We start from the raw sequence: 144,179 nt of genomic DNA, 5'->3' as shown, positions 1-144,179 counted from the left end.
CGAGGTACCATGGTCCAAAACCATAGGTTCAAATACCAAGGACTAACTACCACGGACCAAAGGTAAGTTCTCCAACATATACACACTTTTCCTTGCATGAAAGTGCATGTATACGCACACGCGCCTTTGAAACGAATAACCCGCGTGTATATGCGTCTTTGTCTAGATGAACTTGCGTATATGTCTTTTCCTTCATTCTGAAAGCCTGAACTGAGATCTGTTACCAAAGAGAGTTGCCATCAAGGACAACACCTGTGCCATAGCTCCAAACCTGTGCCATAATGCCAACAATCTCCCCCTTTGGACTTGATGGCAACCCAAAGTCCTCAAAGTCATTCTCCCCCCTTTATCATCAAGGGCAAAGGGTTGTGCTCCCCCTGAGTACATGCTGAAATCTTTGCCCTGCTGAGCTGACCATGCTCCCCCTAATTGTAGGCAAGATCTGCAAATAGATGTTATTCAAGAAGAACCATGACTTATACATCATAGAAGACCTTCCTATCACCAAAAGACTCAATACATACATCCATCACCCAACCAAGTGGGGATCATCCACCCAACCAAGTGGGGAAACATCAGAAATTTACATATGACAACCAAGTTCATTAAATGTTCATCCCAGGCATAGTGGGGAAACCAAAATAGGCTGTTACATGACCTTGACACCATAAAGGAGATACCACAGAAGAGATACATGACATAGAGACGAAATATCTAGAACAAGACTTATAAAAGTCACAAATAACTGATAGCAGCAGCATCTGTCAATCACCATTCAGATCAGCAACCAAGATTTCTTTTCTCCTTCTGCATTTGTTCCACCTGAAACCAACAACAGCTGTGAACTAGAACCAAAAGCTTCTAAGATAATGCCAACAATGCATTATTATTAGAAGATTATCTGCTCCCCCTGAACCTGTGCCGGGTGGTCTCTGTCAGACCCATATCAGAATATCTTCAACCAGAGCCTGTCCCTACTGATATCCATCAAACCTCCATATACGCGACTGTATCTGCACAAACCTGCGTATGTACGCGGATCCTCCTCCGTCAACTCGCGTACACCCATTTTTCTCTGAAATAGACAAGATTTAACAGCAAGATGATGCATCAACTACACCCAGATTCTATCTGAGGTATTCAAATTTCTCCCTGGGCAGTGGTTTGGTGAGAATATCAACAACTTGTTCCTTAGAAGGAACATACTCCAACTTGACCTTTTGTTCCAACACTTTTTCCCAGAGAAAGTGATACTTGATTGGTATGTGCTTGGTCTTTGAATGCATGACTGGGTTCTTTGAAATGCTGATTGCACTTGTATTATCATATAAGATGGAGATAGGTGGTGTACAAGTGATCTGAAAATCTTGCAAGGTTTGCATCATCCAAAGGAGTTGAGTGCAGCAAGATGCAACAGCCACATATTCCACTTCAGCTGTAGATAGATCAATCGAACTCTTTTTCTTGCTGAACCAAGAAACTAATCTGGAACCCATAAAGAATGCACCACCACTTGTGCTCTTCCTGTCATCCATGCTTCTGGCCCAATCTGCATCTGTATAAGCATGAAGTGTGAGATCTGTATCTCTAGGATACCATGAGCCATAGTTTTGAGTTCCTTGAAGATACTTGAAAATTATCTTTACTGCCTGAAGATGGGTTTCTTTAGGATTTTCTTGAAATCTTGCAACTATTCCCACTGCATGCATGATGTCTGGTCGAGTACCTGTCAAACAAAGAAGACTCCCAATCATGGATCTATAGGTTGGTTGATGCACTGTTGTAGATTCATCATTTGCACTGAGGCTGCATCCTGTAACCATGGGGGTACATACTGGTTTTGCATCTTCCATGCCATATTTCTTCAAGATCTGCTTGAGATACTTGGTTTGAGACAAAAAAATACCGTCTTCATGTTGTTGGATTTGCAAACCAAGAAAATATGTCAGTTCTCCAAGCAAAGACATTTCAAATTCTTTCTGCATCACTAAGGCAAAGCTTTGACTCATAGCTTCTTCATTGCTGCCAAAGATAATATCATCTACATACACAACAAGGATTAGCAATTTGTCATTTTCAACTTTTATATAGAGATTGCTATTTGTTGAACCTTTTGAAAAACCTTGTTGGTGAAGATATTTGTCCAAGCGGTAGTACCAAGCCCTTGGAGCCTGTTTAAGACCATAGAGAGCCTTTTTCAGTCTGCATACAAGATTTGGATCATTCCCAAGAATGAAACCATCTGGCTGCTCAATGTATACTTCTTCTTCTAAGTCTCCATTCAGAAAGGCTGATTTCACATCCATTTGAAATACTTTGAACTTCTGAAAGCTTGAGAGAGCAAGGAACATTCGGATGGCCTCAAGTCTTGCAACAGGAGCAAAAGTTTCTTCAAAGTCTATTCCTTCTTGTTGAGCATACCCTTTGCAAACAAGTCTGGCCTTGTTTCTAATTACTTCCCCATTTTCATTCAACTTATTTTTGAAGACCCATTTTGTCCCTATGACATTCTTATCTTTTGGTCTAGGAACCAACTCCCAAGTGTTGTTCTTTTCGATCTGCTCAAGTTCTTCATCCGTTGCCTTGACCCAAAATTCATCTTTGCATGCCTCTCTTACATTTTGTGGTTCAGTGGAGGAGAGTAATGCCAAATAGCTTGAGGCTTTTGCAATTGTTCTTCTTGTTTGTACACCTGCCTCTTTCTGCCCCAAAATCTAAGATTCTGGATGATTCTTCTGAACGTACCTGGATGGAGTCTTCTCTTCTATCCTTATCTGTTCCTCTGATGCCTCTTGAGGTTCTTCTTCATCACCAGTCTGATTTGGAGAGTAGTCTTCATCCTCTTCGATATTTTCATAATTAACTTGTCTAGGAATGTATCCTTTTTCATCAATCACTACATCAATGCTGTCAACAATTCTTCCAAGTCTTTTATTGTAACACTTATATGCCTTGCTGTGAGGAGAATAACCAAGGAGAATGCCTTCATCTTCTCTAGGTTCAAGTTTGCCAAGCTGTTCATCATTGTTCTTAATATAGCATTTGCTTCCAAAAATTTTGAAATGCTTTACCGAAGGAGTCTCACCATACCAGAGCTCATGAGGAGTTTGAGTGCTGTTCACTCGGACATTTGTTTTTTTGAGAATAACAACCGTAGCAAATGCAGCTTCACCCCAGAAGGTTGCGGGAGTTCCAGACTCATCAAGCATAGCACGAGCCATTTGTTGAACCGTTCTATTCATCCTTTCCACCACTCCATTTTGCTGAGGAGTCCTAGCTGTAGAGAATTCCCTTCTTATTCCATGTTCTTCACAGAAATCGAAAAATTCATTTGAGGTAAACTCCCCACCTCTGTCAGACCTGAGACACTTAATTTTGTGATCTGATTCATTTTCAGCCAAGGCTTTGAAAGATTTGAATTTTTCGAATGCTTCGTCCTTGTGTTTCATAAGTCCTAACCAAACCATCCTGGAGAAGTCGTTAATGAATAATATAAAGTATTCTTCTCCTCAAGGTGACCTTGTCCTAAATGGACCACATACATTTGTATGGACTAGTTCAAGAGGCCTGCTGGCTGAGCCTTCCTTCTCAGGGAAGTTGGTTTTGGTTTGCTTACCAAACTGACATGACTTGCATATGGTGTTGTCTGGAATTTTGATATCTGGGAGACCACGAACTACTTGATATTTGCATGCTTTCCTTATTTCTGAAAAGCTTAGATGCCCCAACCTCTGGTGCCATAACCAGTGTTCATCATTCTTGCTCAAATAGCATTGTTGTTGTCCTTCTTCAAATATGTACAAGTTATTTGGAGTTCTTCTGCCTTTAATCACTATTTTTCCTGTATCAAGATCACGAACACTACATCCATTTGATCGAAGTATTACCTCAGTTCCTTGATCGCACATCTGACTAACACTTAGGAGATTATGCTTCAAGCCATCAACATACAAAACGTTTCCAGCTTTGACCCTTTCTTTCAAATGAGCAGTGCCTTTTCCTTTTATGACTGCAGGGGTATCATTTCCAAAAGAGACTTTCTTTCCCTTTTCTAAAACACTATATGATTCAAGTTTTTCTTTATCACCTGCCATATGCTTCGAACATCCACTGTCGATATACCATAGATTTTCCTGTCCTTCTACATAAAAATCTATCCCACATCTTTTTGGTTGTGGTTCCTTCATTCTCCATGTTCTAGCATTCGGGGTTTGTTCCTTCTGAGTTGTCTTCTGAAACCTGCTCCTGCATTCAGGCTCTTCATGACCGAAGTTATTACAAATGGAACATTCAATTTCACTTTCAAGGGCGGAAAAATTGTTATAGGTCCTCTTTGTGATTCCAGACATACTTCTTTGTTTTTGAGCTTCTCTAGTCATGATTGTCTTATAGGAAACACATTGAGCTACTTTGTGACCAAAGTTATGGCAAGAGAAACATTGCCCATCGAAGAAACTTCTACGATTATCAAATCTATCATCTAACTGATTGTAGTTTCTACCAACATCCATTCTTGAGGCAAATTGGGAAGATTTTACCTGTGGTTGTTTGTAGCTTCTGTTTGTCCTTAAGGTAGTTTGCCCCCGATTTTCTTGATAGTCTTTGTTCGTTCTTGAGGTAAACTGTCCCTGATTTACCTGATGATTTCTATTAGGCCTTTGCTCGCTCCTTCTTGCTGCATCAAGATAACTTTTGGAGGTGGATGCTTGAGATGCTTCTCCATTATATCCCAGACTTGTCTTGATTAGTGGAGAATGCTGCACATTGATAATCTCATCCAGAGTTTCAGATCCTTTAACAAATTTAAGATTAAGAGTTTTTGTTTTCTCAATCTCTTTTCTAAGACCAACAATTTCACATTCCAATTTTTCAAGATGTTTTTCCCTTTCAGACAGTTGACATTGCAAAGAATCAATAATCACATTTTTCTCTTCTAAGAAAATTTTGAGATTAGAAATCTCTTCATAAAAACCTTCTTCATCTATAGCATCCATGTAATCATCATCTTCAAAAGCCATTAAAAGTTTATAATCATTACCTCGTTCATCTTCGTCACTATTTGAAAGTCCATCACTATCTTCATGAGTGTAATAGCTTTTCTTATTTGCATTCTGTTTCTTGTTCCATCTAATAGGTTCCTTCCCCTTGTCAATCTTATCCTTATGAGGACATTTGGCAGCATAGTGGCCGACTCTTCCACAAGCAAAGCATTTGAAAGGTAGCTTACCTCGGAATCGTCCAGCACCCCGTTGAAGATTTCTGACAAAGTTTGATTCTTCTTCTTCTTCTGACATGTGCCCTGAATCATAGTACTCTCCTTTGCCTGAAGCCTTGAAGGCAGCTTCTCTCCTGTCTGATGGACCTCCTTTCCTCATTTCATAAGAAGTTAGAATTCCATGCAGCTATGACATTTTGAGGTTTTGTAGATTCTCCTTTTCTTCTATTACAGAAACTTTAGATTCAAACCTAGGGGACAAAGATTTTAGCACTTTTTCAACCACAACAACTTCTTTTATTTCTTCACCCAAGTTTTTCATACAATTAACAATCTCATCTACACGAAGAAAATAGTTAGCCACACTTTCATCATTATACATCCTGAGATTTTCATACTGAATCCTGAGGGTTTGAAGTTTTGCTCGTTTTACCTGATCATCTCCTTCATAGCTCAGAACAATCTTGTCCCATATCTCTTTTGCGGATTTAAACTGAATTACCTTGACAAATTCTGATTGAGATAGGCATCCTAATAGAGTATTGACTGCCTTTGCATTTGTTTCATATTTCTTCTTCTCAGCTGGATCTGTAGGAGTTGCTGATGGAAAAGTATACCCTATTTCTATGATATCCCAGACTTCTGTACCAAGAGATTGAAGATAGGCAGTAACTCTTACCTTCCAATATACGAAGTTTGTCCCATCAAAAATTGGTGGCCTGATAGATGCTTCCCTCTCGTAGTTGCTCATGATGAACGATCTTCCTTCAAGCGATCAAGCTTCTTTTGAAGGACCTTTCTCTGATACCAATTGTTGGAAATAATATCGAGGGGGGGGGTGAATCAGTATTATCAAGTCAAATATTCCCTTTTCAAATTCAGATGATATACACTACTTCAGTTAATTAAACCCGCGTATATACGCAACTATGTCGAAATAAAACCGCGTATACAATGCAAACTTATAATTTACTTTATCTGTCAGATGTTGATTGTTAATCTGTGTATCAAAATCAATTAACCAGTAACCAGGAACAGTAAAAACAGAGCAGAAGATAATCACACACAAGAACACAAGATATAAGGTGGAAACCCAATGTGGGTGAAAACCACCTGCTGCAATTCGTCTCTATCTTCTCTTTAATTAGAAACTTCTTTTTACAATTGTACTGGTGCAGTCCTTTACCAGTACGCAGGCTGCAACCTGCAGAGAGCTACAACCCTCTCTCCTTTTCCAGCTTCTCCTGGAAGGGATCTACAACCCCCTTAGCTCTTGCACTAGCCAAGATACTAGTACGTAGGTGCTGGCCTATAGAAGGCTACAACTTTATCTTTCTTTCAGGGACCACCTTTCATAAATTTTCAGATTGGATCCACAGATAACATCAATCAAACATCAAAAATTTCTGCAACAACCAATCACCTTTTCACCAATCAAAACTGAATCAAAATAAGCGCTTTTCTGACAACTGTACCCAGATCATAGTAACAGTAACCACACACCAAATCCGAACCCAGAACACTGCAGCAGTAAACTGAAGCAGCAAGATCACAACTCAAAATATATACGCTACTTTAAAAGCCTGAAACCTGTGTGCATACGCTTCTGCGTATGGAACAACCTGCGTATACGTTGTTCTCTTTCACTGAACTAGCGTATATACGCGCCTTCGCTTCACTGAACCTGCATACAGATCTATAAAGGATAATTCGCTCTTTCAAATATTCAAACACTAATTCACCCAGATTATAAGTTTTATAGATCAAGCAAGCGCCACATATAACAGATCAAAATCATACAAAAATACTATCATTCAAGCTTAAGGATTATGATCCATCAATAGAACTTATCCATCTCTTTGCGCTAAAGTTCCTCCTTCATTCAGATCCAGATCTACACCATAACCCAATTACCAGTATTCCAGATCTAGCACTTTATCAGATATTCAATAATAATTCAGATGATGCCTTGCCACATGATCTCCTTCCTCTTTTATAGTTTTAGGCCTTCCACAATACCATGGTCCAAAACCATAATAAACCAATACCACAGACCCAATACTTGGGATCAACACGTCTGATGAGGTACCATGGTCCAAAACCATAGGTTCAAATACCAAGGACTAACTACCACGGAACCAAAGGTAAGTTCTCCAACATATACATGCTTTTCCTTGCATGAAAGTGCGTGTATACGCACACGCGCCTTTGAAACGATTAACCCACGTGTATACGCGTCTTCATCTAGATGAACTTGCGTATATGTCTTTTCCTTCATTCTGAAAGCCTGAACTGAGATCTGTTACCAAAGAGAGTTGCCATCAAGGACAACACCTGTGCCATAGCTCCAAACCTGTGCCATAATGCCAACAAAACATTTATTAGATCTAATGTTCGACGAGATCTAAGTGGCTCACAATACTAATATTTGAAGGAAGAAGTGCTCCTCGAGCTATGACAAATGATGAGGGACTATTTCATTTCCATTCCAACCTTAATTGTGTAAAAACAATGTAGAAAAAGGGTAAAAAACCTAGAAGCTAAAAATATTAAAAAGAAAATGCCCTAAAACTCAACCCTAGATAAAATGGGTTGAACCTATGATGGCTGAAACTCAAAACATGATTGCAATCCTAGTAAAAGGGTACTATACAACTCTATTCACCACTAGTCAACAAACAAAGCCACATTTTCGAACTACGCTTACATGATTTCAACATACCATAGGGATGGAAATAATTAGTTTTTGTAACATACTTGTGCAATGCTTCCTTATCACCCATTTCCCTGAGCATATTGGCACTGAAGCACTTTCAATTTGGGTCCTTAAGAAAAAGATCTAAAACAATATACTCCATGTAAATTTTCCTTTGGTGCATGACAAGAACACACACCAAAAAATAGTGCTTTGATATTTGTTGTAGGAATCAGGTAAATACATAGATCCTAAACCAATTTTGAAATAATTATGTGTTGTTGCAAATATTGGTTAAAAATTAATATAAAAATTAACATAAAAATTACCACAACATTGGAATTAAATTGGGTTAGAACCCTATTAGGGTTTAACAATCCCTTTCATATATTAGGGTTTAACAATCCCTTTCACCTGTTAGGGTTTAATAGTCTCTTTCACCTATTATGGTTTAACTGTCCCTTTCATGTAATCCCTTTCTAATAATGTTGGTGGTGATATTGCTAGCGGTCCCTTCACCCAACTTCTCTTGTGCTTTGACCCTTTCTTCCACGAGATTCTTAGTTATTTTTCACCCTTTTCCACCAAATTTGGTAGGATTGGATTCGTCTTGGATCGTATGTATGTCATCAGTCAAAGCTCTATTGGATAGGGCTTGGGTGGATATTCATGTGCTTCTACATTGAAAGGTAAACATATTTGCAGGCCTTATGTTTTTCCCTAGTAGAAAAGGTAGGTTGTTTTCTTAGAGGAGATAGATTCCTATGTAGAAGAATGTTAATCATGTGGAAATTTAGAGAATTCCATTCATGCATAACCTTCAATTCTAAGCCTTAATGATAGGAATTTGGAATTCTTACCTTAATATTGAGCAATTTAGAACCTTCCAAACCTATAAAATCAATTTTTATATGGTTAGGATAGTTATTTAAGGCCTCTAGGATGTAAGTAGGTCTTATTTATGATTTACTGGCTCACTAGAAAAGTTGGGATCAATTTGACTAAGTTTTAAAGCCTCAGAGAAACTTAGAATTCCAATCTATAACATTCCAACCACAAAAATCTATAGCATTCCAATCCAAGAAGTGAATAAGGAGTAACTACTTTTTTTCTCCATCATACTAATATGAACCACTGAGATGGTGTAGGAAGTGTCATATTGAGAAGAATTGATTAAAACATAGGTTAGTGAGATAGTGAATTATTCATTTAATAAGACGTGACAAAGAAAATATTTTTACTTTTAGGTGGTCTTTTCATAGAGGGTACCGAGATCTCCAAATTTAAGCCAACATATCTTCATATTCTTCATCTATTAGCTGAGCCTAGATGTTAGGATTAGAATCGCCTGAGCTTGGATGTTAAGATTAGCCTAATCTATCGTATCATCATCCTACTCACATCAAATAATTCAATGGCACCTTAAATATATTGCAACCCTACATCTTAAGAATCTAATGGGATGGCATGGAACTTATTACTTGTCATAAATGTCTGGTGTCTTTCCTTCTCGATATCTTTAACTTATGAGATATCACTAATATATGTGTTTGAATATCTATATTTATTTATACTTGATTAATTATTAGTTTCAATTTATCATAGGATGCATGAGGTCCTTTTAAGTATGCACATAGTGAATTTTATAAAAAATATTTATAATATAATATATTTATTTTATTTTTAACATTTTGAATGTTAATTTCAATTTCTATGAATTTAAAAATCCAAAATTTGAACTTCTACGAATCTTGGAAGCATTCATTTGACACTATTAAGCAATATAGTGGCTTAAGTGGACAAATATCATTATTTATGTTGTTCATTAATTTTGAATGTTCAAATTTTGGATTATTTAGACCATTATATTGTTAAGTTTAAGAAATGCGATAAGAGATTGAATGCAATTTTTTTAGCAATAAGTTTGTTATGGTCTCATTTTAATTCTCCTAGTTGGTAGAATATATTGTTACTTAATGTATTGGGACCATATTTATTAAATAGTATCAAAATATATTAGAGAGTGAAAGCAATAAATGTAAGCAATCTTATTGAATAAGGTCCACTACTTAGAGTTGAAGCCTCATTAATGAATGTTGACTAAGTTATTGGGGTTTTGGTCAGTTAGAAACTATACATAGTAATACAAATTATGTTATTAGTTTTAAAATGAATATTGTTTTATTTGGCACTCTATTTAGGTAGAAAATTTTTGTAGAAGAGGCAATTAAGGTTTCATTGTTGAAGAAGCAATATATTATTTCATTAGTTTTAAAGTGAATATTATTTTATTTGTGGTTGTAATCAGTTAGAAATTTCCATGTGAAAGGGACAAGTAAATTTTTTGTGAAGAAAAAACAAGAAAAGTTTGTGTGTGACACATGCAAGTGAATATTGGTTTAGTTCTTAAATATTAATAAAGTTTTGTTTATTCTCGTCTCTCATGTTTTAAAGCCTCTGAGCAACTTAAAATCTCTCATAATAACACTATTTATTTATTTTGGAAAACTACAAATCGTAGGAATAATTTCATTTACTCTAATGTAACCTATGTTATTAACATTTCACTATGTAACCTATGCTATCAAAATTTTCTCCTATTTTCACTTCCTTATTTTCTTCTCCAAGTATTGAATCTAGTAAACCTCTCAATAGTTCAATTAGGCTTCAAGTTCCTAAGCCACATCCTTCTTTGAATCCCATCTCTCCATATTTCTTCTTATCTCTCCATGTATCAATAGAACTTTGTTATGGCTTGGGAATAAGTGTGTAGTTGTTTTAATCTCTCCTGTTGGTGAATGGAAACTTCATTTTGATTCTTGGTGTATATAATTCTAGCTTGCTTCTTTATGGTTTTTGACAGATAGCATTGGTTTAGTTTAGATTAGGTATTTATTTGTAACAAAATATATTTCTAAAGTGTTAATATTTGTTAGATTATGCTTGAGTAATCAATTTGAATGCTAGCAATTTTGTGGTATTAGAATACATATCTTGTGATTCAATATTAACATACACATATACGGGTTCAATATCTTTTGGTTTACTATTGGCTAATTGGTTTGGATGTCAACAATATCATAGAAGGAATAGGACAGTCTATCCATCTTCTCTCTTCATGCTATATGTCAAATATCTTCCTTTGCTTCAAGATTTAAATTTTTCCTTTCTGAGCATTTTCATAGAGCACTTGTATAATTGATTGCTAGCATATTGGAGGTGACAAATTGACCTAATTTTTGTATCATTCATTAGCACACATTACTCCATAATCCCATACATGTGTATTACTCTTATTCTTACAGCATGCTTCAACCTTAACTTGAATGATTGGACTTTTATTTACTAGCAAATTTGGTTGTTGCATGGAACTCTAAATCATTGTATATGATCTAAGGTTTAAGGGTGAATTGGACTTATTTGATAAGTTGTCAAAGTTTCTAGTACTCGAATGTTTGAAGCATTATTCCATTATAATATCTCCTTGCAAACACAATAATCTTTATATAGTGGTTTCTTGCATTAATAACTAGATAACATTGATGCACAATAAAGCTTTTCATGAATGAATCAATGCACAATAAATTGTTGCACACGTGGTGAAACACATTAATGCTTAGTAATTTGTTGCATACATAGTACATTGCATAGTGGTCAGTTGAATGCACATTAAGTTACATATACAGTGCACAATGAGTTATATCAATCCATAGTTATCTATGTTGACATGTACAATGTAGGAACACTTTGAATGCATATGAGTGACATTTAGTATTATTTTTCTTGTTGGAGATTTTTATCCTCATAGTTAGGTTATTGCACCTTCCAACACTGGAACACACAATATACTCTAGTTTTTCTTACTTTTTGAAAAAACAAGGTAATGATTTGATTGCAATTATATTTGAACAAGTTTATGTGCATAGGGATGGTTTGAGAGTGGTTTCATTTACACTGCTAAAGGACCCTATATTCTCAAAGGAACCAATCAATCACGATATAATAACACCTAACTAGTGTCAAGAAATTCAAAGTGAGTTTGGCCAGAGAAAGGTTTTGAGATGGAATGAGAATGTTGTTGAATGTGTAAGTAGTTAGAGAACCCTAGTAGAGACATCCTTCCACAAAGACAATGTCTCTAAGTGAAACACTGTTGAGCCCCTTTAATCATGCTCATTTCTCACATATTCACCTATAGTCACTAAATGTTGATTCTTTACTAAATCATCTCCTAGGTATGATGCATTTATTCAGGATTTGAGTGAGTCATGTAAGTATTTGGATAAGACCAGTGATAGATTCAATCCAAGAAACAAGTCCTCAAGGTCAAGATACTTAAGGATGATTGATAATGAACTAATGATCCCTAAGCAAGGAGACCATGGAAATTGACTCAAACCACTCCCAATGTAATGGGGATCACTAAGTCAAATAGGATGAAGGGAAGTGATGAATGATGATTCTTAGATGAACTCACAAAGAACCTATTGATGGTGCCAGGTATTCCACCAAAAATAAGGGATCTCCTTAGTGTAAAGTGCCAATTAGACCCTACACCATTTGGAGTGGAAACGTATCATAATGGGGCTCAACACTACTACCATACAAAATTTCAGCTCAACTACCATTTTTCTTGACTTATGATATGCCTGGGCAAAAACCAACAACATATGAGAGAACCACTATTACTTTTAATACATAAAAGTAACATTAGCTTGGTGAAATGCACAAGGATAATGTGGAAAAAATACTTCCCTGAGTAAAATGAATAGCATGAGACTTTATAAGAACAATGTTAGCACTACTCTAATAAAGATACATATAAGGAAATAATTGCTAGTTGATTGGAAAATTTACAACCAATCATGATCATGAAATCATAAAGAGAACAAAAGACAAAAAAATAGTTTGTTCCCTTCAACACATGTGAATACAAACACATACCACAACCATTACAAGAGGAGTCTTACAATGCTTTATGATATATGCATGAAAACGTTGCCTCACTCAAAGAGCTTCTAATGATTATGTAGAAGTATCAAAATGCATGATTATAAAGGCACTTACTCGATCAAATAGTGGAACATGCAAGAAACTACTTACTTCTCAAAGAACAACAATCTCTCTCTCATATGCTTACAAGAGAAGTCTGGGCTAAAAGGCCCTTTGCTTGAGCTATGAGGGTCTATATATAAGAAGTGAGATGACCCTTCACCTCCATTATGACTCTTGGACTCCCCTCATGACTCTTCAACTTCTATGTGACCTTTGGACTTCCTTGTGAATTTTAGACTTCTACATGTATTTTCTTTTTCTTTCTATTTTCTAATTACAAAATTTATCTTTTACAAAATTGTAGCCAAAATCATGAAAATAAAATAAAACACATTTATGTAAAAATTTGAGTAATTTGTAGTTCTAGCACTATGACATGGAGCTCTTTTATAATATACTCGTACCAAGCCTTGTATTTCGTTGTTATGTATTTCACTTTTTGTGATATCTTTCTATCATATCTCATTCTTCCCTATAAAACATTTGGTGAGAATGTCTTCGAGTCCACTTATATCTTATTCGAGGGCATTGTCAACGTAGGATGCAACTTGAATTGCTCGACAACATATTGAATAATAGTCTCCTTAGTTATTTCCACGTCTTCTTGAGTAGCTACATGCTTTATTACGCCCAAGGACTATTTTATCTCTTGCTTGATGACATCTCATGGATTCACCTCTCCAGGTATATCAACTGAAGGTATCATGTGTGCTTTGACTAGAGCCTCCAATCTAATATGCAGCTTCATATAGGCTAATACAGTGTTAGCTATTTTTTTGTTCAACTGATCATATGTTTTCACCAATATATTTACCTCCACTGTATCTATCTCAACCTTGAACCTTCCTTTGCTGGGAAATTATGTTGGTGCACTCAGGTATTTGGTGCCCCATTATTGAATAAATTCTACAACAAGTGAGATAGCTTTACAATACTCATTTTTTCCCGCAACTCCTTTTATATTTAAAAGAAAGATGCTATCACCTTGTGCAGTGTCATCATTTCATTATATACCTTCTTCTTATGTCTTCCAACTCCTTCAATCCCTTAAGGATTACAAATAGTAGACCTTCTTTATTGTAACTTGAAGTGGAAACACTCTAATTTTCAATTATGAGTTGTGCATTAGCCAATTAATTTTTCAACCTTTCAATCTCAAGATTCAAATAGTCAATATTTTTCTCTGTGGTTGTTGTGAAGGTTGTTCGTGCCGAGGCTATAACCTTTGGATTGACTCATGTATCTGTAACGATCTCCTTTAATAATTTTATAGAGATGGGGTGATTTGGTTCATTAGGAAAGTACTTCCTTCTCTCTTTGGTGATCTTATGTTTGAACTCATCGAAGATAAAATAGGATATGTCAAAGCTTATTTCTTCTACTAGTGTTGTGATGTCCATATTACTGAATGGGAGGTTTCCTCCTATGAGAGGAGTTGGAGGCCAAATATTCAGCGTGGCCACAATAGGTTCAACTTCTTTGCTTCCCAATCTAATCTTGGCTACTTGATCATCATATAGTTCTTGGGAAATAAGATCCTTCTCTAGTTTATTTTCCATCTCTTCTCCCTCTTTTCTCTTTCTCTCCTCCTCTCCTAGCTACTTCTTTTTATTCTCTTCCTCTTCTTGCTATATCTTTAAGGATTCTTCTTCTTATTTTTTTCCTCAAAGATTGTTCTTCATTATTTCTCCTCAGAGATTATTTTTTCTTCTCCATTTCCTCTTATTTTTTCTTTTCTCATTCTTCCTTTTGTCGCACTTCCTCCCACTATTTCCTCTTTTGTGCTTCCTCCTACTCCCTTTTCCTTTTATCTTCTTCAATCACCTTTTTGGAATCTTTGTCAGCTTTGAGATTTTTAATTTTTTTTTTTTTTACAACCTCTTGCTCTTGTTTTATTTTTAGTTTAGTATTGTCTTGAATGTTCATATCCTCTTGGTCTCTTCCTTCTGGCTCATCTGGAATATTTTTTAGGTTGGAAGGACCTGCTTCTCCGCTTGCTCCAATTGCTCTGGAGGCATTGTAATGATTCTTGATTTTCTCTTCCTCTTTCTAGCATACTGAGGCATATGCCTAGGTATATCTAATTCTAGCACAATGTTGCACAACTATGCCTCTAGGATCATATCGGTGATATCCCATCTCACCAAACTTGAGGCATTCGAGTTATTTAATTTCTTCTTCTACTACCTTCAATCTCTTGAATATGATCTAATGCACAATAGGAAGATAAGCCACAATTACTTCTTTGTTTTCTACAATGATCCCGACAGCCCTGTGGGCAACTAATATCCAACTTCTTGCATCACAACCTTGTCAGTTACAAATAATGGCATGAGATGTGGGCTTCTGTATTCTCCAAAAACTTTGATAAATGTTCTTTAGGAGTTGTAAACTAATCTACAATGTCTTCTAGATATTCACTTACTTTTTCATACATGCATGGTGCTTCAATTTCAAACAACATTTGATATAGTGTCGAGATGAAGAATTACCTTATCTTTGCATATACCGCTTTATAACTAGTCTCCCATATTACTTTACAATATATGTGCATCATTCGTGTCTCTTTGGCAAAGGCCCATTTCTGTCCCATTCCGTTAAATTCATTATTTGCAAACATACCATCTAGCAAATAAGAGGACATGTATAATTATGGTTGTTCACCTTCTGTTGCAACCTTAGCTTTCTTGACACAATTCTACAAGGAGATTTCTATGAGATCAAACCAATTGAAAATAGTACCTTCGGTTGCACATGAATATACCATGGAGACCCATTTTTAATCAAAGAATTCAGCATTATATTTTCCATAGATTTGAAAACACATCACCATCAGGTATTGGTATACCTTCCTCAACATCTTGGTTTTCTATATTACTTTGGGCTTCTTTCAAAACTTACTTGGTTCTTGTCACCAAGATTTGAGGATTTATTTACTAGGTGTCTTGAAGCTGACATAGAATTAGGAGTTCAAGTACTTTTCCAACTTAGGAATCATATAATACATGTCCCATGTCATGCGCCTGGTATGTATCCAATTCCTCGCATTTTGATCTCTAGAGAATCATATTATCAGGGTCAACATGTTGTAGGATCCACCCTATAGTCTCCACACATGACAACATAAGGTAATAAGCCCCAACTCTATAAAATCTGGATTTCATGATATTAAGGTAAACATTTCTAGCTTCTTCATTCTCTGGGATCACCTTCCTAGTGAAGTCTTTGAAATTTTTTGGCCATTATAAGGATATTGACTTATTGATGAAATAATATGTGTCCTTTATTATTGGAACCTTGAATTTTGGAGTGTTCACTACTCCCTCAATGTTGCTTTCCATTGTTTCCCTCTTTGTTCCTTTTCTCGTAAAGGGAGGCATGATTTCTATGGAAGATGATAAAATTATGCACTAGAGGTCTATTGTACCTAGAAACTCAAATTAATTCATTTTAAAGGGACACAATTAGCCCAAGAAAATCCTTATTCTATCTCTACTATTTGAAATCCTTTACTGTTAAAACACAGTGCGTTGGGTCTTAACACAGTCACACTGGACAAAGGTATAGGTTGATGATTGGGATTTATACGTGCGCAGTGCGCTAGCATAAGCTTAGGGAATAAAAAAGGCATAGGTAGAGTTTCTAGACACAATGGTTCTAGGCTAGGCCTATGGGTTGCACGGGAACAACTTGAAGAACAAGGAATCATTGTTGAGCGCATTTAGCATTTCTAGTGCTAGGTTCTTCATTGTTATGAATTTATCTTGCGGGAGAATTCTAGGTCATGAGGAAGGTTTAACCTTTCCACAATCACATATTTTAGGGGCTAATTCATAGGATTAGGACTCTAGATTGCATGCACATGCTCCAAGGAGGCTAGGTGATTAGTATGAGCACATGAAAAAATTGTAGAGGATAGCCAAGAACCTGTATGGTTCTACCTTGTGCGGTTGTGATGGACTATAGGCTTGGATGGATTTCAAAGGAGATTTCGAGAAAAAGACTAAGTATAGCGGAAGATTGAATCAAGAGAGTGCATGCATGTTGTTTAAAATAAAGCCCTTTAACACATATATATGCATTAAACCACTCAAAGGAATAAAAAGAGTTGTGAAATTCAAAGAGGCACATATAGACAAAATAAGAGAACTAAAACGATGATAAAACGATCACAAAACTTAAACGCAAGAGATTGAGCCTACCTGGATCCAACATGTGGCGCAATCGCAATTTTGAAATATAGGAAGAGGGCTCTATGAGAAAGAAGTGTGTGAAGCTCCATAAGGGGTAAAATGAAATGGTGAATTTCATTTTGGGGTCACCTACTTATATAGTTTCATCCACACGTGCGACCCGATCGCACCTGAAGGTGTGACCAAGAATGGGATAGTGGGACAAGTTCAAGGCTAGGCTGTCGCCATGAAATGCACCTCCGTTGGAAAAGAAAAGTGTGCTAGGTTTGAAAACATTAAGTGCACTTTCACTTAGGGATTTTTCAAGTAGTCCCATGACGAATTCAAACAATTAGAAAATTTTGAGAGCATAATCTTTAGAGATATTGGCAGGGGCTTCAAAATTAGACGAGGATGAGAATTTTGGTGGGTTGTTGTAGAAGCTACAACACTTGGAAATTCAGTCGTAAGACCTCAGTTTCTTTGTTTATTCATTACTTATGCTTGAAGTCTAGTCCTTAGGAAGTATTGATTCATCATATGAGTTACCTTAGCTTCACTACATAGCCCCAGTTATGGATGTAGTCTCTTCTATTTCTCTCATCGGTTCAACCATATGTAACAAAATTAGTCAGATTCCAATTATTTCGATTAGGGTGAAGGATACTATGTATCCACAAGTTAGGATGTTCAAAATTTTAGTACAATTCATAGGTGTTGTTCCACAACCATCTCAATGAAGAGAAATCACATCTCCTATGTGTTTTATTTAATAATGGGTATAGTAGACACCATTGTACTAAGGCTTTCCTTAGAGATGAAAAAGGTCCTAGTGCTAAGAAAGATACCAAGGATCAATTTTTTGGTGTTCATCTTCCTTTTATCCAAGGGTCCAATGACAAGATTTCGAGGATCCTAAGGATGCATAAGGTGGCTTCAACCTTTAGGCCTTTAAATTCCATCCAAAGCTCCTTTAGATATGTAAAAGACCTAGTGGACCCAAGAATATGAAAGGTGTTTACGTTATCCCATGCTCTTGTGGGACTCCCTACATTGGTGAGATTGGTCGCTCAATTAATCAAAGGATTTGTGAGCATGCTGCTGACATCAAGCATGGAAGGACCTGCTCCTCTGCTTTGGCAGAGCATGCAGATAAATCTAGCCATCACATCTGCATTAAGGAGGCTCAAGTCGTTGCTAGGGTTAGTCATTTCCAACATCGTAAATTGAGGGGGGCCCTAGAAATCGAAAAAAGACCAAATGATTTGAATAGAGATGATGGTTGGATTATTAGTAGAAGTTTGATCCATGTCCTGTCCTCCTAGTTTTTTAGGTTTCTTTTGGGTTTTTTTTTGTTTATTTATCTATGTAGGTATTTCTGTCCTTTTTATAGTATTTGTTGTTGGTTTATTCTTCATTAGAGTTTATATTCTTGATCCTTCATGTTTTCTTAAGTATTTTATCATCCTATTCATTCTTAACTCCTTTTATTATTTTTGTTATTTGTTTAATGAGCCTCAGACCCATATTTTATTGTTGACCCTATTTTATTTATTGATTACTTTTCTTTGAATATATATATATTTCTTTTGACTTGTGTATATTTTTGTTTTATTTTATTTATTTTCCATTAATTATTTTTATTTATTACATGATCTTGTCTCGATTAGGGTCTTGATTCTTTTTTATAATTTTTTACTTCCCTCCTTGTTTGGAGTTTGACTTTGATTTTTTTATTCTTTTTTTTTCCAGTAATAATTTTTTTAATAATATTTGATTTTAATAAATTAATTTAAATATTATTTTTCAAAAACTATCCATTTAATATAGTCGTTACTTAGTAATATTTGTTTTTAATATATTAATAAATTATTATCATAATTTAAATATTATTGTTCAAATATAGTCATTAATTGAAATTATGGTCTCTACATTGCTCTTTATTTAAGCCTTTGCTAGGGTTTGCCTTTTCATCTAGTCCTGATGATGAACCACACTTGTTGGTTTGAAACATGTTGACCAAAAATTTCTCTTATGTGATTTCTACTGATAGAATTTTCTTAATTCATTATGGATCATAGAAGCCTGAATTCAAAAATTCCAAAGGTTGTCAGATTTACGACACACTATCTGTCGAATGTGGTTTCCATTTCGACGTAGGACACCTCTCATCGGATGTCAAAAAAAATCATCGAATAGTTTCCCTCTATCATATTTCCAATTCATATTGGTCAGATGTCTCTTATCAGGTTTTGTACTTGTCTGTCGAAGCTCCGACATAACATCATTTGATAGCCCCCGCCATATTTTGTAACCATTCATCGGAGTTCTAATTCCTTATTATTGGACAACTCTCATTGTATTTTGCACTCTCTGACAACCTATCGTTAAACAACATCCATTAGATTTTTCACTTTCCCATCGGGTCTCTAATGCAAATTTGATGAAGAATTCTCATTTTTTATAATTATCTGATGAATATCTACTGTCATATCATCGGCTGTCACGTCAGCTATCCGGTGTCATTTTTTCCGCATTACATCATAAACATTGATGATATGTCATCAAAATACACTTCCATGTCTAACACTTATCATACAATGGACGCATCAAAATGTCGACCAGTGATTCATCACCTTATCGTTGATTATCCGATGGTGTATTTGTGTTGTATATCCAACAATTATTTTTCCCGTCAAAATTTTTGACTGAGTTTCACCGGTGAGCTTGGGAAACAAGGTCTGTTGGAGTCCTAATAATCGATGAAAGGCCATTAGATTTTAGTGCACTTTATAGTAGTGGATGAAGAAATAATTTCATATTATATAGATAATGTTTGAAATGTCAACAAGTCAAATGTAGCATAAGTATTCAAAGGGATTATTGCAACCCGTACAAATTCCAAAGTGGGAGTGGGAAGTCATATCCATGTGCTTCATCATAAGTTTTCCAAAAACAACTAAACAACATGATGAAATCATGGTAAAGGTGGACAAGTTGAGAGTAAGGAATCTCACTTCACTCTTATAAAGTCCACTTATAAAGAAATTGACATTGCAAGTATCTTCATGAATGAAATTTTTAGACTACACGGTATGCCTAAGACCATCATATCAGACTAGAACGCTAAAATTACTTTGAATTTCTAGAATCATTGTTTCTGGGTTTTGGAATGCAATCAGATTTCACCATAGACTATCATCCTCGGGCATATGGGAAAATTAAAAGAGTAAATAGAGTTCTAGAGGATATGCTAAGGATGCGATGTAATGCATCAACCCATAAGTGGGAAGAGTATTTATGCCTTATTGAATTCATCTATCCACGAGTCTTTAAAGAGGAGTTTTTTTGAAGCATTGTATGGTAGGAAATTTAATATCCCAATTATTTAGGATAATTTAGCAGACTAGATAATACTTGGACCAAGTACACTAAAGGAAATGGAGCAATAAGTGGTAAAAATCGAGTAGAACTTGAAGGTAGCACAATATCAATAGAAAATCAATGTAGATTAGAAGAGAACGCATAAGGAGTTCAAAATGTCAAAATATGTGTACCTCAGAATTAAACAAAAGAGAACTTCCTTGAGAATGGGAGCTTGTGCCAAATTGTCCCCACAATATTATGGACACTTCAAGATTTTAGAAAGAGTGGGACAAATGGAATACATGATTACTTTACCTCCTAGGGTGAAACAAAATAAGGTATTCCATGTGTTATTAATATGTACATGATGATAACCATGTAATTGATTGGATTGTGATTTAGATGGAACCAAAAGAAGAATTCCAACCAACCTCAATGCGACTTATATAGGAAGGAGACTCTACTCTAAAATGAGCCATTGTGCCAGTTAAGGTGCAATGGAAGCACTTTGGAGTGGATGAAGTATCATGGGATCTACATGACACCATGAAAATGATATACCCATTTTTGTTTTCTGTAAATAGTTCTTTCCATCGATAGTAGAACACTGAGGATGATATTCCTTTAAGGGAGAGGGGATTGTGAAAATCCTTTTGAAATCCTATATATATATATATATATATATATATATATATATATATATATATATATATATATATATAATATATATATATATATATATATATATATATATATATATATATATAGATATATATATATATATATATATATATATATAATATATATATATATATATATATATATATATATATATATATATATATATATATATATGTATACACACACACACACACACACACATTTGAGGGGAAAATAGGAAGTTTCTTGTTTATCTTGAATTTAATACCCATTTTCCCCTATTTCCTAGATTTTATATTTGTATTCGAACCACCAACTTCCAAAAATTATGAGAAAGAATTAGAGTGGTACTGAAATGATCCAGGGGCATGGGAAATGCATTTATATGGAGCCTTTTGAATTGACCACACAATACAAGACAAGGACCCAAAATTCTTATGTAGGTAGATTGTGGTTGGACAATGAAGAAATGAGCAAAAGTGTGCATGTTGTTGGAAAAAAATGAGAAGGAAATCAATTTTGCAATATTGTGTGGTTGTGAATAGAGAGATAGAAAAGTTCATTCAAACTAGAGATATGACATAAGAAGAAAGACATAACCACACATGGGTGCTAAGAGATTGACCCTAAATAGAAGGTGATAGAAAGCCTTCTAAGTCACAACAACATGTGTGGAGTTGTGAATTTCCCTAATTGGGTAAGGAAGTTAGTGTTGAAGCCTTTAGTGTGAGCTATAAGGCTATGGGAATTTTTAAGTAGTTTGTTTGATCAATGCATGAAAAGAATTGAGAAAGGGGAAGTACAAAGGAACTGTTGGATTAAAGGACTCCCTTTGTGCTATGCAGACCCATTGTGGCAACACTGTGATTCGTTAGAAGGCCTTGACTCATTACTTGAAAGGAAACATATTAAATTTTGTGTGAAAATGATATTTTCCTCCATCTTGTCTAATCTATTTTGGGCCATGTTAATCATTGAGTGTGTCTTCCTCTTAAGGAATCATATTTGGCTAAGGGGTGGCAAAATGCAAGAAAATTACAGTGTAGTTGAGCCTATGGTCTGGTGGAGAGTGGCTCTCCCTTCTTTAATTTCCAACAAATATTAGTGACATATATAAATGTACTTATTTCTCTTTAATGAAATGGATTTATTTGTTCAAGGCTTCATGAATTTTGTCATGTTTGGTTACTAAGTATGTATGAATGATGAGTTGTAAGTATTAAGTGTGCTTGATTACTAGCTACAAATACTTGTAAGAATGGACTTTATATGTAGAGGTATCCATTAAAGTATGATTCCTCGTAAAATTATATTATGTTGTGAAATGGAAATAACATATTGAATTAATATCTAATGTTTTTTATGCATTTGTTAATGTGAATGGCCTTATAGCCCAGCTATGGGATGGAAAAATTGTTTTGTATCCTTGTTTGGTGATGAGAATACTTGGAGGTTTTCCTTTATTAGAGACCTTGGAAAAGTGTGGAAGTACTCTGGCTTGGAAAACTATAGAAGATAGTTTATTGATATGTTTTTAAGGTGTTAGGGCGACCTTGTTTTCTCAAGAGATAAGGCATAATATTTGCCTCTTTGTTTTCAAGTGTTTGGATTTTAAGATATGAAGTTCTAGCCCCAAAGGAGTGAGATGAGCCTCATTTAGTTGGGTGAAATTGTGGACTTGGCCATTGAGCCTATTATTTACTTCTTTTGAGAAGTATTTGAGTTGTGGTATGAGTTTTGGATGCCTTTTGAGACTGTAGAATATTTCTATACCTCCAAAAGTATTATGGTAAATCTTATGCCTTATTGGAATCAACTTCAATCCTTTGAAGAAAGCCTAAATTCTTAGCACAAGTTTGTTGTTTCGAAATTTGGCAATTGGAAGATTTTGGCCTAGTTCTTGGTCATAGAGTATGAAGGGAGTTGTGACCTTGGGCTTAGCAAAAAGGGATATAAAAGGTAGAAGTCTAAAAGTTTTTTGTCGTAGTGATCTAGAGAATTTTGAATGTTTTGAATATCTAGGCATCCAAAATTTCTTATAGATAGACCTAACGAAAAACTTGAATGTCATATGGTGAAATCGGTAGTGATGGAACCCAAAGTTGGAGGAACCTAATGTCATGGTTACAAGGGATACAAAATTTGGCAAATATATAATTCCAATCTTTTGGAAAATATATATCTTGAGTTAGTGTAGTAGGCCACATGGGAGTTACATGGAGACCATTTGAGCATTCCTAGATCTTATAGGTAGGTAGATGATGATGTTGCACGAAGAAAAGTTTGGTTCATGTAGCATGTTGGCATGGATTTATGATGTGGCGTGATGATGTGGTGTTGTATCGTAAGAGAGTTGACATGGTAGTCAACATGTCACTTGTTGTGGTAGGTGATGTGGAATTTTAAAGTCTAAAAATTCAAAGTTTTGTGAAATTGGGCTCTATGGGTTTTTTTGGATCTGGATGAATCCAAAATGTTAAAAACTTGGATATCTTAATGAATGAAAGTTTAATCGCATGTACAGATGATGAAATGGAAAATGGTGTATGACAATTTTGAGGTGGAGGCTAGGTGGTAGTTGATGTGGAGGTTACATGGATGACATATGTTTTGGATAACAAAAATCCAAAAATCCAAAAATCTAGCTTTTTGTTAAATGGGATGTTTAAGTTTTTACTATATTTGAATATCTAGAGGATTGACTAAGTTCACTTAGTGTTAGGCTAGCAAGGAAAATTTTAGGGGCGAAATTTTGCAAATGGGTTATTTTTTGGACATTTTTTGAAAAAATATTCACCAATTTGGTTAAAAATTCACCTATTTTTTACATATATATGATTAAATGGATGATATTCACCAAAACATTACCAATTTTAATAGTAAATTACATGTTTTTTATTGAATATTTTCCTACATTCTATATGCATGAATTCAAACTAGAATAGTCGCCTACAATACTATATATAAGAAAAATATTAAATCCTTTAAAAATACCTTGTAGGCTAGATCCAAATGTATTCGAAGATTTGGAGCATCCACATGGATTCAAATATGCCAGAAGTTTGAAAGGCCAGAAATATATAAATCTTTGTAAAAGGGATTTATGAAAAATACCATATCTATATGCAAGCAAGGTAATGTTTCAAGTTGATTATGTCGCCCTACGCGATGGTGACATGTGGGTGGGATTTTCACATGTTAGTCATTATACCATTGCACAGTGGGGACATGTTAGAAAATAATTTCCGTATGTTTGCCATGTGTCAATGGTATGGACATTGATGTGGCACTAGGAAGGGAAAGCCTTTAGATGGCCATAAATTTGAACCCAAAACTTGTATTTATATGAAATGTATATCATTGGAAAGCTCTCAATGAGTTGAAGATAATGGTGATATCCTAAAATAGTTTGATGTGGTTAGCAGGATAGGAATGTTGTTAACCCCATCTCCATAAAGTAACTTTGGAGATTGGTTTTGTACACTCTGTACCCTTAAAAATGCCATGAGGGGATTGAGTGTGTTACAACATGTAACCTTGTTCAATCTTTGTTGTCTTCAATTGCATTATCACTTCCACAACTTGGTCCTTTTAACACCAAAATGGAATTCCAAAAATTTGCTTCAATAATAGGTATCCAAAATAAAAGGGTTTGCTACAAATTCAAACAAACCCATCATTACAAATGTAAGAAGCTCTACATACCTAGTATCTTAATATTAGTATAGGGCCTTTATGTTATATGTATTCCCTACTTAGAGAAAGACATAAACAATTAGTTGAACCATAGGTGTTGAAATCCATATTATAAGGAGGAAATTAAACCTCACAAGCCTAAACAAATCATTGTACCCACATCTGTAGTGGAGTCTCCAAACACAAACAAGGCTAGCACAAGTAGTTATGCATCCACTAATTAACTCCCTAAGCTCTAAAAAACCACCATTATCAGAACAAATAAATACAATGTTAACATCAACAAATAAGACATTGATGGAATCTAAAGCCAAATCAAAACAAATAACGAAACATGACACAATAATGATGGGAGAGAATGCTCTATGAATAATACAATAAGAGTATAAAAACCGTCACTAAGTTTCCATGGTAGCCAAGCCATACCTACTCAAGTAAAATGAAGAATACCAAGAAAAAATAAAATAGCTCAAAACAAAAAAGTGTGATTAAATTTCTACATAATGAACATAGAATGGGAATTGTATTGCTAAATAAAATAGATGAGAGGGAAGATTATGGTTATTTATTTGTAATAAATGACAACCAAATACTCTCTTCATATAGTGCTTTTGCATTTTTTAAAATTTTATATTATTTAATAATTTATTTTCAAATATAAAAATAAGAATAAATTAAACTTCACAAGCTCAAACAAATCATTGTTACCCACATTTATAGTGGAGTCTCCAAAACAAACAAGGCTACCACAAGTAGCTATGCATCTACTAATTAACTCCCTAAGCTTTACAAAACCAACCTTATTAAAGTAACTAAACATACTATTAACATTAAAGAAGAATACATATATATAATCTAAAACCAAATAAAAACAAATAATGAAATATGACATACTAAGGATGGGAGAGAAGGTTTTGTGAATAATTGTTGCGCTGAGAGGCGCTCTACAACCCAGTATAGGGGAGATATGTAGATGTAATGTAATAAAGTATGTAAACATTTATACATATCGACTCTATTTACGTGTCGACTCATTATATATATATATATAAACTCAATTAAAATTAAACTCAATTAAAATTAAAAGATTGAAACTTATAAAAATGTCTTCTATTATTTTGATATAGATCGAGTCCTCCTGGGGTGGGGTTTGCAGCCTAAGTGAGGACATTGTCCATTGTTGGGGTTGGGTTGGGTGAGGAGTAATCTAATCAATTGACACAAAGTCCAAATTCAATATAAATTGAATTGATAACACTATTAAAAATATAAATAAATTTTATAAGCTAATACTCATTTTTAAAGTTAACACTAAACATCAAATTCAGGAAACAACCTTAAATAATTTCATCAATATTTATTTTAATTTATTTTCTTTTGTGGTAGAAGGAAATTTGTTGTATATATATATATATCTCACACCTTGTCTAGCATTCCTGCTACACTCCATACTCTTTCCATAGATATTTTTTTTAATTAGACACTCCCCTACTCTATCTGCATATGTGTCTCTTCATTTTCGTTAGTTTCTCCTTATTACTCACCTATTGTACCCATTTTACTCACTATAGTTTTTTGTTATCATATGTAATTATATTTTCCAAATTGTTCAAATCTACTCCCTGTCATCACCATTTTATATAAATTTTAAAGCGTCAATTTCGTTATACTTGATTTGAAATAAATGCAAGGCACTAAAAAAAGTTGAGTTGTTATATTCACCATTCTAATTATAATTGTAGGTATGTTCTAACTAGATTCAATTTTATAGCAACTAATATTCGTTGATTTGTTTATTATGTTCTTATTCATCATTCTAATTATAATTATAGGTATGTTCCAACTAGTTTAAATTTTTTGCAACTTAATATGTATATAAGATGAAGCAACTTAACAATCCAGCAAATAGTTCATCAAGTTAAACTCCTTGCTAACTTAAACTTCATTGGTCTCATTTATCAACATAGTATGTATTAATATATTTATTTATAGAGTATGTATTAATATATAAAAGAATAACATTCAATTGGTTCATGTTTAAAATTCAAACTACATTACCCATTATGATCATAACACTCATTGAAGAAATTGTAAAGGTATCAATCCAATTATTTAGCTTATTAATAATAATTATTATTATTATTAAATTTTTAATTTATTATTAATAATAATTATTAAAAATTATGATATAATAAGTTAAAAAGTGAAGGAAAGATGGGAATCAAGGGAAATAAAAGAGTAACTAAACGACTAGAAGAATGCATGGAGATGTAACAAAATAATCCCCAATAAGATAGAAATGTTGGCAAGGCTTGGGGGAGGGAGGGAGGGATAGGGGGAATTAAAATAGGGGAATGTAAGTGTTATAGAGTGTCTCTAGCTAGTATAAGAAGAAAAACAAAAGGCAGGCAAAAGGTATAAAAATAATCAATGTACTAAATTTTTAGAGTTTATGTGCTTAATGTTGTCAATGTTCTTTTCAATCTCTACAATGTCTCTAATAAGTAGCATGGAATAATGGTTCTTAAAGCTTGTTATGATTGGTGGTTTGATAATTGCATCATCAAAGTGAGGCCTTGTTATTGTCTCCACAAGGGGGTGATCTATGCCTCTCCTAGAGCCACTACTAAATTCGATTCAGGGAACCTTTCTCTACCACTATGACACCAGTCTACTGGTTGTGTTCCAAAGCTTGATTATCGGTATCGGGGAGGAAATATGACTCTCTCTATCATCAACTATTTATTGTTTGTCTATTTCCCTTTAAGCGAGTGGATATGTATTGTGATAAAATTATTATACTTTATAGCTTCAGGAGAGTGGATGGGGAGGACTCCTTGGGTTCCCACTATTTCTACAGGATATCCATAGCTACAACTTGCCATTTTCTTAGTCATTTTACTCCATGTGGGTCACTTTCAAATCTCTCAAGTAAAATGTTTATGGTATAAATAAGTGGAAGAAGGAATGCAACCAATCATGGGGGAAACAGAGTGTTGAAGCGTCCTTTGTTTCACACACTTAACAAGTTGTTGAGGAGCAACTAGTAGGTTCTTTAGTTGTACCCCAAGATATGCAGAGGGAAATTTCTATAGCAGAGGAGGATGCCAAGATCAATAGAAGATACATTTCAAACTTTGACATGCTAGAACAAGTGCAGAATTAGGTGTATGACACTAGCTACACTCGATCTCCGCAAAGTCAATATTTGAGAGCCATGGACATGTATTGGCATATTAATATTGCCACGGGTAAATTCCTACAAGAAAGGTCAGAGGCATAGTAGGATTCTCAGTTCTAGTTGGGCGAGATTCAAAGCCAAGTTGGGTAGATAGACCAAAAATCAATATACTAGTAGATCAATTGGCCAATATTGAGTTCATTAACTCCAAGGATGAAGTTGGCTACCCTAAAAATATTCAAGTGGACTCTCCAACCAATTAGCCATGTTTTTGTAGGTTTTTTTGACATCTTCTAGTTTATATGTTCACTCAGTTACTATCATTTTGCAATTATTTCTTGTTTATCTTATGTTTATGACATATAGGTTGGTAGGGTAGGATGCCCAATTTTGGTATGTAATATAATATGTCATAGATAGTCAATTTCATTACTTGAAAAAATAATTAATGTTGTGCTAATGGTCTGGTATTCCTAGTGGTAGGCCAACAACAACAACAAAACAATTATTGAATGTAATTTTTTGATATTGCCTTAATATAAGCTTGCCTAATGTAAGGACCAGTTCTATACTATATATATATATATATATATATATATATATATATATATATATATATATATATATATATATATAATTCACAATAAAATACAACCAGAAGAGAAAAACATTGGGAATTCAAATTTATTCAACAACTGTCTAACACATTCCTAAATTTCATTTCACTGAACATATCATAAAATTGACATATATTTAACTAAGGCCATAAAGAAATCATACAAAATAATATTGCAACACACATGTACCATTCACCAGAAGATGAGACTCCACTTGATTTGTCGTTAATTGTCTTCCCTTGTTGCCGGTCACCTCTGAGAGTGAATGACAACGTACTTGATCCAAATGCGATGACCCACCGGTTAACCTCCCAGCCTAATCCTTGGGTACTCTTCTTCCCCACGGACCCCCGAGCTACAATGGGGTTGTACAATGGAGGAATTCAATAGCTGGTAAAAGAGAGCACTCCTTGGTTCAAGAGTCCCCTCTCTAAAATCTGCTACCTCACCAAACTCACTATAGTTTCGTAATCACTGCTCTAACATTGTCTCATCCATCCAACAATAGGGTTCCCAAAAGTCCCTTCTCCCATGGCTTGCCCCTTCTTTTGTAGAAGTCCTCATAGGTGACACTTGACATGTCATGCATAATTAATTTTTTTTTATAATTCAATAGTTTGATTATTCACCCACCCATGTGTCACTCTCTCATCAAGGGTCTCCAAAATTATTTACTTAAATTTTAATTTAAAACTAATATTTTCCTCACCTCAATCAAGATTCCTATTTCTTCTCCTCATTTCCTCTTGATCCCCCTTATTACTCCTTAATTTGTGTTCATTACTAAAGTCAATTAATGAGTCAATATTTGATCCCCTATCTACTCCCTAATTTAACTCAAGCTATCTCTTAGATGGATATTCTTATGTTGGTTGTTGCCACATGGAGGTTCTCTACATTTCTCTAGAATTTAATTTATTAATCTTATTTTAATTCACCATCCTCTTCTCTTAATTAGGTTTAACTATTTTAGGATTAATATTTATCCTTATAATTATGTCCCTCTTTCCCCTTTCACCTAATTAAACTACATAATCTACCTACTATTTTCCAACATGGGAAGGGTAGAGTTTTTAAGGTAACCTATTTTATTTCTTCTTATGATCCTTGATGTAAATTTACCTAGTTTTCATTCCTTGATTATATTTATTATTTAATTTATTTTTGATGATTCCAAGGGTGCCAAGTTTGGTTGTGCCCTTCAAGAACTCCCTTGAAGTTCTAAGGGTGCCACACCTAATAGTTTATTTGTGATGCCAAGGGTGACAAGTTGGTCGTACTCTTCAAGAAATTCTCGTGAAGTTCCAAGGGTGCCACACCACTTGCCCTTCAAGAATTTAGTGATTACGAGGGGAAAGTATAGGTGCAACGACATAGACCACTATCATCTCTTATGTTGCCTACTATAGTGAGACTAATGGTGTCGGGGATCAAGGAATCCGCCTTGATGTGTGCCCCCCGGTAAAATCCTCATGAGCAACCCAACTTTGGGACCTGCCCTCATGACATCGTGATCTTCAAGGCAAAGGTGTTTCAACCCTTCCAGCCCAAGTCATGGCGGGAGTGCTAGTGGGTGAGATCAAGGACACTGTCCCACCCCTCCCATGTAGTTCCATCCACTTGTACAACCCCATCACCCATATGTGAGTCATTCGGCCAAGAAACTAATCTATGCCTGCAACCACTAGCATCTCATCGGAATATAGATAAACATATATAGCAGGTTTCAAACTTGAATTTGAATTTCAAAGATAAAATTATATAAAAAAATTTCATCGAACCAGTTGTCGTCAACTCGTCATATGCGAGTGCATCTGATGGTTTCTTGCCATACTCAATAATCATCAGTAACAAGGTTTCTCAGTGTTAGTCATTGTCATAATAGCATCATTAATGACACCTAGTCATTCACATCATTGTTCATAGTAAGCCCGAACTAATGAAAGTATGTAACATAGGGGACACGCCCATCATGGCTATCATCATAAAAACATCAATGGAAACATACATATTTGTCAAGCTATCAACATTGTAACATCAATAGAAATATACCTATTCATAAAATTTATCATCATCATGATTTTAATAGAGAGTATACATATCCTTTATTGCCATCATCTTCATAAATTCAATAAAGACCAAAATTAACCATTTAATGTTACAATCACCATAATACTAATAGTAACATACATAACCATTCATGCTATCTTCATCATAATATCAATGGAGAACATACATAAACATCACAACCATGAATATCTCAATCACTAATAATAGCGTCATGTGCCCGGATCCTCAACCTGAGGTCCTCAAAGAATAATGTGTGGGCCTTAGGGCTAAATAAATGTTAGTGGCATATCACTGTCAGTAAACTAGAGTGGGCACTACATACACCCCCTCTTAATAATAGACTTCATCTCGAAGTCCTTGGAATAGGTAAGGAAAACGGTGATGCATCTCCTCGGCGTCCTCCCAAGTAGCTGAACTAGGACTATAATTGTCCCACTGGACCTTGACATGTTCCACTAACCGTCGTCTAAGCTGCAAAGTTCGCTAGTCCAGTATGAAAACCAGTTCAGTCATCACTGTTCCCTCATCCAAAACTTGCGAATGACTAAAGTCAATAACATGCAAAGGATCTGAAATATAATGACGTAAAACAGAAACATGAAACACATCATGAATATGTGCTAAAGATGGAGGTAAGGCAAGCCTATATTCCACCAGCCCTTTCCTTTCTAAGATTTCAAAATGTCCCACAAACTATGGAGACAATTTTTCCCCCTTTCCAAATTTTATAGAGCCTTTTTGGGGCCTTACTCTCAGGAACACCCTATCCCCCACTTCATAACTTCGCTCTACCTGATGAGCATTAGCATAGCTCTTTTGTTGATCTTGTGCTTCTTTTAGCCTCCTCCTAATCATAGTCATTTGTTCTTCCATCTCTTGCACCACTTCTGGTCGTATTAATACTCGGTCCTCTAGTTGGTCCCAACTGAGGGGTGTTCTGCAAGGTATTCCATATAAGAACTCAAATGGCGCCATCTTGATGGAACTTTGATAACTATTATTGTAAGCAAATTCCACAAGTGGTAAAAACTCCTCCCATCTCTTTTGTTGGTCCATCACATACATCTAAAGCATGTCTTCAAGGATTTGATTTGTCCTCTCTATTTGCCCATCTATCTCTTGGTGATAAGCAATGCTGAAGTTCAACTGGGTTCCTAAAGCTTCTTGGAAACTAGTCCAAAGTCTTCCTGTAAACACTGCTCCCCTATCAAATATGATCTTCTTAGGAACTCCATCCAATCTCATTAATAAAAACTCTAGGTATTTTTGGTGCCTTATATGTAGTCTTAACTGGTATGAAATGGGCACTCTTGGTCAACGTGTCCACCACTACAAATATGGAATCATGTCTTCTTGAGGTCATTGGTAGTCCCACAATGAAGTCCATTGATATAACTTCCCATTTAGATTTTGGTATCTCGTTGGGTTGCAATAAAGCTATTGGATGCCTGTGTTTAGCTTTTACTTGCTGACACTCTAAGCATCTTGCTACCAAGTTCATGATGTCCTTCTTCATCCCTTTCCAAAAGAAGAGTGGTTTTAGGTTTGCACTCATCTTCTTAACACCAGGGTGTGACATGTATACTGCGCGATGTGCTTCATTTGAGATTAATTGGCGTATATCTTCATTTGGTGGTACATATATCCTTCCCCGGAATCGTAGTAGCCCATAATTATCAAGGGAGTATTCTTCATACTTTGGGACCCTCATTTCATCCTCCCTCAAAATTTTGTTAACCTCTTGATACCAGGTGTCTTTAGTTTGTAATTCAAGCAGTTTCTCCCTCAAATTTGTCTTTAAGGGAATCACTGAAAATATTCGCGGCCTCCTACTTAAAGCATCAACCACCCTATTTACCATTCCTTTGATATAAGTGATATCAAAATCATATTCACTAATTAGTTCAGACCATCATCTTTGCCTTGCATTTAAGTGATCTTGAGTGAATATGTGTTGTAGCCCATAATGGTCAGTCCTAAGATCAAACTTCCTTCCTAGAAGGTAGTATCTCCAAATATTTAGCGCATAAACAATTGCTGCCATTTCTAGATCATGGGTTGCATAGTTTTCTTCATGTGTTCTAAGTTTCCTTGATGCATAGGCTATTACTCTTCCTTCTTGCATCAACACACAACCCAACCCTTCCTTGGAGGCATCGGTGCAAACCAAAAATTCTTGTTCCATATCCAGTACCTTCAAGATTGGTGCTGTCCTTAATAACACCTTTAACCTTTGGAATGCCTCTTCACATTTTTCAGTCCAAATGAATTTCTTGTTCTTTATTTGGAGCTCGGTAATGGGGTTTTCTATTTTTGAAAACCCTTCGACAAATCTATGATAGTACGATGCCATGCCCATGAAACTTCGTATTTCATGAACATTGGTTGGTGTTGGCCATTCCATGATGGCCTCGATCTTTACTGGGTCTACTGTGATACCCTCCCTAGAGGTAATGTGTCCAAGATAATGAATCTTGGTTTGGTAAAAGGAACACTTTGACAAATTCCCGTATAATTGGTTTTCTCTAAAACATTGTAGAACTATCCTCAAGTGTTTGCCATGCTCTTCTGGGGTCTTTGAGTAGATAAAAATGTCATCGACAAAGACTTGTACAAACTTGTTTAATTAATCCCAAAATATTCCATTCATCAAACTCATGAAAACACTGGGGCATTTGTCAGTCCAAAGGGTAAAACTACAGATTCATAATGCCTAAATCTTGTTTTAAAGGCTGTCTTCGAAATAGCTTCTTCTTTGATTCTCAACTGATGATATCTCGACATCAGATCTATCTTTGAAAACACAGTCGCCCCCCTCATTTGATCAAATAAGTCATCTATCCTTGGCAAAAGGTATTGATTTTTTATCATCACTTTATTCAACTGGCGGTAATCAATGCATAGTTGCCAAGACCCATCCTTTTTCTTAACAAAAATCACAGGGGCTCCCATGGAGATATGCTAGGTCGTATGAACCCTAAGTCCAATAATTCCTTTAATTGGATTTGCAATTCCTTTAGCTCTAGAGCCCACATACGATAGGGTGCCTTTGCAATAGGCTTAGTGCCTGGTTTAAGGTTGATGGTGAAATCAATTTCCCTTTTTGGGGGTAGCCTGGGTAGTTCTTCGGGAAATACATCCTTAAATTCAACAAGGAATGGATCCTTATCAAGGTCTTTAGAGTCAACCTTATCGTTTAGAGCTACCACTGAGAACATTTGACATCCCTTTCGCCTAAATTTCATTAGTTGCATGGAGGATATGAACCTCAGGGACACGCCTCGGTTCTTCCCCCTTAATGATTTTCTTTGGCCATCATCACTGGTGAAATGTAGAATCTTGTCTTTGTAGTCTAGGAGTGCCTCATGTTGCTCCAACCAATCCATTCCTATAACTATGTCATAAACTCCTAGAATTGTAGAGTACAAGGATACCTTGGTCTTACATACATCCAGGTCCACCTCACAATCCTTTACCATCTTTCCTACATTTCTTTTCATACCACATGCCATTTCTACATCTCTAAATTCATATTGTGGAGTTGCTTTATGTTTAATCATTGATAATGCATTTAGAGAAATAAATGAATCAGTAGCCCCTGGATCTATTAAAATGACAAAACTCATACCATCAATATTACCTGAGGTTTCCAACACAGTGAACTGGTGTTCGACCTAGTGATTTTTCACCGCTGCATGGATGCGATGAGCCTTCCCCAGATCCCCCGTTGTAGTTGCATTCTTAGTTGAGTTGGTATTACTTGTCTTTTGAGGGAAATCCCTCTCGTAGTGAGGACCTCCACAAGTCTAACACCCCCTCCTAGCGGCTTGGCTCCTACTACCAACTGAACCGGGAGTTGGTCTGGAACTCTACTGGAAAGAAGATCGGTGTTGAGGTAGTGTGACTTGGTGTTGTCGCATATTCCAGTGTGGTTGTGGTTGACGAGTTTGTTGCGGTACCCTGTGCGAATGCTGAGCTAGATGCCTCTGCAGGTTGACCATCTGTGGACCCCCAAAACTCTAGAAATTTTACCTTTTCCAAATCTCAATGTACATCATTTCTTGTGATGCTTTGGGGTGCTTCGTTTTGTATGACAAGTCCTCCATGCTCCCATTCCAAATGGTTTATTAATGCCTCTGACATGTGTTGGAATGATCTCATTAAGTTCAACACTTCTCCAGCTGGTATCTGTTCTTGTGTTGAGATGTTTTCCCCATCATTAGGTGGGGTGGTAGGAGTTGGTTGTTGTGGTGGTGCCATGTTGTGCTCTTTAGTTGCCCCACTCCTTCTTGTACCTCTTCTAACCATGGTTCACCTGCCACAATTTAATACGATTTTTCCTTATAAGATAAAAAAAAATCAAATAAAAATAATGACCAATGTGAGTGGTTCTATAATTTATTGTTATTATTATATACTTCCAAAGGAACAATTTATGCATTTATAAGTTCTTGACATTCCTATAAATTTTAATCAAAATAGTACCAACCTCCATAAATTCTAAATTTTAAATCTTTTTGTTTTTTTTGAAATGTGCTTGGGCCAACACCATAAACCATGATGATACATTGATGTGGGACGTTTTCCAACTGTTTTTATATTATTGATTTTATTTATATTTGCTTTTTAATTTCTTTTATTAATATTTTGGCCGGGACCCGGGACACGCTTTGGAAGAGTGTTATGAGTGTTACTTCAAACCTGTTCGATGATATTTGAATTAAAAAGTTTCTCATTATTAACCAGTTATTATTAAAATGTAAGATGAAAACAAAAAGCGTGTGTATATATTTCATTTAAATATATAAAATTCTTAATTTGACATGTTTTTTTAAATTAATTATTAATATAAAATTTTGTTGAACATTTACAACTAAAATTGGCTATATAATAAAAATAAATTACTATGGCAGATCCTCGCTTTCTACGTGGCTTTCAAAAATAAAGAATACGAAGCATATATGATCCCTTTCTCAAACGAGAAAGAAGGAATCTAAGTTTATTTTTAGTAATTTGGCATGAATAAAATTTACATAACTATTCTAATTTCAGAGAATTCCCACAGTCAAACATGAAATTATTATTTGGAAACACAAATTTCTCCTGGGTATTCCCATGATAAAATTAAAGAGAGTCAAGATAACTTCAAAGTTGAACTAGGTACAACTCCTGGTAGCATGGGTGTATAATAAACACCTGTGAAATAGAATGAAAAAAAAAACTGTAGCTTAACTAGCTGCTTCTTTTTTTTTTTAAGGGGAGGAATTTGGCAATAAGATTTATTTATTTATTTTTTTCTTTTATTTTTTAATGAGATTGCAATGTTCTATAATTTAAATTTTATTTTTGAATATAAACATGGATTCAGTGTGTAGAAAAAAAAAATTTGAAACACTGAATTGTGTGAAGTTAACCACTATAAATTATGATATTCCACATTTTTAACAAAATTTCAAGTAAATTGAAGAAAATCTACCCTAATAAGAGCCAAAACGATGCCTATACTGTAAACCAATATGCCAAGAAAGCTTAATTGACCATCTAATTTAAGAACATGTAAATATCCAAAGACAACTTAAACAATTATCGTTGTGAGAACGAGTGAGGAAACAACAATTTAGAGAAAAGAATTGAGGTAAACCAGAAGCTTCATGAGGATGAAAGTTGATAGATTGGGAATCTTCCCAAAACAAAATCCGACTTGAGCACAAAACGCTCGGTGCATGGCAACAAATTTGGATTTTGAAGGAATTTGTCATGTGTTCTAAGGCTTTCAACATCTAGAAAACAATTGAAGCTAATGCAGAAATAATTGTACCAATCTTAAAACATCCTGGGACTCTTTTCCAGATTTAGATTAGAATGGTGTAACAAACATATGTAAAAAAAAATTATGGGCTATCAAGGATTTCATTTCTATTAGACAACAGTTGGGATTGACAATCTTCAATTGGATTATTGAGGATACAACTCTGTATATCATCTACAGTTTATTCACAAGCACCCGCATAGCCTTTGGGGAATTTGGCTATGGCAAGCCACTGTTTCAGTCTAGTATCATTCTGTGACAGAATGCTACAGAAGGCCTTTGTTTATGTAGGTCTGGAATCCAAGCTCTTGGACGTGGATGATAAAACAACCATGCACTGTTGGACTCCAAAGAAGTGGGATGCCAACAAGCAAAATGTCATTCTCATACATGGCTTTGGGACCAATGCAATGTGGCAATGGTACCCATAGATAAAGCCTTTTACACAGAGCTTCAATGTCTATGTTCCAGACCTGGTTTTCTTCGGAGGTTCGACAACCAAAAGCTCTGAGAGATCAGAGATTTTTCAGGCAGAATCTCTCATGAAAATGCTGAAGAGATTCGGTGTGAACAAAATCAGTGTGGTTGGGACCAATTATGGTGGTTTTGTGGCTTACACTTTGGCCTATCTCTACCCCGAGGCTGTGGATAAGGTGGCGATCGCAAGCTCAGCTATCTGTAGGCAGCTGGAAGACAACATAGAGCTGCTTAAACGTGCAAATATGTCCAAGATTTCAGATCTTCTACTTCCACAGTCTCCTGCTATTTTGAGGACTTTGACCAGACTCACTGTATACAAATCCCCAATCACCATAGTTCCTAATTTTATCCTGAAAGACTTCATTCAAGTATGTATAGATGTCATTTTTTTTTCCACTATTGTTTATGAAATCCACTTTGGAGTTGACTCTGGCTATCTAGAGAGCGAATTCTTTACATATCTACCACAATATTGAAATGGCTTGAAGTTATAGCACAGACACATCTAACCCCAGGCTTGATATGCATCTGATGTTGTATATTTTGCCCAAGGTAGAAAGATATGGACAACGAAGGTTGTAGAGTTAACTGATCATTTTACCATATCCAGACTATGCACCTAGCTTCTCTGGATGAAACATAAGACGCAACATTTACAGACACCAGTCATCAATTATATAACTGCTGCCTTGTTTATGTTTGTATCTACTGATCTAAGAACAAATTCTAAGGGGTTTATATGAACTGTGATGCAGAGTCCTTAAAAAATTTGAATTCAGAGTTGTTCCAAGAAAATCGAATCTGGGCATTGCTTCTTATTTAAAGGAAAAATAGAAATATAGCACACAATGGTTACACGTGTCAATTCGATGTGGGTTATACTAGAGGAAACCGGGGTTTATGTTGTGCCTATCCACGTACCTGTAAATGTGCTTTGGCAATTGTTATCACTTAAGAATTCTAATGCCAAAATTTCTCACATTAGTTTGATGGTAAAGGTCGGTGCTAGTCTAAGTTTGATTTTTGTTTTCCTTAGAGTCTGAGTCTTAGGAGTCTTGAGTCAACTATGCATTCTCATTCATCACCAGTCATTCTCATTCATCACCGGTCTCATAACCATGTGTCAGTTTTGTTCAAAGGTTACTATGTGCCACAAAGCTCTTTAGGTGATTTCGTAGTGCATGTAATCATTTTGAAGTGTTTTCACAGCGCATAAATCCTTTTTAGCAGTTTCGCAGCGCAACATGTTTTAGGTGATTTCGTAGCGCATAATTCAAAATTTACACTGACTGCGCTACGAAATTGGAGATTCGTGCAATCCGTAGCAGATCTTTCCTAACTGTCAAATCTGTCAAGTTCAGTTATGGTTGCATCATTCATTGTCAGCTTATACACTCCACATATCACGTCGAACCACTTATCTCCATCATTACAGCCGCTAGGTACCTTGGTACACACGGATTGCAAGTTCCAAGAAAATCTAGGTATTCACAGTCTTAATGATTATTGTATTCGTTGCATGGGGAACAAGTCTGCAAGTTTTCAATTTGAAGGCATTGTTATCAAGCGAGGCAGAGATTGAAGTTTGAGCAGCACTAGCATTTCAAACCTCCATTACGCTGAAGTCTCATGGAGGGATCAGCAGAAAGAAAAGACCACAGATCAGGCAGATGCTTGAGAAACGAACTTGAAGGTGTAGACATTGTCTTGAAAAACAAAGAAGTTGAGCATGCATTCAAGCAGGTTGGATGTTGGAATTTTTGTGAGAAACTCCAGGGAGGTCATGCACAAATCACCAAGGAATTTTCTTTGAATTTCACAGGGCTGAATTCGAAGGTTTGGATGCTCGAATTGCAAGTCTCACCAGAGGTAATATCCACAGTTACTGAGATTCCAAGGGGACAAGAAACTTGTTTTAAGAATTTCAAATTTGCTGTGACCCCCTACAAAGAATTTATGAAGCCGGAGTACATTGACTCAAATTTAAACAAGTATGTGCCTAGAAATTATGTCAAGGACTCATATGCCAATCTTCTTACCTGTATACAGAGGTACCTTACCTGTGAAGGGAGATATAATAAGGTGTATTCATACCATTTCAAGCTTCTGCTACATTTTACAAGAAAGATATCCATTGATTTACCTTTTTACTTATTTCGTAGCTTAAGCAAACTGTGTGATAAGGTGCAGCTAAGGAAAGAAGCTTGTGAGACCTCATTGTTTCACCACGATTTAATTAAGTTGATTGTTCTGCATGAACTCCAGAGAGTAGGTAGGGACTGGCCCACATTCATATTCATGTCTGGTTTCAAAAACGAGACCGGTCTCAGTCCTCAAGCCGCAAAAGATCTTCCAACAACAACTGTCACCAGGCAGAAACAAGATCTAGGATGTTTTCAAAGTTGAAGGCTAGGAAACAAGTAAGAGAATTCACCAAGCCACTGACTATCCAGGATACACCCCAGCAGTCCCTTAAAGAGAAAGCTCAGGTCAAAGAAGGTGCACATGAATCAAGCACGGGTGAAGGAGTTCAAAGAAGAAGGACTAGGAGCCAGGTAGCTAAAGAAAAAGGAAAATCAGTGATTATTGAAGAAAGCCCTGTTTCAAAGGGAGACTTAAATGACTTACTGCAAGCCATTGACATTGAAGAATCTCCCCTGGTTCAAGCAGATTTGATAGAGTCAGGAAAAGACAAGGCTAAGAGAGTCAAAGCCTCGAAGAAACTCAAGTTTGATGATCAGGTTGATCAATTTGTATTTAAACCAAGGAGACCCATAACGAGGAATTTTAAACAAGTACAGGAGGTACTGCCAAGAGCAGATGAAACAGGGGAGGTAACACAGCCTCATGAAAGAAAGGATAAAGGCAAAGCAGTTACCATTCAAGAAGAGGATAGTGTGGAAGAGTTGAAAAGGAGGTTGGAATTGGCAAACTTTGAAATTGCTAGATTGAAGAAAGCCTCCAGGAAATTTGCAATTAAGGAGGCTTATTTTAACCAAATGCAAGCTCGGTGGGAGGACAAAACATTTCAAATACCCGAGGTGGTGGATTGTAATGTTCAATTCCGTAGCTGGACTGTCCCTGCAATAAAGGAAGCACAATTTATCAGAAAGGTCAATACAAACCTGAGATCTGGGATCAAAGTCATGAAGAAACAAATTGAAGACTTAAAGATACAATTAAGCCAGCAGAAAGAATTTCCTTAAGGGAGTCACACATCAAGTAAGGCTATGTTTCAAATTTTGATGGTTTTCCTTGTTATAATCTTTATTGAAGAATCATACCTTTCCACTCAGTTTTGAAAAGCTTCGGAGCAATTGAAAAGGATGTTTAAATATCAAGAGGCTCAAAATAGCAAAATTTTGGTTGAAACTGTGTTTTTGGAATTACACAGCAGTTTCGTAGCGCGCTACGAAACTGCTGAAGATGATGACTAATGCACAATAGTTTCGTAGCGCGCTATGAAACTACTGAAGCTACATAATCTAAACTCAGTCAACTGATTTTGAAATACAAAGGGAAATTTTTTGAAAAAGGAATATCTTCAAGGGATCATCTAAAGGTATCAACTTTCAACAAGGTCAAGACAGGTGGAGGAAACATATATTCGAACCTAACTCTAAACTTTTTGTTATAAAGTGATCACATTTACTACAGTCCAAGATATGTCAGACAGCTTGGAGGAGCTTTTGTCTTCACACATGGAAAAGGTTGACAGCACATCAAGGACGTGGCATTCTGATATATTTTGTATAATCAAAGATGAAGGGCATGGTTCATTGGATCCGAATATCTTTGAGGAAAACCAAAGGTAGATAAACAGGGACAGTTTCCTATTTTTCAGGGGCAATGGAGAAGATGTGACATTGAGGACCAGTATGGAGCTTTGAACATCCACCACAGCCAAACTAAAAAGAGACCACTTGTCAAAGAACGAGAATGATTGTAATTAAGGCTATTATTAGCATGATATGGAGTTAGACTCCTATTTGATTTAGATCTCTAAAAAGTCTAGTAGCAGTTTGTTACATTTAATAGGTAGTTAAAATTTAAATAGGTGTCATAAGAATTAGAATTCGAGTTCCCCTCATGTTGGAGGAGGAATCTCAGCTCTGTAAAAGAACTCTATATATAGGAGAAAGAGCAATGTAACCAGGGGTTGGAAATTTATAAGTAAAAGCTCTGATATTTGGCTTATGTAAAGACTCTATTTTTTTGGTAATACAGTATTGGCCTATGCTTCTCAAGAATCATAAAGAGATCAATGTGATGAGTTTCTTTTATTGTCTTTTCATTGTTATCTACAGTGTTATGAGTATCTGATTACTTAGAAATCGCTTACAGTGCTCTAATTTCCTTCATATACTCATAAACTGCCTTCTATGTATTTGGTGTGTTGAAATCTAAATGTCTTGACTTCTCTGCAAAGCCAACCCTGCTGTGAATATTGAATCATATATGACTCCATAAGCCCAATGGATACTTGTTAGTTGTGTTTCCACCATTTTCATTTCTTAGTTGTTTCACAAGAGTTAGTCATCTTGATCATAATCAAAAACCTTTAATCCTTTGAGAGAGACCTCTCAGGTTGGGGAGGCTAAACCTTAGCCTAAAGTAGGTTTGAAACAGTTACTTGAAGTCTTCCTGGTCTGCAGCCTTCCAGGGTCTGATTTTGAGATAACAGCAATGTTGAAAATTCCAGCATTGACCACCAAACTACCATTTCATCTACCTTTAAACCATTGTGGATTTCTCCTATATTTCTTAATTTATCATCTTCCATTTTATTTTTTTATTTTGAGATTAATCATCTTTTCATTATCCTCAAAATATGACATTTATAGTAATCTAAGTGCTGGTTTGAAATACTTAGCATCTAATCTTGCCAACATTTTAATTTATTTATGTTAAAATGACTTTTATATACAAAATGGATCCATTAAATCATGGAACGACATGCTTTAATAGGTTACTGTGTCACCTTGATTAACAATATTTCTCACCGGAATTTTTTGTGGTATTAATAATGTTTCCCGTTGGAAGAAACATGTTGGGTATTATATCAGTAATTTGTTTACCTCAAGGTTTATTCATTTTTATTTACTACACTTGTTTTTCCTCATTAAAATATTTTAAACATTCCAAACTTGTCAAACGTGGAAGTTTCTATTTTACTGCATTTGAGAGAAATTTACTTGAATTTCACAAATTTACTTTATTTCCTGCCATTATTAATTTAATTTCCCCAATTTCCCCATCCAATATGTCAAATTAGATGTCAAAAAGGAATTTATGTTATAACCAGAGCACATTCATGACATTGTTCACCAAATTAATTCCAATCTCTACCCTGCTTTGGTATGAGGAAAATGAAAGAGTCGGCTGCAGGAATTAATGCATTCATGAGGGAAAATCAAGTGCAGTAAATAAAAATGAATAAATTCACTACACTATTCACCAAGTGTAAGGACCAGTTCTATACCAAGTGTAAGGACTAGTTCTATACTATATATATGTTTTTTAACAAAATAAATCACAATAAAATGCAACCAGAAGAGAAAAACGTTGGGAATTCAAATTTATTCAGCAAATTTCTAACACATTCCTAAATTTCATTCCTATTAAACATATCATAAAATTGACATATATTTAACTAAGGCCATAAAGAAATCATACAAAATAATATTGCAACACACATGTACCGTTCACCAGAAGACGAGACTCCACTTGATTTGCCGTTACTTGCGTTCCCTTGTTGCTGATCACCTCCGAGAGTGAATGACGACGTACTTAATCCGAATGCGATGACCCACTGTTAACCTCCCAGCCTACTCCTTGGGTACTCTTCTTCCCCACGGACCCCCGAGCTGCAATGGGGTTGTACAATGGAAGAATGCAATAGCTGGTAGAGGAGAGCATCCCTTGGTTCAAGAGTCCCCTCTCTAAAATCCTCTACCTCACCAAACTCACTATAGTTTCGTAATCACTACTCTGACATAGTCTCATCCATCCCACAATAGGGTTCCCAAAAGTCCCTTCTCACATGGCCTGCCCCTTCTTTTATAGGAGTCCTCATAGGTGACACTTGGCATGTCATGCATAATTAATTATTTTTTTATAATTCAATTGTTTGATTATTCACCCACCCATGTGTCACTCTCTCATCAAGGGTCTCCAAAATTATTTACTTAAATTTTAATTTAAAACTAATATTTTCCTCACCTCAACAAGATTCTTATTTCTTCTCCTAGTTGCCTCTTGATCCCCCTTATTACTCCTTAATTTGTGTTCATTACTAAATTCAATTAATGAGTCAAGATTTGATCCCCTATCTACTCCCTAATTTAACTCAAGTTATCTCTTAGATGGATATTCTTATGTTGGTTGTTGCCACATGGAGGTTCTGTACATTTCTCTAAAATTTAATTTATTATTCTTATTTTAATTCACCATCCTCTTCTCTTAATTAGGTTTAACTATTTTAGGATTAATCTTTATCATTACAATTATGTCCCTCTTTCCCCTTTTACCTAATTAAACTACATAATCTACCTAATATTTTCCAACATGGGAAGGGTAGAGTTTTTTAAGGTAACCTATTTTATTTCTTCCTATGATCCTCTTAACCCAAGTTTTATTTTTGGTTTAATTACCTCGGTTTCTAACATCATTTACCCTTGATGTAAATTTACCTAGTTTTCATTTCTTGATTATATTTATCAATTAATTTATTTTTAATGATTCCAAGGGTGCCAAGTTTGGTCGTGCCCTTCAAGAACTTCCCTTGAAGTTCCAAGGGTGCCACGCCTAATAGTTTATTTGTGATGCCAAGGGTGCCAAGTTGGTCGTGCCCTTCAAGAAATTCTCTTGAAGTTCCAAGGGTGCCACACCACTTGCCCTTCCAACATTCAGTGAGTACGAGGCGAAGTATAGGTGCAACGACATAGACCACTATCATCTCTTATGTTGTCTGCTATAGAGAGACTAATGGTTTCGGGGATCAAGGAAACCGCCTTGATGCATGCCCCCCGGTAAAATCCTCATGAGCGACCCAACTTTGGGACTTGCCCTCATGGCATCATGATCTTCAAGGCGAAGGTGTTTCAACCTTTCCAGCCCAAGTCACGGCGGGAGTGCTAGTGGTTGAAACTAGGGACACTGTCCCACCCCTCCCATGTAGTTCCATCCACTTGTACAACCCCATCACCCATATGTGAGTCATTCAGCCAAGAAACTAATCTGTGCCTACAACCATTAACATATCATCAGAATATAGATAAACATATATAGTAGGTTTCAAAATTGACTTAGAATTTCAAAGATAAAATAATATAAATTTTCATCAAACCAGGTGTCCCCAACTCATCATATGCGAGTGCCTCTGATGGTTTCCTGCCATACTCAATAATCATCAGTAACAAGGTTTCTCAGTGTTAGTCATTGTCATAATAGCATCATTAACATCACCTAGTCATTCGCATCATTGCTCATTGTGAACCAGAACTAATGCAAGTAGGTAACATGGGGGCACATCCATCATGGCTATCATCATCATAACATCAATGGAAACATACTTATCCATCAAGCTATTATCATCATGATATAAGTAGAGAGTATACATATCCATAAATGCTACAATCATCATAATACCGATAGATACATACATAACCATTAATGTTATCTTCATCATAATATCAATGGAGAACATACATAAACATCACAACCACAAATATCACAACCGCTAATAATAGAGTCATATGTCCAGATCCTCAACTTGAGGTCCTCAAAGAATATAGGTAATATACTTCCAAAGGAACAATTTATGTATTTATAGGTTATTGATTATATAATTCACCTATCAATTTCCAATATTCCTATAAGATTTAATCAAAAGAATACATTCAATCTATTAAGCATAGTAGGCTTAGACTACATTATGTCATGTAAATGGTAGGGTGGTTGGTAGCATTATCATAACATAAATTGAGGTCTCCAAAATTATTTACTTAAATTTTAATTTAAAACTAATATTTTCCTCACCTTAACAAGATTCCTATTTCTTCTCCTAGTTGCCTCTTGATCCCCCATTTTACTCAATTTGTGTTCATTACTAAAGTCAATTGATGATTCAAGGTTTGATCCCCTATCTATTCCCTAATTTATCTCAAGTTATCTCTTAGATGGATATTCTTATGTTGGTTTTTGCCACATGGAGGTTCTCTACATTTCTCTAAAATTTAATTTATTAATCTTATTTTAATTCACCTTCCTCTTCTCTTAATTAGGTTTAACTAGTTTAGGATTAATCTTTATCCTTACATTTATGTCCCTCTTTCCCCTTTTTACCTAATTAAACTACATAATCTACCTAATATTTTCCAACCTGGGGAGGGTAGAGTTTTTAAGATAAAATATTTTATTTCTTCCCATGATCCTCTTAACCCAAGTTTTATTCTTGATGAGAGTGACACATGGGTGGGTGAATAATCAAACTATTGAATTATAAAAAATAATTAATTATGCATGACATGCCAAGTGTCACCTATTGTTATAGACATTTTTGGGCACTACAACCCCAAGCATAAATGTCCATAAACCAAGGGCTCCTAAGTCCCTAAAGGTGTTGTTCCAACCCCTAAAAGGACAAGGTCAACTGATTACAGCTTCTCCCAGAATTTCTCCATGAAAAACTACTCAGAACTGGTCAAAACTGGACCATTTCACCTGCTCCATAGGCAAAGTACGTTGCATCTCACCTAAATACACACAGTAGGTGCGTTGCATTTCAAAAAGCCCTTCTATGGGGTGCGATGGGCGAGAAGGCACAAATGGCAGTGTCAATCCGCGAGGTGTAGAAGCATGGAATCTTCCAGAAACTTCTCCTGTGACACTTGCCTCTCTGAATTCAACCAGGGATGAGGAAGATATCATCAATCTCCAAGTGGAAGCAAGAACTATCAGAGGGAAGACACTAATCAAATCTCAAAATCTGACTCACCTCCCTTGCAGACATCTATATATGGATCCCTCATCCCAGAGATCCAGGAGGCTGGAATTTTGTATCTTGTAAGGAAGTGCTGCTGGTTTATTGGTGCAACATCATAGTGTTGGGTGATCTAAGCTTTTCATGAGGTGAAGAAGGGCTTCTTGCTAAGAGGATGATGCTGGGTCAAAACAATTGGTTGTAACTCTCTTGGCTCTTTCTTGATTATCAATAAAGCTATTCAAGTTTTCCTCCATACTCTTGTGTGATTTATGTTTTATGCATTTGTATGGTCAATTTACATCTGATCCTAGATTGTTTATGATAATAGATCCATGTTCTCGTATAGTTTTATGCTGCTTACAGGTACTCTGTGAAGCTGGGTATACAAGAAAGCAAGTAGCAAAGGACTATCGGAAGAGAGAGGAATCAAGCAAGGAACCAAGCACAAGACAGAGGTTGGTCTCCTTTATTCTTCCCTCATCTATCTTTCAAAAAGGAAAACGAAAGTAGTTTTACTTTGTTTGTTTCTAAGGTAGCTACCAGCCTTAGTGGGATTAGCAGTTCTGCATAGACACTTTTCCCTGTAACAAAATGGCGACTCCACTGGGGAGTGAATAGATTGATTGTTTATCTACATTTGTTTACTTTATAAACTTACAGATGGAGCCTGAAGTCAAGCCAGCTAGCCTTCGAACTGCATTTTTTATGCAAGTGCAAAGTAGATCAACGCTGCTTCAGTCAATCTCCAGGTTTTGTTTATGAATTAAACAATTGATTTACAAGCTTTCTAATTTCCCTCGTGGTGGATCTAGTAACCTCCTTAGATCTACCCCTGTGATTGATTTACTGATTACCACTTGCTCGGCCAAAATCCCTAAACTGAATTGCAAACTGTGACCTGGAACCCAACCAAAGTCTCGTCCCTGGTCCAGCGCACTGTCTGTTCTGTGAACTTCAAATGCAGCGCACTTCCCGAGTGTAGCAGGTGCATTGCATTTCAGTTTCACTGTGTTACAGGTGCGCTGATCAGACAAGACCTTGTTCCTGAATTTTGGTTTCTGTGTTCACTCTTTTTCAGATCTATTCAGGAGTTTTGGTGCCTATAGTCAGTACACCTCTGTTTTAAACCCCTTTCCTTGCTGATATTCCGCCTCCATTGTGCAAAGAACTGTAAATGTTTTTATGTATTTTTTGAGTCATTTTCAGTTCTCCTTTACAAAGAAGTAACGTAATTGTACTGTCGTTTCTTGATTTGAAAGTGTCGCAAGTGTCGTTTTCAGTCATAGAAGAGAATCTGATTATTCTTGATAGTTGATTACCCTGTTACTATTGTATTTGATCTGAATTAGTAGTTTTTCTAGTGTCGAAAGCAAGTTTTCAATTCCGAATTGCAAAGTGTTGCCATTGTCCTCATTTTGTTTTGAAAAGAAACTTGTTAGTAATTGTCGCTTTGAAAAATAATTCAGATTTGCGCATTAGATTTATTTTTATCATTCACACATTAAGAAGGCTAAAAACAAATACATGCATGTGCATTTGCATTTAGACTGTTTGATTGGTTTGATTTAGGACAGTGCATATAGTGTGTGCTCTTTGCTCTTTGTTGAAAGAACGCCATCTCTCTTTCCTTAGTAGCTAGGATTTTCATTGCACAAAGAAGATAAAATGACTGTTTATCATCTTAGATTGCATTTTAGGAATTGTACATCTACATCACGCGGTGATTCCTCCACTTTGAGACGATAAGTGCCAGTACGAACTTGTGCTCCCATGTACCGTCAAGTATATTTTGGGAGACCACAATAGGCTTAATCCTTTATCCATAGGAAGCCGTGTCTGCCGCCCTACCGATCGCAATGCACTGAACATAGCATTCGGGAAGATTGACTGCCGTACCGTAAAAAGTATTCTACAATTTTGCGATTGGTTTGGTAATCCCTCTGTTTAGATTTCCAGAGCAGTCCCTTTCATTCCTTTTCAGACTCCTTAACAGAAAAGGTCCATCTGAGCACTTGTCACTTCAGGCTCATTAAAAATCGAAGGCGACTAGAGTCATCTTTTGTTTTTTCCCGACTCTTTAAAATTGAAAAAATAAGTTGTGTCAAAGCGTCTAAAATTTATTTTAAATGGAATAATCATCACCTTTCCTACGTTGGTCTTAGGTTGAGGAAAATGGAGTCCACCAACCAAGGAGTTCCCCTTGGAGGAAATCCTAGTCCCTTCTCCTCTTAGGGAGATGTTGATGCACCCCATATGGCCACATTGTCACTTCCAGGATTGACAATCGGTTTGCCTCTATGGCTTTTCTCAACCTCCGTCGTTCAGAATACCGCGATTCCTGAATAATCGAGTCAGCAACTAGACGATTCCAGAATTACCCCCCAACCCTCTACTTCCTCCAATTCTTCCTCTCCTCCTTCCTCTTCGCTTGATGAAGCTGGTAAAGCCAAAAATCAAGTACCTGAGAAGAAGAAGGAAAAGAAGAAGAAAGAGAAGAAGAAGAAGGAGCCAAAGGCAAAAAGGGGCAACCAAACATCGTCTAGCGAAAATCCACACACTGCACCGACTAGGCCTAAATCGCCATGTGTCATTTGCAAAGGAGGCCACTATCATCGAGATTGTCCTTGCATCCCTCGGATCTTAAGGGACTGGTCTCCTCGTTTGCACAACCTAGTGTCGTCAACCTCTGATGATCATGTTGAAAACACACCGTCAACTAGTGAAAGTGAAGCCCCTAGACAAAAAGGAAAAAGAAAATTTCCTTGTAAACTGTGTGAAGGCGATCACGCCGTACACCGTTGTCCCTTCTTAGACGAGGCTAAAAGAGTTTTGGACGATCATCCGGTTTCACCGTTACGACTTCCTCCTGGATATAAGAAACTCTTGTCGAGTCCATCACTAGTTGAAAATACGGCTAACCCGCCCTTGTGGTTGGCCGAAGCATCTATCATTGAAGATAAACCATCTGAATCCATACTAGACGAAAGTCAAAAGGTCGAGGCGGCATTTGACCCAGTCTTGCCTTCAGAGGTTCCATCTTCAAATGATACAATCACTGAAGAGAACAAGGATGACACCGTCCAGATTCTTTTCGTAAGCACGGACTCCGAAGAACGTGGGGGCAGTCTACCCGTTCCTTTACTACAGGAAGGAAGTTCTTCAGGGTCATATTCGGCTGTCTATTCGGTCCCACCTCCAAGCAACCTAGTTGTTTCCTTCGACTGGAATCAACTAGGTAGACCCCGTTTACCGGCTAGTGTACCATTTCGAATCATTACTCAAATATATAGAATGGTCATGGCCGGTACCATCATAGATGAAGGGGCTTCTATGAGTATCCTTTCCTCGACTGCTTGGAAAGCGCTTGGTTCGCCATCGCTTTTGCCTGAAATGAGAAATCTAACAGGCTTTGACAAAGGAACTAGTCAACCGTTAGGGATCCTTCCCAATGTGCCCATTACATTGAGAGGGAAAACCGTTCACATGAACGTAATGGTAGTCCAAGGACCCCTAGATTATAATCTACTCCTTGGACGAGACTATATTTATTGCATGGGAGCCATTGTCTCATCACTCTTTAGAGTAATGTGTTTTCCGCACGAAGGAAGAGTGGTCAAGCTCGTAGACCAGCTTTCATTTCCCGGTTCACACATAGCAAATAGTCATACACCAGCCCTGAATGGTCTTTTCACGCAAGGAATGTCTCATCAATCCCCAGTCCGTCCTCCTGATGAGCGCGAGTGATTCGGGGACATGACTGAAACCCAGGGGGCATGCACCCTGGTCTGCTTCGGCAGGAAAACTTCAGGTATAGGGTAGGTTTCCGCGAGAGATATATGACTAGTCTGACACTCCCGTCCGTAATTGGAAAAGGGGGTTAGACTGGAATAAGATTCCCTCGTCAAAGTTATGTGAGTGGAGGCGTCTGTGCCACTCGCCTTTGTCTATTTCGGTAGACATCGCCGAAGAAGTGTTTTGTTTGCGGTGCGAATAGAACAATCTTTGGTAACCTGAAAGAGGTAGGCCTTTCCTGATAAAACAAATGTTTTGTCTGCAAAATTGCGGGGTAACCTTGAAACTCTATGTCTCTATACCTGGGGGCATGCAAACCTTTTGGCATGCAAGCGAAGAGTGACCATTTTTTTTTTTTTTTTAATTTGTAGGTCCTCTAACCCTTTAAACTCGTAGGATTGGTCGTTTCCTAACTTGCATAAAGAAAGGATGTGGGGCAAAGCTTTGAAATAATGCCGTTTTTATATATGATACATCCTTATTATGCGACTGGATTAATCGAGCAGTTTTAACGCGGACTTCATGCTCGTTAAAAAATAAACATAAGCAATGAGCAAATGTTTCCCCCAACGTTTAAGCTCATTAAAAAATGAACCAATTTCCGGTAAATAACCATCGTGAATGTAGTACTTCAGCCTTTGAAGCCTTGGTCGTGTTCTCATCATCACCTCCACTTTGTATTGGCCGATCATTCACCTCCACTTGATTGTTTACCCCTTTTGAGGAACAGCTGCAAAGAGTGATCCTGTTAGCCATCCTTGTGACACTGCCGTGATTGGAAAATTCCAAACCTTACCTGGAATCAGCTACTACCCGAATTTATCACTCGTTCCTCAAAGACGAGTCTCCTTTAAGCTCTTTTCAACTGACTCGTAAAATATGAAAAGATTGCCGAGCCATTGGCCTCTCCAGCTCGTTAAAGTGACCGGAAGTGATATTCCTCCTTTAGATTTTAATCTTTTTGGACCTGAGGGATTATTACACAAAAAGATCGAGTGCTTGTTTTGTTTGGCTCGTTAAAAGTACCAAAAATTTATCCCTTCTGTATTGTTTTATACGTTTTCAGACCTAAGGGATTAGATGACGAAAAAGGATTTTTTGGAGTTTCCTTTATGTCCCTTTTCAGACTCTCTAAAATTGAAAAGGACCGAGTTATCTTTGTCGTTAAACTCGTTAAAACCTAATAGCGACAAACTTGTCCATAACAGACAAGAACGAGTTTCACTATCCCTAGGCTCGTTAAAACATAGCGATGGGTTTGCCCGAAGGGAAAATTATAGAACAAGCATATGTTATCCTCCTCAAGCTTGACAAAAATAAAGAGGTACTGGTCAGCAATGACTGGGGAAAATTTGGGAAGAAAACTTGAAGAAACTTTGTTGGTAACAAGTCACTCTTGAACATGACATTTTCACTCCGCATCCAAGTCAGGTTGGGTTGTTCCATTCACTGGTCACATCACCATGGTTCCATCACACCATCCACATTTGGGGTTAATGCTACCAATCCATCATGTCAGTGTCGCTGATATGTTCAAGAGAAGTCACTCAGAGAATTCACCTTTGTCTCACTCGCTACAATACATTTACGCTCCATTCTTTCATGACCACCACCCTGAACCTTATATCACCAGATCGTTTTCACCTCCATTAAAATCATTTGCTCCGTTTCGTGTCATTGATGTGGGATTCATTAAGTCCCTCCAATGACAGATCGCTTCTTGTTGACATTAGCTCATTATCCAAGAAGTCGATCTAGGAACACCCCTTTTAGTACTTTGAAGCTTGCATGCCTCAATGGCAAGTTTCTCACTTCCAGCGATAGGTTTACATCAATGACATTCAACCGAAAGATTTTGCGTGGTGTTCGACGCCAAGTCCTTTATTCACACCACGTGAATTGTACTGTAGTACCTTGAGGGTCATCATCATTATCGGTGATTCCTCTCGCACCTGTTAATAACTTACATTATTGGCTGGTAATCAGGCGATGTCTTTCCATGTTCGACTCCAAAACATCTCTCACATGGATCGACTTGTACTTTGAGTGAAGATCGAATGAGATTGAAGACCCCAGATCTAGTTTCATCCACCGAGCTGCGATATATATTCAGGAAAATAAAGACATCAAATGTACATCATTACTGCACAGATAATCATCCAATCTATGGGATGATGGCTCTACCAGAATCATTAGTCTACACTTAGACGATTGTCTGTCTCATGTACATGAAAATGAATTTATAAAGCTGAGCATGGGAATGCCCGCCTCAGCTAGATCATGAAAATATTATGAAGATAATGTATTGTATTGTATCTTATTACAGGTCTCCTTCCAGCTTGAAAGAACTTCGGATCCTCATGATAAAGCATTTCACCCGACATTAAAAAGATAAACGACCTCATGCTTTAGGGGGCAACTGTTATAGACATTTTTGGGCACTACAACCCCAAGCATAAATGTCCATAAACCAAGGGCTCCTAAGTCCCTAAAGGTGTTGTTCCAACCCCTAAAAGAACAAGGTCAACTGACTACAGCTTCTCCAAGAAGTTCTCCATGAAAAACTACTCAGAACTGGTCAAAACTGGACCATTTCACCTGCTCCATAGGCAAAGTGCATTGCATCTCACCTAAATACACATAGTAGGTGCGTTGCATTTCAAAAAGCCCTTCTATGGGGTGCGATGGGCGAGAAGGGACAAATGGCAGTGTCAATCCGCGAGGTGGAGAAGCATGGAATCTTCCAGAAACTTCTCCTGTGACACTTGCCTCTCTGAATTCGACCATGGATGAGTAAGAGATCATCAATCTCCAAGTGGAAGAAAGAACTATCAGAGGGAAGACACTAATCAAATCTCAAAAGCTAACTCACCTCCCTTGCAGACATCTATATATGGATCCCTCATCCCAGAGATCCAGGAGGCTGGAATTTTGTATCTTGTAAGGAAGTGCTACTGGTTTATTGGTGCAACATCATAGTGTTGGGTGATCTAAGATTTTCATGAGGTGAAGAAGGGCTTCTTGCTGAGAGGATGATGCTGGGTCAGAACAATTGGTTGTAACTCTCTTGGCTCTTTCTTGATTATCAATAAAGCTATTCAAGTTTTCCTCCATACTCTTGTGTGATTTATGTTTTATGCATTTGTATGGTGAATTTACATATGATCCTAGATTGTTTATGATAATAGATCCATGTTCTCGTATAGTGTTATGCTACTTTGATTCTACAGGTACTCTGTGAAGCTGGGTATACAAGAAAGCAAGTAGCAAAGGACTATTGGAAGAGAGAGGAATCGAGCAAGGAACCAAGCGCAAGACAGAGCTTGGTCTCCTTTATTCTTCCCTCATCTACCTTTCATAAAGGAAAATGAAAGTAGTTTTACTTTGTTTGTTTCTAAGGTAGCTACCAGCCTTAGTGGGATTAGCAGTTCTGCATAGACACTTTTCCTTGTAACACCTATGAGGACTCATATAAAAGAAGGGGAAAGCCATGGGAGAAGGGATTTTTTTGGAACCTTATTGTTGGATGGATGAGACTATGTCAGAGCAATGATTATGAAACTATAGTGAGTTTGGTGATGTAGAGGATTTTAGAGAGGGGACTCCTAAGCCAAGGAGTGCTCTCCTCTACCAGCTATTTCATTTCTCCATTGTACAACCCCATTGCAGCTCGGGGGTTCGCGGGGAAGAAGAGTACCCAAGGAGTAGGCTGGGAGGTTAACCAGTGGGTCATCGCATTCGTATCAAGTATGTCATCATGCACACTCGGAGGTGACCGACAACAAAGGAAGACAAGTAACGGCAAATCGAGTGGAGTTTCGTCTTTTGGTGAACGGAACATAAGTGTTGAAATATTATTTTGTAAGATTTCTTTATGGCCTTAGTTAAATATATGTAAATTTTACGATATGTTCAGTGGAATGAAATTCAGGAATGTGTTAGATAGTGCTGAATAAATTTGAATTCCCTATGTTTCTCTCTTCTGGTTGTATTTTATTGTGATTTATTTAAAAAAGAAGAAGTATATAGTACAGAGTTGATCCTTACACTAGTACAGAGAAGTAACGACAAATCAAGTGGAGTCTCATCCTCTGGTGAACGATACATGTGTGTTGCAATATTATTTTGTATGATTTCTTTATGGCCTTAGTTAAATATATGTCAATTTTATGATATGTTCAATGAAATGAAACTTAGGAATGTGTTAGACAGTTGCTGAATAAATTTGAATTCCCAATGTTTTTCTCTTCTGGTTGTATTACATTGTGAATTGTTAAAAAAAGAAAAGAAATATATATATATATATATATATATAGTATAGAATTGGTCCTTAACTTACATAAAAAAAAACTTACAAGGAGGTCATCAATAATGGGAGCATTAATAGGAGCGACATTGCTAAGGGAACACGTAACAAGGAGCTCATTTACAAGGGAGCCACCAACAAGGAGGTTGTTGACAAGGAGAAGTCATTAAAGTTGGTGTCAACAAGGATGAGGACAAATCAATCACAACTTCCTAGAAAGTAGTGGTCCTCATTGTGGTATCTTTTGGGACCAAATATGCAAGAGGGTCCTTGTATTTTGTTGACATAGATAAAAGTGCCATGCTAATGCATGTCAAGGTTTGATTTTAAAAATGTCTTTCTCTTCTCATTTGGAAAAACAACGAAGGCCCTGTTTCCTATTGTAAAATTACATCAAAAATAGTGATTTTGGCCACCATGGTTGTTGATCTTCCTTGCACACTACACAATTGTAGATGGTTCATAGAGTGTTAAAAAGAGACAATTGTGACTAGAGCATACAAGTCATTATTTCCATTAAGTCTGGAAATGTATTTGAAAGGATTAACTTCAAAATATTGTACTTTAAAATTTTAGCTAACTATGATGGCAATTTCAAAAGATTAATAAAATCCAATCACTCTTTATGGATTTTTGATCTTGGTCGAGAGCAATTGAAATAAATTTCTCCATCAAATATATCATATTTTTTGTCTTTTTATGTGGCCATGGTGGTCTTCTATATTCTAGTAGATGACTTATTATTGTTATGTCGAGAGGTGCTCTACAACCCTGTATGGGGGAGATGTAATGCACATGTTAGATCAAATAATAATAATAATAATAATAATAATAATAATAATAATAATAATAATAATAATAATAATAATAATAATAATAATAATAATAATAATAATAATGAAACATAATATCTACTAAATAAAAAAACAAATAAAAATATTAAATAGATTCAATTTAATTTGTTTCTAATAATAAAGTTTTGAACAAGTTTTTCGATTAAAAAAATCATACTATACATATCACATTAAAATAAATTTAAATAATAATGATTAACCATGATATTTTAAAACATGTAATTAATAAACATATAATTAGAAAAAGAATATATATATATATATATATATATATATATATATATATATATATAGATATATATATATATATATATATATATATATATTTATATATTTATATAATCAATTAATGATTCATATTCATAATCATTGTAACTTCATATTTAAATTTAATTAATAAGCATATTAAGACTTATTATAGTACCAAAGTGGTTAGAGCCCCATTCCAAGCTTTTGGCCCTTTGTCATGAGGCAAAGGTTCAAGTCTCCTTGGTTCCATCAGGGTCAAGCTCCATCTGTTGAGTTGATTGAGCATGTTGCCCCCTTCGAGTGGGCTTGCCTAAGGGTCATTACGATATACATATCTACATATATATATATATATATATATATATATATATATATATATATATATATATATAAACACTCACTATCTCTCTCTTCTCTCTCCAACGCTATGTATATCACACTTAAAAATAAGTTAATTTTTTTATAAAATATGTAAAGAAAAATGTCAATTCACATATCTATGTAACTATATGTGTTATCAAGGTTTTAATAAGTTAAAAATAAGAATATTTCTATATATAGAGATGTGCATCTTGAGAGAATTGATCCCTTTCAATGATTGGTAGATTGAGAGTTAATATGGTTCTATGATGACAATAAGCTAACTATGTGTGTACAATTCATGATTCAATAAGAGCAAGTTCTAATATAATGAGTTAATTATGTGTGAAATTGCATCAATAGTAGTGTATGATTGTACCGTTGGGATGCAAGTGAAGAGCACATGTGCATTATGATGAAAAAATAAATGGATGCTTAATCCAATTGTGCTATTATCACTATATACATAGGTAAAATAGCTAAAAGTATATGTTGACTTTGATATCACTTATTCTATTAGCAATCCATTATACAACTTAACCATGTGATATTGATCAAATTATGGCAACTGGAGGTGTGAATAATTGAAGCCAATAATGAAAAAAAATGCACAAAGCAAATTAGATCAAACAATGTTTGTATTACTATGTGAATGATATGCACATTATAGTTATGTAAATAAAACAAGAGATAAAAGAGAATGCCTATATGTTCCATTATGCCAAGATGGTTGGGGTCTTGAACATTTTGCCAATTGCTCTAGTGGTATCAATCAACCTTCCATGTTTGTTGGTTTTTTCCTACTGGGGGAGAAAGGAGTGTTAAAATTGTTGGCACTTTGGTCACTTTAGGATTTGGGGAAGACCCTGGCCTCATGCTTATGCTTTTAGTCAAAGTTTGTGGCCTCGTTCATGTAGGGTAACAACAAGATACAAACTATTGTGGAAGTGGAGGAATTGGGCTCTAGTGTTCTGCGTGGAGACTTGTTCAGCGAAGAAGGAAACCTCGTGTTTCAGGTTTCCCTCCCTCATTACTTTCTGGTTCATACTGGGTTGCTATTGTTTAGGTTCAAATATATTTTACTTCTGCATATCTAGGCATATTTTGTTAATTTAAACTATATGTTCTATTTGGAATTTAGTTTATATAATAAGTATAGAGCTAAGACTGAAGTATATAGTATTTTTTTGGAGCAAAAATAGTTTTTTTCTGCCACTGATTTGGTTTCCCTAGTGGCAATGATGGTAGGAATGGTTGAGGTATCATTGTTTTCAAGTTAATACAAGTTTATGTCAACTTACAAATTTTATTTATTAATTATTAATTATATTTTATTTCAATTTTTATGTAATTTAACACAGTCAAAATGTTTTATTAATAACTATAATTATTAATTATTTTTATTTTTATTTTTATTTTAAGCTAGTCAAGATGTTCACAACATATTACATTATATTATAACATCTCTACCATATTGAACTAAAATAAATGGATTGTTTATTCAAATAATTAATTTATGTTTTGTATTGAAATATTTTAAAAAACTTATACAAAATATATATTTTTAACACTCAAAAGAGAAAATATATATATATATATATATATATATATATATATATATATTTATTTATTTATTTATTTTTTAAATAATTGTATCTTTCTCTAAATTTAATATAAAATTATGTTATGGATATCTAAATATTTTATTTGTGGTTGAATAAGAGTGAAGCATTTTTACATCTCCTTCATATTGTGTTGTAATATACTAACTGAGCAAGAAGAGTGAGATAATTAGAACTAACTAAACATGTATATTCTTTTTTATTATTTTTTATTATAGCCGACTTCATATTTTGATTTAAATAATATTTTATTTTAAAAGAGACACGTGCAAACTCCACGTTGAACATATAAAAAATCACACATAGTGCTCACACTAGGCAACAGAATGCGCCTCTTGATGCAACTAAAATTTTAACACATTGAAAATTCTAAAGATAAATTCACAAAAATTATCATTTTGATTTTAATATTAAGATTTCCAGCAAATCTATCATAAATTTCAATAATTATTATTAATATTAAATTAAATAATTTTATTGTTACTTTTACAATTTTTTCGATGAGTGTTCTTATCATAATGGACAATGTAGTTTCAATATTTAAGATGAGAAAATTGAATGCTATATCATTCTTCTCTATATTAATAGATGTTCAATTGATAAATAAGGTTAAAAAAGTTTGAATTTACATTCAATGAGTGTTCCTATCATAATGGGTAATGAGTGTTCATATCGCTCTTTAGTTTGAGTTTGCATTTTCTTTAATGAGTGTTCATATCAAATGTAGTTTGAATTTTAAGGATGAGCCAATTGAATGTTATTCTTCTTTATATATTAATATATAATTTGTTGATAAATATATTAATACATACTATGTTGATAAATGATATCGATTAAGTTTGAGTTGGCAAGGAATTTAACTTGATGAGCAAATTAAATGTTATTCTATAGATGCTTTGTCCATAAATAAGATCAATAAAGTTTAAATTTACATTTTACTCTATGAGTGTTCATATCATAATGGGTAATGTATTTTGAATTTTAAAAATTAGCCAATTGAATGTTATTCTTTTATATATTAATACATACTCTATAGATAAATATACTAATATATACTCTGTTAAAAACATGGTAAACACCTCAACAACTAGTAGTTGCTATAACATTGAAGCTAGCTAGAAGATACTTACAATTATAATTAGAATGATGAATATAACATGGTGAACAATTCAATTTTGTTTTATTACCTCGAGTTTATTTCAAATATAAAATAAAGCATAACAAAATTGACACTTGAAAAATTATATAAAATGGTGAAGACTCAATCTCTTAATAAAATAATCTGTACTTTATAGCTGATGCTTATTTTCCTAAAATAAAAGAAAATTTACATAAACTTACACATTAATTATACTAACTTAATAAAATTCGATAAATACATATCACATTAAAAGTATAAATTATATTAATATAATATAATATTAAATTTCAATTTCTTAATAATTAATATCACTATGTAGCACACAATATATAACCATAAACTATTTAGAAAATATAATTACATATAATAAAAAAACCTATAGTTCAGAAAAAATTAAAACACAATATATTAACACATTAATTAAAAATAATAATAAAATAAAACACATTTCATAAACTAATATACAATTTATTTATTTTAAATTCAAAGAAAATATATATACACTACATTTTCATAATAAAAAATATATATATAATTATCCTGATTATGATAATAATACATGAATTGTGATCCTTACCAATTAAGAATACTAGCTACCTAAGTTTGATATTGATATTTACAAATGAGCCCAAAAGGGTAAAACGTATTTGCCAAGAATTTCCAACATTAACGAAACTTCATGACCTCATTTTTCCATAACACATTTGTATGAAGTAGAAGTCACCCATCAAGTAGCTGTAAGGCACCTCTAATACATCTTTCGCAGTAGTCTTCCTGTTTTTTTGATATACACATATTTCACAAGGTCTTTTCAAACTCAGAAGCTGTTTTAGGAAGGACTGCTTATGAGTATATTGGGAGCATCTTTGCAGTGTGAGTGTCATTGTTTGTAACAAAGGTGCACTTTTGAACAGGTAACTTAGGAGGGTAATTTTCTTTTTATCAAAATTCGAAACTTTCATGTAAACCAATTTCAGAATTTTGAGTGAAAAAGGTTAAATGTGATGACTTTAGGTTCGCTGCGTGGTTTTACAATTTAAATTGTGTAATAAATTTCTCTAACAAGTAGTCTTACTCTGTTCAAATTTCTGGAAGCATCACCCATACGCCTATAGTGTAGGAAGATACAAGCAATATAAAATCAAGTCCCATCACCAACTTCAGCCTCTAGAGTTTTGGTGTTTGGAATTGATTCTCAAGTAGTCCCACCCATGTTGAGTTCTTCAAAAGAGACTCAACTTTACAAAATTTCAAAAAAAGTGGTTTGTTGCAAGAGAAGTGGTGTGTCAAACGACCCCGTGAAGGGAAACTTTCTTCGACAAGTTTGTAACAGAAAAGCCTTTAAGTACATTAAGCTCTGTTGTGTACAAATGCAGAGACCCATGAGACTTGAGCTCCAACATTGACATCCTGGACAATTATGTACTATAACATTCACCAGCGTTGGGCAGTGCACTCTCATTGAGCTTTCACATTCAACTCTAGTGAAATTCAAAAACTTGAAATTCTCTGCACAAATTTTAACATTGCTCAACCCTATACAGTGTTTGAACTAACAATTTTTCAACAAAATGTATTTTGCTACAAGGTGCTCAAGTATATTATATATAAATGCATGATCCAACTTACATCACCTTCATAGATGGATGGCTTAATCACATTCATATTCTAAAATCTTCTTATTAACATTGCTCAACCCTATACAGTGTTTGAACTAACAATTTTTCAACAAAATGTATTTTGCTACAAGGTGCTCAAGTATATTATATATAAATGCATGATCCAACTTAATCACATTCATATTCTAAAATCTTCTTATGATTGTATCACCTTTCACCATATTTAGATAGAATGAAACACGGGAGCAAATACATGGTTCAGCCAAAGTCTTAGAAAAGTTGCTAGAGAAGTTGTTAGATACATGCACTTTCAGTACTCGGAAGACAACATAGTTATTCGAGAGCTCCATAAAACTCCCATAGGTTTTTATTTGTTTTAGAGGTTGAAGTTTATGTCGTGTGTTTGGCATTTGCAATAGGCGTGGACTACGCGAGCCACTATGCCCCATCGTCGTTATGTAATTGTTTGAAAGCTAAGTTTTCATTTTCAAATGCCCCGTCTGCTCCCTTCGGTTTTCACGGATTTTATTAATTTAAATCTAAAACCAATAAAAATAAATCACGTTTTTATTACTAAATGTTTCCCTTGCCCTGTATTTCATTACAATAAAACACGTTTTCACTATTAAATTTCGCATCTCTTCCTTTTCCCTATGAGTATTTCATTTTTTTTAAATACATTATAACAATTTTAAAGTTCACAAAATTTAATTCTCTTACTAAAAAATGAATAGTTAAATTAGGAATTAAATTTTTTGTTAAAGTTTTAGAATCATTAATTAAATAATTATATTTCATATCAATAAATTATATTAAAAATAAATTAGTTATTTCGTATATCAATTATATCATTTTAGAAATATTAGAAAATTACATTAAATAAAAAAATGTTATAATTTATAACAAATTATAAATTTTTTTAACCATGGTAGATCAGTAATTTGTTGGAGTGATATGGGCTAGGCCTAAGATTAAAACCTCCGAGAGTATATTTGATCTACCTATGAGACGAATATACAAGGAATATATAACGTAGCAAAAACAAAGACATCATGTATTGACTACGAACGAAGTTACTCCTTGGGGCCACCTATTCCTCAAGGCTCATCACACCATGCTTAACATGTTAGTCGGGGAATCGAACTCAAGTGGAGAGGGAGTTCACGTCTAGTATTAATCACTCGGTCTACATGTACTTGACATAAAAGTACAAAAAATATTGCTTACCATTCAGAGGAAGTTTAAGGGGCACATGTCCCTTGATGGGGTTCTTGAGATTCGAGGTGGTGGGAGCAGGTTGCCCCTATCCTACCAAGCCATATGTTAGTGGGATGTGGCAACACACCCTCATAATGGTTTATGTAAGCACATGCAAAGGGTACAAGGGAGCCTCTTAAGCCACCTCCCAGTGAACCGCATGGCATATCTCTTAAGGCTATGCAATCGATGGATGATGGAATTTCATATAGTCAAATCGAGAAACAAATACGATGAGGATATTTTCTCACCCAATAAGTTCGTCACTCCATCTCGGCTCATTAAGATGGCATTCAATGGTGTCAAGTGGCAAGAACCAACATCCATAGGCTCAACTCTGTGGAATTATTTCACATCATTTCCATCACAATTCTCTACTCAAAGTCGAGTCACAGTGCACTAACATGGGGAAGGGACTACCTCAACTTACCTGTGGCAAGAGATTCTTATTTATTTTCCTATTGTGGATAGTGATAATACCTCTCTAAGTCCTCACAAGTATCTCCTTCAGGGGGCTATGTAGGAAAAGCATGCATGAAAATGTTGTTTCCCTCACCCCCCAAAACCTCCAACTCATCTACAGACCTCTGTGGTTTTTTCCAGTGGTTTGGTCATTCTCATTGAGGAAATTGCCTAGGTGGATGCGGCCTTTTCAAGAATTCTATGATATTCTAGGCAAACAACCTACAGGGGGATTCAAGGGCAAGTTGCTTAAGTTCGATTAAACTCATCTCCTACAATGAAATTTTTTAAAATCCTTATTGTTGTAATTTTGGTGTTGTCAAGTATTCCAAGAAAAGGTGAAGGAAATATGTTTTTTCTTGAGAGTGGGTATCCCCATTGTCAAGAGGTCACGGAAAAATTGAAATGAGTAAAGAGACTTTGGAAACCTTTGGTGGAAGAGGCCCTTCTTGTCTATAACTCTACTCAAAGTTTAAATATTCCTTCAAAGAATAGCTCTAGGCCAAGGGGAAATTATGTCTATCGTTAGGCCCAAAATGCTCCTACGGATCCAACTATGCCACATCAAAGAGCCCAAGTGTGCATGGAGAAACATACTATCAAGAAAGGGGGTGCACTTGAGCTCAACTGAGAGCTAAAATTTCAGTGGCTCAATTTAGAGAGCTTACTCCACAGCTAGTCCAAGAGGAAATTGCTTGAGCAGAGATAGAACTAGCAGATGAGAGACACACCCTCATGAATATTGAAGTGCCAATAGAAGTAGCTAATTGGGTTCTAGATGTAGGGAATACAAGAGGGTGTTATAATCAGTACATGTACACAATGGAGATATATTCACACCTAAATTTCCTCCTCAGTGGAGTTCTGGTAGACATAAAATGAGAGCAAGGAGGACATTCATCTATCTCTATATTAGATGTGGTGGCCAATGGTAGCTATGGATCGATGATTGGGTTGTATTGAGAAGCACATGGGAATCCCTCCTAAACCAAGTTGTTCCCTAGGTAGCGACAAGGAGCCCAATCCTATTGAAGCCATTGATTCAGATAACTCAACTTAATTGCCTTTTAGTTTCTTTATCTTAATTTTTTTATGTTTCATTTCTATAATCAGTTTAAAAATGGCCTAGGAGGCCCAACAAATTGTATAAGTATTTTGTTCTTGGGAACTATGGATAGTATCTTACCGTTTGCATTTTTAAGAAAATGAAGTTTTGTGTTTAGTTGGGTCTTCCAAGTGGCCAACCAAATCAGAATTCAAAGAATTAGAATGTAACCCTCTATTTTCAGAAAATACAAAACATTTACTTAAGACAAAAAAAAATGGATTTTAAGGGGCACATAAAAGTTCTCAGAAAGAGATAGTAAACATATAAAACTAGATATAATATTAAAAAAACACTGAAAATGTAGACTAGAAAGAAACCACTACATATTGTGTAAGCCTATTTGGGCATATCACTTTCGTGTTAGATCTTGAGATGTAGATGCTCTTAGTGCTAAGGGGTATTTATCCTATTTCTTCATGATGTATGGCAGCTCAAGAGGATTTTGTGGTTGATCTCCATTAAGGGTGGAAGGAACCAGTGGTACTTGAAGCCAAGGCATAATTGATGAGGGAAAAGCTAGACCTAACTTTCCAAAATATCTGGTTGAGAATAAACACTATCCTTATTGCAATACCCTAACTAAATTCTCTAGAGTTTCCAACAAATTCTCATGTTACAGTAGCATCCCCATTATGACTTCATTCTTAAAATTGGAGTTGAATTACTGTAATTCCAAATATAGTTGATGCAAGGATGCTAAGTCACTCAGTACTGATTCAAGGTGTTGGCGGGAGAGTAAGAATTTGGAGAATCACATATATCCATTGATTTTTAGTTAGGAGAGGTATTTATTGAACAAATGAGTCTAAGAGAGGACAATTCAAACTAACGAATCTAATCAAGAGACTAAATTGACAAAGGGCAATGCTCAGGCAATTGTTGACCAAACTTTTCGATCAACAATAAATTTTATGAACTTTTGGTTTCCATTCCCTTTATACATCCATTTCACCCCTAGTATCTAATATCATTTGAAGAAAAAATTTATACTAAACTATTCTTCCAAAACTTGAGATGGTTTCTTGACTTCTTACCTTACTTTCACATCCCAAGCTCAACTCCCTGATTTTCATACTTATCCACATTTCAAAAGTTGAGATGAATAAAATCCCACTCAAACCTTATCATACATCCTGACTCTCGACTGATGACTATCTCGAGTCTCGACTATGTTGATTGTCCCAACACTTGACTCCCAATGAGTCATTCCATCCCGGTCCACCATCATCTCAACTCTCCATCTTCCCAATACCGCAACTCCCCATAGCCTAACTTCCAATAAAGCATTACTTTTGCGGTAAATTAAAGAAATACCTTGACTTCATTCCAATTGATCTTAGCATTCAATTTGGCATGGTTCTCAATAAGGTGATAATATGGTTGTTACCTCAGGGAAATTTTCATTGTTAAAGCACTATTATGTATTACTAAGGAAAGTGATTGATGGAATTAATAATACTCAATGCAAACTTCATTTTTAAGTGAATATTAAGAATTTATTACACCAAGTACCTCAAGGCTACTAAAAGGAAAGATGTTTGGTAAAAGGGAAGAACGCTATTGCAAAGATACTCTTAAAACACTTGCAAGAGAGGACCATGATTTTTATTGGTCTATATCATATAATTGGTATACTAAATTAGGAGAATAAGAACGAGGCATCAACTAAGCTTAGGTGATGAGAATAGTGAAAGTAGGTTGTATGGCTAAATTATCTAACTTCACAGGTGTTGTATCATGATGCGTGATGAAATAAGCATAAAAGGGTAGTTCAGCTTGAGAAAATTAACAAAAACCATATGCACTTAATGCCAATCCTTTTCAAAAAATCTTATGATTTCCCACTCCATATAAGGGTTTCAAGTATCTAAATTTATCAAAGGCTAAGGAGGATGTGCTGATCTTCCAGGAAATTTCTTAAGGACCCCTTCTATTGTCTCAATGGATGCTACTCAATTTCCAACTAAAATTTTGGTTGACCCTTATAAAGAGTTTGTATATTTGTTAGCAATAATTGTTGGTCAAGACTCTCTTGAACATGTACCAAATATGTTCTTTGCATTTTCCATCATTCAGTAAATGAAGGAAAAATATTTGATTTGGTTAATATCATTTCCAATTAGATTTCCTAACAATTAGGGAATTTCAAGGGTTCAAAAATATTCCTCATGTCTTCTTATATGATTTATACCTTGGTTTATGTAAATATATCTAAAAAACTCTAAATTCTCGGAATGTGAACATAGAAAAGCACTATGTTCAAATTGGTATCATGTGTTATGGAATCACAAGGCACCATTTTAGTTCTCTTAGGTTCAAAAAAATTTCATCATAAAGTTCAAGAAAATGATTTTGGTCCTAATACAAGTAGGATTTCTAACGAGCTCAAGATTTTCTCTTAGGAAAATGAATTTTTGAATGCCAAGAAAACTCTTCTTACACCAGACTCTATGTCTTTGAAGTAAGACCTATGCTCCTTCCATATTATGTTTATGATAAATTAGTATGTTGACAATATAAGTATTGAGCAAATTTCATCAATAGGAGGAAAAAACATTTCATTCCTACTTTCAATATTGGAGATTCCAAGGTGAAATCCATTTTCCATTTTGGTGGAATTGCTTCATATCTTGGTACTTATAAAATGAGGAAACTCAACCCTTGCAAAGGTTTTGAACCACACAAAGTATTTTTTGCATATATGATTTCTATTGGGTATGCTTTAAGTTTTAGGAAGCAATTGGAAAAGGGAGTTAGAGACAATCAAAATTCAAGAGAATAGGAACATGAGGATAACCATTATCCATGACGATAATTTAATTAATACAAATTAAATACAAAGAACTACGACAACTTGTAGCTAATACAACCCATAATACAAATAGTGTTGGTGGTGGAGGAGGTGAAGACCCTCCAAAAATATTAATTTGAAAATCTCATATTGTTTCTATTGGTTCAAAAATAAAGAGGAAAGAAAAAGAAAATCTATCAAAGAAATTCAAAAGGAACAAAATGATTCTCAAAATATGAAAGTTGATGTTGTTATTGAAGTCCCCACTTGGGCTAGAAAAAAATACTAGAAAACAAAATGCTTGTTGAAGAACTTGCTACCCATGATCCTGTGACTTTTTTGGAAGAATCAATAACATTACACAATATAGAATTTGATAAGCATTCGAAAAATCTACAAAAAGGAAAGTCTAATGTTAAAAATAATAAAGTGGCAGAATAATGGAACTCCAGTATTAATATTGCAGAAAACAAAGTTTCTTGAGTTCTAAAGCTACACCAAACTACAAGGGATTCTTTAGAATATTCAGTAACTTAACAAGAAAAAGAAATTATTATCATCAAAAAGAAAATAAAAGAGCTATAAGTTGGTCTATGTCTCAGATCTATTTGTTGAACCATGAAGTACACTGAGACCAACTGAATAATTTGGTAAACAAATTCAAAGATGAAAAAAACATCAAGTCTCCTAGTAGAGATAAGAAAATTTATGGCTGAAAACATTAATAAAAGACTTGTTGTAATCCTATAGTTATGAGAATTAGTAGAGATTCCACTTACTATTATTTTTAAAATTAGTTCTTATAAATAAATTCTACAAAAATAATTGGAGTTTGATGAGTATTTCATTAAAAACGTTGTAAGTGTTTTTTCTTCCAAGGCCATTGACATGAATGAGATGTAGATAAAAAAATGGAAATTTCCTTTAAAGGAATGACTCAAACACCTAAAGGCTTGTTGGAATGAGAGAATTAATTCTCTAAGACAATTTATTATTTATTGTGACAATGTTGCAACAAGGACTAATGTATTATTTAGACTTGTTGACATGGAAGAGAAATTAAATGTCCCACAAATGTTGATTAATGCCATATTAACAAAAGAAAGAATGAAAGAAAATTGGGATGAAATGTTTATTTTATGGGCTAAGACTTTTTAAGCAACGACAAAATTTTCAAAGAAGAGATTTTGAAAGTGGTCAACTCACTATTCCGATGAGAATAATGATAAAGAAAAAACGATACATTAGCTAATGAATTAGATGAAATTGAAGACATTACCCAATTTTCTAGTAAGAAATGAAATAATAATGGCACCATTATGATACTTCATCACAAGGTGGTTAGAAAGTGCAATATAGAAAATTGTTGAAGGCTAACTGATTTCAACAATTCAAAGACAATTGGAGCACTTAGATTTAATAAAAAGAGCTCAAAAATAAATACAAACTCCATTGAGTAAACAATTTTTTTCGAGTGTTTTAAGTAAAGTGTCCATTTTGGTCTTTGTTTTCCTTTATTATTTCTTCCCATTTAGTAATCATTCAACCTTCTCACTACAGAGTTTTTTGAGTGTTAAGGTTGATTTTTAATTATAATTTATTTTCTCTCCCCATCTCTTTTCATATTCATATAGACCACATAAGCCTCATATCCATACTTAAATGGACGAATGCATTTTAATTTCTTGGATATTATAGATATTTATCCAAACATTTGTATATTTTTTAAAGGTTCCATAGAGAACTAGCAAGAGCTCATAGCTAGTGTGATCTTTTAACTTTGAGTTTTAAGCTTAAGATTGCAAGTGATTTGTCTCATTTCATACCTATAAGTTTAAATATAATTATCTTTTAAAGTTCTCTGCAATTGTATTCCATGCCTATCTCATTTTTCCAAATATGTGATGCTTTACTTTCTATTTTGTTGGAACATGATCTCTGATAAATATGAAAATTTTATTTATGCTTATGTGAATGTTGCATTATATCATTATTAATACTCACATATAAATCTCGGTCCTATTTTAGGCATTATTTATTTGCATTTCATCTTTCTTTTCTTTATTTAAAAAAGGAGTCCCACCTCTATAAAAATGAGGGGAAAATATTTTTCCCTCAAATGTTGTCTTTAAGATTTTTACCAGTCACAATGATGAACATTTTTGGCAACCATACTAGGGATCTTTAAAAAAGGCTAGTTTCACATACCAATAAAAATCTCTATTGTCTTATGACTCATCAAGATCTAGTCCAACTTTATATATTAAACAAACTTGAAGACCAAAGAAGTATGCTCAATCAATTATACAAATTGCTTTTGTAAATTGCACGAACTTAACAAGAACTTAAGAAATCTTAACAAGTTCTTTCCTAACAAAAAAGACTTGTTGAAATACAAAGAGGAAGACACCCACATTGAATGATGGATTCTTTTAAGACTTTTGAAGGACCAAAAACGAGTAAACAGATGCTTTTTGAAACAATTTAAGAAGTTCAAGAAGAAATCCCTATAGTTTTAGAAGAAGAAAAAATTAAAAAGAAGAGGATACATTGGGAGATCAAAAAGAAAAAAGTCCCAAAAGATAAGAATTTGCGCATGAAAGAAGAAGAATTAAAAAATGAAGAACATAAAAGGAAATAGAGAAAATAATACAAGATGGAACATTCAAATATGACAAAGGTTTATACATCTTGACCTTAGAGGGGAACACCATCGACTTCCTATCCTCACACAAGTGTTTCTTCACGTTTTTAGGGGTGATGGCATTATGGATCCAAAGAAACATCTTGATCAATTCTTGACTACATGTGATATGATTTTAACTCAACATAATGATGTCATGGTTAGATTTTTCTTATAGATCTTGATCAGACCAACATATGACTGGTATCTTTCACTTCCTGTTGGAACATTTTCTTATTTTGATGATATGGAAGAGGTATGCATGATGAGATATAGTCATCCAATTTCATATCATACCTTGCTAAAAAAGTCCATACAAATTCATCTTGAAAAGAATGAAAATATCAAATATTTTAATCTCCAATTTTTCCAAACTCTACAACAAATTCATCAAGATCAATGTTTGAATGGTCTAATGGTAATTGGATGTTATAAATATGTAATTCCATCAAATTTAAAGTATGCTATCAAGGTTCTCAAATTATCACCACAGAAAAGTGATAAGAAAAGCAATTGAGATGGAAGAAGTTATGATAAGAAATAATGTTGATCCAAAAATCATTCAAAGGCAAGTACCAAGGCTAGATATGGAGGATATTTAGACACCTAGAAGATAGTTAAGTTCAACTTGGTCTAATGTTTTTATTAGGTAAAATTATGTTTCTTTAGTGTTCATTAGTTGCATTGTAATCTAATGGTCATGATATGTTATAGACATAGAGTGCTCTAATGGCTCACATTCTCCTTGATACTACGACTTCTAATTTGTGGCTTAACACCTAATAGGTCCATGACCTCTACTTAAAGAGCATGGATGGTCATGGCTAATTATCTATTGTGAGAGCCCTCTAATGTTAAAAAAAGACTTTTGCATTTATAAAATTGCCTCAAGTGGCCACATTGGTTGGGGTCGTTGACTATTTCCCTCTTAGAGGGTTTTAACCACGTAAAAATGCTAGAAATATGATATTTGGTATCATTGTGTAAGTGGCTCCTGAAGGTGTTCATCCTATATGGAATACCCTGTTCTCTTGAACATGGTATCAAAGCCTATATGAAAAGCTACTACTAATTTTGATTGAGACCTTGAGTCCACGTTGCCACATTTTTCAGATATACTATTTCAACACATTTATAGCCTAAACATATTATTACATTGTGTATAGAGCACTAGTTTCAGTTAAGAACATCTTGAAGGTTTTAACACTATACATAAATTACTTGTAATCAAATTCTTAAAAATAAAAAATATACAATTGTGAGAACATAAAATATGCATAGATATTTTTCTCCTAGCCCAAAACTGGGAAAACCAAATTGAATTTTCATTTTATTCCTTTCAATGTTACAATACATTATATACATGTCGAAGCATTCATAAACTCCATGTTGGCATTATGATGCATGTGTTGTACTTGATGGCAAACAAATCATATAAGATCAACTCACTTATATATATCTAGATGAATCTACGGAAGAGATATCAGATGACAATTCTCAGTATGACAAGTCCAAAGGGGGAGATTGTTGGCATTATGAGACAAGTGTTGTACTTGATGGCAACCCACTCATCTCAGATGATAAATTATAGTGCAGAAAAATTCATGCACTTATATGCAGAGAAAAGTTTATTTCATGTAGAGAAAAGTTCACGCGCTTTTATGCAGAGAAAAGTTTATTTCATGTAGAGAAAAGTTCACGCACTTTTATGCAGAGAAAAGTTTATTTCATGTAGAGAAAAGTTCACGCACTTTTATGCAGAGAAAAGTTTATTTCATGTAGAGAAAAAGTTCACACACTTTCATGCAAGGAAAAGCGCGTATATGTTAGAGAACTTACCTTTGGTCCATGGTAGTTAGTCCTTGGTATTTGAACCTATGGTTTTGGACCATGGTACCTCGTCAGAAGTGTTGATATCACGCACTTTCATGCAAGGAAAAGCATGTATATGTTGGAGAACTTACCTTTGGTCCATGGTAGTTAGTCCTTGGTATTTCATGCAAGGAAAAGCGCGTATATGTTGGAGAACTTACCTTTGGTCCATGGTAGTTAGTCCTTGGTATTTGAACCTATGGTTTTGGACCATGGTACCTCGTCAGAAGTGTTGATCTCACGTACTTTCATGCAAGGAAAAGCGTGTATATGTTGGAGAACTTACCTTTGGTCCATGGTAGTTAGTCCTTGGTATTTGAACCTATGGTTTTGGACCATGGTACCTCGTCAAAAGTGTTGATCCCACGCACTTTCATGGTTCATGGTATTAGTCCGACAGTTTTTTGATCCTATGGTTTTGGCCCGTGGTATTGTGAAAGGCCTAAGACTATAAAAGAGGAAGGAGATCATTTGGCAAAGCATCATTTTTGAATTATTGGATATCTAGATCTGGAATACTGTGATTGGGTTATGGTGCAGATCTGGATCTGAGCTAAAGAGGGATCTCACCGGTTGATGGAGAACAAGATCTAAGGATAGATCGGGATCAAATGGTTTGAAATGAACTATCTCTATATAGTTGATTATGCTTATTCTAGATCTGTATACTGACGCTTGTAATGATCTGAACTGGGTATAACTTAAGTTTGAAATCGCTGCAAGTCATGATTGAATATTTATAGATCTGTACGTGGGTTGGCTTTGACGAAAGCACGTATGTACGCAGGTTTGTTTCATTGTAGTAGCATATACCATTTGAGCTATGATGTTTAACGTTACAGGTGGTTCAGGTTGTTGATGTGTTCTGATGACTGTTTAATGGTGTCAGTATTCTACATATTCAGTTTGATTGATTGTGTTGATGGATGAGATCTAGTAATGGATCTAATGGACTAGATCGGGTTGCTAACACTCATATTATCCTTGTATATGTATTGATCTGGTGATTGGGTGATTCAGAAGATTGATTGATTATGTGCTTCAATGATATTAATGGGTCCAGTATGAAAATTGGATGAAACATGGCCTTTCAGATTATGTGTTGTGCTTCAAGAGCATCCAGTATGAAAATGTATGAAACGTGGTACCTGGAGGAAGAAAGAGAAGGTTGTAGCCTTCGGTAGGTCCGCACCTACGTACTAGTACATTAGCAAGTACAAGAGCCAAGGGGGTGGCAGCTCCCTTCTAGTAGCAGCTGGAAAACAAGTAAAGGTTGGAGCATCTCAGCAGGTAGCAGCCTGCGCAAAGGGGGTTGTAGCTCCCTTCCAGGAGAGTCTGGAGAACGAGAAAAGGTTGTAGCCTTCTGCAGGTAGAAGCCTGTGTACTAGTATAAGTCTACACCAGTACAGAACTATTGTAAAAGGTATTTCTTATTAAAGAAGATTGAGACGACTTGCAGCAGGTGGTTTTCACCCACATTGGGTTTCCACCTTACATCATGGTGTTCATGTGTGCTTCTTGTGTGTGATGATCTGTTCTATTTTACTGCTCTGGTTTACTGCTCATATGGTTAATAATGTTTTGATGCACTCATTAGAGATCAACTAACTGAATCATATGTTTAATGGATATATACTTGTTGCATCACATATGAATCTTAATATGGAAAGAGAAAAAGTTATATTGATCTGATAATACTGATTCACCCCCCCCCCCCCCCTCTCAGTATTATTTCCAACAATTGGTATCAGAGCAGGTCCTTTGATAGAAGCTTGATCACTTGAAGGAGACCCATGGAACAATGGGAAAGAAGCTTAAGAAGAAAGCTCATAAGAAGAAGAAGACATCTCAGAAGAACTATGACAGTGGGAGAATCGATTGGGGATTAGGTATAAGAAGCTCTTCAGATTCAGATTCAGATTCAGAATCATTTCAGAATGAAGATGAACTATGAGGTATGAATTTGCTATCCTCTGATGTTCCAGCTATCTATCCAATTGGAAAAGATGGAAGTGATAACGAAACAACTGAATGTGCTCTTATGGGTGAGGAAGAAGGATATCAAATAGAAGCAGAATTTAACAGGCTGACAAACAAAATTAGTGAACAAGAAAGACTTCTGAACATAAAGAGTGGTGCCCTCAAAGAAGCTGTTACTAGACAAAAGGCTCAACGAGAGTTATTCAAGGAGAAATATCAAAAGTTGCAGGTTGAAGCAACATCTCTAAGAAATGAAGTCAATGAAAAGAACACAACCATCAAGAAACTCAGAATTAGATCCAGTTACTATGAAAGTATTGAAGCCACGATCCACTCTCTAAAGGAAGATCTTGAAGCATCAAAGAAGCAGAATAAATATCTAGTCCAAAATTGAAAAACAGGGAAACGAAGTTATCAGCTTAAAATCTCAGCTAGAATGTGCCTTCAGAATTCGTCAAATGCAACAGGATCTGAATGAAGAACAAGAAAAGGATATTCTCAAGCTAAAGCATCAGTTGGAAGAAGAAAGGAAAGCTGAAGAAGACATGAAGAAGCAGTATCTAGAAAAAGAAGAACAACTTCAGGTTGAGGTAAATATCTTGAAAAGTAAATTAGAAGAAAAGGATAAGCTCTTACGTTTTCAAGATAGTACTAAAGTCTTGGATGATATTCTTAATAGTCAAAGATCTCCTGCTATCAAAACTGGTCTTGGCTTTCATGAATCTGTTGAAGGTGAATCTAGTTCACAAGGTGAGGCAAGGAACTCTAAAGAGAAATCTAAAATGATCAACAAGGAGATAAGAGAGATGAAAGGTCAATCTCATCATCAACCAAGGAAAGAAATTCGTCAAAGAAAATCTTTTACTCCTCCTATGAATAATGTTGAATGTTATGTATGTCATAACCTTGGACATGTTGCAGCTAGATGTAGAAGAAGAAGGGTTCAAGATCATCAAACAAACAGATCATCTCAGTCAAGGTACTTTAATGGATATTGCTTTGTTTGCAATATGTTTGGTCACAAAGCTGCTGATTGCTACAAAAGGAATATGAAACATGTAAGATGTTATGCATGTAACAAGCTTGGACATATAGCAAAGGAATGCAGGAACAAAGCACAGACATCACACCAAAAGGAGAAAACATCATCACACTTGAAGATATGGAAGAAAAAGGAAGTTCAGTAAGAAAGTGGCGGCACAACACATTATACAGACATAACAGAGGGAGCCAGAAGTGTAAAACTTCAATCTCCTACACAAGCTTGATAAAGGGAAGTTGCATATATACGCGAATTTGTTACTTCACAGCCGCGTATATGATTGTTTGAAGAAAGGCAGTAGGGATAGATTCAAGAAAAGGATCAGTTTTGCTCTAATTGATAATGGTTTCATTTTGCTAATGATGTGTGGATATGATGGTTAGAAGTATTTTGGTTCTAACTTGATATTGTTGATTAATATGCATGATCAGATTTAACAAATGGCACAGGTTTAGGGGGAGCATATGCTCTTAATGCATTGTTGGCATTATGGTTAATAGTCCTTGGTGATGATGCTTATATGGATAAATGATTCATCTTGCTATGATATGGTTATGAGTTGTTCAGATGATTCTTGGGGTTACATAGTTGATATTTAGATCAGATTTGTGGTTGATTCTCTAATGGTGCTTACATGGTGATCTTCATAAGGATAAGGAGAAGCACATAGCTTGAATTCACATCTTCTTTACTTGATGATGAATCACTCATATGCTGTTGTCGTCATATGCATAAAGATCATATATTACAGTTATGATGCAGGATTCCTATTGTTCTTGGCACATATATGGATGAGGATTGTTGGCTGGATACATGGATGATTATTCAATGTTGCATTGTTGGAGACATGATGATGATGAGTTCTTACCTATATGATGATAGGTTGTTTCGTACATATGTTGATTGATATTCCCAATTGATGATACTTGGTCCATGCAGATCTGGATGGCTATGGTGTTTCTCACATATGATAGAATGATTCTGTATATACAGAATTCTGTTCAAAAGGATGAGTTGATACGGACATACCTTGATGATTCATGCACTAATACAAGTTGTTGGTGACAGATGCTATGGAGCAGATCATTCAGTGTCGTTGCTGATGTTTATCATGATCTTATTTAGGTGTTTGGTCTCTGTTATAAATGTCATGTATATCATTCGATGTAAAGGTCATATCAAGACTCATGATGTAATAGTGTGTCTCTATCTATTGTAGTCATATCAAGGTCATGTAACGGTCTATGTTGGTTTCCCCACTATGCCTGGGATGAATGATGTAATGTACTTGGTTGTCATTTTCTGGTATATCCCCACTTGGTTGGGAGATGGATGTATGTATGAGTATTTGGTGATAGGAAGGTCATTTATGATGTATAAATTCATGTACTTCTTGTAGAACATATTTTTGCAGACCTTGCTTAACAGTCAGGGGGAGCATGAACAAGCATATTTCAGCAGAGCAGAGATTTCAGCATGTTCTCAGAAAAAGCATGGACAGATTGGTGCACCATGGCATATACAAAGGGGGAGCTCATTCAGAGATTTCAATAGGTACTCAGGGGGAGTATGAACAGTGGAATGCCTTTCTAGGAAAGAGAATATCTTGGTTCGCCCTTTGCCCTTGATGTCAAAGGGGGAGAGTGATTTGGTATTGTTGCCATCAAGTCCAAAGGGGGAGATTGTTGGCATTATGATGCATGTGTTGTACTTGATGGAAAACAACTCATATAAGATCAACTCACTTATATATATCTAGATGAATCTACGGAAGAGATATCAGATGACAATTCTCAATATGACAAGTCCAAAGGGGGAGATTGTTGGCATTATGAGACAAGTGTTGTACTTGATGGAAACCCACTCATCTCAGATGATAAATTATAGTGCAGAAAAGTTCACGCACTTATATGCAGAGAAAAGTTTATTTCATGTAGAGAAAAGTTCACGCACTTTTATGCAGAGAAAAGTTTATTTCATGTAGAGAAAAGTTCACGCACTTTTATGCAGAGAAAAGTTTATTTCATGTAGAGAAAAAGTTCACACACTTTCATGCAAGGAAAAGCGCATATATGTTAGAGAACTTACCTTTGGTCCATGGTAGTTAGTCCTTGGTATTTGAACCTATGGTTTTGGACCATGGTACCTCGTCAGAAGTGTTGATCTCACGCACTTTCATGCAAGGAAAAGCGTGTATATGTTGGAGAACTTACCTTTGGTCCATGGTAGTTAGTCCTTGGTATTTCATGCAAGGAAAAACGCGTATATGTTGGAGAACTTACCTTTGGTCCATGGTAGTTAGTCCTTGGTATTTGAACCTATGGTTTTGGACCATGGTACCTCGTCAGAAGTGTTGATCTCACGTACTTTCATGCAAGGAAAAGCGTGTATATGTTGGAGAACTTACCTTTGGTCCATGGTAGTTAGTCCTTGGTATTTGAACCTATGGTTTTGGACCATGGTACCTCCTCAGAAGTGTTGATCCCATGCACTTTCATGGTTGGTTCATGGTATTAGTCCGACAGTTTTTTGATCCTATAGTTTTGGCCCGTGGTATTGTGAAAGGCCTAAGACTATAAAAGAGGAAGGAGATCATTTGGCAAAGCATCATTTTTGAATTATTGAATATCTAGATCTGGAATACTGTGATTGGGTTATGGTGCAGATTTGGATCTGAGCTAAAGAGGGATCTCACCGGTTGATGGAGAACAAGATCTAAGGATAGATCGGGATCAAATGGTTTGAAATGAACTATCTCTATATAATTGATTATGCTTATTCTAGATCTGTATACTGACGCTTGTAATGATCTGAACTGGGTATAACTTAAGTTTGAAATCGCTGCAAGTCATGATTAAATATTTATAGATCTGTACGCGGGTTGGGTTTGATGAAAGCACGTATGTACGCAGGTTTGGTTCATTGTAGTAGCATATACCATTTGAGCTATGATGTTTAAAGTTACAGGTGGTTCAGGTTGTTGATGTGTTATGATGATTGTTTAATGGTGTCAGTATTCTACATATTCAGTTTGATTGATTGTGTTGATGGATGAGATTTAGTAATGGACCTAATGGACTAGATCGGGTTGCTAACACTCATATTATCCTTGTATATGGATTGATCTGGTGATTGGGTGATTCAGAAGATTGATTGATTATGTGCTTCAATGATATTAATGGGTCTAGTATGAAAATTGGATGAAACGTGGCCTTTCAGATTAAGTGTTGTGCTTCAGGAGCATCCAGTATGAAAATGTATGAAACGTGGTACCTGGAGGAAGAAAGAGAAGGTTGTAGCCTTCGGTAGGTCCGCACCTACGTACTAGTACATTAGCAAGTACAAGAGCCAAGGGGGTGGCAGCTCCCTTCTAGTAGCAGCTGGAAAACAAGTAAAGGTTGGGGCATCTCAGCAGGTAGCAGCCTGCGCAAAGGGGGTTGTAGCTCCCTTCCAGGAGAGTTTGGAGAACGAGAAAAGGTTGTAGCCTTCTGCAGGTAGAAGCCTGTGTACTGGTATAAGTCTGCACCAGTACAGAACTATTGTAAAAGGTATTTCTTATTAAAGAAGATTGAGACGACTTGCAGCAGGTGGTTTTCACCCACATTGGGTTTCCACCTTACATCATGGTGTTCATGTGTGCTTCTTGTGTGTGATGATTTGTTCTATTTTACTGCTCTAGTTTACTGCTCATATGGTTAATAATGTTCTGATGCACTCATTAGAGATCAACTAACTGAATCATATGTTTAATGGATATATACTTGTTGCATCACATATGAATCTTAATATGGAAAGAGAAAAAGTTATATTGATCTGATAATACTGATTCACCCCCCCTCTCAGTATTATTTCCAACACTCCAAACCCATTAACCTTGGATTATGATATAATTGTAGTTCCCTTGACCAGATCTACAAACCATGGGGAAAACCATCCTGTGTAAAACTTTGTTCAAAACCATGCACAAAACCAATATGGGTGGGTCCACCTTCCCATGAGTGGGTCCACCCAACAATGAGTGGTCTACCCATTTTTTTCAGGGTGTTACCTTGAACTCCATGCAGGGGGGCTACCACCTCCTTGTAAAACCCTCGGCAAGGGGGGCTTCCACCCTCCCTTGCAACCCCCCACTACACCTAGCATAATGTAACAACACCTGCAACTAGTTACACAAAGAATATAACACATACCCAACACACCATTTGTTTCATCTGAAAAGGTGTCTATTTTCCCAAGGTATGACCTTTTTTGTCATATTTGGAGGTATATAGTCTGAATACGCCTTTTTTTATAAAATATTTTGATTTTATGTTTATATTCCTAGTTTGCTACTTTTTATGGTATGTGTATGCCATTTTCCCTTTTCTCTGTGTGATATAAATAGCTCAAAAATAAAGCAGAAAGTGTTTTCTTAACTATATATGTTCTTTTCCCTATGTTTTGTGCAATTCTAGCTATTAGAAACAAAAATGGAAGGTGTTTTTTTACTACATTTTCTCTTTGTCAAGATTTGCATGTAATCTCGACAAATCAAAATTAATGGGAAAACTTTCAATTCTAGGTAAGCTAATTAAGATCTAATTTCATTGTTGTTGAATTTTGGAATTTTTTTTCAAATTATTGTATGTTTTTGGATGAACACCTTTTTTGGTAAGCATGCACTTTGAGCCAGAGCTCCAAAAACAACAACATCACCTCCATCCTCCTTCATTACTATTGTTATGAGTTTTGTAGTGGCTCACTTGGTTAAAAATTACTTCATTTAGTAAGAGGTCTTGAATTCAAATCTTTTATTTTAAGTTACTTGGCTAAAAGGGAATCACTCTAAAATAACTTTAATATTTTTAATTTATTTTTGCATGCAACTATCATTTATAAAGTAACTTCATTGTAAAAGTGATTCTCAATTGCTTTATAAAAGTGAGTCACTTCATAAAGTAACTTGTAAAATTGAGCATATAGGAAAAGATAGTAAGAGAAAATAATTTTATTTTTTACTTTTTAGCAACACCCATCAACACATGGGCCAATTTATACCTGCCACGTGGATCTTTGTTTTATATTAAGGACATATTTTTCACATCTAAAGTCCATTTTCAGTGTCATTTTTTTAAACAACCATTTTTTTTGAGAGATTTCTATCCAAATAGCCAATTTTAGCTTTTGAATCTATGTTATTAACATATTTTATATTGACAATACAATTGATTTTGCATACTGATACCAACTATTTCTCATGGAAATCACATATGGAGGATGTACAAAGAAGTAAAGGATCGTATCAGAATACCTCGGGAAAAGAAAAAACTCCCATTGATTCTAATAAGACAACCAATTGTAATAACAGGAATGACAAAGCACATAGATTAATCAGAATTCCCATTTATCCTTATTTTCAATTTCACATTTAAGGAATTGATGACTTGGATGAAGTCATGGAAAAGATGAAAAAGATATTTGGTTGACCTTGGGTGATCAAATCTCATCTGCTTGAAAATTATAGCATGACGATAAATCCTTATAATTTCTCTTCCATTGAAGAGAATTTATCTAAGTTAAATACACTTAGGAATTTACTTAAATACTACCAATTCAAATTAAATGATGAGTCTAGTATACATATTACTCTTTATTGGCTAGGTTCTACATATTATATATTTTTATCTACATTTTATGCCACTAGAGAAGATCTAGGTACTGCATATTAAAAACCTTCTCTTTAATCTTTTTATGACTCCTTGATTAGATAGCAAGACAAGCTATTGTACATTGGAGTGATTAGTATTGCAAGGACGTCTAACAAGGTCATAATGGCCCAACCAAGAAACCAAATAAGGAACATCCTCACAACAACAAGAAAAACAAGGGTCCCAATCCCTCTCAAACAACTTGTACTCCCAATGGCGACAAAGGACCAAATTCAAATACTAAAAAGACTGCCAAATGTTGATATTATTGTGGGAAAGATGGTCATCTTGAGTATAATATTTTTTTTAATATCAAGGCCTTGGAAGCAACAATAAAGAAGCACAACATAATTCTTTCTTCTTCTAACACTTCTTCTCATGGACATGCACTTTATACTTTTGGTTTCTCCTTTAATGTGACTTCTACTTCATCTTCTTATAGTGGCCTATTGATTTTGGAGCATATTATCATATGGCTAAGGATAAATCCATTTTTTTCTACTCTTAACGTTTTTAACACCAAACAAATGTTTGTTGGTGATGATAGATCTCTTGGTGTTTTAGGGTTGGAACAATTCAAGTAGGTAATGGTCATTTCAATGATGTATTGTGTGTTCTAAGTCTTTCTTACAACCTTTCTATTAGTTTGGAGGGTAGTTTACTCATTTAGGTGAAGGTAAAATAATAGAGTTTTCACTTCACCAAGTTGTAATTAAGGATTCAAAATATCCTAAGAATTTCCTTTCCACTGAAATAGTTGATGATATAACTAGGTCATACAATTTTAACAATTTTGCATCATCACCTTTTCCCTAAGTTTTTATTGTTTATAGTGATGACATGAGAAATTTGTCATGAGTGATTTGGTCATTTAAACTATAGCTCATTTCCGCAACTATTTAATCAAAATACAACTTCCTCTCATTTATTGCGAAGATGGCATTTGTGCAAACATCATCAGGACAATTTTGATAACCATGCCTCTTGACATGACAAAACTCCTTTGAAACTTTTTCACAATGAATTGTGTGGTCCATTTTCTTCTCTTTCCTTCTCTAGGTTCAAATACTTATTAACTTTCATTGATGACTTCTCCAAACACACTTGGTTTTACTTCTCAAAACATTGCAGTGAAATTTTGACTTGTTCTTGGCCTAAAAGGCCCTTGTAGAAAAACAATTTGGACATCAACTACAAATATAAGAACAAATAATGGACGTGAGTATGCCAACAAAAACTTCAAAACGTATTGCACTATACATGGCATTCAAATGCAACATACTATTTCATATACACCACAACAAAATGGTGTTTTTGAAAGAATGAATCGTACATCAAAGAAAATGGCTAGGTGTATGATTCAACCTAAGGGATAAGTCTTGATTATTGGGTGGAGGCAATCAACTATGAAATTACATAATAAATTGCACTCCCACAAAGGATTTAAAAAAATATAACATTTGAATAATCATGGACTAACATTAAACCACTTCTATATCTTTGTTAGTGTAGCATGGGCTCATATTCCTAATGAAAAAAGGAAATATTTACAACTGAAAAGTGAGAAATGTATTTTTGTTCAATACTATGAATATGCAAAGGATTATACACTTCTTCAACCTCACTCCAAAGAAAAGATCATTAGAAGAGCTGTGAAATTTAATAAAAATATCTTGGCTTGCAAGCCTAATTCAGTGGTTGTGTTAGGCCCCTATACTACTAGTGTAACCCCTTATTGTTATTAGTACAACCCCCTTATTATATTGTTGTACCCATGTAGTCCCCATATTGTTATTATTGTGTCCCATAGAAGCCCACTATTGTTATTGTTGTGCCCTTACATTATTATTGTTATGTTGGCTCTGATTATATTATGACCCCTTAGACTCCTATATATAGAAAGGAGGTCTTGTCATTTGTATCATCCAAGAATTGTTCATTTGTGTAATGTAAAGGAGGTTTCCCCCTTGAAGAGGCTTATTTCTAAGGCATTGATCTATCTTTTCTATCATTTTTTCAGCTGGTTTCATAACAGGTTGTGCCCTCTTTGGCCTGCGAGCCATCTTTGGAATTTGTGGCACCTTATATTCTTGTTCTAGTTTCTTCTTCAAATGATGACAATGAGTATGAAATACACCTCCTCCTACTCACCTTCCTTAAGATGAGTTCATCAAATATGAACTTGCACTTACATCAGAGCTTTCCTTATGGGTTATTTCAACATGAGAATCAACTAGTGACCTTGTCAGTGATCCTCCAGATCAACATTGTACTCATTCACAATTCTTGTGAGCCTCTTCTATTTTGGCAAGTTTTATATGCTCATGATATAAAAACATTTGTATAAGCTTTAGGCCATCCATGTTGGGAAATAACAATGCATGAATAATATTGTTCCTTGATGGAAAATGATACTTGGGAACTTGTACCTCTTCCAAAAGGAAGGAAACTTGTTAGATGTAAATGGATATATATAATTAACTATGAATATTATATATGGAAGCATTCAAAGACATATGGATCGATTAATCACTAAATGGTTTTCTCAAGTTAAAGGAAGTGACTACACTGAAATATTTCCCATGTTTCCAAAATGAATATCACTTGTCTGGCTCTAGCCCTTTCCACCTCACATAGATGGGAGGTCCATCAGATGGATGCCAAAATCCACCTTCTTTCATGGAGATCCATAAGAAGAAATATATGTGGAACAACCTCTTATCTATATTTAGAATGACTCCAACCTTTTTTTTCACCTTAAGAAATATTTTTATGGTTTTAAAGAAGATCCTCAAGCTTGATATGAAAAAATGAATAGCTTTCTTCTTGACACCATCTTCTCTACCCCAATGTCTACACCAAGAAACTAGGAAGCCATATCATAGTCCTCGTTATATATGTTGATGGCCTTATACCCACTAGTTATAGTGACCCTAAACTTTTAGCCCATGTTAAGTAAAACTTTCAAAAGAAATTTTATATGATAGACTTAGGTTATTTGCATTATTTTCCTAGACTCTGAATATTTCAAACCAAGGAATGAATATCTCTTTCCCAATATAAATATGCATGTGACCTTTTTCATCATTTTCACATGGAATATTGTAAACCATTCCCTTCTCCCTTTGAATCTAGAGTCCAACTTGCTACCACTTATACTACACCTAAAGTTGATGCTATTTTTTATCATTAGTTAATTGGCAACCTCTTATATTTGATCCCCACCCAGCTTGATATTTCCTTTGTTATTGGTCTTGTTTCCTAGTAAATGAAAATACCCCGCAAAATTAATTGGAAAGCAATAAAGAGGATACTTCAGTATATGTGGGGAATAATTCAATGTGGGATACATTATAGTTCAAGGAGGTCTCCTTTGTTGGTTGGTTTCATTGATTCTGATAGGGTTTGCAACCTTGATGATTAGAAGCCTAATGTAGGTTATATTAATATTAGTTCTGGACATGATACTTGGTATTTTAAAACCATCAAGTTATTATTATTTCTCTACAAGAAGCAAAGTACCAAGCAACAATTAATTCAATCCAATAAGTTTAAGGGCTTCCATATATATTTTCATAATTAGGATTCCAGCAACAACAACTGACCACACTATGGTTCAACAATTGGGGTGCCATCAAACTTTACAAATATCCACTTCAACATCAATGCAACAAAAACATTGAGCCACAAAGGAACTTTATCAAAATGCACCTTCATGATTGAGTTATTGAAGTGCTCTTTTGTGCTATAAATGATCAAGTTGCAAATATTTTCACAAATCTCATACAGAAGCAACGTTTTTCTAAAATTTAATCTATTTTAGGAGTTTAGGGAGATGTCATTAAGGGGGGACAGAATATAATTCCTCCCTCCTTCTCCTATTGTGTAACCTTTGTAAATCCTTCAACCCTATCACAAGATGTTCTTAAAGGGGAATGTTATCATATTTAGACAACAAGGAGTCGGTTAAATTCAATTTGGCCTAATGTGTCTATTAGTAGAAGTATGTTTCTTCAATATGCATCAGTTGCATTGTAATCCAATGATAGTGATATGTTCTAGACATAGAGTTATTTGACAACTCATATTCTTCTCAATACTAACAATTATTTATCCATGGGTAAACAACCAATTACTCCATGATCTCTATTTAAAGAGCATCGGGGGTCATGGTTGATGATCGATCATGAGAACTTTGTTATATCAATAGTTTTGTTTTGTATTGATAAAATAGCCCCAAGTCACCATGTTGGTTGGGGTTTTGGGTTTTTCCCCTCTTATAGGGTTTTAACCACATAAAAGTATTGGATTTTGATTTTTGAACTAGTTTCCTGAGTGGTTACTAAAGGTATTCATCCTGTATGAAATACCTTATTTTCCAAAACAAGTTGTGTCTTCTCAGCCTTTTTCCTCATCAAAACCCATTCAAGAAAAAGGAGTTGGAAAGGTTATTTTTCAAGGAGAACCTCCTAATGTAATAAAAATTGTTGAAGGCACTTATATAGTACACCAAGAAGCAAATATTGCACAATTGAACTACATCATACTTCATATGGACAATGAAATCGTTGGTATTAAAAGGAATGATGATCATGTCCCTTGACACCAACCCCTTAATGAAATACAACTGGAATCAAACCTAATAGAAAGGGTTGATAGGAATCAAAGAATTAAAGAACATAAACCAACGAAACCTCAGTTGATGCATCCAAATGTTGTCATACTAGAAGAAAATGTTCATAAGGATGCATTCAAACAAATTGAAGAACACATGGAAGCCCCAATAGATGAAAAGATTCAAGATCCTCATGTATTATAATTTATGCAATCTAAAGAAATTATGTATTCCTTTACTCAATGAAATTTCATTACATAAGAATATTCTAAAGAAAATCAAGAGAACTTGATCCAAACAAGAGCACAAGAAAGTACATTCAAACTAAGAAATCAAGATGATAAAGGGAAAGCAATCAATAATGCTCTATAATCAACATATAATAAAGTTACTTCACAACCAAAAAATAATTAAGTAGATGAAATATTGAGGATGTTGATGGGATTTTGAATTAGGTATAACATAAGGCCCATCTAATGTTTCCTATGCATGTTAGACCTCTCCTTTTTCAATTAACATTTTCTTAGCTTAAAAAAGTTCTGAGGAAGGTTAGAGATGCTTATAATACTTTATGTACCTAATTTTATATGATGTAGGATATTGAGAATATTTGTCATAGTTCATGAGGATATCCACTTAGAGAAATTTATGGAACATGTCCCATGTTGTAGTATGATCAAACTCAACTGGCTTGAAGCACTGATTACTCATCCCTACAGTTGTGAGGTCACTTAGGGAGAATGATCCTATTTTTCAGGGATTTTGGAGGGAAAGAAGCCCTCCTCTCAAGTATTTTTCCCCTTATCCATCTCATATAAATGGAGGGCTTAAGTAGCCTATTAGGAAGAGGTAGAAATTCAAAATGGGCTAGCAATATTTGAGTTAGTAAATGCATTAGATTAGAAGTTCAAGTTTTACAAATTTTCATGTGCCAACACTTTTTCTAGTTAATAAGTGGCATATTTGGTTCTTACATTGTTTTTTATCTAGGGATATAAGCCTCCTTAGGTGAGGGTCTACCCCAGGTGCTCAATACCTTGTTGTACTACTACCTTTTCATGCACGTGTTCATTCATTTATTTTGGCAATTTCATTTATGAGTATTATTTCTTTGTGCAGGCTTAATCAACTTATTTCTTACAACCTTTTCTTATGTAGCATCAAAAAATTAAATGGTAGATTTTATAGCAATAATACAATTTATTTAATATCTATTTTCATACATTATAAATTACTTAGGTTTTTTATCTTTCATTGCTAGTTATCATTTATGTGTGTTGAACTATACAATTTCTCGTTTTGTAGACCTACAGGAGACTCTACAACCATCCACTCATTGAATAAACCTTCCTTCTAGTGATCCAACGAAATGGACATGAATTATTTATCATTTCTTAGCTTTGATTAGCCTCATTCCACCTTTAATATACATCCCTAGTGAATTTTCCCACTCATTGGATTGTCTCCTGTAGTAAAATGAGGACTCTTGTAGCAACTTGCAATTTGCATTCAAAACTCATCTAAATTTGTGTCCAACACATTTTTAGTCTTATTTTATGTGTTACAAGATCCCCAAGACCCATAACATGAAGTTTATACACCAAGAGACCAAGTATATTCCCTAATCTAGTTGATTCTTATTCTATTAATCTATTCCATCGCTCTGTCACCTTTGAACTAACCTGTGGATTCATCTAGTTAACATATACTTGTTCTGTTACAAGTGAGTTTCCATCAAGGACAACACATGCCTCATAATGCCAATAATCTCCCCCTTTGGACTTGATGGAAACCATGCTCGTGTTGATCACCTCAACTTGTAGAAACCTATTAGATCCATCAAATAACCATTATTCAAACACCAAGCTACTTTCCCTCTTTGACATCAAGGGAAAAGGGTGGACCAAAGCCCCCCCTTTGGATATGATTTGTACTATACTATCCATGCTCCCCCTGAGCACATGCTGAATCTTCAAAAAGATTTTCAAATGAAGAACATGACTCTATAACTCAACTGAGTATGACCTTCCTATCACCAAGGACTCATACTTACATCAATCACCCAACCAAGTGCGGATACATATTTGACTCAACCACCCAACCAAGTGGGGATACATATTTGACATGACCTCAAAAGTTCATCCATGACTGAATATGGAAATTATTACATGATAGGTATCCACATGACCTTTACATCAAATGATATACATGACATTTATAACAAATACCAAAGACCTAATCAAGACCATGATAGTTATCAACAACTATCATACACCATTCACGTCATATCATATACATGTGAAAGCATCATAGTCATCATCCATGACCACATCATCATCATCAAATCATCGTAGCAAGAACTGCATGTTCTTTCCACAACAACCCTCAATATATCAGACATGTATCATCACTAGGGAGTTTTCTAATATCCCACATTTGATAAGCATCAACCATGATAATCAACATATGTGAGAACCAATCCTATCATCACAAAGTAAGATAGGAAGAAGTATTCATCATTCCTTATCATCATCATTATGTGACTAAGTAAGTCATGTCTCCAAATACCCATGTCTTCATGAAACCTGCAATAACACCATTCTCTTAGCCAATTTTCTTCAAACAAGAAGATATTTTATACCAACATCATTTACTAATATGAAACTTAAGTAATCATCCATGTGATCCTTATCTGTAATGTATCCATCATAGAGATATAAATGTGTATCTAGCTTCTCATCAATGAGAAAAGAAAACCATGAGCTCACAATCATTTGTCAAAATTTCTTGATACCATCAAAAGCAACAATCCTCAAACAATATACCATATGATATCCAAGAACTATAAGAATCCTCATCCATAACTATATTGTATGAAATTTATTCATATTTGAAGGCATGATGACAACAACATAAAAGAAATGAGTGACATTTATCATCATCAAATAATGAAATTGTGTACTCAAGATTTGTTTTTCTCCTTGAACTTATGAAGATCACTATGTAAGCAACATAACATATGTACTATATGCATCATCAAAAGTATCATCCATAGATATGATCAGTAGCATCAAACAACTATGTGGCTCGAGCAATATATAAGTATCATCTGTGATTTCATCATAGGCAACCCATGACGGCAACATAGCATGATGCGTCATTTAAACACTTCAACAAAATAAGCATCGTCACCATTGATAAGCATCATTATGTACCAAGGACTTCAAAAATGCATTATTAGAACCATATGAAATGCTCCCCCTAAACCTGTGCCAACTGTTCAATGTCAGACCTGATAATTTCATATATCAATCAGAATCATCAAGGCATCATCATCAACTAGTTATACATCAATCCATAAACAACTTATGAGGGCCAAAATCACTTCTAAATAGAATCAACAAACTGTAATCATCAACCATCAAAACAGAAAAGACAATTGATAATTGACTTAACCATATCAAACCCTTTTCCTAAGTTTGTCCCACTGTTTCTTCATCATACCAAAATATACATGATTGTGTAGTTTAGAACTCACGTATACACACGACTTGTCTTCATAAGATCCACGTACAGAAAGTGAAATGCTAAAATTTCACACTTACAGCACCCCTTGAGTCTGTTCTGACTATACCATGATGGTTCTTCATGAGAGACTCCATTTTACTCTTATCTCCTATCATGTGATGAGAGCATCCACTATCTATGTACCAGTCATCTTCATCTTCGAATGAGCAGAGAGAAAGACCACACCTTATTTATTCTTCCTTTTCTTGCTTATTGTTGGATCCATATTTTTCAGATTTTCTGATATCAATGTTCTTATTTGGTTTCTTACCATATTGTCTGCAGTGATCCATAGACTCGTTCTTGCATTCTTTTGCTACATGCCCAAACTTGTTACAAGCATAACATATTATATGTTTCATATTCCTTCTATCACAATCAATGGCTTTGTGACCAAACATATTGTTTAGTCAATTTAGTTGTTGTCTAAATTGCTATCATAAATTGTCAACCAGGGGCTCGTAAACTGATGAAGTGAAGGTGTACTATATGTACTTAAGCAACCTCTTAGATCTTTTTGTCGTTTGGGGGTGTTGTTTGTGGTCAATCTATCTTCCTAAGATGGAATGGAGGTTTTATAAACAGATGAGTGATAGTGTGTGTAAGGTGATTTCTAAATGAGTGAGTGTGTGTTGCTGGTGGTTTCTAACTACCTTCTAAGCTTTGCAAAAAGAAAAGAGATTGAAAGAAATAACTTGAAATGAACTGAAAGCAAAGAACCACTTTCTAATGGAACTAGTCACTACTCATGCTGCTGCAAATAAAAAGGTAAGAAAAACCACTTTAAAGACCAATGATAATGTTCATCTCTTCCTAACACTCTGCTTCCAACATATAGTACTATGTAAAACACGATTAAGAAGTAGTTAGAGATAAGTCTAAAAAGTGATAAAGATCTAAATGACAAATTATAACACCACTGTGCCTTTCTCCAGCATTCTGCTTCCAACATACATTGTTATGTGTAACAAGTGAAGAAAGAGTTAGTGATATAAGCCAAAACTACTCAAAGCAAGCTGTAATTTATTAGTATTCTGATCTCTTAAAGATGAACAACTTATGATAAGGAGACCATCAATATGTTAGCATACAGCTTGAGAAACTAAACTAGAAATTAAGCTAGAAAAACAGAGTAAAGGCAGCAACTATGAATATGACAACTGAAAATACCATCAGAGATAAAGCAAATACAACAAAGACACACAATCCCGGGCTAATACCTGCAGAAAACAATCCTGATCAGTCAAAGTAAATGCTGGAAATGAAATGACAGCGAAAGTAAATCAAAACTGTACATGTTTTAAAGAAAAGGAAAATTGCTGAATTCGAAAGAAGGAAATGGCAAGAACATGAAGATAAAGTTACTGTACAAAGGCTGTTATGAATGGGGGCCCTCCATCCACAAAACCCAAGGAAAGATCAGCTACTTGAAGTCAAAACAGCACAGTCTTCTATTAACTCATATGCAAAAATTACAGTAAAAAGTGCTGAAACAGCAGCTTCAAAACAGAGTTTCTGGATACGCTAAAATTGCAGCAATTACATAAACAAAATAACTAAAGACTAATCCTTAAGCGTACGCAGACGCTGGATTTATAGGCGTATGAAGCAACTGCCTACTGCGTAAAACATGAAACGGAAAATTAACTAACAGTCATGCTAATTAAATGGTTCAGCAACACGTAAACAGGTCCGTGTGCTTTTCTGGAGGGTACGGTCGTCATGGAGGTTGAATCCAAGGTTGGATCCTGTCTCCCATAACCTGTGTAGCGTGGAGGAATCGCCATCTGGAGTGACGTGACCTTTCAGCTTACGCAGCACCGTTTGAGCTGGCTCTGTTGACCGAAGTTTGATCCACGTTGACCGGAGGTGTACGTGGCGTTGCTGATTGAACTAATAGCATAGGAACCTTTAACACCTTCATTCCCACGTGCCCATGTGATTCATTTTGCAAAATGACACGTGGAACATAGAGATCAATGAAAAGGCTGCAGAATGACCAGATAGCTGCGGAATTGCCAGACAGCTGCGGAATCTCTATGCATATGTCAAAAATCTAGACAAACAGTCAAACATTAGCAAAGTTAACCAATCATGCTTAAAGACATCAAATGTAATGATCTGGGTAGGTTTATGAGGAAAAGAGGGCAAAAGAGAGGAATAAGTGAGGAAAAGCTGTAGGTAATGATGGATAATTAGGTGCAAATTAGAGGCTCTACATACCCCCACTCCGAGGGTGTTGCATGTCCTCATGCAATGAAAACATTGTTTAATCCACCTGCTGAGATGCCTCTGCTAAGACATCTAGTCTTCTCCTCTTCCTCTGTGTAGCCATGTTGACTCTTGGTTTCCTCACCAAGCATCTGAATTTTATATTGACTAAAGCTCTGCTTAGCTTCCTGCATTTCTTCTTTAGCTTTCTGTTTTCCCTTTGCCAAAGGCCCAGATGAAGCATGGTATTATCGTGGACCATCTTGTCCACCTTAGCTTGCTCTTTCAATTTTTCATTCTCTTGTATGATGTGGCGATTTAAAACTTCAAGCTCAAAAATTTCATGTTTGAGTGAGTGAACTTGCTGCTCAAGAGGTAGAACAGTGCTTGGACCAGCAGCAGCTTGTTCTAACGTCTCCAGGTAATTATAAACCTTCTGCTGATCTGGGTCAATCTTTGGTGACCTCTTTGGACTAGGCTTATGCTCAAAAGGACTTCCCTCACATGGAGGACTAGTCTCATCATGCTCAATATGTGGAGGAATTTTCTCAAAGTCAAGTCTTGTAGCAACCTTTTCAGGTGTGCTCAAGTCAATAATGAGTGACTTTTTATCCTTTGTGGTCCCCACTTTGCTTTGTAGCCTGCTGCTCCTCCTCACGGTGGTGATGCTCTGTTTTTCCTTTTGTTGTTTTTGCTTTTGTTTTTGCATCTTCTTGGAAAGGGCAGCCTCATGAAGTTGGGCCAATCTATGTGCTAATGGCTGAGTGTCTTCTTCACTGGAATTTTCAGGAGTAAGGTGGGTTTCTTGGGCTATAGCTTTTCCTTTATCTTTATTTTGTTTCTTCCTACTCTCCTTTTTCTTTTGAGCATCCTCTTGGACAATTTCTTGCAGGGTTTCTGTAATGATTTCTTGGGTTGTTTGGTCAATGTCTACAGCAGGCTCAGGGTCATTTTCTTCTTCAGAATGATGTGCAGCAATTTCTTCTTGGACAACAATCTCAGGGACAGCAGTTTCTAATTGGACAACAATTTCTGGGGTAATTTCCTCTCTTCCTTTCCTTCTACTCTTTTTAGGCACTTGAAGTGAACCACCAGAGGCTTCTCCTATCTCTTGGAAATGATTCCTTACAAGAAATCTTTCCCATGTATCTCTTTTTGCTTTCAACTGTTCTTCAACTAGTATTTTGACAAGCCCATGATGATACAAATGTGGCTCAATGTTTCTTGGGTTTCTTTGGACTATTGAGCACATTTTTCTAAGGCTTGAGAGTAAAAAGTATGGAAGGTTAATGTCATGCTCTCCTAAGAAATGCATCATAACTTTGGCATGATAGACATACAAAACTCCAAATCTTCCTTCACATGTAAAGAATTTTTGTATTAACAGAAGCAAAGTTGTCCATTCTTCTTTGACAAGACTAACAGGGATTCCCTTTGTAAAAATGCTAGTGTCCATACCTGGATTTTTCAGAATTTGCTTCCATTGCTGGTCTTGTACTGATCGGTTTTTGAACCATCTCTCCCCAGTTTGCGGTAGTGAAGTGGCCTGTGCCAAACTGCTTTCGGTGACTGTAAATTTCAGATCTCCTATCTCCACTTGGTTGTCTTTGTCTCTGAAAGAACGTGCAAAAGCCTTCGTGACTTCTCTATGGTAACCCTTGAATTTTTGGATGCACTGGAGCCAATTTGCCTTCTGCAAAGCGTCTTTGACTTGGGGATATCCTTCCAGAAATTTAGAGCCCTCTGGCTCTGCCCTCAAAAGTTTACCCATCAGCTCTCTCACAGCTCTGTTTTAATTCTTTTGGAAAAAGGGTTATACGGCTTCAATAGTGGCTTCAACACAATAGATTTACGGCTTCAACACAACAGCCGTAATGCACTCACAACAGTGGTCAAAGTTTAGCAGAGGGGAAAACAGAGTATGGTTACGGTGGCAGAGTAGTGAATAAGGCAGAGTAGTGGAAAACAAGGGAAATGCGGAAGTGAATCAACAACGTGAATGAGATTATGCGTAGGAGGGTTATGAATAATGGGAAGAAACGGTTAAGTCCCTTAGACATCGGTCATGAGTGTACATTTGGCTGCGGAATCATAACGCAGAGAGCCGTAGTACAATTGTCTACGTCACTCAGGTACAGGGATTTAAATGGAAGAGCAGCCGTGCTTGAGTTTAAAAATCGTGATGAATAGGGACTGTCAAGGTTAAAGGATACGTGGATTTCCGGTCGAGTAATGGAAAGGACTGGTAATCATTACATTAAATGGCTGAAAACACAATCCGTAAACCATGCAAAATGTTATAACCGTAAGTTTAGAAATTAGCTCATACCTCATGTATCCGCGCTTTGATTCCTTTTGCTCATCTGTGCTAACCTTTCATTGTTTATTGCTGCTACATGACCCTTTTTTTAATTTTTGCTGATGACTTTTGGACTGCAGATTCCTTCTTAAACAGACTGTGTTTTTTTTCATACAGGTGCAGAAAGTGTATCGGCTACGGAATTGGGATGTTGGCTGCGGAATTGCTCCTCAGCTGCGGAAACTGCAGTGATACCCTTCTGTCTGCACAAAACAACTTTAGCTGTGTGAAATAAATCTGACAATGACTTTATTGGTGAGATGGAATGTAATGGATGGATGGATGGAAAGAAATGAGGTGGAGTGAGAATGATTGGATGAATGAGATGGTGAATGAGATGGATGAAATAATGAAATGAGATGGAACAAGGAAAAGAGGGATTTTTTTTTTTTTTTTGGAAAATGTGAGGTGTCAGGTGACCCTGATTTTCACCTCAGATTTTCTGCATAGAACTGCCAATCAGAGACTGGTTTTCAGGCCTATACTTTTATTCTTTTTTTTTTTTTTTCTTTTTTTTCTTTTTTTTTTTCTTTTTTTTTTCAAAAACCAAAGATTAGGCTGATGGAGGAGAAGAATCCTTCTCCACCAACCTGATTGCAGAATCTTCTTTAAACAACTTGACAAATTCCTCTTTTGAGAGTGGCTTCTGGTAGATCTTCAAGCGATGGCCATTCACAATAAGAGGAGTATGAAATTCATCAATAGTTTTCACTCGAACTGCTCCATTACTAAAGACTTCATCAGCCTCATATGGCCCAAGCCAATGAGTTTGAAATTTTCCTTTGAAGTCTTTAAACTTTGAATCAAACAATAGAGCCCAATCTCCTTTCTGAAACTTTCTTTCTTTGATGTGACGATCATGCCATTTAGTTCTTTGGTGCTGAACTAGATCGGTCCTTAGAATTGCATCTTGTCTTATTTCATCTAGCTCATTTAGCTGGTCCATTCTGTGTTTTTGGGCTTCCGAGAGGCTCATCCCCAATTGGACTGCCATCTTGAAGGTCTTGATTTGGAACTCAATGGGGAGCAGGACTTCCTTCCCATAAACAAGTTCATAGGGAGAATGTCCTGTTGTGTTCCTCCATGTAGTTCTATAGGCCCATAAGGCTTCAGGAAGCCTTTCCGCCCAATCTCTTCTATGAAGATGAACAGTCTTGGTGATAATGCCTTCAAGAACTTTATTGGTAGATTCCACTTGGCCATTTGATTGCGGATGGTATGGAGTAGATGTTCTGTGCTTGATCTTATATTCCTCCATCAGCTTCTCCATCAATTTAGATGTAAATTGGCTTCCCTGATCTGTCACAATTTCCCTTGGGACACCAAAACAAGTGAAAATATCCTCAAAAAGAAATTGAACAACTGAATTTTCAGTGGCAGAAGGCAAAGCTTTTGCTTCTACCCACTTAGTAACATAGTCAGTACAAACCAATATATACTTCTTTTGCTTTGATGGTGAATTAATAGGTCCAACGAAATCTAGAGCCCATTTCTCAAAGGGTTCGATGCATACCTGAGGCTGTAGTGGCATTTCATTTGAAGGAGTTGGTCTCCCAACTCTTTGGCAGCTGTCACACCTTCTAACATACTGCTTTGCATCTTTAAAGAGAGAAGGCCAATAATATCCTAGAGAAAGGATTTTATAGGCTGTCCTCTTATCAGCAAAGTGCCCGCCGCATGGTTCATCATGACATGCCTTAAGGATGTCAGGCATTTCATCTTCCCGAACACATCTTCTGATTATACAATCTGGCCCTGTTTTGAACAATTCATTAGAAATCCAAGAATAATGTGAACTCTCCTGAATGATTTTCTTTTTCTCATTAGGAAATAAGTGTAGAGGTAGCTTCCCTGTAACTAGATAATTAGCAATATCAGCATACCAAGGAGTCTTGGTAGTTACTGCAAACAAGTATTCATCTGGAAACTTATCTTCTACTGGAGAATCTTCATTAGTGTTTTGGATTCTAGACAAGAAATCAACTACTGTGTTTTGTTTTCTAGGTCTATCTAACACAGTAATGTTGAATTCTTGTAAAAGTAAAAGCCATCTTGTAACTCTGCCATTAGTAACAGGTTTGTTCATTAAATATCTTATGGCGGAGTGATCAGTATGGACAAAGGTTTCATAGCCGGTTATGTAGTGTCTAAACTTATTGATCGCATGTACCACAGCTAAGAACTCTTTTTCTGTAACAGTATAATTTAACTCAGTGGGAGTCAAATTTTTACTGGTGTAATAAATGGCATAAGGGATCAAATCCTTTTGTCCCAAAACAGCTCCTAGAGCTGTATCTGAAGCATCAGTAGAAATGTGGAAAGGAAGTTTCCAATTTGGTCCCCTTAAGATGGGTGCTTCAGATATTCTAGTCTTTAAAGCTTCAAAGGCAGATTGACACTCAGGATCCCATTTAAACTCACAGTCTTTGGTAAGCAATTTGAAAAGAGGAGATGCTATCTTAGTGAAGTTTTCAATAAACCTTCTGTAATATCCAGTAAACCCAAGAAAACTTCTAACATCTTTCTGGCAATTTGGAACAGGTAACTTAGAGATGACTTCAACTTTGGATCTATCAACCTTAATCCCATCTCCTGAAATATGATGTCCTAAAACAATCCCTTCAGTAAACATCATAAAACACTTTTGACTTAAAGAAAGATTTGTTTCCTTACATCTTATCAGTACTTTTTCCAAATTTTCCAAAGCTTCTTCAAATGTATTACCATAAACTGTGAAATCATCCATGCAAACCTCTACACAATCATGAATTAGATCTGAAAAGATACCTAATACAGCCCTTTGAAAAGTAGCAGGTGCATTGCATAATCCAAAAGGGAGTACTCGGTAGGCAAAAGTTCCCCATGGACAAGTAAATGTGGTTTTGTCTTGATCTTCAGGTGCTACCTGAATTTGATTATACCCACTAAAACCATCCAAGAATGAGAAATACTTTTTACCTGCTAAAGTGTCTAGTACCTGATCAATAAAAGGTAGAGGGAAATGATCCTTTAAGGTTGCCTTGTTCAATTCTCGATAATCAATGCAAACTCTCCACTTACCATTCTTTTTGAGCACTATAACCAAGGGAGAAACCCATTGGCTATCTGAAATGGGGTAAATGAAGTTTACCTTGAGTAATTTCTGGAGTTCTTCTTTCACGATTTCCCTAAGGTTTGGATTCATCCTTCTTTGTGGTTGCCTAATAGGTCTGTTGTTTTCTTCAATATAGATGTGATGAATACAAGTCTTAGGATCGATTCCTTTCATGTCAGTGTATTCCCATGCAAATGCAGTGGAATGTTTTTGCAAGAGTTTGGTTAATTCTTCTTGTTGTAGTCTTTCCAAGTTTCTATTAATGTTCAATGTTTTTCCTGGAAGGATTTCAACTGTAGAACTACCAAACTCTTCCATTGAGAAGAGAGACATCTGTCTAGAGGAGAGATATTCAATGTCCGCATCTAACTGAAACTGTGTAGAGTCATATTCTAAAGGTATTTCAAAATTTTCCAATGTATTTAGAATTTGATTGTCTTCACTGATCTCAGAGATGGTTAGAACAGGTTGTATAGTATCCTCATCATCGACCCACTCATCTTCTCCTATTTCTGTTATTGCCTTTGCTGGAGGATACAAGTTGAATTTCTTGGTGGAATTACCATCTGATATATACATGTCTCCAGACCTACAACTGATAAAAGCATCAGCTGTTGCTAGCCAAGGTCTTCCTAAGATAAGAGGATGTCCTCCTAGATTGTTCTTGGGAGTTAAAATCATAAAATCAACTGGATATTCCCAAGAGTCTAGGGAGACTGGAATGTCTTCCAATACACCATCAGGTTTAATGATTGATCGATCTGCAAGTTGCAGTAAAGTAGGTGTAAAGAGAAGGTTAGGAAGTTTTAACTGATCCATGGTCTGTCTACTCATGATGTTGATAGCGGCTCCTAAGTCAATCAAAGTATTTGGGATTTCAACCCCATTAATATGAGTTTTGACAGTAGGGCTACCGGGATCCACATACTTTTGCATGGTAATCTTACCCATCATAATGTCTGCAATTTTTCCAACTAGATGTATCCTTTTGGTATCTCTGGTTCTTTTTACTGTTTTCTTCAAACTCAACTCCTTTATTGTCTTTGCTAGAATGGGAATTTCCTTAATGGCTTGTAACAAGGGGATCTTGATACAGACATTCTTCAATTCATCTAGAAAACTATAGTCAGGCACCCAAATTTGCTTTTCCACTCCTTTGTCAATTTGTAATCTTTCAGGAAAAGGAGGTGTAGCTAAAGATGTAGGTTGCTCAACTATGGGAGTTGTAGAGGTTGATTCCTTTTCTTTTTCTTTTTGGATATTTTGGTTTTGAAGTGATACTTCAGAACCCTTATTGACTTTGAGAGATTCTTCCTCAGAAATGCTTGGTTGTTGAACACTTGTAGAAGGTTGATCTAGGATTCTACCTGATCTGAGTTGTACTTCATTAAGAGGAACAACCATATAGGTAGGGAATGGTTGACCTTCCATCATGTAAGCATTTTGAGGGTTCCTATTATTTGGATTTGGTAATGGCTGAGAGGGAAGTTGATTTGACTTCTGCTGGGATTGAAGCAAGAGTTGAGAATTTTGATTTTGTGGAGGAGGTTGTTGTTGTTGAGGGTATGGCAATGATAGTTGTTGACCTTGATTTGGAAGTTGTGGAGCTTGCTGATTCTGAAAAGATGGAGGATATTGATAGAATTGAGCAAGTCTCCCATAAGGATTTTGCATGCTTTGCATCCATGCTTGAAAAGCATTTTGAGGTTGAGGCCAAGGTTGTTGCCAAGGATTCCAATTTGGTTGGGTTTGAAAATTCATAGAGTTGTTAAACCCTTGATTCTGTTGCCCTTGCCAAGGTCTCCTTGCAACAAAACAAAGAGATTCAAGTGTGTTTGGATCCTCTTGAAAGAATGCTTTGAGGCCAGGAATTGAAGGACAATCCTTGGTCTCATGAGTTTCTGAGCAAATTACGCATGTTTCTACAACGTGTGCATCCAAGGGACATTCCCTTAAAGCATGTTTCCTTCTACATTTCGGGCAAAAAATGGCCAAAGCCTCAGCTTCTGCTTTTTGTTTATTGTGAATCTTAAGGGTATCTTATTGTTCACTAAGACTCCCTAAGATGTCAGTTTTGAATTCATCAAGCATATTGCCGATTTCAGCCCTACTTACTGATCCTGTTGCAGATTTATTTGCTCTAAGGAGAGAAGGATCTCTAGGCCCTTTTTGAGTTTTTGATTTGCCCCTTGAGAGATGGATACATAGTTCTGCTATATCATTGAGTGAAAGTTGAGATATATCCCCTTTCCCCATCATGTTCAAGATATCTATCCATTCATCCCTAATGGCTTTTAATAGGAGGGCTTTTAAGGTCTCTTCATCCAAGCTACTCATTTTTGCTCTTTTCAAGTTATATTGAAATCTTTCAAGTAAATCTTCTAAGCTCTCATCTTCTCTTTGTATCATTTTAAATACCTCGTCCTTGTGATTAGTAGGCATACAATAGTCCAAATACCTATCCAAAAATGTTTGTTTCATTTCATCCCAAGACCTAATGGATTGAGTGAGTAACCCCATGAACCATTTCAAAGCTTGATCTTTCAGTGTTGAAGGGAACAATTTGAGTTTCTGAGAGTCATCCAGATAGTCATAAGTTCGACACACAACTTCAAACTCAAATAAAAATGCTTTAGGGTCCTCAGTTCTTAACCCATGGAAATTTGGGAGGACAGATGGCGATATGTTTTTCATAGTGGCTCGGGAATCCTCATTAACAATGGGAAACCCAAATGAATTATCCCCATCTCTATTTCCTCCTCCAAGGGGACCTCTACCTCCTCCATTATTGTTGTTGTTATTTCCTCCTCCTCCTCTACCTCTACCTCTACCACCTCCTTCTTCCTCTGCCATGATGGTTCCCCTAAGGATTTCAAAATCTTCTGGTTCCTCTACAAAGGGTGAATGAGAAGAGATTTTTCCTTCTTCTTCAAGTGATTCTACTTCCTCAATTACAATTGGTCTTTCTGTAGGAGAAAGAGAAGAGTCTCTTCCTGGTTCAAATTCAATAGAAGGTGTGGGAGAGTCAATTCTTGGCTCTTGAATTCCAGGAATTCTAGGACTAGGAGTGTCGGTTGGAGATAAGGGAGGTGTCTCTTGTCTATCTCTTGAAGCAGATGGACTTGTAAAAATTGAACTTCGAGCTCTAGCTAAAAACCTTCCCCTAGAATCTCTAGCTCTATGCATGTCATTTTTTTTTATTATTTTTCTTCAAGTCAAGTTAATAGTTCTTTTTCTGATCTTCCAGGTCACTCTAGGTGCAAGAAGAGAGCATACTCAAGAAACTACTAAATCAATAACTTTCTCTTTTCTGATCCTCCAGATCACTTTGAAGTGCAAGAGGAGAGCATACTTTGATAGGTTATCAACTTCTTTCCTTGAAATTTTATGTTTTTTTTTTCTAAGAATATGGCTACTTAATTTCACTTCCCCGGCAACGGCGCCAAAATGTTTAGTCAATTTAGTTGTTGTCTAAATTGCTATCATAAATTGTCAACCAGGGGCTCGTAAGCTGATGAAGTGAAGGTGTACTATATGTACTTAAGAAACCTCTTAGATATTTTGTCGTTTGGGGGTGTTGTTTGTGGTCAATCTATCTTCCTAAGATGGAATGGAGGTTTTATAAACAGATGAGTGATAGTGTGTGTAAGGTGATTTCTAAATGAGTGAGTGTGTGTTGCTGGTGGTTTCTAACTACCTTCTAAGCTTTGCAAAAAGAAAAGAGATTGAAAGAAATAACTTGAAATGAACTGAAAGCAAAGAACCACTTTCTAATGGCACTAGTCACTACTCATGCTGCTGCAAATAAAAAGGTAAGAAAAACCACTTTAAAGACCAATGATAATGTTCATCTCTTCCTAACACTCTGCTTCCAACATATAGTACTATGTAAAACACGATTAAGAAGTAGTTAGAGATAAGTCTAAAAAGTGATAAAGCTCTAAATGACAAATTATAACACCATTGTGCCTTTCTCCAGCATTCTGCTTCCAACATACATTGTTATGTGTAACAAGTGAAGAAAGAGTTAGTGATATAAGCCAAAACTACTCAAAGAAAGCTGTAATTTATTAGTATTCTGATCTCTTAAAGATGAACAACTTATGATAAGGAGACCATCAATATGTTAGCATACAGCGTGAGAAACTAAACTAGAAATTAAGCTAGAAAAACAGAGTAAAGGCAGCAACTATGAATATGACAACTGAAAATACCATCAGAGATAAAGCAAATACAACAAAGACACACAATCCCGGGCTAATACCTGCAGAAAACAATCCTGATCAGTCAAAGTAAATGCTGGAAATGAAATGACAGCGAAAGTAAATCAAAACTGTACATGTTTTAAAGAAAAGGAAAATTGCTGAATTCGAAAGAAGGAAATGGCAAGAACATGAAGATAAAGTTACTGTACAAAGGCTGTTATGAATGGGGGCCCTCCATCCACAAAACCCAAGGAAAGATCAGCTACTTGAAGTCAAAACAGCACAGTCTTCTATTAACTCATATGCAGAAATTACAGTAAAAAGTGCTGAAACAGCAGCTTCAAAACAGAGTTTCTGGATACGCTAAAATTGCAGCAATTACATAAACAAAATAACTAAAGACTAATCCTTAAGCGTACGCAGACGCTGGATTTATAGGCGTATGAAGCAACTGCCTACTGCGTAAAACATGAAACGGAAAATTAACTAACAGTGATGCTAATTAAATGGTTCAGCAACACGTAAACAGGTCTGTGTGCTTTTCTGGAGGGTACGGTCGTCATGGAGGTTGAATCCAAGGTTGGATCCTGTCTCCCATAACCTGCGTAGCGTGGAGGAATCGCCATCTGGAGTGACGTGACCTTTCAGCTTACGCAGCACCGTTTGAGCTGGCTCTGTTGACCGAAGTTTGATCCACGTTGACCGAAGGTGTACGTGGCGTTGCTGACTGAACTAATAGCATAGGAACCTTTAACACCTTCATTCCCACGTGCCCATGTGATTCGTTTTGCAAAATGACACGTGGAACATAGAGATCAATGAAAAGGCTGCGGAATGACCAAATAGCTGCGGAATTGCTGAATGGCTGCGGAATTGCCAGACAGCTGCGAAATCTCTATGCATATGTCAAAAATCTAGACAAACAGTCAAACATTAGCAAAGTTAACCAATCATGCTTAAAGACATCAAATGTAATGATCTGGGTAGGTTTATGAGGAAAATAGGGCAAAAGAGAGGAATAAGTGAGGAAAAGCTGTAGGTAATGATGGATAATTAGGTGCAAATTAGAGGCTCTACACATATTGAAAGAAAAACAATATCCCTTAAAGTACCTGGAAGTTGATGATCTTTCTATGAGACGATTATTAGCTTGAAACATTATACTTCTACAACTAGTTGCAACATGTACAAAATTATGACATATAGAATATTCAACATTATTGATGAGAGGAAAAAATCGATTAACACTTCTATAGTTAGGAGTAAATGATTTCCTTTGAAGTCTTTCTTTCCTTGGTTATTGATGGGGTTGACTTCTTATCTCCTTGTTGAGCATTTCATATTTTGCATTAGAATTCCCTGTCTCAGCTTGTGAGCTCGATTCACCTTTGACAATTTCATGAAAACCAAGACCATATTTGATGGTAGGATACCTTTGACTACTAAGAATATTATCCAAAATCTTAGTACTATATTGAAATCACAAATATTGATCCTTTTCTTCTAATTTACCTTTTAGGGTATTTACCTCAACCTAATATTGGTTTTCCTTTTCTAGATATTGCTTCTTCATGATTTCTTCAAGATTTCTTTCTTCCTCCAATTGTTGTTTTACTTTGAGAATCACATTTTATTTTTCTTCAAATGACTAAAGTAGTTCTTCATTCTTCTTATTTGATTTTTCAAGATCTTCTTTTAGAGAGATGACCTCAGCTTCAAGACCTTTATAGTAACTAGTTCTTTCTTTAAGTTCCTTGGTTGTTGTATCCTTTTCATTCACTTGATTTCTTAATGGCTTTACTTCATCTTGCAACATTTGACATTGATCTTCATTTTACTTGTACTTCTTCCTTATTTTGTTTCCTTCCACCAACTGAGTTTTTAACTTGGTAATCTCTTCTTTGTTGATCTCTAATTTTATCAAATAAATCTTGTTGATCTCTAATTTTATCTGTGAGCCTTTTAACCTCTTCTTCTATGGTCATTAGATTTCTTTCACTTTTACCCATAAGAGAAAATTCATTTGTTTCATTGTCATATTCATTATCATCAATATTGCATGAATAGGTAAAGGTATCACCAGAGGACCAAAAATCAGTACATGATAATTCTTTTGCTTGATCATGTTCATTTTGAGGTGATTATGAATCTAAATATTTTCTTCCATCTAATAGCCTCTATCACTGTCACTGTCTCTTTGAGATGTCTTCTTCTTTTGCTTCTTTCCCATTGTCTTGATGGATCTCCTTCAAGCAATCAATCTTCTGCCAAAGGACCTGCTCTGATACCAATTGTTCGAAAAATACTGACCAAGGGGGGGGTGAATCTTTATTTTCAAATCAATTTCATATTCTAATTTCTGTATGCAACTTTACTTAAAAGAACTCATGTGCGTACACAACTTTTTTTAAGACAACTAGCCTACATCCAGTAAAATTATGTTTCTGTTAATTCATCATTTTTTTTCTTCATCAAGAGCATCAATACTTTATTAAACATTAGATATACTGTAACCACATGTGATAAGAACAAAATAACCTATCATACATAAGCAACACACATGAACACTAGGATTTAAGGTGGAAACCCAATTAAGGAAAAAACCACCTATTGATGTCATCTCTGACTTATTTTTAATATAAAGAAAAATATTTTTATAGTCTTTTACTGGTGCAGACTCATACTAGTACACAGGAACCCACCTGTAGAAGGCTACGACCTTCGCTCATTCTCCAACTCCTACTGGAAGGGAGCTCCAACCCCTTGGCTCTTGTAGTGGTGTAAACTTGTACCCGTATGCATGCACCAACTTGCAAAAGGCTACAACCTTCACTTGTTCTCCAGCTCCAACTGGAAGGGAGGTCCAACCCCCTGATATGATTACCAACTACTACTGGCAAGAAGCTTTGACTTCTTCACTGAAGGCTCCAACCCTCTAATCTGATTACCATATAATACTGGCAGGAAGCTTCGACTTCCTCACTGAAGGCTCCAACCCTCATCAACATCCGTGGATCACATTTCATAAATTTTCACACTGGATCCACCTGCTTTAATACATCACAACTTGTAGATCAATTGAAGAAAACACCAACTTAATTCAAACAGAATAGTGAGATCACGATCACTAGAACACACAACTGAACTCAGAATACTGCATCAACACACAGAATCAACTACAACCCTGATCATTCATATGCCAACATGCATATGCTACTTCACTTAAGGCAACCCGCATGTATACACACTTTCCTGTAGAGAAACCTGCATACAGATCTCAATATACTAACAACTTTGTAATTCTGAATTAGGCACAAAGTTGACCAAAGATATTCTGAAATATTCTATTAGCTTATAGAACCTTCAAATAGTTAGCAACATCAATAATCTTTTCAACCAATTAACATGTAACCAAATTCAACTTCATCATTCAATCAATTCTACTCCAAACATTGTCACTCAACCAAAATCAACATGAGTACATCACTGACAAACAACAGAGATACAACAACACTGATCAAGTTGATCAGTCATTTATGAATGTAACCCTTCCTTTATATACACGACTTTGAAGAAGCGAACTCGCATGTATACGCGACTTCACCGAGACCAACATGCTTACATATCTACAAATTTTAGGTTTCCTTTATGTATGGGACTTTGAAGAAATGAGCTCGTGTGTATATGCGACTTCACCGAGACAAACCTGCGTACAGATCTACAAATTTTGACCTAAAATTTTGTAGCTCTTTAGAACTTCAGAAAGACCCAGATCATAATATTCATAGATAAAAACATGCGTCAATACTTAAATCTAGTCAATCCATGCACAGATCATATAATGAAAATTCATTTCAGGTCTCATGATCCTGATCCATCATTGTATTCATCGGTGCATAATTATTTCATATCTATGTGTCAACTATCAGCCTTACAATGCAAGTATACTTCAGATTGAAGTATTCATCAAAAACCCTTTCACATGCACACTTAACACTTTGATATTCACCTCCTTATATAGTTAGATTCTTAGCCAATACCATGGGTCAAACCCTTAGTTATGCCAATGGTATTCTTTGATGGGATCAATATTCATTGTCATGCTCATTAATATGGGCCAATACCATGGTAAAGACCCTTGGTATTTAGAATACCATGGTGCAGAAACTGTACGCGACTTTGCTTCACCAAACTTGTGTGTATATGCAACTTGGCCTTAATGAACCCATGTATAGATCTTCAAATATTCACCTTTATCAAATTTCTGATTCTGATCTGTAAACCTTTGTCCCATCATTCTATTATTTTGTTCCATCACTCTGTCACCTCTGAACTGACCTGTGGATTCATCTAGTTACCATATACTTGTTTTATTACAAGTGAGTTTCCATCAAGGACAACACATGCATCATAATGCCAACAAAAACCATGGAGACCCTTTAGAAGAATTCGAACTCCTAATCCTAATCAAACCAATGTTGAAGAATTCAATATTGATGATTATACACAAGATGATTTCTTTAGACAACACATTGATAATCACTCTGAAAAACATGTGCATCTTTCATTAATGCATTCATGGTTTTCGTGGAAGGAGAAGAATAAGAACAATCATAAAAAAAAGAAAAAAAGGAGAAGTTGAATCCAGTAAAATGGTAAATGTGTTATGGGATGTATCGCAAAGAGGCTTAATTGATAATGATTTAGTTGAGGAAGAAGAAGAGGACTTCAATTTTTTTTAGACTAGAAGTAGAATTCAAAATGAATCTACTAATCATGCTTCCACTTCAGTTGTTAATAAGCCTCCCACTCCTACTAAAAAAACACAAACTTTTGATAAAGCCACCAACATACCCAATATTTCCCCTTAAATTAATCACATTGAGTATGATATAATCAAAGATTGAAGAAAACTAGGGCAGACATTTCTTTGTTTGAGTTATCAAAACTAACTAGGAAATGAGATAAGCTTTTTAAAACCTTAGTAAAAAAGTAATCTCACACTTAGATTGTTGATAATTCTCAAAGAGCCCCTACCAAAAAATATCTAATATCAATGCAACTCTTATTGAAGATAGATCATCTTCTAAAACTCCTCCATTTCTCCTAACTTTTGAAATTTGTACTCGAAATGTTCATAATTGTTTGGTTGATTTACGAGCTTCATCAAATTTCATGCCCTTATTAGTGGTCAATAAGTTGAATCTTAGTCCTAATATTCAACTCAGATAGTTCAACTAGATAGGTCAAGTGTTGAAGTTCTTGGAGAAATTAAAGATGTACTTATAAGACTTACCTCTAATCCTAGGATTTTTTCAAATTTTTAATATCATTGTAACTGACATACCATAATCTTATGGCTTAATACTTAGTTGGGATTGGTCTGAAAAGCTTAATGGATATATTTCAAGTCATTGGTATCTTCTATGGTTACCATTAAATGGAATATCGAATAAATCCAAGGTAGAAAGAGAACAACACATGAAACATACAATTACAAAACTTGAAAACCCAAACAAGCCAATCAATTTTCCACGAGCCTCATTAGGCAATTACACATTTGATACTTTTCTTGGGAATATCACATCTGAAGAATCTTCTGTTCTAGAAACACAAATTGAAAGCTTGAATTTTCTCACTGTACCTAATCTAAATTCAAGACAAATTTCATATGTTGAAATTCTTCCTACTTTTTTAACAAATGATCATGTAAATGTTAGTCTTTGGAATTTATACTTTGATGGGTCTAAATCAGCACAAGGTGATGGTATTGGATGTATCTCATTAGATCGACAATGTAATAATTTTATTTTATCCTGTAGATTAAATTTTCCATGTACAAACAACGTTGTAGAATATGAAGCCTTACTTCAAGGTCTTCGCAAAGTCGTTGAAATGGAAATAAAAAATATTAAAGTATTTGGTGATTAAGAGATAACCGTTAGGAAATGCAACAAAAGCATTCATTGTGTATCTAATAATTTATAAAATTACAAGAAATAAGTATGAGATTTAACTCAAAAAATTGATAGTTTTGAATTAAATTCCATTCCTCGATCTCAAAATAATGATGTCGATCTTTTAGCAAATGTTGCTTCAAGGCTTCTACTAGTTGAAAAAATCTCACCTGAATTTTTTTCAATTGAATCCCTTTTAGGCCATCTGTACCAATTAACGTATATAATTGGAGATTATTCAACGATGATGATCAAATCAATGATTTTTTGACCTTAGAAGATACTTTTAAAGAATTTGTTATTGATGGAGATTATCATGATACACACTTGCGATCATAATTTCCTGACAAATTTGAATTATAAAATTGATTTCCTAAATCCATAGTCCGTTTGGAAAATTTATATGATTTTCACAAAAAAAGAAGGTAGTATGAATTTTAAAACTAATATTTCCTCAACGCAATTTGAAGTTGTAAATCTGGGAACATAGAAAAAACCTCAAAATGTTAATTTGGTCTGTACTCCTCTAGAATGATCACATTTTATCAAATTATTCAAACAATACAAATATGTCTTTGCATGGACTTATGATGATTTGAAATTTTATGATACCAAAATCAGTAAACATGTAATCCCAATAAAACCAGATACAAAACATTTTCGACAAAAACTCAGAAAAATGCATCCAAGACTTGAGGGTCAATTCAAAGAGGAATTAAATAAAATTTTAAAATCCAAAATTATCATTCCTGTTGGACATTCTCAATGGGTGTAAAATTTAGTTCCAGTCTGAAAGAAGAACAATGATATTAGAATTTGTATTGATTTTCATAATCTAAACAAATCTACTGAGAAAGATAATTACCATGTTCCTCCAATGAAACAAATTTTGTAATTTGTTGCCAGTTCATAGATGTTTTATTTACTTTGTGGGTTTTTAGGTTATGACCAAATTTTGGTTGCTCTTGAAGATCAAATTAAACCTATTTTTTGAACCAAGTGGGATACACAAGCCTACCAAAAGATGCCTTTTGGACTAATCAATTGATCTAAAAATCACTCGTGAGTGATCTTAGTTAAATAATCAATGAATGAAGGTATTATAGACTCATGTGCTGGTGTGTGTCTATGTCAGTTTAAGCAATGGATCGATCAGATTGCAAAATACACAGACACTGGAAAATGGAAAACAGTAAGGTAAACACAGTAAGCAAATACAAGAACACAACACATTAATAAGGAGTTCACCCTATTCTCTAGGGCTACATCTCTGGTCCAGCTTTCAGTGGTGGCCTTCTTTTATTGTGTCTTTAAAGCAGAGATTTACAATGAGGAGCTCAATTTGAGTCTCCTGAAACAAATAATGCTTGGTAGGGTGGTTCTTGGATTCCCCAAGCCACTAGAGTGCACAAACTCTTTCCCTTTCCAAGTCTTGACCTCTTTGGTCTTTAATGGGATGAGTCCAATTTGGTACCCAGTTCCCAACAGATTTCCTCACATGGATCACTTGAACCCCTCAAGCCTTCTGTCTGCTCGATGCTGCCTTACGCTGTAGGTCAGCTCGACTCTCTGTTTTCTGCTTCTTGCTTCACTGTCTCTTTTGTCCTTTTTTCACTGTTCCCTTCTCTGGTTCTTCCTTCTTCTATTTTCTGTCTGTTCATGGCTTAAAGCCAATCTGTTCTTAATTGTTTACTTCCTCTTTCGCCCCTTCGAATCACCTGCTGCTGTTCATTTGGAGTTCCTTGCCTCTGCTTCATCACCAACATCCCACAGGGAGGTGGCCACTTGTCCTCTCACGAACTGCGCTAGCTCTTCCTCAAACGGTTCGGTATTTCAGTTAAGCTGTGTAATGATTCATTCGCCAACTCAGTGGTCAAATTAGACTTCAGAATTTTATATGTTTTGGCTTAATTCCCCCATCAAATCCGGTTTCTCATCAGGCACAATCTTCGCTGTCAAATCTGGAGCCCCCAGATCCTACGGTGCTTGCTCTTTTTGCGCGGTTGACTTGCTCAACTGTTAGCCCGCGATGAGAGGTGGTTTTCTCTCTCATCCACTGGACACACATCGTGCAATGTATGGAATCTCTCATTCTCTTCCCAAATCTTCTTACCACCCAATATGCCTTCGACAATCTGCCAGTTTTGGAGCGTGGGACCCACTTTTCACTTTAGCACTTTCCCTATGGTTTCCCAGCTTCCCATGCGACCGAACGCTTGGGGCCTTTCCTTATCGAGGGGTTTTTCCCAGCGATGCGCGAACAGCCTCCGTTTTCCGATTCGGACTTCCTAACTGCCAGTTTGCGTCTTGCGCGGTCTCCATGGACCTCAGTCAGCAAACTTTGGCTGAGGTCCTCGTCATTCCTTGCTGGCTACAAACTGACACTATCTAGAGGTCTTCTTGATAGCTCTTTGTTCATAAATTTTTTGAAGTCTGTCCTGATTTGATACAGTCATAACACTTTGCTAGTTTTCATGGATCCAATTTGAATCATAGCCTTCCCACTGAAAAAAAAATTAGACCACCAAAAGTTGGTTTTCAAGCATCGACCAAGAGAGGGTACAATTTTCTCACTTGTCCAATTTCTATCCACTTTTCACTGCTCAGCTTTGAACCCTTGACCCTAATTCTGAGGTACTCAACATCTCCCCTGCGCATCATCCTCACCTTCCTGTCTAAAACTGTGTCTTCCTGCAATTAATTAAGATATTCAGGCAACAAGTCATCAATGGAAGGCAATTGACTCTGCTCTTCGGGATCTTCAATGAGTGAAGGATCAAACAATCTCAAGAAATCTGTGTTTACGATTGAGTAGATGTGCATGTAAGCTGGTAGGTCAAGGTGAAAAGCATTCTCACCAATCTTCTCAAGTATCTTGAAGGGTCCATACCTGATAGGCTTTAGCTTTTTATCTTCACCTTGGATCCTGTCCTTGCTGATATACAGCCAGACTTGGTCACCAACTTGGAAAATATGCTCCATCCAATGCTTGTCATGCCTTGCCTTATATTTGGCCTGGCTCTTTTCCAGCTGTTCCTGTACTGCCTGGTGGATTTCTTGGATTTGTTCAATGAACCTAGTTGCCCTATCCACATCATTGTGTCCCTCAACTGTGGTGTCTTTACCAAAGACAAAATTCAAAGGAGACCTTGGTGTGAAACTGAAACAGGTCTCAAAAGGAGATCTCTGTGTAGAAGAATGTTTTGCTCTATTGTAAGCATGTTGCACATAGCATAAATGTTCATCCCAAAGCTTAGGATGCTTGCTGCAATATACCCTGAGTAACTGGATCATTGTCCTATTAACTACTTCTGTCTGGCCATCAGTTTGTGGATGAAAAGCGGTGCTTTTCTTCAGTTTGGTGTCCATCAGTTCCCACAGACTTGAACAAAACTTCCCCACAAATCGGGTGTCTCGATCATATACAATGGAAGTGGGTAATCCAAAATGAACCCATACATGTTCAAAAAACAGTCTTTTAGTTTGTTCAGCTGTAATTTGTTTATTACAAGGTATCAAAAGACACATTTTGTTGAACCTATCCACAACAACATATATATTACCATGACCTTTCCTAGATTTAGGTAGTCCTCCAACAAAATCCATGGAAACACTTTCCCAAGGGTGAGAAGGAACTGGTAATGGAGTGTATAAACCTAGTTTTCTATTGTTGGGCTTGCTTTTAGCACACATAGTACACCCTATTACATATCTAGAAATTGTCTTGTTCATTTTTGGCCAATAACAAAATCTTTGCAGCTGTGCATCTATTTTACTTACCCCAAAGTGACTTGATATTAGAGAAGTGTGTGCTTCTTGAATTATCTTTACTCTTTCAGTTCGTGGGATGTAGAGCTTGCCACACTGATATAAGAGTCGGTCCTTTACATGATAATCCAATTCTTCTACTCATTTTCCTTGACTTAAAGTTGCATATACATCTTTAAAGTCTATATCTTGAGCATATTGTTCAATGAAACTCTCATGTAACATAGAATTATGCTTAAGTATAGTAGATGCATGTATAATGGGTCTAGATAACATATCTGTAACTTTATTGTGTATGCCTTTTTTATATCTGATGACTAAATGATATTGTTGTAGAAAACCCATCCATCTATAGTGTCTTGATTGTTGTAACTTAGTTTGGGAGTGTAGATATTGAAGTGGTTGATGATCAGTATGTATTACTATCTCTTTGCCCATTAAGTAATGTTTCCAATTTTTCACACTCTGTACCAATGCATACAATTCTTTATCATATGTTGGATAGTTAACTACTGCAGAATTAAATGTCTCAGAATGATAACATATGGGTTTGTCGTGCTGTGTCAACACTGCTCCCATGGCATAGTCACTGGCATCCATTTGGATCTCAAAATGGTCTTTGAAGATCAGGCAGTGCTAGTACAGGTGTTGTACTAATCTTTTCTTTCAAGGTGTCGAAGGCTTTCTGATGTTTTCCTCCCCACTAAAATACCTTGTTCAATCCTGTTAAAGCATGTAAGGGAGTTGCAATTAAGGAAAAGTTAGAAATGAACTTCCTCCAATATTGTGCTGCTCCTAAGAAACTTCTAACTTCTGTAGCAGATTTGGGTTTAGGCCAGTTTACAATGGCTGCCACCTTAGAGGGATCTATCTTCAATTCGTCACCCCCTACTATATGACCCAAATAATTCGGAGATGTTTTTCCAAAGTCACATTTTGAGAGTTTAACATAAAGTTTTTCTCCTTTCAAAACATCTAGTGTCTGCTTAACATGCTTTAAGTGTTCTTCCCACATTTTGCTAAATATCAGAATGTCATCCAGATACACAATAACAAAATCATCAAGAAAAGGTCTGAGTACATCATTCATTAATCTCATGAAAGTAGCAGGAGCATTAGTTAAGCCAAAAGGCATAACAAACCACTCATACAATCCCTACTTTGTTTTGAAAGCAGTCTTCCATGCATGTTGTTCTGCAACTCTGACCTGATGGTATTCACTATGCAAGTCTAGCTTGGAGAAATAAACAACTTCTTTCAATTGATCTAAAATATCATCTACGCGAGGAAGGGGATAACGATTTTTGATTGTTATCTTATTCAGTGTTCAGTAATAAATGCACATTCTCCACGAGCCATCTTTCTTTCTCACCAAAACAATTGGTGACCCACATGGTGATGTGCTAGGTCTGATGAACCCTTTCTCAAGCAACTCCTGCACCTAGTTCTTGATTTCTATGTTCTCTAAAGTGAACAACCTGTACATTCCAATGTTAGGCGATGGAGCATCTTGCTGCAAAATAATATCATGCACTATTTCCTTTTTGGGTGGCAAACCTAGGTTCTTGAACCAAGATATCATACTCTGAAACAACCTTTTTTGAATCAGCTTGCTGTTTAGCATTACAACCTTCAAATACATTGGTTTTATTAGGTTTCTTTTCCTTTACAACCATCAGTAAGAATTGTTTGCGTGAGTTTATCATTCGTTCCATCTACCCTGAGTTTATGAGAGTATAATTATTCTTGAGCTTATGAGCTCTTACAAAGTATTCGATTCCATCTTTAACAAGTAGATACTTTTTCTCAGCTCTATAGAAAATATCTTTTCTGTCATACAAGTAAGGACTTCCTAAAACAATTCCACATATATCCAAAAGAATTATGCTAACTCAACCTCATCTACAAATGCTGACCCAAAAAAAAACTTGAGTTTGCATTGTCTAGTCACTTGTAGTTGTGCTTTATCATTCAACCATCCTAATGGGTATGGTTTCTTGTGAGGCGTAGTTACTAATCCCAACTTCTTTACAATTGCTTCAGAAATTAAATATACTTGTGAGCCACTATCAAAAAAAGTATCAATCTTTTGATGTTTGGAAATAACTCGAATATGGAAAAGCTCATGTCTTTTTCTCTCATTTTCTTCATCAATAGTAGATTGTGCAGAATTACTAGTAGATGCTTCAGAATTCTTACCTCTTATACCTATGGCTGCAATGGTTGTTTCATCTCCCGAGTCTAACCCAAATATTTCTGAATAGCTGCAGCAGTATTCTTCTTCTTGCCCTCGAACTTCTTAGGTCTTAGCTCTGGATGCAAAATCCAACAATGCTCGATTCACCATCATGCCCATCCTTTTTACAGTGAATGCATGAAGCCTTACTTTTCTGTGCAGTTTTAGCGTTCCTTGCTTTCCATTTCTGCTTCCTTTTCTCCTTATTCTTGCTTGCAGTGGATTGGGATGATCCCCCAACTTCTGGACTTCCATTCTTTCCTCTAGCTTCTAGATGAGTAGCTTGTACAGATACCTCATCTATACTAGTGGGATTAAACATGAGGATAGTGTGCCTCATGTAGCTGTGTAGACCACCAATGTACTTCAACAGAGTCTCAGGTGATTCTAATGAGATTCCTAGAATCAATGCTCTCTTTCTAAATTCTTGAGTGTATCCCTGTACACTTTTCCCTTTCAACTGTCGAAGAGTTTGCCAGCTCATCATGGCTTGCTGCATGTAGGCCAATGGATAGAACTTCTTTTTGATTGCAGAAACAAATTCACTCCAGACAGAGATAGTCTTACCATGTCTCTTCAAGTTAGCTTGGATCCTGCCTTCCCACCAAACCAAGGCAGTGCCTCCCATGCGTAGGCTTGCTAGCTGAATCTTACTCTTGTCTAAATTGATATTTTGCACTTTGCAATAAACATCAATTTGTCTAATCCAATTGTCCAGCTTTTCTACATTCAACTCTCCATCAAATATAGGTGAATCAAATTTAACATCTAGTTTGATCAAATATGCTTTCCTTTTGTGTTCAGGGCTATTAGGAGGTGTGAGAAAGCTTTATTCTTTCCCTTTGCCTTTTGAGTGGTCATGGAAGTGAGACTCATCTTCTCCTTTGTCATGTTTGGAGCCTGATGAATCTTCATCCTTATGTTTTCTAAAGTCCCTATACATTTTCTCTACAATGGACTTTATGGCTAGGAAACTATCTATGAATTGAGGGTCTGGCCCCATAGAAATTTCCTCTGACATTGTCTTCCGAGGATAGACTCTCCCAATTTCAGGATTAGTTTCCACCAACTCTCCTTCTCCTAATTTGAGCTTTGATCTAGTTAGCATTCAACAACTAAATCCAACACAAGCTTGTCTAACCTTAATAGCCTTAGCTCTAATACCACTTGATCTGAAAATCACTCGTGAGTGATCTCAGTTAAATAATTAATGAATGAAGGTATTACAGACTCATATGCTGGTGTGTGTTTGTGTCATTTTAGGCAAGGGATCGATCAAATTTCAAAATACACAGACACTAGAAAATGGAAAACAGTAAGCAAATACAAGAACACAACACATTAATAAGGAGTTCACCCTATTCTCTAGGCCTACGTCTTTGGTCTAGCTCTCAGTAGTGGCCTTCTTTTATTGTGTCTTTAAAGCAGAGATTTACAATGAGGAGCTGAATTTGAGTCTCCTGAAATAGATAATGCTTGGTAGGGTGGTTATTGGATTCCCCAAGCCACTAGAGTGCACAGACTCTTTCCCTTTCCAAGTCTTGACCTCTTTGGTCTTTAATGGGATGAGTCCAATCTGGTACCCAGTTCCCGACAGATATCCTCACAGGGATTGCTTGAACCCCCCAAGCCTTCTGTCTGCTCGATGTTGCCTTATGCTGCAGGTCAGCTCGGCTCTTTGTTTTTTACTTCTTGCTTCACTGTTTCTTTCGTCCTTTTTTCACTATTCCCTTCTCTGGTTCTTCCATCTTCTATTTTTTGTCTGTTCATGGCTTAAAGCCAATCTGTTCTTGACTATTCACTTCCTCTTCTACCCCTTCGGATCACCTGCTATTGTTCATTTGGAGTTCCCTGCCTCTATGTCATCACCAACGTCCCATAAGGAAGTGGCCACTTGTCCTCTCATGAACTGTGCCAGCTCTTCCTCAAACGATTCGATATTTTAGTTATGTTGTGTAATGATTCATCCGCCAACTCAGAGGTCAAATCAAACTTCATACTTTTATATGTCACAGCTTAATTCCCCCATCAAATCCTGTTTCTCATCGGGCACAATCTCCGCCGTCAGATCTGGAGCCCGCAGATCCTACGATGTTCACTCTTTTTGCGCGGTTGACTTGCTCGACTGTTAGCCCGTGATCAGAGGCAGTTTTCTCTCTCATCTGCCGGACACACACGTGCAATGTATGGAATCACTCGTCTCTGCCCAAATCCGTTTACTGCCCAATATGCCTCCGATATTCTACCGGTTTTGGAGTGTGGGACCTACCTTTCGCTTTAGCGCTTTCCATACGGTTTCCCGACTTCCCATGCGACCGAGTGCTCGGGACCTTTCCTTCTCGAGGGGTTTTGCCCAGTGATGTGCGATTAGCGCTAAGAACTAATCGCGCATCAGAAACGACCTCCATTTTCTGATCCGGACTTCCCAACTACCAGTTTGCGTCCTACGCAGTCTCCATGGGCCTCAGTTAGTGCGCTTTGGCCAAGGTCCTCGTCGCTCCTTGCTGGCTACAAACTGCCACTGTCCAGAGGTCTTCCTAATAGCTCTTTGTTCATAAATTTTTTGAAGTCTATCCTGATTTGATACAGTCATAGCACTTTGCTAGTTTTCATGGATCCAATTCGGATCATCAATGCAAGAGCAACTCTACAATGAGCTATGGTTATTTCTTTTAATAATCTAATTAATAATTTCTTGGTAGTATATCTAGATGATATTACTGTCTATTGAAAGAAAAAATTACAATGTGTTGATAATTTAAAAAGAGTATTTAAAAGATGTCATAAATATGGTATTTCTTTAAACCCAGAGAAGATTGTATTTGTTGTCACTGAAGGTAAATTGTTAGGCTTCATAGTTTCCAAAAACAACATTGTAATTGATCTAGAAAGAGTTAAAGAAATATTACAAATTACTCTTCCTCATAATAAGAATCTTATGCAATCCTTTTTAAGGAAGATTAATTTTGTTAGAATATTTGTGCTTGGTATTGTAGAGATGGTAAGACCTATGCAAGATATGATTAAAAAATACCACACTTTTAAATGGGGAACACTTGAGAAAGATGCTTTTGAAAAATTTAAATAGGCTATTGATGCTTCTCTAGCATTAATTAGTCCTGATTTTGATAAGGAATTCTTATTATATATATTTACATCTGATGTCTCTTATGCAACAATCTTACTCAAAAGAATTACGATAATATTGAAACTCCTATTTCTTTTTCCATTTATGGTTTTCAAGGTGTTGAATTAAACTATTTAGATATAGATAAGTAGGCTTATGAAGTTTATAAATTTTTCAAATACTTTAGACCTTTCCTTTTGAAGTCTCATACTAAAGTTATAGTTCCCCACCTCGAATTCAGAAATTTATTGGTACAAAAGGAATTATGAGAAAAAGGGCATATTGGATTATTTCACTCCAAGAATATGGTCTTGAGATTAAACCCTCAAAATTCATCAAAGGACAAGGACTATGCAAATTATTAGCTAAATCAGAAGTTTACCACTCAGATGAAGAAGAAAGTTCACATTTAGAAAAAGGTTGGTTTAACAAGTTCTAGGTAAGTCAAGAACAAATTAACTATGTTCCTACACCAAACTATACTTAGTATTATGAAATTAAGTATTTCTTAACTTGTGACACTACCCGTAATCATTTATCAGTTAAGAAAAAATAGCCTTAGATTTAAAATGTTCTAAATATTAACTAATTGATGGTGTTATTTTCATAAAAAACTACAACGATGTTTTATTGAGATGATTTTAGAAATATCATGCGGAGAAGGTTCTAACTAATTTACATGATGGTCCCCCTGGGGGACATTTTGGAGGAGAAACCACCATGCATAAAATACTACAATTTGGATCATATTGGCCAAACTCATTTTAAAAAACATGTCAAATTGATGTAGGAAAAGGAAAAATACCAACTCTTCCCCTTCAATTGGTTGAAGTCAAAGGACCTATTGAATAATGAGGTTTTGATATAATTGGTGATATAAATCCAAATTATTCAAAGTTACATAAGTATAAACTTACTACTAATGATTATTTTACCAGATGGACTGAAGCAATCCCATTAAAGAAAGTTGGTGATGAACATGTAATGTATTTTCTCGAAAGTCACATAATCACCAGCTTTGGTATCCCAACATCTTTTGTATTTGACAATGTGTCTTATTTAAATTATCTCAAAATGAATGAATGTTGTCTGGATAAAGGAATTAAAATTAAATTTTCTGCTAACTAATATCCACAAGGTAATGGTTTAGCGGAATCTACAAACAAAAACTTAATCCGGATTCTTAAGAAAATTGTCCAAAAACATCAAAGAAATTAACATAACCAGTTATCTAATGCTATATGGGATGATAGAGTCACTCCAAAAAAATAATTAGGTAATTCCCCTTATTTCCTTGTATATGGAAAGGAAGTTTTCTTACCTCCAAATATTTTTCCCCCATCAATACAAATAGCTTACTTAGTGAATAGAAATTCAATTAGAGATATGGATGTGAGATTGTATACATTATTAAAATTGGAGAAAGAAAGATAGAAGTAAAAAGCTAAGTTTCATGAACATCAAGAAATTCATAAAAGATGGTTTGACAAACATTTAGCATCCAACAAAGATTTCACTATAGGGGACTTAGTGGTTAAATGGGATAAAATCCAAGAAGAAAAGGGTATACACTTTATGTTTTAGCATCTTTGGATTGGAACTTTTCAAATATCTTCAAAACTCAGTTCCTCAACTTATATCCTGCAGACATTAGAAGACCAGGTTGAAAATTTTCTTGTAAATGGGCATATTTTGAAGAGATTCTTTTCATAAGGAAATCATTTTGGCACTATGTAAATAATTTGTTTTACTAAAGGACGCAGGTGTCCTTAAAATGTTATTTTTCTTTAAAATTGATTGTGTACAAAAATTTCATTTTATCTTATTTTTGTTGTATAATTATAATAGTGATTACATGTTTAAAGAATTATATTTTTATCAATTAATTATTTATTATTCAAATGAATTTAAAGTCCAAGGATAAAGTATTCTTAAAATATGAGAGGTCTATGAGTGCTTGTTATTACTTTAACTCTTTATATAAACTCTCAATAGTAGGAAAGTGCATGGTTGATTATTTTATGTTATAAGAGTTCCATCACTTTCACATTTAAGATAAGATGAATTCTATCAAGTAATGAATAATGAAATACAAAGTTTGATTTATTAATACATTAGAGGTTTTTCTCAAAATAAAAAATAAAAAATAAATTTCATATCACCCTGCTCTTTTCATACCAAAATTTGCTCAAAAAATAAAAAGACATTATAAGGATATCTAATCATCAAAGAGTTAGCAAAGCATTTCTAAAATGCAATGTCGGAAATAGTAGAAAACCCACCAGAGTACTGAACAGGCTTGCTGGAAACGGGTAAATTATCCTATGATATTGAGCTAGTCTTCACCAGAGTACCAAACATGCTTACTAGAAGTGAAGGTATGCTTGGAGCAAGAGAGATGATGAAAATGAAAATATAAAAAACTTTCTTAGTATTAAAATATTAAACTTAGTATAAAAAGTTTAGAATTAATTGGAATTTAAATATTTAAGGTTTAAAGAATCTCATCTATTGACTCCTATTACATAAAAAAATTATTCCTTGTCATGAACACTTCTATTTTGATTGTTTACTTTTCATCTAATATATCAATCATTTCATGGATTAATCACAAATTGGAAGAAATTTTTGAAACTTGGTTTTTATTCGGGTTTTGAATTAATCCTGATAGAGATAACTGCTTCTCCCAATGTGTCACCAAATGTTGTTAGGATTACAATAACCTCCTCTTTTTAATTATTTTTCTTGTTCAAAAGAAGGAAAAATGAGACCTTGTCTTCTTTTGTTTGTTATATTTTTATAAATATTTTTTTTTTTCCAAATAATAGAATCCAAAAATAAATAAATAAATTGATAAAATTTTGGAAATTGGGAGGTCTAACATTTTTTTAATTTTTAAAGTAATAAAGGAAGTCGTGAATCCATACCTTCTAACGACTTTCTCAATCTAATTGGTCATAGGTGCATGTCGGGACCTAAAACCTTTTCTTGTGAAAGCCTTTTATTTTCCCCTGACCCCCAACTATTTGACCCCTCATCTCCCCGACTCTTGACTTTGTCCCTATCCAAACCTGACCTTAAGTCAAAGTTGGAATCAATAAAGTCACAAGGTATTGTGAAATACTTCTTAACTTCCAAAATATCCGACTTTGATTATGAATAAAATAATAGTTTTTCTCGATTAAATAATCTTTTATTTATTTTTAAAATACTTTTTTGACAAATTAAGTTTCTAGCCATGTTTTCTTATAAGTGTGTTATATTTGAATACAAATTTTATCCGATTTCAATCTCCCCAACCTCGCCTCATTTTTTGAAGAATGGTTAAAAGTATTTTGCATTTATATTTAATTTGGTACCTGTCACGCGAATTAAACATCCCATATTCCAAGATTTAATCGAGGATTATCAAAGTTTTTCCCCTTCTGCATATTTAAAATTTACATTTTTTATTACTTCTCTGACTTAACTTTTCACTGAAAGAACAATCTGAATCTCTGAAATTCAATGAGAAGTAGTGACATCTTGTTTCACAGCTTGTGAATTCTAGTAAGCCCTCATGGTTTAAATGTTTTCAGTCATTGAATTAATTATTTTTTGCGTTTTCAAATGTAGGTTGTAAAATGGGGAAGAAGAGTAATTCCACCACCTTAAGACAAGAAATCCAACAAATTAAGGATAGAATAAAACAAGTGTAAAATCCATAACACAAGGACTATAATTTGTATTCAACACTCATCTTTGACACTGCTTTAAAAATGCAAGATGTAGATAAGATGAAATGGGAAGAATTTTTCAAAACTAGAAGGAAAAAATTGCATAAGGTTGTTGCTAGGGATAAAATCTTCCCATATTATGATATGATGTTTTGGGTTTTAGCACATGTGCATCTCCCTACTTCTTTAGTCTTAAATTGCAGTAAAAATGTGATAGCATAATGGAAACCTAATATTTTGGTTGCAATCTATAAACAAAGTCCTCCATAATTTTTTGTGACTACTGAATTCCTGGATAAATTCAATACCACAATTATAAAAAAATAAATTATGATAAAGTTATTGAGTGTTGGATAAGAGAATATAAGGAGGGATTTAAACTCAAAACAACTAAGGATTATCCCATCGTCATTTTCAAGAAACCTTTTAGGTTTATCATCAAAATGTTATCCAAGTTCTATGGTGAAAAATATCTTGAACACTGTAAATTTCAATGGATTCCTTTGATTCATAGTATATACCATGAGTCAAAAAGACTTAATTGGACTGACATTTTAGCTAAGAGTCTCACAAATCTCCTCCAAGGTATGAACATATGTTTTTCATGTCCGTCTGTCTTATGTATATGTGATTGCTTCAATACCTTTTCCTCTTATGAAATGGAATTATCCCACTGACCAACAAACAACCATTCAAAATTATTCCTCAGTTATGTGGGAGAGTAATTTCAAGTTTCATATTTATGATATTTATAACTATGTAATGATCATGTTACATGAAAACATTTTTGAGAGATATTGGATCAAATAGGAGACTGGTTTGTTGAAGAGTTGTTCACCTACATCAAAATATATGGAAGTGAAATAGGTCCTCATGCTTTACTAAGATATATCCCTGAAAGAATTTCTATTAGAGAAATAGAAAATCAAACTGCATTGAATGGTTAAGCATGGAAATTAAGTAAACTTCAAAAGAAAATATAGCCTAATTTTCCAATCAAATTTGGAAAAATAAGTTTGAAGGATAGAGGACATGCATTTAAAGAAGTTGAAGAACTCCAAAATGTTGGTTTTACACATTACCTCACTATGATTATGACCCCAACAGTGCAATAAATGATTATTATAAAGTTATGAGTTATATCAAAACTTTCACACATCAAAAGTCTCCTTTTGATGATGTTTCTACAAACATTGATTATTTTGATCAAGTAGTTGAGAGAGGAAAATTAATGAGTAATGAATAAAGAGCCAAACTTCAAGAATTTAGAGAGAATACTTATGAATATTTTATCAGAAGAAGTAGAAAAAGTTAAAAAGTTAAAAATTAAAAATTAAAATTTAAAATTTAAAACTAAAAATTATTTCTTCTATCTTTACTCAAGATTTAAAATCTCTTAAATATTTGAAATGCAAATTCACTCTGATCCCTCCAAAACCAACTTCTAAGTATGAGAAAATTCAAGAAACTCATATTGAAAGTGTGCCATATTTTTTTGTTTCAGCTCAGGAATTGACCAGTTTGGACACAAGCAAAGATGATAATCCTAAATAAAAGAAGCAAGATAGTTAGGTGATCTAGAAGAGCTTGATATTTGCATCGGTTAAAGACCGGAAACAAGAAAAAATAGTACATACTGAAGCAACATTCAAACAAGGTTCTCCTCCCAAAGATATTATTGTCATTGATTCTCCTGAAGAAATAAGTCAATAGCATTCACAGTTTAAGAAAGATATTGAGCAGATTGTGGTAATTGAGACTAGTAAAGACAAGAATGAGCAAGTAACTTCTCATTCAATATTGACAAACATTTCTAATAAATAAAAGGAGTCAATAGAGTAGAAAACAAAATCTACTGAGATTTTAGTCTTGGAAACATCTCCAAAAGCTTCCATGACTCCCATTTCCACAAAATTCCTTTAAGTTCTTTTCTTTTTAAGCTTGTTACTAAAGCAGAACCAGTATCTGAAAGTATTCCTTCTTTCATTGAATATTATTTCAATTCACAAATGAATTTAGTTGTAATAAAAACTAAAAATAGGAAGTTTGACTGTTTTGAAATAGTTTATGAATATCGTTGGCAAGATACAGGTGATGTGAAAGAAAAACGAAAGAATCTGCACAAGCCCTTGGAGCTGTTGTAAATTATCAACAATATCAATTCAACAAACTTGCAACAACTTATCAAAATAAACTTTAAAGGACCAAAGAATTGGATATACATGTGGGAAAAATAAAAGTATTCAAAGAGGAACAATGGCAAGCCCATTCTACAACTCTTATAGGAGGATTTTATATTGAAAGAGCCAATTTGAAAGATCAATTTCAAGTCAAATTGAATGAACTAGAAGTCAAGCATTCCCAATAGATGGAAGACATCATAAAATTGAATGAAGACGAGAGTCGGATTTTAAAAGAGGAAGCCAACAACAATATTGAAATAATTACTATTGCATTGAATCAACAAATTGAAAATTTCTAGTTGCAATTAAAATATATTTATAATAATGAGAAAAGCATAAATGAATTTAAAGTACAATAATTATAGATTAATCAAATATTTCAGAAAGACGAGGCCAAATTTTTCAGACAGATGGCTAAAATCTGTAGATTTTATCAAGAAATTTTGTATCTCAATGAAAGAATGGAATCTCTAGTTGAAGAAGATAGAAATATTAAAGAGAGATTCACATCAATTCTAGAATGGGAGAAACAGTTATAACCTGAGCATATTCTTAATATTTCTAAAAAATGATAGAAGACTGATGTTTGCATCTTTAAACTGGAGAGAATCAAAGACAAAAGAAATCCAAGAATGGACTAAAAAGGCTATTGAACATTGTATCTTAGTATGGGAGGCTGGAACTGATTTCATTGAAGATTTTGATTTGTCAGGTTTTAAACCATTGAGAGAATTTGTATTCATAATTCTAGTCAAACAACAAACAAAATACATCTGGACCAAGGATGAAAATGCGATAAAAAGAATCAACATTTGGACTCAAGAATAATTTCAAAATTTTCTTCAATTTCCATTTGAGCAAATTAAGTTAATTTCAAATTTTGCTATTTAATATAGGAAAAAGAAGATATCTATTCAGAATTTGGTGTCAATGTGTCATGTCAACAATGATCACTTTCATCCAGTGAATTTGTCTGCAGTTAATAAAGTGCATACAGATTGGGTGAGTGTTATCCAAACAAATTCTCCCCATCTACTCCATACTAACAATAGGGATTCTGAAGATGAGGAGGAAGTTTGAAACAACCTACCACTTTATAGGGAAAAACTCCTTTGATAAGGAGAATATTTTATTTTTAGCATAACTTTTGATCAGAGAAAATCTTGAAGCTTTTCTAATTTTATATAAATAAACATATTTTATCTTATTTTATTTTAGTATTTATATGACCTCTTATGTTGGTGTAAGGGTCGATGAATTGTAGAAACTCAAGACTTGCATTTTATAATAAGATTTTGAAGTGGAGATTTTTTGAAGACCAAATTCAGAGTTGAATGTGTTTATGAGCTATGCAATTGATATCATGTCATCATTTTAATTATTTAATGGATGCATCTGGTACTCTTTATGTGGATTTCTTCATGCTTACCTCTGTTGAATGTTAGAATATTCTGATTAACATTTCTTATGATATGTCACAGTTTAATTTTGTTTCCAAAAAAAATATGATATGTTCTCTATCTACATTTTTTATTTGATGGTAAAGTCTGATATTCAAACAATAGAACATTAGTGTTCTCTTGTTTTCGAAATATATTTCCTTTTAAGTTATTTATTCTAGTTATTGAATGCACATAGAAAAATGTAAAAACATATACATTGGGGTTTGAATTGAAGAATCTTCTCAAATCATCCTATGTGGTTAGATGAACTTTGATTCTGGCCAAATTCAAACACACATTATATTTTGTTTCAAATATTATGTTTGAATATATTCCCCATCCCCCACCCTCACCATTGTCTACTCCATCAGGTCAAATCTAAATTGCATAAACAACAGTCTGTGATTTTTTGTAATTAATTTTAAATATTAGTCTACATCATATATTTCCCCTAATCTTAGTTTAATTTCATTTAGTTTAGTTTTAGTTTAAATTATAATAGGAAATCGAGCCTTGGTTTCGAAGAGTATACAAACACTTTAACGAAAAAGGTTCTAATTGGGAGCCCAATCGGGCCAATGCTCAACTTGTTGTAATTGGGACATCTTCCCCCTGTCAACACCTTTGTATGGGGATATCTTGGTATATTTATAGAATATGGAATTTCTTTAGTACTTTTCTAATGATAATTGTCGATGATTGCATAATATCACTAAACATTATCTAATCATTGGTGATATGTTGTATCATTGTGGGATAGACTAAATTCTATAATGATGCTTAGCCATTGAAGAGGCCAAAAAGGTTTTAAATGATTTTCATGGTGGAGCGTGTGGCGGTCATTTTTCTGAGCTAGAAACATCTCAAAAAATATTGTGTGCAGGGTAATTATAGCCCTCAATTGTCAAATATTTCATTGAGGTAGTTAATAGATGTCATCCTTGCCAAATTTATACAAGAAAAATGCACCTCATCCAGCTCTGCTTTTCCCCATTCTCACCGCTGGTCCATTTACTAAATGGGTAGTGGATTTTACAACTTGTCACCTATCTTTGGCTAGGGGAAACAAGTACAATATCGTGGTAATAGAATAATTTAACAGTTGGGATGAGGCCATACCAAATTATAATAATGGTGGCAAGACTGCCATACTTTTCATTTTTAATCAAATCCTTTCGTCTTTTGCTATTCCTAGAGAAATTGTCACTAAGCATGGTATTCATTTCTAGGACAGGATGATGGTCGGGTTGGATTCTAATTTGTGGTTAAAGAAAGAACATTATTATCGATATTACCCCCAAGAAAATGGCTAAGTTGAAGTTGTTAATAAATATTTAAAGACCATATTGCAAAGAATAATTATTGAATCTAAAGAGCAATTAACGAAGCTAAGTTAAATTGGAATATCATGTCATATTTTCTTGTTTGGGCATATTGTACGTTAGTTAAGATAATAATAGGTTTTATTGCTTTATATCTTGTTTATGGTATGGAATTGATTCTCCCAATAGAGTTTTAGATCTCATCTCTTAAGCTAGTAGCTAAGATTATTCTTAATATGACAAGTTTGGAAAAACATCTCATTCACTTAGAAATCTTGAGAAGCAACATTGGGATGGAACTATAGTGAATGAGGCCTATAAAAATCTTGTAAAGCCTCAATATGATAAGTTTGTGCACCTTATGGTTTTCTCCAAAGGGAACCTTGTTTTTTTCTATGACTAAAACAAGGACACCCTGTGGGTAGGTAAATTCAAACCCATGTGGCATGGCCCTTACATTGTCAAAAATTTCCTAAAGAAATGAGCTTATGAATTGGTTATTTTGAAGGGAATGTGTTGGCTAAGCCTAGAAATACACTTTATCCAAGAAGTGTTATGCTTAAGCTCTTTCTTGAGCTTTTTCTTTGTTTTGTAATTAGTGTACATAGAAATTTCTTTACAGTGTTATATTTTTGGTGATGTATCTAATTATGTCCTCAAAATGCTTTGATAGGTGTTTGTGGGTGATTCAATTTACTTAGGGTTCATAGACGGAACTCGTCATCACACTCATAACTTAGCTTCAACAACATGGGTAATTTACTATCCAACTAGCTAGTTACTTATTTCTAGTGGCGCATACATTGGATCTGCATTTAACAATATGGATAAATATAGTTGCATTATTGAATTACTTCGGGAAGAAATACCTTATGGTATACAATTATTAGTAATCCACCAAAATTACTAGTTGGTATTGTCACAACTTAATAACATTTATCATGTGAGGGATCCTTTTTTATTTCGATGATTTCTGATCGTACGATTGCTTGAACATTCTTTTAGTTTTAACACTTATATTCACATTCCATGATCCATAATTTTTGTTGTTGATTCTATTGCAAATTATGTTTGGATTGGCATATTTTTTATTCATCACATTAAAAAAAACTATCTGTATGACAACAATCAAATCAACACATGGTCAAGTCACATCAAAGTTGTTGTATATATATGTATATAAGTGTTTAGAATATTACAAAATGTAGAAAATTTTCCTGCAAAATTAGCAATTCTAGCTCGGATCCTTAGTGATCTCATAATTTGATTAGTGTATCATGAAAAATCTCTAATTTTGAGGGTCTTACTTAGGATGCCTCTGGTAGATATTCCGCTAGTTCCGTAGGAATTTGTTGAGTCAATCCCTCTATGTTCCTCTACACTAAGAAGAGGACTCTCTCTGCTTTTCCAGTTGATCCCTTTACATCCCTGCCATAACATCTATGTCAGGGCAGTCCTTCAGGCCTAACAGGTCCAAGACATGTAAAGGAATCACATTTTGTTATTACTTTTGTTCCACAAAAAATTATTTCAATTCTTGAATCTATAAATAAAAATATAAAAATTAAATATATTTAAAAATAAAAATAAATATTACCTATGTCGCATCATGGAACATCCTCTGGATGTACTAATTCCATGTCACCCCAGAAGTATAGTGTTGTATAGGGGTAGTTATAACATCTTTTTCCTTAATTATCATCAAATGCTTGTATTTCTCTGGGTAGTTTCCCTTTCCCCATGCAAACCTAACATCATTTAAAAAAAAAATTCAAATTCCATACATGATTTTCCCAAAGTAAAAGTGTGTATGTACATGGTTCCCCTTAAATATTCCCATGTACAACTTTTAAAATTTTTAAAATATATATTTCGACTATTTTTGGGAGGTTATTATGGGTTAGACGAGAAGCCTTCTTACAAGAGCACATAACATAACCAACCCAGCCAATTTCTAGTGGTATAAATACATACATTGGGTTTCCCTCATATGCATGCTTATACTTGGCATCCATACTCTGCAAAATTTCCCCCGGATTAGGCTTATTATTCCTGTGCTTTTAAGCACTCCCTTGTCTCTAGAAAACCTTGGTTTCCTTGATCATGTGGTGTCAATTATCTGTAGAAATTCCTTGTAGATTCAAACTACTAATTGTAATCTGCTAAAACAATAGACTTGAATCTACTCCACTCATCAGCGGAAATAATTAACAATCGATGAAATAATGAAGCATACAAGAGAAATAATTCAATTAACACATAACACAATGATTTCCTGGGGAAATCCACAGCTAAAAACCCTTGGTATCTGTATATTGCATTAGTAGGAAAATATGAGATGATTACAATGCTTTTCTCAATCCCAAGCAACCTCTTCAATATCTCTATCTGTCTCACTGCTTCCTAGGCTAACTCTGGCCAACACTTAGCCAATTTCCTAGCCTTCCAAGCTCCTACTTCCTTGTGTTTTTCCTCAAGGAATTAGCTCCTATTTGATTGAGAAATTCCTCAATTATGAATTGCGCAATCCTCATAGGCCTTCCTATGACTGCATGCACCATCTATTTAATTTGGATGATTTTACAACTAATAATACACTGTCCCTAAACTCCAATCTCATCTGGGTATTTCTCTGATCTAACATGCATGAGTTAATTATGAGTGAATATTTAGTTTATTGGTTGATCATTGTAGGCAACACCACACACTTCAGGAAGCACCACATTGTAATTTAGGCAACACCACACTGCACTTCAGGCAACACCACACTGCACTTTAGGCAACACCACACTCGACTTCAGGAAACACCACACTACTAGACCTCCCACTAGTTCCTCCATTAGTTGGAACTAGTTTAACTGATTTGAAATCAGTTAGATTGAATTAATTAATTACAACTCAAAATAAACTCAACCAGGGCTCATATAATGTTGGAGACACTCTACAAATCTAGCTATGATAGCATGTAGAAATTTCTACAAATCTAGCACTGATACCATGTAGAAATTCGTTGTAGATTCAAAATTCTATTGTAATATGCTAAAACAATAGACTTGAATCTACTCTACTCATGAGTGGAAATAATTAATGATCGATAAAATCATGAAGCATACAAGAGAATGAATTCAATCAACATATAACACAATGATTTCCTAAGGAAAGCTAAAGCTAAAAACCCCTGTTATATATATATTCCATTAGTTAAAAAGTATGAGAATATTACAATGCTTTTCTCAAGCCCAAGAAATCTCTACACTATCTCTATATGTCTCACTTATTCTTAGGATGAATCTAGCCAACACTTAGCCAATTTCCTAGCCTTCCAATCTCCTACTTCCTTGCGATGTTCCTCAAGGAATTATCCCCTATTTAATTGGGAAATTCCTCAATTATGAATTATGAAATCCTCATAGTCCTTCCTCTGACTGCATGCACCATCTGTTTAATTTGGATGATTTCACATCTGATAATACATTGTCCCTAAACTATAATCTCAACTGAGCATTTCTCTGATCTGACATGCATGAGTTAATTATGAGTAAATATTCAGTTTAATAATTTATCATTGCAGGCAACACTACACTCCACTTCAGGAAACACCACACTGCACTTCAAGCAGCACCACACTGCACTTCAGGCAGCACCCCACTGCGCTTCAGGAAGCACCACACTACACTTCAGGTATCACCACACTTGACTTCAGGTAGCACCACATTTTACTGCAGGCAACACCACACTACTAGACCTCTACTAGTTCCTCCATTAGGTGGAACTAGTTTAACTGATTTTAACTCAGTTAGACTGAATTAATTAATTACAACTCAAAATAAACTCAATCAGGGCTCCTATAATGTTGGTGACACTCGACATGACTCTAGTTAGACCCTCAAATCGAATTAATTGAGCCAACTAAGTCAAATTAACTTAGTTAACTAATACAAGTTGTCATGAGATGTGGACTTACAATTTTATTCCCAACTTAATTCAAGGACAAAATTAAATCAAGATTTTTCTTGATGCTATTTTTAACATTTCTTGTTGCAATTTTCAACATTATCCCTGTCGCATCCACTTTTCTATTATTAGAGAGGAAACCTTCAGTAGCCTGGGAAGGAAGGATCTGGAGGAAGGTTCCATTGATGTCAACAACCAAGATCTAGTGATGTTATAACTACTTTATTGTGGTTGTTTTTCAATACAAGAGACTCATATTCCATTCCCATTTTCATTGTATATATTTCATGATTATGAATGCCTAATGGATTTGATTATGGACTAAAATGATTTATATGCTTGTATACTTTGAATTCTTTTATTTTCTCTTGGTTTCTTGATTGTCTTGTAGGTCTGCAACTTTAGAGCATGAGGTTAGGTTTTGGATCCTAAAGGTTCGACACCAAACATAGGACCCACCTGTGAATTCCAATTACTTACTTTGTGAATTTGAAGTGTTTGGCATTTTTTTTATTATGGACTAAAATGATTTATATGCTTGTATACTTTGAATTCTTTTATTTTCTCTTGGTTTCTTGATTGTCTTGCAGGTTTGAAACTTTAGAGCATGAGGTTAGGTTTTGGATCCTAAAGGTTTGACACCAAACATAGGACCCACCTATGAATTCCAATTACTTACTTTGTGAATTTGAAGTGTTTGGCATTTTTTTTTCACTCTATTAGTGATTTCAACCCTAGTCCTATGGGAATTCTCTCACAACAAGATGACCATAAACTAATGGTGGTTCAAGGTTGGAAACCAACCAAATCATGCTCATGGAACATGATAATGACTAAGGGCGCCTACTTTCATTATAGAAGTATTTGACACCGTGAAGGTTCTCATTCACCAATGAAATTAGTGGGAAATTCAAATACTTTCTTGAGGCCTCTATCATCCAAACTTAAATAACACTTCATTTCATTAATATCAAATACTGAAATAATCTTACAAACATAATGGAAATAAAATAGCTCGATCGATGGTAGCTTATCTCTAAGAAGAGATGTGGTGGCTACATTCCTATGAACTATGTTACAATGAGCCTTGAAGGTGTATTTATTATTGAGAAACAATGGAAAACCCTAAAAATCCAAAAACCTAACCCTAGGAGCTGAAGCGCCAAAACTATGGGCCCCATTTGGGTAAATTGGTATATCAACTTCCCAAGGTCATAACTTTGGCATACGATCTCAGTTTGATGCATACAATACCTCGTTTGAAATATCTATTTGAGGACTACAATTAAAAAAAAAAAAAACCCATTTAGGGCCTCAAAAAAGCTCTGAAAGTTCAGGTCCCAAAAAATGCCAAAAATAGTAAATTGTGCTACAATTAAGGAAACTGAAAAACTAAAAGAGACCGTGGTGGGTTCTAAGTGGAATAGGAAGGTGGACACAAAAATTCACCTAGATCAGTCCTCCCCCCTTAGGAATAAGTGGTCCCCATTACATTGAATGCCTCCATGAGATGGGGAAACTCTGCTAAACTTGGTTCCTGGTGAGCCACTTGCCTTGGTGCAGGAGTTGACCAGCTTTGACAACCCGATATAGTTGGATCTTCTACTGGCGAGTTTTCTTGATTTGTGTGTCCATAATTCAATCAGTTGTGGCATGTTCCATGTAGTCTAGGTTTAACTCTATTGGTGTGTTTTGTTCTGCAATGTCTGATGTGTCCAGTAATGGTGGGAAGTATGGTCGAAGGAAGTCCATATTGAATATTGGGTGCAGGCCAAGGAATGGGGGAATGTGGAGCTCAAAAGCATTTTCTTCCATGGCCTTGGTAATGGTGTAAGGACTTGTTGATGCCTCTAAAATTGCTACATCAACATCGGGGAAAACCACCTGGTCCGGACCTTAAAGCAACTCCTTTTTCATTTGGTGTGGTGGCTCCGATTGGATGTAATGGGACCAGTTTCCCAGTGATATATGAGTTGATGGGTGATTGGTTTATAATGGATAATGGGAATGATAAGTGCTTTATTCTAAAGTGCAAAAATATACAAAGATAACTAATCTATCCCAGGAATTCTTCTAACAATGCGATTCTTGATTGTTTCTATTGACAAGTAAACATGAAGATGACTTACTCATAAATAAAAATATGCATTCATATGATAATTACTTTGTTCAATTAATTGAACAAAGTAATAATTAAAACATTATCACACTAATCGTAATATATCACTGACATATATATATGAAAGATGACAATTCAGAAACATTCAAAAGTGACAAGTTAAAGAATTGTTGTATATATATATATATATATCAATAATAGCAAAGTTGATAAATGTTAATTCACATAGACAGATAAAGCAAAAACATATATTGGAAGTACAATAGTGCAACCTCCGATTTAAGTCTTAATACAAAATTAAGGACCCTTTCTAAAAGCATGAAAGGGTCTATAAATACTAAAAAAAATAGCAAACTAAGAAAGAAATTCGTTATGAGATGGTATAACCAAAAACACAAAAATATGGGATTTATCTTGAAATAGAAGTGTTGCAGTCGGTCGAAAGGATTCACTATATCGGCTTATCTTCTTGTGATCGCAGTTGACAAATGTCAAGCATTGGCTAGACCTCTTGTGGCTGACTCATACGAGAGTGTAACTGAACTGTAAATGTGGCATCAAAAAGTTCAAGGATCATGTGGTTGATCGCATCTGTGAGACACTTCATTGCCATTTTCTGACTATGTGGTTTTACAAGGAAAAATCAAAACGTTTCCCATGTTAAGCTATGAATGCCTCCGATCTTTTTTTCTCTTTGTTCCAATTCCTGTTTCCACTGTTGTTCTAATGATTTCACTTTTGGGAGTTTTCTTGGGGAGCATTCTGTTATTAGATTAGATAAATACATACTATAGTTGATTAATTCAATAAGATTATTTGTTATTGATCTACATCTAGATGTAGCTCTCTCAACTTTCATTAACTGATACTCCCATTCGGAAAACATAATTTATTTATGTGACTCCTGTATCTTTGGTAGATTGGTAGCTTTTCCCTCTTTTGAATCTTTCCAAGACAAAAAATTTGTTATTCTTTCATCTGCCTTCTCTAACTCCAGTCTTGCATCTACCGATTTTTCGATCATAGATGCTGAAATATCACATAAAGGAACAACCAACGATATATTATGACACAGAAGGTCCAACTGTCGGGATAGAGCCTTGGTCATCTCTAGGGCTTCAGTTCTGAATTCTTCTACCTTGGGATATCCTTTGAATCACTCTATTTGATCCTTCATTTGAGCGATTTGCTCTTCTTTTGATTTATTCACATGTTCGTTCAATAGCTGTAGTTTACTCAATGCTTGAGATAACTCTTGCTGCTTATGGATGGCCTGTTCATCAATTCTCTACTTTTCATTAATTAATTGCTCATTCAACTACTCATTAAGCTGTTTCTGCTCTGCCAACTGCTGTTCAAGTTGCTCTATTTTTTGTTGTCGTTCAACCGATTGTGCCTCTAGCTGAATGATCACTTGGTCCTTTTCCTTCAACAAATGATTAACCTCTAAAACCTTGTCTATTTTTGCCACTGTATATGCTTCGGCATACTGAGAAAGTTTGGTTAAATCTTTAGAGGGATTTATCTCCTCTCTCCATGCCACATTCATCATTTCCATCTGAGGAGTCAAAAGAGGAGAGTGATCAATTTTCCTCTTCTTCCTCTGTCTTTTGACTACATCCCTATGCTTAGGGTTGTAGAAGACATCCAGTGGTGGTATTTCTTCTACATACAAAACAATCTCATACATACAAAACAATCTCATCAGTGGGATTTTCAGGGATGATCTCTATGTCTTTATGAAGCTTGGGTGGGCCGCTTGTTCCTACAATTGGAACTGTGTTGACTACTGATTTTTGTGTTGTAGACACCTTTGGTGTAGTGAACCCTTGGGTGTTCTCTGGATTACTGATAATAGAATCAAATTGTTCCCATTCCTTGATTAACTTAGGGTCAACATTAATGTGTGTATCAAGGGGTTCACTAACTGTTACCTGCTTCTGCTCCTATTCTGGTGTCTTCTTCTTCTCAGGAACCTTTCCAATTTTGGGAGCATTCTCAGTAATTTTCTCCTCAACGTAGCCTTGAGGTCGTACCATAGATGTCGTTTTTAATAAATCTAGGGGTAGGGTTTCCAATCTCTGGGTCCTAAGCCTATTGAATTTCTCTAATTTGTATGTTCCCAATTTAGTCTTAGACATTTCTTTGATCTTGGAAAATATCTCTGCTGAAGCAAACAAGTCATCAAAGCTATCCTCTTCGTGATCAAATTTTGTGATTTTAGCCTAAGAGGTAACATTGTAGGCAACCTTTTTAGGGTCATACTGCATTTTTGGAATAGTTGCAAGATTTAACAACTTGATTTTCTCGGCCTCTTTCTCTGTGTGTTTAAAATCATGTAGGGTAAAGGCACCACAACGAAGGGGAAATGTAGGCCATGTGTTTTTCTTGGAATCGCTAAGGGTCATTGACATCCCTGCAACTGTTATCTGGTATGCTAATTCTTGGGCTAGTAGTTTATCGGGGATGTAGAGAGGAAGAACATGAGGATCAACAAGACTGCCAAAAAGCCTTATATAGGTGAATTTTTCTTCTCCAAACCAACTATCAACTGCAGTTAAGTCAACCATTGCATCCTCAGATAACCTAGGAGAAGGCTTATTGAACATGGCATAATGTGCAGTAAGAATAAAACCATGACAAATTCTATACAAGTGTTTCTTATAATGGGCTTTCCATAGCTCCTTGTGATAGATGTGAACGGGATTGGGATCCTGGGGAGTCCATTTCCATCCGAGAATGGGGTATTCGGAATTAAAACAGATGGTTTCCATAATATAGGCACTGAAGTAAAAGGGTGGTATCACTCGGGGAGTCATAGACCTCTTTCTTCTATATTCAAGTATCTCGGTGGCCATTTATCAGACAGAATGTTTGCCTAATCCATGGTATAGCCATGAATGTAACCTCCATTAATGGAACCATATCTATAGAGAATTTAGCAGAATCATGGACTCTGAAGAGTCTGCACATCATTGCACCAACATAAGAATAAGGAGAGGCTAATGAATCTACTGAGTACATACCCGACGTCTCGTGCTTGTCTCTGGTCGGGAAATGTCTCCATTGTCGGATAGGGTTTGATTCAATGTCGTTTTCCTTGGAAAAAGCTTCTAAAAATTCTTTATTATACTGCTTCTCTGGCTTGGGTAAATGGTACATTTGTCTAAGATCCTCTGCTCTAAACGACCCAAACACTTTTCCATCAGCTGTAGTAAATGACCTATCTGTGGTTGCAATGCTCTCACCAATCTACCTGACCACGTCATTATATGGCAAAACCTTGGCACACGCTGCTATTCTGTGTAGGTATGAGCAGGCCAATTCTTTCAACGTATTCTCTAATTTTCTTATAGAATCTGCTGTAGCTTCTACTTTGAGTTTTTCAGGCTCTTCTGCTTCTAGTAAATTATAGATACTCTCCCAGCTTGCTTTTCCTAAACTGAGGCAGGTCGTATCTGATATCAATCCTTTCTTATTCAGTTTTGGTTCTTTGACTACGATAGGGGCCTTGGAACTTTAGAGCATGAGGTTAGGTTTTGGATCCTAAAGGTTTGACACCAAACATAGGACCCACCTATGAATTCCAATTACTTTGTGAATTTGAAGTGTTTGGCATTTTTTTTCACTCTATTAGTGATTTCAACCCTAGTCCTATGGGAATTCTCTCACAACAAGATGACCATAAACTAATGGTGGTTCAAGGTTGGAAACCAACCAAATCATGCTCATGGAACATGATAATGACTAAGGGCGCCTACTTTCATTATAGAAGTATTTGAGACCGTGAAGGTCCTCATTCACCAATGAAATTAGTGGGAAATTCAAATACTTTCTTGAGGCCTCTATCATCCAAACTTAAATAACACTTCATTTCATTAATATCAAATACTAAAATAATCTTACAAACATAATGGAAATAAAATAGCTCGGCCGATGGTAGCTTATCTCTAAGAAGAGATGTGGTGGCTACATTCCTATGAACTATGTTACAATGAGCCTCAAAGGTCTATTTATTATTGAGAAACAATGGAAAACCCTAAAAATCCAAAAACCTAACCCTAGGAGCTGAAGCGCCAAAACTATGGGCCCCATTTGGGTAAATTGGTATATCAACTTCCCAAGGTCATAACTTTGGCATACGATCTCAGTTTGATGCATACAATACCTCGTTTGAAATATCTATTTGAGGACTACAATTTAAAAAAAAAAACCCATTTAGGGCCTCAAAAAAGCTTTGAAAGTTCAGGTCCCAAAAAATTCCAAAAATAGTAAATTGTGCTACAATTAAGGAAACTGAAAAACTAAAAGAGACCGTGGTGGGTTCTAAGTGGAATATGAAGGTGGACACAAAAATTCACCTAGATCAGTCCTCCCCCCTTAGGAATAAGTGGTCCCCATTACATTGAATGCCTCCATGAGATGGGGAAACTCTGCTAAACTTGGTTCTTGGTGAGCCACTTGCCTTGGTGCAGGAGTTGACCAACTTTGACAACCCGATATAGTTGGATCTTCTACTGGCGAGTTTTCTTGATTTGTGTGTCCATAATTCAATCAGTTGTGGCATGTTCCATGTAGTCTAGGTTTAACTCTATTGGTGTGTTTTGTTCTGCAATGTCTGATGTGTCCAGTAATGGTGGGAAGTATGGTCAAAGGAAGTCCATATTGAACATTGGGTGCAGGCCAAGGAATGGGGGAATGTGGAGCTCAAAAGCATTTTCTTCCATGGCCTTGGTAATGGTGTAAGGACTTGTTGATGCCTCTAAAATTGCTACATCAACATCGGGGAAAACCACCTGGTCCGGACCTTAAAGCATCTCCTTTTTCGTTTGGTGTGGTGGCTCCGATTGGATGTAATGGGACCAGTTTCCCAGTGATATATGAGTTGATGTGTGATTGGTTTATAATGGATAATGGGAATGATAAGTGCTTCATTCTAAAGTGCAAAAATATACAAAGATAACTAATCCATCCCAAGAATTCTTCTAACAATGCGATTCTTGATTGTTTCTATTGACAAGTAAACATGAAGATGACTTACTCATAAATAAAAATATGCATTCATATGATAATTACTTTGTTCAATTAATTGAACAAATTAAAACATTATCACACTAATCGTAATATATCACTGACATATATATATGAAAGATGACAATTCAGAAACATTCAAAAGTGACAAGTTAAAGAATTGTTGTATATATATATATATATATATATATATATATATATATATATATATATATCTATATATATATATATATATATATATATATATATATATATAATAGCAAAGTTGATAAATGTTAATTCACATAGACAGATAAAGCAAAAACATATATCGGAAGTACAATAGTGCAACCTCCGATTTAAGTCTTAATACAAAATTAAGGACCCTTTCTAAAAACATGAAAGGGTCTATAAATACTACAAAAAATAACAAACTAAGAAAGAAAGTCGCTATGAGATGGTATAACCAAAAACATAAAAATATGGGATTTATCTTGAAATAGCAGTGTTGCAGTCGGTCGAAAGGATTCACTATATCGGCTTATCTTCTTGTGATCGCAGTTGACAAATGTCAAGCATTGGCTAGACCTCTTGTGGCTGACTCATACGAGAGTGTAACTGAGCTGTAAATGTGGCATCAACAAGTTCAAGGATCATGTGGTTGATCGCATCTGTGAGACACTTCATTGCCATTTTCTAACTATGTGGTTTTACAAGGAAAAATCAAAACGTTTCCCATGTTAAGCTATGAATGCCTCCGATCATTTTTTCTCTTTGTTCCAGTTCCTGTTTCCACTGTTGTTCTAATGATTTCACTTTTGGGAGTTTTCTTGGGGAGCATTCTGTTATTAGATTAGATAAATACAGACTATTGTTGATTAATTCAATAAGATTATTTGTTGTTGATCTGCATCTAGATGTAGCTCTCTCAGCTTTCATTAACTGAGACTCCCATTCGGAAAACATAATTTCTTTATGTGACTCCTGTATCTTTGGCAGATTGGTAGCTTTTCCCTCTTTTGAATCTTGCCAAGACAGAAAATTTGTTATTCTTTCATCTGCCTTCTCTAACTCCAGTCTTGCATCTACCGATTTTTCGATCATAGATGCTGAAATATCACATAAAGGAACAACCAACGATATATTATGACACAGAAGGTCCAACTGCCGGGATAGAGCCTTGGTCATCTCTAGGGCTTCAGTTCTGAATTCTTCTACCTTGGGATATCCTTTGAATCACTCTATTTGATCCTTCCTTTGAGCGATTTGCTCTTATTTTGATTTATTCACATGTTCGTTCAATGGCTGTAGTTTACTCGATGCTTGAGATAACTCTTGCTGCTTATGGATGGCATGTTCATCAATTCTCTACTTTTCATTAATTAATTGCTCATTCAACTACTCATTAAGCTATTTCTGCTCTGCCAACTACTATTCAAGTTGCTCTATTTTTTGTTGTCATTCAACCGATTATGCCTCTAGCTGAATGATCACTTGGTCCTTTTCCTTCAACAAATGATTAACCTCTAAAACCTTGTCTATTTTTGCCATTGTATATGCTTCGGCATACTGAGAAAGTTTGGTTAAATCTTTAGAGGGATTTATTTCCTCTCTCCATACCACATTCATCATTTCCATCTGAGGAGTCAAAAGAGGAGAGTGATCAATTTTCCTCTTCTTCCTCTGTCTTTTGACTACAGCCCTATGCTTAGGGTTGTAGAAGACATCCAGTGGTGGTATTTCTTCTACATGCAAAACAATCTCATCAGTGGGATTTTCAGGGATGATCTCTATGTCTTTATGAAGCTTGGGTGGGCCGCTTGTTCCTACAATTGGAACTGTGTTGACTACTGATTTTTGTGTTGTAGACACCTTTGATGTAGTGAAATCTTGGGTGCTCTTTGGATTACTGATAATAAAATCAAATTGTTCCCATTCCTTGATTAACTTAGGGTCAACATTAATGTGCGTATCAAGGGGTTCACTAACTGTTACCTGCTTCTGCTCCTATTCTGGTGTCTTCTTCTTCTCATGAACCTTTCCAATTTTGGGAGCATTCTCAGTAATTTTCTTCTCAACGTAGCCTTGAGGTCGTACCATAGATGTCGTTTTTAATAAATCTAGGGGTAGGGTTTCCAATCTCTGGGCCCTAAGCCTATTGAATTTCTCTAATTCGTATGTTCCCAATTTAGTCTTAGACATTTCTTTGATCTTGGAAAATATCTCTGCTAAAGCAAACAAGTCATCAAAGCTATCCTCTTCGTGATCAAATCTGGTGATTTTAGCCTAAGAGGTAACATTGTAGGCAACCTTTTTAGGGTCATACTGCATTTTTGGAACAGTTGCAAGATTTAACAACTTGATTTTCTCGGCCTCTTTCTTTGTGTGTTTAAAATCATGTAGGGTGAAGGCACCACAACGAAGGGGAAATGTAGGCCATGTCTTTTTCTTGGAATCGCTAAGGGTCGTTGACATCCCTGCAACTGTTATCTGGTATGCTAATTCTTGGGCTAGTAGTTTATCGGGGATGTAGAGAGGAAGAACATGAGGATCAGTAAGACTGCCAAAAAGCCTTATATAGGTGAATTTTTCTTCTCCAAACCAACTGCCAACTACAGTTAAGTCGACCATTGCCTCCTCAGATAACCTAGGAGAAGGCTTATTGAACATGGCATAATGTGCAAGAAGAATAAAACCATGACAAATTCTATACAAGTGGTTCTTATAATGGGCTTTCCATAGCTCCTTGTGATAGATGTGAACGGGATTGGGATCCTGGGGAGTCCATTTCCATCCGAGAATGGGGTATTCGGAATTAAAACAGATGGTGTCCATAATATAGGCACTGAAGTAAAAGGGAGGTATCACTCGGGAAGTCATAGACCTCTTTCTTCTATATTCAAGTATCTCGGTGGCCATTTTATTAGACAGAATGTTTGCCCAGTCCATGATATAGCCATGAACTGCAACCTCCATTAATGGAACCATATCTATAGAGAATTTAGCAGAATCATGGACTCTGAAGAGTCTGCACATCATTGCACCAACATAACAATAAGGAGAGGCTAATGAATCTACTGAGTACATACCCGATGTCTCGTGCTTGTGTTTGGTCGGGAAATGTCTCCATTGACGGATAGGGTTTGATTCAATGTCATTTTCCTTGGAAAAAGCTTCTAAGAATGCTTTATTATACTGCTTCTCTGGCTTGGGTAAATGGTACATTTGTCTAAGATCCTCTGCTCTAAACGACCCAAACACTTTTCCATCAGCTGTAGTAAATGTCCTATCTGTGGTTGCAATGCTCTCAACAATCCACCTGACCACGTCATTATATGGCAAAACCTTGGCACGCGCTGCTATTCTGTGTAGGTATGAGCAGGCCAATTCTTTCAACGTATTCTCTAATTTTCTTATAGAATCTGTTGTAGCTTCTACTTGGAGTTTTTCAGGCTCTTCTGCTTCTAGTAAATTATAGATACTCTCCCAGCTTGCTTTTCCTAAACTGAGGCAAGTCGTATCTGATATCAATCCTTTCTTATTCGGTTTTGGTTCTTTGACTACGATAGGGGCCTTGGCTTTCTTCACCTTCTTTCCCATTTTCTCTAGATTCATCAGCTCAAAGTAGCTCTGCATAGACAATGAAAAATGTAACAAAGAAATATACTCGCTCAAAGCTAATATGAAACGAAAAGAGTTATGGTAATTTATGGATGATAAACCAACTGTAATTAAGTATTACCAGAGTAATAGCTCCGCATGATAAAAGAATATAATAAGGCAGAGGGGTAATCAGTGCATTGTTTGACTTATTACCTTTTCATCTATTACTTCTTTTATGGTTTCCGCCTTCCAATAAAACCTTTTGGCGGTTCTTGAAACATGTGCCTTACTTTATGACATCGCAATCGGGAATTTGAAATTGCTTTCGCTATGTGTCGTGTGATACCTCCGATTGCCGATTGCGATTACATTATCAGATCGGAGGTTTAGAAAAGAGCATTTAGGATGCCTTGTGGCTTAACTTAGCGATATGCGATCTCCGATCGCATTATCGCATCAGAGATTTACTTATGTTGGCTTTCTAAAAAGGTTATTTCATATTTTATCAAAAGGTTTCGGATAGTTGCTCTATTGCATCGGGCCTTTTGATAAGGGTTTTTTATGTGTGATATGATTAATGCTAGGCATGCGATTATTATTGAACAATTGAATTCAACTAAGTCTTAAAAAGGGACCCATTTCTATTTAAAGTTTTCATAAAAAAATTTAGAAATGGGGGGGTTGTTGTACAGCACAACGGGACCATATCAGATTGGTTTGAGCTTCTGATGGGCTCTGATAAGGAGTTATTTCTACAAATGCAACCAAACTTTGTTGCCTGCCTAAAACTTGTGTGGCACCTGATGTTAATCATTTCGATGCTTGTACTTGGAATTTTACTTCTCCAAGATATTGTGAACCTGATGGACGGTGTGTTGGATGTGTTCAATAAATATGTTTGCTTTATTAGCCTTGGAAAATACATGTGTGGATCATTTCTATGTAGTCGTATGAGGCATGGCAACATCAATAGGACAAAATGGTTGAAATCCTTGACCCACTTGAAAGGGAGTGCAACTAGTCGAGCTATGGAGAGCTTTGTTATAATTGTGTTGCACAAAGGGAAGACTCTCATCCCAGGTTTGTGGATGCTTGGATTTGTACATGCGTAGTATGTGCATTATCATCCTATTGATGACCTCCATCTAGCCATCAGTTTGGGGATCGAAGGTAGTCGACTTGGTGAGCTTGGAATCCAATAGTGTCTAGAGGCTTGACCAGAATGTTCTCAGGAACCTAGTATCTTGATCTGATATAATGGTCTACGGGATCCCAAAATGTACCCACACTCATTCAAAGAAGAGTTTGTAAGTTTCCTCTGTTGTGATACTCTTCTTGCAAGTCGACAATATAGCCATCTTATAAAATCTGTCCATGACCGCAAATGCACAATCATTATCATGTTTGGTAGAAGGAAGGCCAGACATATAATCCATGGAGATAGATTCCCATGGCTGGCTAGGAATAGGCAGAGGGGTGTACAGGCCTTACTTCTTGATGGTTGGCTTGGAAATGGTGCAGACAGTGTAGGATCTGACATATTTCCCAACATCCAGTTGGAGTTTTGGCCAATAAAAGTAATTTTATATTACAACCACAATTTTATCCACATCAAAGTGTCTTGTGAACTAACTGTAGTGCGCCTCCAAAATCATCTTGGCACGCTCACTTGAAGGAACAAAAAGGTGGTCTGGGTAGCATAATAATGCATCCTAGACGTGGAAATCAAGAACTTTCTTTCCATATACTAGCATCTGGTATATGGAGATGAACTTTGGATCATTTTTGTATATTTGTGGCCATCTAGAGGTCTCGTGGCCACAAGAGTTGAGAACAGTAGGCAGTGATGAAACTGGGGGTCGTCTGGGGTAGTCTGCAACATGATTGGTGCTGCACTTTTTGTATTTAATGTTCTAGATATGTAGACCACTTTTGATGGTGATCGTTCCACAACTTCACTTGTCTGTATAAACTAAAGAGGTCGGTGATCAGTGTGGATGACCGTCTCCTTCTCCAGAATGTAATTCTTCCATTGTTAGCAAGCCTACACAATGGAATACATCTCTTTATCATAGGTGGGGTACTTCTAAAGTTTATGAGAAAGTGTCTCACTATGATAGGCCATTGGATGCCCATGTTGGGTGACGACTGCACCAATATCATAGTCGGAGTCGTCTGTCTCAATTTCAGATGGCTTATGCAAGTATGGCAGTGTGAGTATCAGTGAAGAGCAGAGGCGGTGATTCAACTCAACCAACATCGTATGTTGGGACTCAGACTAGGAAAAGTTTGATTTCTCCCCGCCCTTAGTAATATGACCCAAAGGCCAAGTGATATGGGAGAATCCCAACATGAACCTCCAATAAAAAATTAAAAGGCCCATAAAGCTGTGAATATTTTTTAGAGTGGTCGGGGCTTGTCAATCCTGAATGACTTGGATCTTACTTGGATCCATATGCATGCAACACTCATCTATGATGTAACCCAGATATTGGACCTGGCTCAAGCCAAAGGTGCATTTCTCTGAGTTGGCACACAGTTTGTGTTGTTTAAGGGTTTGAAGGACCGTCGAATGTGTTGCAAGTGTTCTTCCCAACTCTTGTTGAAGATGAGAATGTTGTCTAGATAAAGAACATGAATGAGTTGGTGAAGGGTCTCAAGATGTCATCCATTAGCCTTATAAAAGTAGAAAGGGAATTTTTCAACTCGAAGGGCATAACCAACCATTCAAAAAGGCCTTTGGATTTGAAGGAAGTCTTCCATACATCTGTGGGATCTATTGGAACCTGGTGATAGCCAGACTTTAGATCGAACTTACTGAAATAATTGGCCCCCTTGAGCTGGTCAAGGAGGTCATCAATCCATGGGATTGGATACCTATTCCTGACAATGATTTTTTTAGTGCCCGATAATTAATGCAGAGCCTCTAGGTCCCATCCTTCTTCTATACAATTATAATCGGGCTCCCACAAGGTGAGGAACTTGGTAGGATGTGCCCTTTCTGCAGCAACTCCTAGATTTTCTAGAATGGAGTGGCAATATATCAACCCATTGGATAGAGGTTCTATGGGTGATAGGTCGATCTAATGCCTGACCTGACAATGCAAGGGTACCCCTATGGGTGAGGAGAAGATGTCCCTATATTCTTCCACGACCATATCCACCTGCTTCTGTTACATGGAGGAACCCTTCCCAGAGTCCATGGATGTGGCTATGATATTACGCTTACTTTGATAGTGAATCAGAAAGAAAACAAATTTCCGAGTCTAAGAGATGATCTTATTGCATGTTGACCATCAGTATTGGTCTATTTTTGCTCAAGGAAACTTACTTAATCCTTATATTTTCCATCCATTTTCCATCACATCCATCTCATTTTGATGTATTTTATGCATATTTAGGTATTTAATTTTAATTTTTCAATTTCTAGAAGTTTTTATAAAAATTGAGTTTCAAGTGCAATTTTGGACAGAATCAGAAATTCCCGAGCTATGTGGATGATATATTTGCAGGACACTTGGTCTCGAGCCAGATGCATGAATGGAAATCTTGGTAACTGGGACTAAACTAATTCCACTTGGTTTGGTCAAAACAAACTTTATTAGGCCCAGTCAAGGCTGGTCAAACATGACTAGTCACTTAGAAAATCCCTAGGAAATAGGGAAGTTTTATGATTTCATGGGATTGTCCATATTTCTAGTGATAGATTGGATGGATTCAACTTAGATAGATGGATATGAATAGATATGATTTTTAGAGAGACTTTAGATCAGTTTTGTTTCATAATTTTCTATTTAAGCTAAGACTTTGAAGGCTTATGATATATAATTTGTGTATAACTTTATGTTGAGACATTTGGATTTTGGAGATTAATTTGAAGAACCTGTTCTACTTTCATTTTTCTATTCATTGATGTGGATGAGTGATTGAATTTTCAAAATTTTATATCAACCTCAAGTGTGCAAGGCAAGGGTGGAGGGTCCCCACTCCAAGCTAAGTACACTTCATTGTTAGATTAGCTTAATTTTCATGAACTAGTTGCTTTAGAATTTGTTTACTTGCTTTGTTTCAGATTTGCTTATGAATTAATGTGTGATAATTTATATTATTGGTGAATCTTAGTTTGTTTATCACTTTAATAAGAAGGGACAACAAAATGTTCAAGTTGAATTCTCCTTCTATTGAATTTATAGATCAAAACTAGAATTCATATTTGTTGCATGCAAGCAGTTTTTATGTATTTTCAATTTCCCAATGATAGCATAATGATGAATGAATTGTGATGAAAAATGACCAAAGATCTCTTAAGTTAAGAGTCTCCTTCATTTTTTATTTATGCATCTTAAGCTATTGTTAATTCATGATTCCTGATTTCTATTCATTAAGTGATAATTGAGAGAGAATGACACAAATGGATCTATTAAGTTAAGAGCCACTTCTTCTTTCATACATTGCAAAAGTGAGTTAGAAATTGCTAATATAAGCTTATATTTGTAATATGTACTTCTTTAGTTCTTCAAAATTCATCTTCTAAGCTTGGCTATACCTGATATCCATACACTGTGGACTTGCCTCCAAGTTTTACAAACCTGGATTGATAATGAATACTTGTGTTAATTTGTGTTAATAAATTAGCTCAACATTTTGGTGCCATTGCCAGGGAGGCAATTATCAACATAGTCAAATAGAAAGATAAACAAAAACATTAAAAATTTGATTAAAAAATAGTTAAGATATATTTATTTTGGTTATGTTTCTTTATGCCTAGAAATAGAGATCCTCAAGGTAGATTTATTAAACAAAACCCCCCATCAATAGAAGTAGGACCATCAAAGCTAACAACACCAGTTGTTGGTAAACCAACAATTGAGGAATTGGAAGAAAAACAAAGAACAAGACAAAGATTAACTTTAATTGAAAGGCAAACTTTGTTAGCCTGGGAGGTGAAAAGAAAACAAACTCCAACAACAACACCTACTTCAGGAAAACAAAAAGAAATTGTTAAAGAAAAGCAATCCATTTTTGAGTCCATAGATCAACCTATTTTTGAACAACCTGAGCCTCAAGTTGACATTGAGACAATTAAAGCTATGGCAGAAGAGGGACATGGATCTGTTATTCTTACTCCTGAACAAAGACTTGAATATGAAAGACAACAAAGAGAGTGGAGAAGACATAGAGAGGAAGAGGCAAAACAAAAATTGATAGGAAAGGATAAGAGGAGAGGAAAATACAAGAAGATGGTGGTGATTAGAAAACTACTTTTGGCTTTTCAATATTGGATACAAGTGCAGTATTAGGAGAAGATGTAAAAATGAAAAAGATTCCACCTTCTGTATTGCTAAATTTTTATGGAATGTCAACAGAAGATCCCGATTCCTTTATGTTTGAATTTGATATCTTGTGTAGAACTTATGGATACACTAGTGACATACACAAACTTCATCTCTTTCCTGCTACATTGAAAGCAACAGCCTTAAATGGTTCATGGGTTTAGGAGAGCAAACAATAGCTTATTGGGATGAAATGAAATCAATATTTCTTAAAAAATATCAAGCCTATTGTAGGCCTAGGGACTTGAAAGAGGATGTTTTCAGAATGACATGACAAGAAGACGAGAGTCTAGAAGAATACTTAGAAAGATTTGCATATAATCTACAAAAATCTAAAGAACACTCTCTAAACCAAGACACCATTTGAACAATCTTTCTCAAAGGTATAAGAGATGAATACCTTGAAATTTTGAATGTAATGGGCAAGGGTGACATTTCAAACTTGCCATTTAACGAAATTGCAGAATTATGTCAAAAATATTCTAGAGAAGATAAAAAACAGGAAGGAGAGATGTTAGTTCAAAAGTAGCAAAATCAGTATCAGGAGGAGTAACAAGGGTAGAGATAGGAAGCTTGCTAGAAAACTTCAAAACTAATCTCCTAAGTAGATTAGGGACACAAGTAGATGTTCTAAAAGAAAACAAAAATAAAGAAGAACAAGAACAAATTTTAGCAATCTTTTGTCCCAAATGTAGAAAGAAACATGCATTAAGAGAATGTCCTTTGGATAGTGTTCAAGTGTGTGGTCTTTGTATAGAAAATCATTCAATAGAAAACTGTCTAAGGTTGAAGGAATTGCAAATGAATACAATGGAAGAAGTGCAAGGAACATAAGGTTTCTACTATGTGGCACCGAGAAGACCTTGGCAACCAAGGATTCCTCAACAAAATCTACAACAATTCCCTCAACAAAACTATCAGTATCCACCTCAAAATTCTTGGAATACTCCAATTCCATGGCAAGCTTGGCCTCCACAACAATATTAAAACCAACTTAAACAAGGTTGGAGAGGATATGGTTATGGAAATCAGCCAGCTCAACGATACCAACAATAATATCAACAACCATTTCCATACCAACAATATCCACAATCCATGCCATTTCCACAACAGAATTCTGCATATCCATTATCCATTCCATTTCCGCAACATAATTCTCCACCACTACTAACATAACCACAGTAGTTACAACTACCTTCAAACCAACCCAGACCAACTCAATTACCAGCCCAGCGAGTGGCAAATCCAAGCAATAAAATGGATAAACCTGCATATAATGTTGAAGAAGCAGCATATTTTCCAACATATTCAATTCGTCCCATAAATGATGTCTTTTTAAGTTCTGAAAAGGTGCTTACAAAGGATTCTCCTCTGATCATAGAAGAACCAAATGAGTAAGGAGAACAACTTGAAACATCACATTCAGAAAAAAAAATTCAGAATGGAAAAACTATTATAACTCAAACACCACCCTATCCTGAGAGGTTATTAGAGAAGAAAATTGAAATGAACCTTCCTGAATTTGAAATTT

The 144,179-nt window shown here is 35.5% G+C and overlaps 1 pseudogene; it reads left to right on the top strand.

Moving 5' to 3' along the window:
* Window positions 1–36,757: 36,757 nt before the first annotated feature.
* On the top strand, window positions 36,758–126,326 carry LOC149203913 (uncharacterized; annotated as a pseudogene).
* Window positions 126,327–144,179: the final 17,853 nt, after the last annotated feature.

The sequence above is a fragment of the Pinus tabuliformis genome, chromosome 2_1, assembly GCF_031772625.1.
Source record: "Pinus tabuliformis cultivar Carrire ecotype Pingquan chromosome 2_1, CPIR1, whole genome shotgun sequence".
Lineage (NCBI taxonomy): Eukaryota > Viridiplantae > Streptophyta > Pinopsida > Pinales > Pinaceae > Pinus > Pinus tabuliformis.
Note: the sequence above shows the minus strand (reverse complement) of the source record. Positions and strands in the feature narration are given on the sequence as shown.